This window comes from Hyla sarda, chromosome 3 (assembly GCF_029499605.1).
Source record: "Hyla sarda isolate aHylSar1 chromosome 3, aHylSar1.hap1, whole genome shotgun sequence".
Classification (NCBI taxonomy): Eukaryota; Metazoa; Chordata; class Amphibia; order Anura; family Hylidae; genus Hyla; species Hyla sarda.
Genome location: NC_079191.1, coordinates 219,790,851 through 219,935,029, shown reverse-complemented (window position 1 = coordinate 219,935,029; position 144,179 = coordinate 219,790,851).

The following is a 144,179-nucleotide window of genomic DNA, read 5'->3' as shown; positions in this document are numbered from 1 at the left end:
ATAGTGGCCATGCCTAGCGGTACTGCAGGTCCCCTGTCCTTGTGACCTGGGCCTACACTGGACCCTCCTAGTGACCCTAGGTTACAAAGGGGACTATCAGTCCTAGTACTATATCGCTAAGGAACAGTTGAGCTTGGCCCATATCCCATAAGATCCATACAGAAAGCTAGGGCTTAGCATTCACTTTAAAAACAGCTAGCGCTAATTCCCAAATATTACCCCAGTATCCACTGCCACAGAGGTACGGAGAAGAGCCAGTACCAACAGACCCAGAACATCAAAAATGATGCTCCTGGGCCTAGGCGGTAACAGGCAAGCGTTATTTAAGCTGGGGAGGGCCAGTAACAATGGTCCTCGGCTACCCTGGTAATGTCAGGCTGTCACTGTTTGGTTGGTATCTGAGAATAAAAATACAGGGAACCCAATACATTTTTTTCATAAATAAATAAATACATTTTAAAAAACAAATAAAAGGGTATTTTTATTCTCAGACAGATGCAAATCAAGCAGCGACAACCCAGACGTTACCAAGGTGGGTGAGGACCATTGTTAATGGCCCTCCCCAGCCTAAATAACAGTAGCCTGTTACCGCCTAGGTCCAGGAGCGCCATTTTTGTTGCTCCTGGCCTGTTGGTACTGGCTCTTCCTGGTATCCCTGTGATGGGGGGTACCAGGGGATTAGCGCTAGCTTTTTTTGGGGCTAACGCTTAGCCACAGATTAGTAATGGATTCCCTCTATAAGGCAGCTTCCACTACTAAGCCTGAAAATTACATTTAAAAAAAATTTGACACATTGGGAAAACTATTTTATTAAAAAAATAAAAATAAAAACTCCCCCACAGCCCTTGTTAGCCATTTTATTAAATTTTAGAAAAAAGCAGGTCATCGCCATAGTCCAATGTAATCCTCTGCATACATGGATCTGAAACTGGTTACTACATTTTTTGCACTATATGCTGGGAAGAGCACCCATAATGCAATGTCTTCCCAAACAGGAAGTCTCCAGTTATTGCAAAACTACAACTTCCAGCATGCCCAGACCGCCCTTGGCAGTCCGAGTATGCTGAGAGTTGAAGTTTAGCAACAGCTGAAGTCTACCTGTCTGGGAAGACACTGCCTTTTCATATTATATAAAAGATACAGTGTGAACGGAGCCTTAGACTATCCACCCTGGCTCCTGGCTGTAGCCCCGCCCCTAAAGATGTCATCATCAGAGGCGGGGGCTACACAGACCCAGCCGGAGCAGGATCCAGGATGGTAAGTGGACCTCGACTTCTGTATACACTATACACAGCCATCTATAGATAGCTGTAAATATTGTATACCACACAAAGGGTTAACCTACACTGTCCATCAGTGTAAGTTAACTATTTCTTTGCTGGGCTGGTGCATAGTTCATGCAGGAACATTTGCTGTCTGGCTGCGGAGGGAAGTAGGGATTATATGCATCACTACTTCCCTGCAGGGATGCTGAAACAATGGCATTTTTGCTTAAAAAAGCGCCATAGTCTCAGCAAGCTGAGATATAGCCTAACACTAAGAGTCTAGAATAACACTTTTATGGGAGTGTATCCAAGCACTTTGGAAGTGTTTTTAAGGCTAATTTGATGTCAAAATTATGGCAACATGTATGGTTATGGGTAAATAGATTGTACCCATGGTAACTAACAGTTTGTTTAAAAATGCAGGTCTCTCTCTCCCTCTCTCTCTCTCTCTCTCTCTATATATATATTAGTCCTGCTTTGTCCATGCATTATCACCTATGTCATGGACCCATTTCCTTGATTGACAGCTGTGAGCGCAGGGCTCACAGCTGGATGAAAAATCCTCCCACTGTCAGCTTGTGTCCCGCTGTCAGTGAGGACAAGCTGGGAGTTGTAGTTTTGCTAATACTAGGGGAGATCTGAGCAGAAAGCATACTGAGGGAGGGGGGCGGAGACCTGCACAATGAGGCCACGCCCCCTCCCTTTGAGAGGAATTCAGACTAGTGAGCTAAATTAAAAGTGTAATAAAAAAAAATAAAGGTGCTAGACATATGAGAATTAGATGTACATGGTCAGGATTATGTACTGAGTGATATATTTAAAAAAAGTTTTTTGTTGGATCTGACGGGTATGCTTTAAAGACAGATTGCAGAGAAGTGAGACATCTATTGGCCAAAACTTTTTAGCAGTTTTTTTTTTTTGGGGGGGGGGGGGAGTAAAGTGATTTAGAGAAATGTAAGGAATCAGATAGGCAATCAATTGGAAGAAAGTTGTTTGAAACAGTGACCATTTAACCATATTGTACTGCATGGACTGCCCTGTGGGGTACCCCAACACACACTTAGCAAAGATGTTGTTATTGATTAAAATCTCTTTTTGGCATCCTCGTCACATACTGGTATTGATACTATATTTAGATGTACTGATTGATAATACGAGTGTTACACATGAATTACTATTCTGTTATGTCTAATCAAAGGAATATGTACACAATATTAGTGTATTTGTCCACCATGAAATCATTAGGACTATTTGTCATTATTTACTTGTGACTGTAAAGTGATGTTTCTCTAGGTAACAGATTATTAATACAGTCACTGTTTAACATTGCACAGATTCTGGGAGTTTATGTGACTATAAGTAATTATGAACCAGGACTGCTCCTGCTGTGTATTTTCTTTTTCTTTTCCTTTAAATCCATGTTTGTTTCATTTTAGTTTATTTTTTTAGTTATTTTTGCATAAAATAAACTTGTGTATTTTTATATTACAAAAAAAATTCACTGGTGTTAACTAAGTACAAGGGAGTTGACAGAATTCTAATTTTGTGGTAATGAACGCAACAATATAAGGTAACAATGATGTATGGCCGTGTGTATTATAGTAAATAGTTTCCTGTGAAACATTTTGTGATATCATCTACTGAACAACATACCTGTTTATGGATTTGGAGTGACTATTTTCTCATTAAAAGTCTTCATGGTTTTTGTGCAGGTGAAGTTTCAGCATTTGAATAATAAGATTCATTTAAGGTAGTTGCTTTCTTTATTGGCATACTTTTTAATAATTACTTTTCAGAATCAAAATCCTCAAATCATGAAGAACAGAAACTTTAATCCTGAATTGTTTGATGGCTTATTTATTTTGAACACAACGCATCTCTGATCACAAAGACTGTTAAAGTAATCGTTTATTATGAAATATTAATAGAAACATAATCATAAAGTTGTTATTCCTGGAGGAAAGGCATTTTCTATTACCTTCATATCTAAAAGCTCATCATTCAATGTTTAAGTCATCTTCTTTCCTGTATAAACTGCCTTAATATTTACAAATGTCAAACTTAATTGAGGTTGGAGGCCAACTCACATAATTTAGCCGAAGTTTTTTTATAAGCTTTTTCATACAAACAAATTGAGCTACGGAAAATTATTTAAGATGTGTATATTCATATTTTGAACTATTTAAAACCATTAGCATTTTATAAAATGGTGTGAATTATTTTCTTTTAAAAAAATGTCAGTGGTAAAGAATATGTCATATAATCAGTGGGTTTCCTTAGCAAGCAAGCTACAGATTTTCAGTAACAGAAATCTCAGTGCCAAAGGGGTTAAATATTCTGTAGAATCCTTTCATGAAAATCATGTTTGTAACAATGCTTAAAGATAAACTCCAGTACAAATATTCTTGTCCCCTAGGGAAAAAAAAGTGTCTGATAGTGCACAGGGGAGGGGGGGCTTGAAAAGGGGGTCAGACCATTGGAACACCCTATGATATCCTGCCCAGCGCCCAGGCTCTTCTTATGCACAGAGCATGCATGGAGTCCCCTCCATGCATCTCTATGGGAAAGCCAGAGATATACCAGTGCTGTATCTCCTGCTCTTCTATAAAGATGCATAGAGGAGGCATGTTGGCCACCACTCTGTAATCACTAAGTGATGGATGTCATGGAGTGGTGATTGCTCCGAGCATGAGGAGACCCAGGGTGCCTATCCAGTGGATAGGTGATAAGAACTTCAGTACCTGAGTTTATTATTTATTTTTATGTATTTGATTTTTGTTATGAATTTTTGAAAATCCCTTTTAGCTCTACTTAAAATTCTAAACCCTAGAGCCTAGGGTACTTGACCAACACAATGATTAAATCCTCTAGCATGGAGAAGGAGAGCCATACTTATAGCTGCTGCCATTCTGTAGTGTGTGTTATGCCGAGCGCTCCGGGTCCCTGCTCCTCCCCGGAGCGCTCGTGGCGTTCACCTTCATGCAGCGCCCCGGTCAGCCCCGCTGACCGGGAGCGCTGCATCAGTGTTACCGGCGGGGATGCGACCGGCTCGCATCCCAATCCCCTCACCTGTCCTGTCCTCCCTCGACTCAGTCCCGGCACCCCCGGCCCCGCTCCCTAGGGCGCGCGCACGCCGGCTCTCTGCGATTTAAAGGGCCAGCGTGCCACTGATTGGCGCCTGGCCCAATTAGTACTCACACCTGTGCCCTCTTTATAAAAACCCACTTCCCCTTCCTTGCATTGCCGGATCTTGTTGCCTCAGTGCCAGTGAAAGCGTTTCCTGTGTATGTTCCAAGCCAGTGTTCCAGACCCTCTGCCGTTGCCCCTGACTACAATCCTTGCTGCCTGCCCTGACATTCTGCTACGTCCGACCTTGCTCTTGCCTAATTCCTTGTACCGCCCCTGTCTCAGCCGTCAGTTGGGGTTGAGTCGCTATTGGGTGGAACGACCTGGGGGTTACCTGCCACTGCAAGTCCATCCCGCTTTGCGTTGGGCTCTGGTGAAAACCAGTAACCCCTTAGACTTCGTTCCCCTGGTACGGCCCACGTCATCACCCCACTGACACAGAGGATCCACCACAGTATCCTCACAGTATGCCCATCCGGATCCTGACAGTGTGTTGCAAATAAAGCAGTTGTGTTTTAAACCATTAACAGTACAGTTCTGTGTTCTTTCATCGGTATCCATTCATTTGTTCCTGCTGATCCATAATTTCCATGTGCCAAAATGATAAGAAACAGCATTATAGGACATGTACCATGTATATGAAGACCTATATACTGTACAGTTTTTTAAGGATTTTATTGTATGTTGAATCCCATGAAGGTATAATTGAATCAGAGGTATAATTTACAGCTTTTGGCCCCCAAAGAAAACTCTGTAACAGGACCCCTTAATTACCTTTTAGGGTAGGGTCACACGTGCTATATTTCGCTGTGTATTGGCTGCTGCTTATTTTCTTACCCATTGAAGTCAATGGGTAGTAAAATCAGCTGCATATTTTGCTACCCATTGACTTCAATGGGTAGGAAAATATGCAGCAGAAAATACACAGCAAAATACGGCACATGTGACCCTGTCCTTACTGGTTTCCTATCAGGAGAGACTGCTAAGGCTGGGTTCACATATGTCCGACATCCGGCATAGGTGAACTCATCCTAGATCTCGACACAACTGTTATCCTAACTGATGACAACATGCATCAGCTGTCATCAATTGTATGGCATCTGGCATCCATTGTCGATGCGTTCCACTGTCCGGTGCAGCCTGGCGTGTCCAACAATGCGGCGTCAAAATTAAGATGGTGGATGATTGTGAACTGTCCCATTCAAATAAATGGAATCAGTTCCAGCATCAGTTTCCCTTCGATGCACGCTGGAGGGAAACTATTTCGGATGCCAAACATATGTGAGCCAAGCCTAACAGAGAGATCGCTACATCCCAGCGAACAATCCCTGGTTCTTCACAGCCTTGTCTGATGAATGTTAAGTGGTCTCTGTTCATAAAGAACCTCAACACACCAAATCATTCTCCTTATACTGAAGTTCTTTGGAATTTGGTTTTAACCAGTTTCTAACCAATGTGTCTGGGTATGCATTATAATTCTCATCCAGTGTGTTTTTTTTTTCTCTGTCATTTAAACACCATTTCTTTCTTCAAGCTAAGAGATTAAAGTTTGGTGGTAAAGTGAACATTCTTCCTTTTTTCCTACATGTCATGTTGAGTGGCTCTTATACAGACATCCCTTACACTAATCACTAGGAGGTGTAATTAAGTGAACATGAAATCATTTACTAACTAATAGAGTGTATTGTTCATGAGATATCAGGTAAACAATGGGATCTCATAATCTTTAACTCCTTAACGACCAAGGACGTAAATTTACGTCATGGTACTGTGGTACTTAGCGCACCAGGCCGTATATTTATATCCTATACATGACTGCAAGCATCAGAGCGATTCTCGGATCATGCGCGGCTGGTCCCAGCTGCCGATTGCAGCCAGGGACCAGCCAGTAATGGCCGACATCCGCAAATCACGCGGATGTCTGCCATTAACCCCCTCAGATGCAGTGATCAATACAGATCACGGCATCTGCGGCAGTGCAGTCAGAAACATGGATGATCGGATATCCCACAGCGCTGCCGCGGCAATCCGATCATCATAGACGGCACACAGAGTTCCCCTTACCTGCCTCACCTGCCACAGGTCTTCTGCTTTGGTCTGAGATTGAGCAGACTAGAGCAGATGACTGATAACACTGATCAGTGCTATGCCCTATGCCAACTATTAAAGTGTAAAAATAAAAGTATATAAATGTGGAAAATCCCCTCCCCCAATAAAAATGTAAAAAGTCCTTTTTTCCCATTTTACCCCATGAAGTGTAAAAATATAATGCACATATTTGGTATCACCTCATGCATAAATGTCCAAATTATTAAAATATAATGTTATTGATCCCGTACGGTGAATGGCGTGAACGTAATAAGAAAAATTCATAAATGCTTTATATACACAAATGTGGTTCTCAGTAAAAAGTACAGATCATGTCGCTAAAAATTAGCCCTCATACCGCCACTTATATGGAAAAAAGAAAAAGTAATAGGTCATCAAAATAGAAGGATTTTAAACATACTAATTTGGTTAAAACGTTTGTGATTTTTTAAGCGCAACAAAAATAGAAAAGTATGTAATCATGGGTATCATTTTAATTGTATAGAAAAGTATGTACTCATGGGTATCATTTTAATCGTATTGACGCACAAAATAAAGAACACATGTCCTTTTTACCGTAAATTGTATGGCGTGAAAACAAAACCTACCAAAATTTGCAAAATTGTGTTTTTCTTTTTAATTTCCCTATAAAAATAGTATTTTTTTGGTTGTGCCATACATTTTATGAGTGATGTCATTACGCAGGACAACTGGTCACACAAAAAACAAGACCTCATACTGGCCTGTGGATGAAAATATATAAGAGTTATGATTTTTAGAAAAGGAGGAGTAAAAACGAAAATGCAAAAATAAAATTGGCCTGGTCCTTAACCCCTTAAGGACACAGGGTTTTTCTATTTTTGCACTTTCGTTTTTTCCTCCTTAACTTTAAAAAATCATAAATCCATATGATGGCTTATTTTTTCCGCCACTAATTCTAATTTGTAATGACATTTTACCCAAAAATCTACGGCAAAACGGGAAAAAAATCATTGTGCAACAAAATTGAAGAAAAAATGCCATTTTGTGGCACAAATTTTGGGGACTTCTTTTTCTACACAGGATATTTTTCGGTATAAATGACACCTTATCTTTATTTTGTAGGTCCATACGATTAAAATGATACCCTACTTATGTAGGTTTAATTTTGTCGTACTTCTGAAAAAAATCATAACTACATGCAGGAAAATGTATATGTTTAAAATTGTCATTTTCTGACCCCTATAAACTTTTTTATTTTTCAGCGTATGGGGGCTGTATGAGGGCTCATTTTTTGCACCGTGATCTGAAGTTTTTAGCGGTACCATTTTTGTACTGATCGTGCTTATTGATCATTTTATACATTTTTTCATGACATAAAAAGGGACCAAAAATATTTTGGACTTTGGAATTTTTTTGCGCGTATGCCATTGACCGTGCGGTTTAAATTAATGATATTTTTTTTTTAATTCGGACATTTCCACATGCGGCAATACCACATATGTTTAATTCTATTTTTATTCACGCCGTTTTATTTTTTGAAATGGGAAAAGGGGGTTGATTCAAACTTTTACTAGGGAAGGGGTTAAATGATCTTTATTAACTTTTTTTTCACTTTTTTTTTGCAATGTTATAGCTCCCATAGGGGGCTATACCACGGCACGCTGATCTTTTACATTGATCAATGGTTTCTCATAGGAAACCATTGATCAATGATTCTGACGCTTGACTGCTCATGCCTGGATCTCAACAAGCAACGGACCAGTGTTCGCGTCATGAGCGGCAGGTCCCGGCTTCTATCAGCAGCCAGAGACCCGTCGGTAATGGCGGACATCCGCGATCATGTGGATGTCTGCCATTAACCCCTCAGAAGCCGTGATCAATACAGATCACAGCATCTGGGGCAGTGTGGTACTTTAAATGGATGATCGGATCGCCCGCTGCCGCAGGGATCCGATCATCCATAATGGCTGACAGAGGTCCCCCCAACTGCCTCCGACCATCTCCAGGTGTCTTCTGTTGTAGTCTGACATTGAGCAGACCAGAGCAGAAGATCACCGATAACACTGATCCGTGCTTTGCACTATGCATAGCACTGAACAGTATTAGCAATCAAATGATTGCTAAAAAATAGTCCCCTATGGGGACTATTAAAGTGTAATAAAAAGTAAACAAAAAAATTAAAAAGTAAAAAAATTGGAAAAATCCCCCCCCCCCAATAAAAATGTAAATCATCCTTTTTTCCCATTTTACCACCAAAAAAAGCGTAAAAAAAATAATAAACATATTTGGTATCGCCACATGCGTAAAAGTCTGAACTATCAAAATATATTGTTAATTATCCCGTACAGTGAACGGAGTAAATGTAAAAAAAAATTTAAAAAGTCCAAAATTGCTGCATTTTTGTCACATTTTATTCAAAAGAAAATTTATAAAAAAAAGTATAACAAGTAAAACCTAAGAAAAAGTGGTACCGATAAAGATAAAGATCATGGCTCAAAATGTGAGTTCTCATACAGCCTTGTATACGGAAAAATTAGGAAGTTGTAGGTGGTCAATATAGGACAATTTCAAACATACTAATTTTGTTAAAATAGTTTGAGATTTTTTCTTAGCAGTACAATTATAGAAAAGCATATAACATAGGTATCATTTTAATCATATTAACCCACAGAATAAAGAAAGCATGTCATTTTTACCATAACGCGTACACCGTGAAAACAAAACCTTTCAATATTTTCTTTTCAATTTTCCCACATAAATAAAAATAAGTGATGTCATTACAAAGTAAAATTGATGATGCAAAAAACAAGCCCTCATATGGGTCTGTGGATGGAAATATAAAAGAGTTATGATTTTTAGAAGGCAAGGAGGAAAAAAAAATGCAAAAATAAAATTGGCCAGGTCCTTAAGGAAATGAAGAAAAGGTAGTCCAGCAGTCCCTTAAAAACGTAGATCCTTTATTGAACTTTTTCTTAAAAATGCAGAGCACACACCATGCACCTTCACCTAGTCAGCAAACTTCTCTTTTGGACGCATTTCGAACGCATGCGTGTTCTTGATCACCACACCACCTGTGTGTTCCTCACCTCTTAAATACTGAGTTCAAGAGGGAGGAGCACTTGCTTCAAGAAGACTTGTATGAAACAACCTTCGTGCACCTTAAAACTTCTTACAAGAACAGGTTATATTTAAAAATTCACATATCATATTTCTGGAAGAGGCAAAACGATTAAAGGATAGGCTCACAAAAAGGGGCTATAGCCACAAACAATTCAATAGAGCCATGAATATTGTCCAAAACAAAAGCCGAGAAAATCTGGTGACAACTCAAAAGAAAATAACGAGTAATAAGAAACATAACAGAACACAAAAACCAGAACTTGCAATCACATATAATCCACATTTCAAAAACATCCGGGGTTTAATTTACGAACATTTGTACCTCTTAAAGGAGGATGAAATTTTGACAGGTCTTTTGGCACATGGAGTGGCTGTGGTGCCAAAAAAGGCTTGTACTCTAAAAGACAGTTTATCCCCCAGCTTAATTGTTTCAGAAACTCAAGGTGTGAACACGTGGCTAAGAAACAAAGTTTTTTTTTTAAGTGTGGAGCCAATCGGTGCAAATTATGTAATGTTGCCAAGGTGTGCAAAGATTTTGCTGATAGTACAGAAAACCGTAAATACGACATCAAGCAGTACATCAATGCAACAAATGTCGTATATGCAATTGAATGTACTGCTTGTAGCCTAAAATATGTGGGATGCACTTCACGTCCATTAAAGGTCAGGATTCGCGAGCATTTATATGATGCGGTCAAAGTGGAAAGTAATAGAAACAAATCGGGTGCATCCATACATTTTGCACAGGCTCATAATGGAAGTATAAAGAATTTTGTAGCATATGGCATTGAAAAGGTTAAGAAGCCCACAAGAGGTGGTGACATACAAAGAAAATTGTTCAACCATGAAGCCTTCTGGCAGTTCACTTTACGCACCAGAATTCCGCACGGTTTGAACATACGGAAGGAACTAATGTTACATTATTGAGAATAATTTTCATTTGACGTACTTCAAGTTGCCATTTTGTGTTTCAGTAACTAATATGTTTGCAACAATGTCTAGATTATCAATTTTTTTAACATCTAATGTGGAAGTTTCAAGAATGTAATCGCAATGATTTCCTAGAACCAGTACACATTATGCGTTTATTGCTGACTCCGCTGTCGGTGCAGGATATATGTAATCCAACAGTTTTGATTTACAAACAAACCGAGTGGAAACAGACAATAAAGATTCTTTCATGCAATAGTAATTTTTAAATATAACCTGTTCTTGTAAGAAGTTTTAAGGTGCACGAAGGGTGTTTCATACAAGTCTTCTTGAAGCAAGTGCTCCTCCCTCTTGAATTCAGTATTTAAGAGGTGAGGAACACACAGGTGGTGTGGTGATCAAGAACGCGCATGCGTTCGAAACGCGTCCAAAGGAGAAGTTTGCTGACTAGGTGAAGGTGCATGGTATGTGCTCTGCATTTTTAAGAAAAAGTTCAATAAAGGATCTACGTTTTTAAGGGACTGCTGGACTACCTTTTCTTCATTTGCTTACAAGTATCAAGCCGGGCTGGGCTCGAGTCCTTGCAGACCGTGGAGGAGGTGAGCTGAGAGAACTTTATTTCTTATTCAGGTCCTTAAGGCCAAAATGGGCCTGGTCCTTAAGGGGTTAAGGGACATTTCTAACATGGAGAATTATGGCATATCCACAGGATATGCCACAATTGACAAATGGATATAGGTCATCATGCACTTATGAGGAGAGTGTGTTTTATAAAACAAAACATGACAAAACACAAAGATAATTATTATTGCAAACAACTAGTTCATTTGTTGAACAACACAGTCAAAGTCGTTTCTCCCCATTATTTTCAGTTGCAAGAAATGTATCACTGGAATAAATATTTTTTAAACTATTAAAAACTGGATGGTGTACCTGAAGAAGAAGCCGGACCGGCTTTGAAACATGTTGTGCTTTTCTAAATAAAAATTTTGTTTTTCATTTTCAAGAACATATTGGTTATCTTTCTAAAGTAGATCTGAAGAAAAAAAATCAAAATAGAAAAATAGGCTTGTTTTGTTCTTTGGGTCCAAATTTTGAAAGGGGGGGGGGGGGCTTATACGAAGATTGACAGAACAGCCTTGGTCTACTGAAACACTGTCACATGAAATCGAAAAAACGACATGTCTACTGTTTACACTTGAGTGTGTTTGCATACACTTGAGTTTGTTTACATACTCTGCATACACAATGTGATATACCTATACATTCTACATTGCATTTATTTGAATAACATCAATTTTGAGTGGATAACTTTATAATGATAATTTAGTGTAACACGAAGATGCTGATTGTCTTAAACTTATAAGGTTAAAAATTCAAGAGCCCTGATAGGATATCAGATAATCCATGGTTGATGCTGAGTTAGAAATGTAAGCTTGTTCCAAGTGATGTAATACATAAGAGAGAATATATGGTGACCACACGCAGAATGAAGTTCTACTGCAATAAACCATTCGATCTGAGCTGGTGGTTCAGAGAAGTAGAGTTGAAGGTATTCAGTGAGATGCGTAAAATATCTGAAGGTATGACACAATGAGTACGGGTACACTTTAATTACCGCCCACAAGTATGGGCCTATTGGATCCTTGGGCAAACCAATCTGTAGTTTGTAATTCGGGTGTTCATATTCCTAGAGCTGCCAGAGAAGGTGGCCATCATAAAGATCAGAGCCACATGAAGGAAACGGCCCCAGAAACCAAGGGGACTGAATGGTGAAGGAGGCTGCCAAGGCTGCAGTGCTCTTGTTCCCCCACAGTTATGGTACAAAGTGTACAGGTGGATGGGCAATGTGGATTTTTCTGGTTAAGTCTCTTGCAGGAACCGGCAATGCAAGCTAAAAGAGATCAATAGAAGAAGAAAGAGGTGGTACAGGGCAAAGACAGCATCTGGAGAGTTGGTAAGAAACTGTGTGTGCCAGCAGTCTTGTACCCCATGGTAACATATATGACCCCATACACTAAGCAGAGGGGAGCTATGTGTGTAGTAATGTCCGTACATTGAGTGGCTTCAGGTTTCAACAATGCAGAAAGAAGGTTTGTACAGACATCATCATTTACATCTGTTATGACCTAGGTAAAACAATAAAGGTACCTGACCAACACTTTCCATAATCATTACCTGTTTCAGAGAATATGAGTTGACTTCATTTAACTGCCCAAGATGAGCCAATATCAGTATGTTCTTGTTTCATTGTGAATTCAGGTATAAGAAACAGACATGGTCGCACATCTACAATCTTGTATAATGATCTGATTGCTTCTCAGCATAATATCAAAAACTAACAGGTTGTTAGTATACATTTTTGATTAAAAAGTACAAGCCCACTCGCCACGTCAAGGCCACCTATTTAGAGTGGTCCTTAACGTCCCTAGCATAAAATGGCGTAGCACTGGGCGGCGACCACCACCGCCGCGACACCAGTGCCCACGGGGCGAACGACCCACTGGCAGAGCGGCCCCAATGCCACTCAAACCAGTCTATGGGTCGCACCTCCCCACAGACACGGCGCCACGGCAGCAACCGACGCCACACAGCAACACAACGGTGTGAACAAGGTGTAAAAGCACACTTATCAAGCTCTCCCAGTCAGACTGGGAGGCTGCTAGGAAAGAAATGGCCCTTGTGTAGCTAACTGCTACTTATATAGGGTTGGGCTGAGGGGGTGGGGAAGAGTGCAGACAAATGTTCAAACAAAAAAAAGGAGGGGATAGAAAACACAATATGAATTCAGGTAGAAGAAACAGACATGGTCGCACATCTACAATCTTGTATAATGATCTGATTGCTTCTCAGCATAATATCAAAAACTAACAGGTTGTTAGTATACATTTTTGATCAAAAAGTACAAGGCCACTCGCCACGTCAAGGCCACCTATTTAGAGTGGGTCACTAACGTCCCTAGCATAAAATGGCGTAGCACTGGGCGGCGACCACCACCGCCGCGACACCAGTGCCCACGGGGGGAACGACCCACTGGTCTTGTCTGATTGTACTGATGAACCATAGATACAGTAAAGAATACAATTAAGAACCTTTTATAACATTGTGTCTAGTTCAGATTCTGTAATTGTCACCAATTTCCTTAAAACCTATGAGGGTGTGTCAGGAAATAAGTGAGGAAAGACACGCTTAGATATGAGGATCCCGTATAGATGTATCTAAGATATATTCTCTGATAACTGTTAAATCTATGTCTTTACAAAACCATGGTTGTTCCGGAGGGAAAGATACTCACAATGGATTGTTAGGATGTGACGTTGTATGAGGAGAATCAGTGGGTGAACATGTACAAATAGCGGGGTGAAGTAAGCTTTTTAGTGGGTGATAATGTTATAAAGAAAAGGAATTCTTGGATTAAGATTATAGAAAGGATAGACCTAGCTAGCAGGATAGGTAAATGGTGACTATCGTAAAGTATGGGATACTTGGAGATATGAAGCTTAGAATCGGATTAGAAGGGAATTGAACTGGAGAAGACACATTAGTCAAGACACGTCTGCCCATACACACTCCCATTACCGAACCTACAAAGGAACCCAAACCACAATCTAGAAGTAAATGTGCAGCCCCTGCTGGGAGTCTTGATCCCTTTGTGTATATTGATTTTATAGGAGTCCCAAGGGGGGTCCCAGATGAGTTTAAACTATAGGTCAAGTAAAAAGCCGGAGTTGAGTCAATAATATCCCAGATTTCCATGAGCAAGATTAATTATATTTATTATAACCAACAGAGATTAATACATTTCTTTGTAAATGCTCTTAAAGGTCAGGCCGAAAAACTAAGAGCCACATCCGCTATGACATTCCAAAATGGTACAGCATTAGATATGATGCATGGTGTAAGAGGAAAAAGGGGGGTATTTAAAATGTTTGGAGAGACCTGTTGCACATGTATCTCAGCCAATACAGGATGGGTAAAATAACTATACTTATAATTCTGATAATCTTGCTTTGTTGTGTGTTGTGTTTTGCCTTGCCTAAAGAAGAAGTGTTAGACGACCGTCGAGAATGCCGCGCCGGTGATGACGACTTTGGACAATGAGACTACAGACAAGGCCTATACCCCTTTACGGAGCTTCAATGCCATCTGTAAAACCAATAAACCTTAGGGACAGCACCTGACTCCATATGTGTAAAGTCTGAGGCTGAGGGGGTCCATGGACAAGCCATGGGTCGTCTAAAGTACAGTGAAGTGTTTGAGAAAACACATTGGGGCAGATGAGTTAGGACGGCGCGGAGAGAGGTAAGGAGACCTCCGCCTGCGTCCCAAATGATCGGAACATCGCGATTTTATCGCAATGTCCCGATCAGCCTGACTGAGCTGCCGGGAAGCGTTTACTTTCGTTTTCAGACATGGCGGTCAACTTTGATCGCCGCGTCTGAAGGGTTAACAGCGTCAGGCACAACGATCAGTGCCGCACGCTGTTAGCTGTTAGCTATTGTTAGCAGCCTGTACCGACCCGGTGTGATGCGGGGTTATCAGCCTGACGCCCGGAGTCCTTAAGAGGTTAAGGACCAGACCAAATTTATTTTAGCATTTTTGTTTTTTTCCTCCTCGACTTCTAAAATCCATACCTCTTTGAAATTTCCATCTACAGACCCATTTAAAGGCTTGTTTTTTGCGTGACCAATTGTACTTTGTAATGAAACCTCTCATTTTACCATAATATGTACGACGAACGCAAGGGAGAAAATGTAAATGAAAACCACAACTTTGAACATTTTTTAGGGTTTCGTTTTCACACTGTACAATTTACGGTAAAAATGACATGTGTTCTCTATTCTGTGGGTCAATACGATTAAAATGATACCCATGGCTAGATACTTTTATAGTTTTGTATAAAAAAAATCTAAACCTTTTTGTACAAAATCAGTAATCTAAAATCGTCCTATTTTAACCACTTATAACTTTTTCATTTTTCCATATATATGGTGGTATTAGGGCTCATTTTTGCACCATCATCTGTACTTTTTATCAACACCACATTTGCATATATAAAACTTTTATATCATTTTTTATATTTTTTTAACAAAATGTGACAAAAAAGCAGCATTTTTGGACTTTTTTCTACGTTTACGCCGTTCACCGCACGGGATCATTAACAAAATATTTTGATAGTTCGGACATTTACACGCGCGGTGATACCAAATATGTTTTTTTTTCTTAAATGTTTACGCTTTTTAGGGGTACTTTTTACATTTTTACACTTTTTATGTCCCCATAGGGGACTATCTATAGCAATCATTTGATTGCTAATACTGTTCAGTGCTATGCATAGGACAAAGCACTGATCAGTATTATCGGCTATCTCCTGCTCTGGTCTGCTCGATCTCAGACCAGAGCAGGAGACGCTGGGAGATGGATGGAGGCAGGGGACCTCCGTCCGCCATTACAGATGATCGGATCACCGCGGCAGCACTGCGGGCGATTTGATCATCTATTTTATCATGAGCATTGCCGCAGATGCCGTGATCTGTATTGATCATGGTATCTGAGGGGTTAATGGAGGACATCCATGCAATCGCGGATGTAGGCCATTACCAGCGGGTCCCCGGCTGCTGATAGCAGCCGGAACCTGCCGTATATGACGCGAGCACCGCTCCTGGTGTGCGAAGTACCGCCAAACCAGGACGTATATTTACCTCCATGGTCATTAAGGGGTTAAAGAAAAAACACAGGTTACAATTCTTCCTTTAGAAGACTTTCGCGTTAAAACTGCGCGAGCTCCAACTGAAGAAGCATCCACCTCCAAAAGAAATGGCTTGCGTGGATCGTGTCTAGATAAAACCGGAGCTGATGCAGAGGCAGACTTTAACTGTTTGAAAGCTTCTTAAGCCTCTGGAGTCCAAACCTTAGGATTGGAAGTCTTCTTGGACGATACCTATGTACTAAAGAGGCATCAATGAAATTTCCCGCAGAACCAGAGTCCAGGAAGGCAAGAATGTAAATTGTCTCTTTGGAGGGTAGAGAAAGATGGACCGTCAAATTCATGTGTGGAGAGGAGGTATTCACACCTAGAGAGGCCTCTCCCACATATCCTATGTGCGAGCATTTCCCTGAGATTGAGGATGCAGAGGACAATCTTTAAGGAAATGATCTGCACTGGCACAGTAGAGGAAAAGATTCTCAGCTCGTCAGCTCTCAGTTCTTTCCTGAAGAGTCAGGTGCAACCGATTCACCTGCATAGCCTCCACAGTGGGAGGCAACATAGAAGGTTCTGGTGGTTGCTGGAAGACTGGAGCCAGGCCGAGGTCGTGCTGACTCCCTTTCTTGTGAAATGGATATTTATCCGAGAGGCCAACTGCATGAGTTCATTCAGGGTAGATGGTAATTCCCGGGCAGCAAGGACATCATTAATGTGACAAGAAAGTCCCTGTCACGATGCCGGCTGGCAGGTAGTGGATCCTCTGTGCCAGAGAGGGATTGGCGTGGACCGTGCTAGTGGACCGGTTCTAAGTCACTACTGGTTTTCACCAGAGCCCGCCGCAAAGCGGGATGGTCTTGCTGCGGCGGTAGTGACCAGGTCGTATCCACTAGCAACGGCTCACCTCTCAGGCTGCTGAAGATAGGCGCGGTACAAGGGAGTAGACAGAAGCAAGGTCGGACGTAGCAGAAGGTCGGGGCAGGCAGCAAGGATCGTAGTCAGGGGCAACGGCAGGAGGTCTGGAACACAGGCTAGGAACACACAGGAAACGCTTTCACTGGCACAATGGCAACAAGATCCGGCAAGGAAGTGCAGGGGAAGTGAGGTGATATAGGGAAGTGCACAGGTGAAGACACTAATTGGAATCACTGCGCCAATCAGCGGCGCAGTGGCCCTTTAAATCGCAAAGACCCGGCGCGCGCGCGCCCTAGGGAGCGGGGCCGCGCGCGCCGGGACAGGACCGAGGGAGAGCGAGTCAGGTACGGGAACCGGGGTGCGCATCGCGAGCGGGCGCTACCCGCATCGCGAATCGCATCCCGGCTGGAAGCGGAATCGCAGCGCCCCGGGTCAGTGGATCTGACCGGAGCGCTGCAGCGGGGAGAGTGTAGCGAGCGCTCCGGGGAGGAGCGGGGACCCGAAGCGCTCGGCGTAACAGTACCCCCCCCCTTGGGTCTCCCCCTCTTCTTAGAGCCCAGGATCTCTCTTCAGGACCACAACCCTCCCAGTCCACTAAAAAAAAAGTTTTCCCTCTGACCTTTTTAGAGGCTAAGATCTCTTTGACAGAGAAGATGTCCGAGGAGCCGGAAACAGGAGTGGGAGGAACAGATTTGGGAGAAAAACGGTTGAGGATGAGTGGTTTAAGAAGAGAGACGTGAAAGGCATTAGGGATACGAAGAGAAGGAGGAAGAAGAAGTTTGTAAGAGACAGGATTAATTTGACACAAAACTTTGAAAGGACCAAGATAGCGTGGTCCCAACTTGTAGCTAGGGACACGGAAGCGGACATATTTAGCGGAGAGCCATACCTTGTCTCCAGGGGAAAAAACGGGAGGAGCTCTTCTTTTCTTATCTGCGAACTTCTTCATGCGTGATGAAGCCTGTAAGAGAGAATTTTGGGTCTCTCTCCATATGATGGAAAGGTCACGAGAAATTTCATCCACAGCGGGTAGACCAGAGGGCAAGGGGGTAGGGAGGGGGGGAAGAGGGTGACGGCCGTACACCACGAAAAATGGGGATTTGGAGGAAGATTCAGAGACTCTGAAGTTATACGAGAATTCGGCCCATGGAAGGAGATCTGCCCAGTCATCCTGGCGGGAGGAAACAAAATGTCGCAAATAATCACCCAAGACCTGGTTAATTCTTTCTACTTGTCCATTGGACTGGGGATGATATGCAGAAGAAAAATTTAATTTAATCTTGAGTTGTTTACAGAGAGCCCTCCAGAATTTAGACACGAATTGGACACCTCTATCCGAGACGATCTGCGTAGGCAACCCGTGAAGACGAAAAATGTGTACAAAAAATTGTTTAGCCAACTGAGGCGCTGAAGGAAGACCAGGAAGAGGGATGAAATGTGTCATTTTGGAGAATCGATCAACGACCACCCAAATAACAGTGTTGCCACGGGAAGGGGGTAAATCAGTAATAAAATCCATACCAATCAGAGACCAAGGCTGTTCGGGGACAGGCAGGGGATGAAGAAAACCAGCGGGCTTCTGGCGAGGAGTCTTATCCCGGGCACAGATAGTGCAGGCTCGCACAAAGTCCACAACATCCGTCTCCAGAGTCGGCCACCAATAGAAGCGGGAGATGAGTTGCAGAGATTTCTTGATGCCCACATGACCTGCGAGATGGGAGGAGTGACCCCATTTGAGGATTCCGAGGCGTTGGCGTGGAGAAACAAAGGTCTTTCCTGGAGGAGTTTGCCTGATGAAGGCAGGAGAAGTGGAGATCAGGCAGTCAGGTGGAATGATGTGTTGCGGAGAGAGTTCAACTTCTGAGGCATCCGAGGAACGAGAGAGAGCATCGGCCCTAATGTTCTTATCGGCAGGACGAAAGTGAATCTCAAAATTAAACCGGGCAAAGAACAGAGACCACCGGGCCTGGCGAGGATTCAGCCGTTGGGCAGACTGGAGGTAGGAGAGGTTCTTGTGGTCGGTGTAAATAATAACTGGAAATCTTGATCCCTCCAGCAGATGCCTCCATTCCTCAAGTGCTAATTTAATGGCTAGAAGCTCTCGATCCCCGATGGAGTAGTTCCTCTCCGCCGGAGAGAAGGTCCTAGAAAAAAAACCACAAGTGACGGCATGCCCGGAAGAATTTTTCTGTAGAAGAACAGCTCCAGCTCCCACTGAGGAGGCATCAACCTCCAGTAGGAAGGGTTTGGAAGGGTCAGGTCTGGAGAGCACGGGAGCCGAAGAAAAGGCAGACTTGAGTCGTTTAAAGGCGTCTTCCGCTTGAGGAGGCCAGGACTTGGGATCGGCATTTTTTTTGGTTAAAGCCACGATAGGAGCCACAAGGGTAGAAAAATGTGGAATAAATTGCCTGTAATAATTGGCGAACCCCAAAAAGCGTTGGATAGCACGGAGTCCGGAGGGGCGTGGCCAATCTAAGACGGCAGAGAGTTTGTCTGGATCCATTTGTAGTCCCTGGCCAGAGACCAAATATCCTAGAAAAGGAAGAGATTGGCATTCAAACAGACATTTCTCAATTTTAGCATAGAGTTGATTGTCACGAAGTCTCTGAAGAACCATACGGACATGCTGGCGGTGTTCTTCTAGATTGGCCGAAAAAATTAGGATATCATCCAGATATACAACAACACAGGAGTATAACAGATCACGAAAAATTTCATTAACAAAGTCTTGGAAGACAGCAGGGGCGTTGCACAGGCCAAAGGGCATGACCAGATACTCAAAGTGTCCATCTCTGGTGTTAAATGCTGTTTTCCACTCATCCCCCTCTCTGATGCGGATGAGGTTATAGGCGCCTCTTAAGTCCAATTTAGTAAAGATGTGGGCACCTTGGAGGCGATCAAAGAGTTCAGAGATGAGGGGTAGGGGGTAGCGGTTCTTAACCGTGATTTTATTAAGACCGCGGTAGTCAATGCAAGGACGTAGGGAGCCATCTTTTTTGGACACAAAGAAAAATCCGGCTCCGGCAGGAGAGGAGGATTTACGGATAAAGCCCTTTTTTAAATTTTCCTGGACGTATTCAGACATGGCAAGAGTCTCTGGGGCAGAGAGAGGATAAATTCTGCCCCGGGGTGGAGTAGTGCCCGGGAGGAGGTCGATAGGACAATCATAAGGCCTGTGAGGAGGTAGAGTCTCCGCTTGTTTTTTGCAGAAAACATCCGCGAAGTCCATATAGGCCTTAGGGAGACCGGTTACTGGAGGAACCACAGAGTCACGGCAAGGGTTACTGGGAACCGGTTTTAGACAGTCCTTGGAACAAGAGGGCCCCCAACTCTTGATCTCCCCAGTGGACCAATCCAGGGTTGGGGAATGAAGTTGAAGCCAGGGAAGTCCAAGGAGAATTTCCGAGGTGCAATTGGGGAGGACCAAAAGTTCAATCCTCTCGTGATGAGATCCGATGCTCATTAGAAGGGGCTCCGTGCGGAAACGTATGGTACAGTCCAATCTTTCATTGTTTACACAATTGATGTAAAGGGGTCTGGCGAGACTGGTCACTGGGATGTTGAACCTGTTGACGAGAGAGGCCAAAATAAAATTTCCTGCAGATCCAGAGTCCAAGAAGGCCACAGTAGAGAAGGAGAAGGCAGAGGCAGACATCCGCACAGGCACAGTAAGACGTGGAGAAGCAGAGTAGACATCAAGGATTGTCTCACCTTTGTGCGGAGTCAGCGTACGTCTTTCCAGGCGGGGAGGACGGATAGGACAATCCCTCAGGAAGTGTTCGGTACTAGCACAGTACAGGCAGAGGTTCTCCATGCGGCGTCGTGTCCTCTCTTGAGGTGTCAGGCGAGACCGGTCGACCTGCATAGCCTCCACGGCGGGAGGCACAGGAACAGATTGCAGGGGACCAGAGGAGAGAGGAGCCGAGGAGAAGAAACGCCTCGTGCGAACAGAGTCCATATCTTGGCGGAGCTCCTGACGCCTTTCGGAAAAACGCATGTCAATGCGAGTGGCTAGGTGAATAAGTTCATGAAGATTAGCAGGCATTTCTCGTGCGGCCAGAACATCTTTAATGTTGCTGGATAGGCCTTTTTTAAAGGTCGCGCAGAGGGCCTCATTGTTCCAGGATAATTCTGAAGCAAGAGTACGGAATTGTACGGCATACTCGCCAACGGAAGAATTACCCTGGACCAGGTTCAACAGGGCAGTCTCAGCAGAAGAGGCTCGGGCAGGTTCCTCAAAGACACTTCGGATTTCCGAGAAGAAGGAGTGTACGGAGGCAGTGACGGGGTCATTGCGGTCCCAGAGCGGTGTGGCCCAAGACAGGGCTTTTCCAGACAGAAGGCTGACTACGAAAGCCACCTTAGACCTTTCAGTGGGAAACAGGTCCGACATCATCTCCAGATGCAGGGAACATTGGGAAAGAAAGCCACGGCAAAACTTAGAGTCCCCATCAAATTTATCCGGCAAGGATAGGCGTAGACCAGGAGCGGCCACTCGCTGCGGAGGAGGTGCAGGAGCTGGCGGAGGAGATGACTGCTGAAGCTGTGGTAGTAACTGCTGTAGCATAACGGTCAGTTGAGACAGCTGTTGGCCTTGTTGCGCTATCTGTTGTGACTGCTGGGCGACCACCGTGGTGAGGTCAGCGACAACTGGCAGAGGAACTTCAGCGGGATCCATGGCCGGATCTACTGTCACGATGCCGGCTGGCAGGTAGTGGATCCTCTGTGCCAGAGAGGGATTGGCGTGGACCGTGCTAGTGGACCGGTTCTAAGTCACTACTGGTTTTCACCAGAGCCCGCCGCAAAGCGGGATGGTCTTGCTGCGGCGGTAGTGACCAGGTCGTATCCACTAGCAACGGCTCACCTCTCAGGCTGCTGAAGATAGGCGCGGTACAAGGGAGTAGACAGAAGCAAGGTCGGACGTAGCAGAAGGTCGGGGCAGGCAGCAAGGATCGTAGTCAGGGGCAACGGCAGGAGGTCTGGAACACAGGCTAGGAACACACAGGAAACGCTTTCACTGGCACAATGGCAACAAGATCCGGCAAGGAAGTGCAGGGGAAGTGAGGTGATATAGGGAAGTGCACAGGTGAAGACACTAATTGGAATCACTGCGCCAATCAGCGGCGCAGTGGCCCTTTAAATCGCAAAGACCCGGCGCGCGCGCGCCCTAGGGAGCGGGGCCGCGCGCGCCGGGACAGGACCGAGGGAGAGCGAGTCAGGTACGGGAGCCGGGGTGCGCATCGCGAGCGGGCGCTACCCGCATCGCGAATCGCATCCCGGCTGGAAGCGGAATCGCAGCGCCCCGGGTCAGTGGATCTGACCGGAGCGCTGCAGCGGGGAGAGTGTAGCGAGCGCTCCGGGGAGGAGCGGGGACCCGGAGCGCTCGGCGTAACAGTCCCCTTTTAAAAGTGGCACAAAGAGTTTCATTATTCCACGATAACTCTGATGCCAGGGTAAGAAATATATGCGCCCACAGAGGAACTGCCCTGAGAAAGACTCAGCAAGGCCGTTTCAGCAGAAGACAGCTCGAAATTCAGTCAGGCAAGCCTGGAGATTAGCTGTGAGTGGATCACTGTGATCCCATAAAGGTGTTGCCCAGGCCAGGGCCCTTCCAGTTAAGAGACTGACAACAAAGGCCACCTTTGCACGTTCTGTAGGGAACTGTTCTGCCATGAGTGGAGCACTGTGTCACAAAACCACAGCAAGACTTAGGATCCCCCTCATACTTCTCAGGTAGTGACAAACGGAGCTTGGATGCTGTGACGACTGCAGGAGCGAGATGAAAGACTGGAGCTGGAGGAGACTGTGGCTGCTGCGGTGGTTGTTGGGCAGAAAGCAACTGCTGCATCATGGCGGACAATTGGTTTATCAGTTGCACCTGCTGGGCCAACTGCTGTGACTGGAGAGCCACAATAGAGGTGAGATCCGGATTATTGGGTAAAGGAACTCCAGCAGGATCCATAGCCGGATCTTGCTGTAACGATGCTGGATGTGGATCCTCTGACCTGTGTGGCAGATGACGCAGGCCGTATCGGGGAGCAGAGCCTAAGGTGCCACTGGTCTTCACCAGAGCCCGCCGCAAGGAAGGATGGGCTTGCCGGGGCAGGCGACACCCAGGTCACTACCCCCAATATGACTTGACCACACAGGTAGCCGGGCAAAGACGTGGTAAAGAAGGATGAGGCAGAGGCGTAGTCAGACTTAGCAGAAGGTCAAGCCAGGCTGCAAATATGTGTAGTCAAATAACGTAACAGAAGGGTCAATATACACGGGCAAGGCAACAGACAGTAAGGTATGCTTAATATCAGGCTAGGGGCACTGAATATCTAGCAGGGAAGAGTGGGAGGTGCAGGAACTTATAGAATAACCTCAGGTGTAACACATAATTATGGGCTTGCTGGCCCTTCAAAGTTCTGAGCTCCGGCGCGTGCGCGCCCTAGGAAACGGGGACAGGTGGGCCTGAGCTGAGAAGCAGAGGAGGAGGAAGCAGGGGAGCTTGGTAAGTGATGGGCTGGGACTCACATGTGGGCGCGTCCCACGATGCGAATCCCAGTCCCGCCGGCAGCAGGGGAGAGAGGTACAATGCGCTCGTGGCCAGTAGCGCAAGGTGTTACAACTATGAAAGTGCGAAAGTTTAATTTAATCAGTTATGATTCATTGTTATCGCTCCAAGCTATTTCATTGGATTCTTGTGATAATTCCACAAGTAATATGACGTAGACGACCATAGGAAAAAGCTTCTCTGTGTAACACACACAGGTTGTCCGTCCTATCTCTTTGCAGTGTAATGAATGAAGTCACTGGCCGCAATATGGCTGCTGTTAATATAGGGCTGTGACACCACAGGGGTGGCAAGCTGCTGATAGGCTGCATCATGCATGTGATTCAGGGTCATCCCACCTACCGTTGTTCCCGCCTTCCCAGAGTTCTTTGCTCCATGTCCTCACACGTGGATCTGCCATTTTAGATGCCCTGGAGCCTGGACCGCACTAAATGGAGCTTAATGAAGCGATTCACGAGATAGAATCGTGGGGATAATCACATTCCTTGCATTCATTCACAAGAAAGGTAGTAGGGAGGAATCAAGCAACTATAGGCCAGTAAGTCTGACATCAATAGTGGGGAAATTAATGGAAACCCTACTAAATCCCATGGATTGCAAGATGAAAAACAACATAGGTTTACCTCAGGGAGATCATGTAAAATAAATCTTATTGATTATTTTGACTGGGTGACTAAAATAATAGATGGCAGAGGGGCAGTAGAAATCGCATATCTAGATTTTAGTAAGGCTTTTGACACTGTCCCACATAGAAGACTTATCAATAAACTACAGTCATTGAGCTTGGACTCCCATATTGTTGAGTGGATTAGGCAGTGACTGAGTAACAGACAACAGAGGGTTGTAGTCAATGGAGAATATTCAGAGCAAGGTCTTGTCACCAGTGGGGTACCTCAGGGATCTGTACTGGGACCAATATTGTTTAATATCTTCATTAGTGATATTACAGAAGGTCTCGATGGTAAGGTATGTCTATTTGTTGATGACACAAAGATATGTAACAGGGCTGATGTTCCTGGAGGGATCCACAAAATGGAAAAGGATTTAAGAAAACTAGAAGAATGGTCAGAACTCTGGCAACTGAAATTTAATGTGGATAAGTGCAAAATAATGCACCTGGGGCGAAAAAACCCTCAGGCAGAATATAGAGTGTTTGTGTTACGCCGAGCGCTCCGGGTCCCCGCTCCTCCCGGGAGCGCTCGCAGCGTTCTCTCATTCGCAGCACCCCGGTCAGACCTGCTGACCGGGTGCGCTGCGATATTACTCCCAGCCGAGATGCAATTCGCAATGCGGGACGCGCCCGCTCGCGATGCGCATCTCGGCTCCCGTACCTGACCCGTTCCCCGTCTGTGTTGTCCCGGCGCGCGCACGCTGGGTCTCTGCGATTTAAAGGCCCGCTGCGCCACTGATTGGCGCAGCAGGCCTAATCAGTATCCTCACCTGTGCACTCCCTACTTATACCTCACTTCCCCTGCACTCCCTCGCCGGATCTTGTTGCCATTGTGCCAGTGAAAGCGTTTCCTTGTGTGTTCCTAGCCTGTGTTCCAGACCTCCTGCCGTAGCTCTTGACTACAATCCTTGCTGCCTGCCCTGACCTTCTGCTACGTCCGACCTTGCTCTTGTCTACTCCCTTGTACCGCGCTTATCTCAGCAGTCAGAGAGGTTGAGTCATTGCTGGTGGATACGACCTGGTTGCTACCGCCGCTGAAAGACCATCCCGCTTTGCGGCGGGCTCTGGTGAATACCAGTAGCAACTTAGAACCGGTCCACCGACACGGTCCACGCCAATCCCTCTCTGGCACAGAGGATCCACCTCCAGCTAGCCGAATTGTGACAGTAGATCCGGCCATGGATCCCGCTGAGGTCCTGCTGCCAGTTGTCGCCGACCTCACCACGGTGGTCGCCCAGCAGTCGCAACAGATAGCGCAACAAGGCCACCAGCTGTCTCAACTGACCGTGATGCTACAGCAGCTACTACCACAGCTTCAGCAATCATCTCCTCTGCCAGCTCCTGCACCTCCTCCGCAGCGAGTGGGCGAATCCAGCCTCCGATTATCTTTGCCGGATAAATTTGATGGGGACTCTAAGTTTTGCCGAGGTTTTCTTTCGCAATGTTCCCTGCATTTGGAGATGATGTCGGACCAGTTTCCAACTGAAAGGTCTAAGGTGGCTTTCGTAGTCAGCCTTCTGTCTGGGAAAGCCCTGTCATGGGCCACACCGCTCTGGGACCGCAATGATCCTGTCACTGCCTCTATACACTCCTTCTTCACTGAGATTCAAAGTGTCTTTGAGGAACCTGCCCGAGCCTCTTCTGCCGAGACTGCCCTGCTGAACCTGGTCCAGGGTAATTCTTCTGTTGGCGAGTATGCCATCCAATTCCGTACTCTTGCCTCCGAATTATCCTGGAATAACGAGGCCCTCTGCGCGACCTTTAAAAAAGGCCTATCCAGTAACATTAAAGATGTGCTGGCCGCACGAGAAATTCCTGCTAACCTGCATGAACTTATTCATCTTGCCACCCGCAATGACATGCGTTTTTCCGAAAGGCGTCAGGAGGTCCGCCAGGATATGGACTTTGTTCGCACGAGGCGGTTTCTCTCCCCGGCTCCTCTCTCCTCTGGTCCTCTGCAATCCGTTCCTGTGCCTTCCGCCATGGAGGCTATGCAAGTTGACCGGTCTCGCTTGACATCTCAAGAGAGGACACGACGCAGCATGGAGAACCTTTGCCTGTACTGTGCCGGTACCGAACATTTCTTGAAGGATTGTCCTATCCGTCCTCCTCGCCAGGAAAGACGCATGCTGACTCCGCACAAAGCTGAAACAGCTCTTGATGTGAACTCTGCTTCTCCATGTCTTACTGTGCCTGTGCGGATGTCTTCTTCTACCTTCTCCTTCTCTGCTATGGCCTTCTTGGATTCCGGATCTGCAGGAAACTTTATTTTGGCCTCTCTCATCAACAGGTTCAACATCCCGGTGACCAGTCTCGCCAGACCCCTCTACATCAACTCTGTTAATAATGAAAGATTGGACTGTACCGTGCGTTACCGCACGGAACGTCTCTCAATGTGCATCGGACCCCATCACGAAAAAATTGAATTTTTGGTCCTCTCTAACTGCACTTCAGAAATTCTTCTTGGATTACCGTGGCTTCAATGCCATTCCCCAACCCTTGATTGGACCACAGGGGAAATCAAGAACTGGGGTACTTCTTGCCACAAGGACTGTCTTAAACCGGCTCCCAGTACTCACAGTCAAGACCCTGTGGTTCCCCCGGTATCTGGTCTTCCCAAGGCCTATCTGGATTATGCTGATGTTTTTTGCAAAAAACAAGCAGAGACTTTGCCTCCTCACAGGCCTTATAACTGTCCTATTGACCTCCTCCCGGGTACTACTCCACCCCGGGGCAGAATCTATCCTCTGTCTGCTCCGGAAACTCAAGCCATGTCGCAATACATCCAGGAGAACTTAAAAAAGGGGTTTATCCGCAAGTCCTCCTCTTCTGCCGGAGCTGGATTTTTTTTTGTCTCCAAAAAAGACGGCTCCCTACGCCCTTGCATTGATTACCGCGGACTTAATAAAATCACTGTAAAAAATCGCTACCCCCTACCTCTTATCTCGGAACTCTTTGACCGCCTACGAGGCGCCCACATCTTTACCAAGCTGGACTTAAGAGGTGCTTATAATCTCATCCGCATCAGGGAGGGGGACGAATGGAAGACTGCATTTAACACCAGAGATGGACACTTTGAGTATCTGGTTATGCCCTTTGGCCTTTGCAACGCCCCTGCCGTCTTCCAAGACTTTGTAAATAAAATTTTTCGTGATCTTCTATATATCTGTGTTGGGCTTTACCTGGACGATATTCTGATTTTTTCTGCCAACTTAGAAGAACATCGCCAACATGTCCGCATGGTTCTTCAGAGACTTCGGGACAATTAACTATATGCCAAAATGGAAAAATGTCTCTTTGAATGTCAGTCTCTTCCTTTCCTAGGATACTTAGACTCTGGCCAGGGACTACAAATGGACCCAGATAAACTATCTGCCGTATTGGATTGGCCACGCCCCTCCGGACTCCGTGCTATCCAACGTTTTTTGGGGTTCGCCAATTATTACAGACAATTCATTCCACACTTTTCCACTATTGTGGCTCCTATCAAGGCTCTAACCAAGAAAAACGCCAATCCTAAATCCTGGTCTCCTCAAGCGGAAGACGCATTTAAAAATCTCAAGTCTGCCTTTTCTTCTGCTCCCGTACTCTCCAGACCTGACCCATCTAAACCCTTCTTATTGGAGGTAGACGCCTCCTCGGTGGGAGCTGGAGCAGTTCTTCTACAAAAAAATTCTTCCGGACATGCTGTTACTTGTGGGTTTTTTTCTAGGACCTTCTCTCCGGCGGAGAAAAACTACTCCTTTGGTGATCGAGAATTACTGGCCATAAAATTGTCGCTTGAGGAATGGAGGCACCTGCTGGAGGGATTCAAATATCCAGTTATTATATACACTGACCACAAGAATCTCTCTTATCTCCAGTCTGCCCAACGGCTGAACCCTCGCCAGGCTAGGTGGTCGTTGTTCTTTGCCCGTTTTAACTTTGAAATCCATTTTCGCCCTGCTGACAAGAATATTAGGGCCGATGCCCTCTCTCGTTCTTCAGATGCCTCTGAAGTGGAAGCCTCTCCGCAACACATCATTCCTCCGGACTGTTTGATCTCCACTTCTCCAGCTTCCATCAGACAAACTTCTCCAGGGAAGACCTTCGTTTCTCCACGCCAGCGCCTCGGGATTCTCAAGTGGGGACACTCCTCCCACCTCACAGGCCATGCTGGCATCAAAAAATCCATTCAACTCATCTCTCGATTTTATTGGTGGCCTACTCTGGAGACTGATGTTGTTGATTTCGTGCGGGCTTGTACTGTCTGTGCCTGGGATAAGACTCCTCGCCAGAAGCCTGCTGGTCTCCTTCATCCTCTGCCTGTTCCTGAACAACCTTGGTCACAGATTGGTATGGACTTTATTACTGACTTGCCTTTATCCCGTGGCAACACAGTTGTTTGGGTGGTCGTTGATCGATTCTCCAAGATGGCACATTTTATCCCTCTTCAAGGCCTTCCTTCGGCGCCTGAGTTGGCAAAGCAATTTTTTATAAACATTTTTCGCCTTCACGGGTTGCCCACGCATATCGTCTCGGATAGAGGTGTTCAATTTGTGTCTAAATTCTGGAGGGCCCTCTGTAAGCAGCTCAAGATCAAATTAAACTTCTCTTCTTCTTATCATCCCCAATCCAATGGGCAAGTAGAAAGAATTAATCAGGTCCTGGGTGACTATTTGCGACATTTTGTTTCCTCCCGCCAGGATGACTGGGCAGATCTTCTACCATGGGCCAAATTCTCATACAACTTCAGAGTCTCCGAATCTTCTGCTAAATCCCCATTCTTCGTGGTGTACGGCCGTCACCCTCTTCCTCCCCTCCCCACTCCCATGCCCTCTGGTTTGTCGGCTGTTGATGAAGTGACTCGAGACCTTTCCACCATATGGAAAGAAACCCAAAATTCTCTTTTACAGGCCTCATCCCGGATGAAAAAATTTGCTGATAGGAAAAGAAGAACTTCCCCCATTTTTGCTCCCGGAGACAATGTATGGCTCTCCGCTAAGTATGTCCGCTTTCGTGTCCCCAGTTATAAACTGGGACCACGCTATCTTGGTCCTTTCAAAATCAAGTGCCAGATCAACCCTGTCTCTTACAAACTCCTTCTTCCTCCTTCTCTCCGTATTCCCAATGCCTTGCATGTCTCTCTCCTTAAACCACTCATCCTTAACCGTTTCTCTCCCAAAGTTGTTTCTCCCACTCCGGTTCATCTGACGTCTTTTCGGTGAAGTAGATTCTAGCATCCAAGACGGTCAGAGGTAAAAGATTCTTCTTGATTGACTGGGAGAATTGTGGCCCAGAGGAGAGATCTTGGGAACCTGAGGACAACATCCTGGACAAAAGTCTTATCCTCAGGTTCTCAGGCTCCAAGAAGAGGGGGAGACCCAAGGGGGGGGGGGTACTGTTACGCCGAGCGCTCCGGGTCCCCGCTCCTCCCCGGAGCGCTCGCAGCGTTCTCTCATTCGCAGCGCCCCGGTCAGACCTGCTGACCGGGTGCGCTGTGATATTACTCCCAGCCGGGATGCGATTCGCGATACGAGACGCACTCGCTCGCGATGCGCATCTCGGCTCCCGTACCTGACCCGTTCCCCGTCTGTGTTGTCCCGGCGCGCGCGGCCCCGCTCCTTAGGGCGCGCGCGCGCCGGGTCTCTGCGATTTAAAGGCCCGCTGCGCCACTGATTGGCGTAGCAGGCCTAATCAGTATCCTCACCTGTGCACTCCCTACTTATACCTCACTTCCCCTGCACTCCCTCGCCGGATTTTGTTGCCATTGTGCCAGTGAAAGCGTTTCCTTGTGTGTTCCTAGCCTGTGTTCCAGACCTCTTGCCGTTGCCCCTGACTACGATCCTTGCTGCCTGCCCTGACCTTCTGCTACGTCCGACCTTGCTCTTGTCTACTCCCTTGTACCGCGCTTATCTCAGCAGTCAGAGAGGTTAAGCCGTTGCCGGTGGATACGACCTGGTTGCTACCGCCACTGCAAGACCATCCCGCTTTGCGGCGGGCTCTGGTGAATACCAGTGACAACTTAGAACCGGTCCACCGACACGGTCCACGCCAATCCCTCTCTGGCACAGAGGATCCACCTCCAGCTAGCCGAATCGTGACAATTTGACACAGTCCTGACCTCAGTATCTGAGGAAAGGGATTTAGGAGTAATTATTTCAGAAGACTTAAAGGTAGGAAGACAAGGTAATAGAGCAGCAGGAAACGCTAGCAAAATGCTTGGATGTATAGGGAGAGGTATAAGCAGTAGAAAGAGAGAAGTGCTCATGTCGCTGTACAGAACACTGGTGAGACCTCACTTGGAGTATTGGCGCAATGCTGGAGACCATATGTTCAGAAGGATATAGATACTCTAGAGAGAGTTCAGAGAAGAGCTACTAAACTAGTACATTGATTGCAGGATAAAACTTACCAGTAAAGGTTAATGGAGCTTAACATGTATAGCTTGGAAGAAAGAAGAGACAGAGGGGATATGATAGAGACCTTTAAATACATAAAGGGAATCAACACGGTAAAGGAGGAGAGCATATTTAAAGAAGAAAAACTACCACAAGAGGACACAGTTTTAAATTAGAGAGGCAAAGTTTTAAAAGTAATATCAGGAAGTATTATTTTACTGAGAGAGTAGTGGACGCATGGAATAGCCTTCCTGCAGAAGTGGTCACTGAAAATACAGTGAAGGAGTTTACACATGCATGGGATAAGCATAAGGCTATCCTTCATATAAGATAGGGCCAGGGACTATTCATAGTATTCAGATTATTGGGAAGACTAGATGAGCCAAATGGTTCTTATCTGCCGACACATTCTATGCTTCTATGTTTCTATGAATTACATTTTTCATGAAATTCGTAATTAATTCGGATTCATCAGCTTTGATTCGCTCATCTCTAACAAAAATCATTGCTGTTCACTTCACCTGTCTGTGGTTTTAATAGTATAGCTGATCATTGTACATCTGACATGAGTCAAATCCTAAAAAGTGTAATAAAATTAAGGTTATGTTTCAGTGTTGGTGAAGCAATTCTTCATAACTGATGATTTCCGTATGGGTCGGTTAGATAAGTTTTAAGTGCTGGACATACCAGGATGACTTAGCCACAGTTCATGAAATTCTACAAAGACGAGCTTCATTTCAACTTTGGTGCCTGCATATTCACATTGCAGAATGCATCTTACCATATATACTCGAGTATAAGCCGAGTTTTTCAGCACGATTTTTCGTGCTGAAAACACCCCCCCTCGGCTTATACTCGAGTGAACTCTCCGCCCTCACTGGTCTTCAACCTGCGGACCTCCAGATGTTTCAAAACTACAACTCCCAGAATGCCCGGACAGCCGGATGGCTGTCCGGGCATTCTGGGAGTTGTAGTTTTGAAACATCTGGAGGGTCCGCAGGTTGAAGACCACTGCCCGAGCCTTCGTCATCATTCAGCCCCCCTCCCCCCTTTAGTTTTGTACTCACCTGCGCTCGGCAGGATGTTTGGGTGAGCTGGTCCGGGCCATCTGTGCTGCAGGACCGTCCGGTGGGGAGGGATAGTCGTTCCGGGCTGTCCATCTTCACCGGGTGGGCCTCTTCTCCGCGCTTCGCGCCCGGCAACGGGATGATGACGTTGACTTGACAACGACGCACAGGGACGTTCAACGTCCCTGTGCGTTGTCGTCAAGACAACAACATTATTCCGGGGCTGGGTGCGAAGCGCGGAGAAGAGGCCCATCCGGTGAAGATGGACAGCCGGGAACGACTATCCCTCCCCACCGGACGGTCCTGCAGCACAGATGGCCCGGACCAGCTCACCCGAACGTCCCGCCGAGCGGAGGTGAGTACAAAACTAAAGGGGGGAGGGGGGGCTGGATGATGACGAAGGCCTGGACAGTGGTCTTCAACCTGCGGACCTCCAGATGTTTCAAAACTACAACTCCCAGCATGCCCGGACAGCCGATGGCTGTCCGGACATGCTGGGAGTTGTAGTTTTGGAACATCTGGAGGTCCGCAGGTTGAAGACCACTGTTAAATCAGACATTGACAAGTGGTGATGATGAAGGTGGTGGTGTGGGATGATGACAGGGTAATGATGAAGGGGGGATGATGACAGGGTAGTGATGAAGGGGGGGTGATGAAGGGGGGATGATGACAGGGTAATGATGAAGGGGGGATGATGAAGGGGGGATGATGAAGGGGGGGGATGATGACAGGGTAATGATGAAGAAGGGGGATGATGACAGGGTTATGTTGAAGGGGGGATGAGGACAGGGTAATGATGAAAGGGGGGATGATGACAGGTGATGATGATGAAGGGGGATGATGACAGGGGGATGATGATGAGGGTGTTAATGACGGGGGTCTGGATGATGACAGAGGGGATGATGTATTTCCCACCCTAGGCTTATAGTCGAGTCAATAACTTTTCCTGGGTTTTTGGGGGGAAATTAGGGGCCTCGGCTTATATTCGGGTCGGCATATACTCTAGTATATACGGTAAGTGTTTTATTCCATCTGATCTAAGGCAAGTTATAGACTAATAAGTGGTTATGAGCATGAAATGGATGGAATGCAAATCCCATTGCCTCTGCTTGATTATAGCGAGTTAAGGCGCAGTCTGGGATCTTAATCTGGCATTATTTTTAGCAAATGAAGGTTGCCTTCAGGTAAATTGTTCCAATATCCACAATAAAATTACAGTGACATCAGGGGTCTGATACTTCTCATAACAACAAACTACTTCATGTACGGAAGGAACATGATCCCCATCCGCATTTATTACCCACGCTATACATAAAACATTTTAATTATTCTCTGTCGTGTGTCTTGAAATTTATATCTAACTGGGATAATAACAGATAGATGAGTCTATGAATTGTAGCGGGAGATAGCTGGAGCTTCATAATTAAACATGCTAATCCTTAATGCTTGGATGTTTTCTCATACAAAAACATTGCAGCCTGAACTTCTTATTAACCCCTTAGGGACCGAGCCCATTTTGACCCTAAGGACCAGAGTATTTTTTGCACATCTGACCACTGTCACTTTAAGCATTAATAACTCTGGGATGCTTGTACTTATGAATTTGATTCCGAGATTGTTTTTTCATTACATATTCTACTTTATGTTAGTGGTAAATGTTCGTCAATGTTCGTAAATGTTCGTCAATACTTGCATCATTTCTTGCCAACATTTCATGAAAAATTAAGAAAATTTAGCATTTTTATAAATTTGAAGCTCTCTCTTGTAAGAAAAATAGACATACCAAATAAATTATATATTGATTAACATATACAATATGTCTACTTTTTGCATCATAAAGTTGACATGTGTCTACTTTTGGAAGACATCAGAGGGCTTCAAAGTATAGCCGAAATTTTCAAATTTTTCAAGTAATTTTCCAAATCTGAATTTTTCAGGGACCAGTTCAGTTTTGAAGTGAATTTGAGGGTCTTTATGTTAAAAATACCCCATAATGGACCCCATTATGAAAACTGCCCCCCTCAATGTATTCAAATTGAAATTCAGAACGTTTGCTTACCCTTTAGGTGTTTCATAGGAAAAGCAGAAAAGTGGAGGTGAAAATTCAAAATCTTAATTTTTTACACTAACATGTTCTTGTAGACCCATATTTTTTTTATTTTTACAAGGCGTAAAAGGAGAAAAAGCCCCCCAAAATATGTAACCCAATTTTTCTCGAGTAAGGAAATACCTCATATGTGGATGTAAAGTGCTCTGTGGATGTAAAGTGCTCTGGAGGGCCCAGAATAGAAGGAGTGACAATGGGATTTTGGAGAGCGAATTTTGCTGAAATGGTTTTTGGGGGGAATGTCGCATTTAGGAAGCCCCTATGGCACCAGAACAGCAAAAAACACCCCACATGGCATACTATTTGGGAAACTACACCCCTCAGGGAACGTAACAAGTGGTACAGTGAGCCTTAACACCCCAAAGGTGGTGTTTGACGAATTTCCAATAAAGTTGGATATGAAAATGAAAACTTTTATTTTTTTCACAAAAATGCTGATGTTACCCCAAATTTTTCATTTTCACAATGGGTAATAGATGAATATGTTCCCCAAAATTTGAAACAACATTTCTTTCGAGTAAGGAAATATATCAAATGTGGATGTTAAGTGATCTGCCTGTGGACTAGAAGGCTCAGAAGGGAGGGAGCGATATTGGGCTTTTGGAAAGGAAAGCAAATTTAGCTGAGATGGCTTTTGCGGGTCATGTCTCATTTAGGAAGCCCCCATGGTGCCAGAACAGTAAATAAAAAACCACATGGCACACTATTTGGGAAACTAAACCCCTCAAGGAACGTAACAAATGGTGCAGTGAGCATTAACACCCAACTGGCGTTTGACAGATCTTTGTAACATTGGGCTGTGCAAATGAAAAATTACATTTTTCATTTTCACGGACCACTGTTTCAAAAATCTGCCAGTCACCTGTGGGGTGTTAAGGCTCACTATACCCCTTGTTATGTTCTGTGAGGGGTGTAGTTTCCAAAATGGGGTCACATGTGGGTATTTATTTTATTGCGTTTATGTCAGAACCGCTGTAACCAGCAGCCACCCCTGTGCAAATCACCAGTTTAGACCTCAATTGTACATAGTGCACTCTCACTCCTGAGCCTTGTTGTGCGCCCGCAGATCACTTTACACCCACATATGGGGTATTTCTGTACTCAGGAGAAATTGTATTACAAATTTTGGGCTCTTTTTTCCTTTTCCTTGTGAAAATTTAAAGTATGGGGCAACATCAGCATGTTAGTGTAAACATTTTTCTATTTTTTTAAACTAATATGCTGGTGTAGACCCCAACTTTACCTTTTCTTAAGGAGTCAAAGGAGAAAAAGACCCCAAAATTTGTAACACAATTTCTCCCGAGTACGGAAATACCCCATATGTGGCCCTAAACTATTTCCTTGAAATGCGACAGGGCTCCAAAGCGAGAGAGCACCATGCGCATTTGAGGCCTATTTTGGGGCTTTGCATCTGCCACCAAAATACCCTACGGCAGTGTTTACCAAACAGGGTGTCTCCAGCTGTTGCAAAACTCCCAGCATGCCTTTACAGTCAGTGGCTCACATTCGGCAATACTGGGAGTTGTTGATTTTCAACAGCTGGAGGCTCCATTTTGGAACAGTGCCATACAAGACGTTTTTTTTTTTTTTGGTTTTTTTTATCGGGGGGGGGGGGGGGGGGGGACTGTGTAGGGGTATATGTATATGTAGTGTTTTACTTTTTATTTTGTGTAGTGTAGTGTAGTGTTTTTAGGGTACAATCACACAGGCAGGGGTTTACAGTGAGTTTGAGCTGGGAGTTTGAGCAGCAGAAAACTCGCTGTAAACCCGCTCATGTGAATGTACCTTGTACATTCACATTGGGGGGCAAACCTCCAGCTGTTGCAAAACTACAACTCCCACAGACCATACATGCTGGGAGTTGTAGTTATGCAACAGCTGGAGGCACATTGGTTGCACAACACTGAGAGTTTGTTATTTTAACCAGTGTGCCTCCAGCTGTTGCAAAACAAGAACTCCTAGCATGTACAGTCTCTGCATGCTGGGAGTTGTATTTTTGACACAGCTGGAGGCACACTGGTTGTGAAACACAAACTCTGTTTCACAACCAATGTCTCTCCAGCTGTTGCAAAACTGCAACACTCAGCATGTATTGACAATTGAAGGGCATGCTGAGAGCTGTAGTTTTGAAACAGCTGGAGGCACACTTCTACAACTCCCAGTATGCCTTTTTGTAGTCTGTGCATGCTGGGAGTTGTAGTTATGCAACAGCTGGATGAACACTTTTCATAGAAAAAATTTGCATCCAGCGGTTGCATAACTACAACCCCCAGCATGCACAGACTACCAAAGGGCATGCTGGGAGTGTAGTTGGAACTCCAGCTGTTGCAAAACTCCAACTCCCAGCATGCCCTTTGGCTGTGCATGCTGAGAGTTGTTGCTAAGCAACAGCAGGAGGGGAACAGGCCTCACCTCCTGCTGTATCATGCCGCCTGCACCGCTGGGATTGACCCGAAATCGCTGCAAATCGCCGGTCTGAATTGACCGGCGATTTGCGGCGATTGCCGACATGGGGGGGTCTCGGGACCCCCCCGGGCATTTGCACAGGATGCCTGCTGATAGATACAGGTATGCCCTGGGTCCTTAAGTACCAGGAAGCCAGGGCGTACCTGGTTGAATGTACATTTTTCTTGTAAGGCAGTGTGGAAATGTTTGGCATTAGGCTCAATTAAAAAATAAATAAAATAAACATAATAATCATTAGAGTAACAGGTATGTCTCTAAGGGATGATGACAAGTTTTGGCACTGTATATACACTGCCTTTGAATTACGCAAATTTGTGCTATTGTTACTGTGATTTTGGAAAATAGACATTAAATTGCAGTAGTACTTCTAGGTAAATGGCATGTGTGACTACATCCTTGGACCGGCAGGATACTTTTGTGTAATAAAGGGGGATAAAAAAGTGTTTTTGAATAAAATGGCATCAGAAAGTTATCCAGATTTGTAAATTACTTCTATTTAAAAATCTTAATCCTTCCTGTACTTATCGGCTGCTGTATACTACAGAGGAAGTTGTTTAGTTCTGTCCAGTCTGACCACAGTGCCTTCTCCTGCCACCTCTGTCCATGTCAGGATGTGTCCAGAGTAGGGATGAGCGAATGTGAAAATCGGCATGATTGGATCACGCGAATAGCTTCATTATACTCCATTTAGTGCGATCCAGGCTCCAGGGCATCTAAAAAGGTGGATCCACATGTCAGGACATGGGGCAAGTAATCCTGGGAACAAGGATAGGCGGGATCACCCTGAATCAAATGCAGCATGTAGCCTATCAGCAGCCAGTTACCCCTGTGATGTCACAGCCCTATGTAATCAGCAGCCATATTGCGGCCAGTCACTTCAGCCTTTCATTGCAGAGAGATAGATAGGGACAGAAAGAGCTGTGTGTTGGCCAGAAAAGTTTTTTTCCAGTAGCGATTAACTTCACATCAGATCACTTCACATCAGCGTTCTGTTGCACAGAGGGACAGAGAGCAGTGTGTGTTGCACAGAAAAGCATTCATACTGCAGCGATTCACCTCCCAGTCACTACAGTGTTCTATTACAGCGAGGGACAGAGAGCAGTGTGTTGCACAGAACAGCAGAGATTCAGCTAAAGCACAAATCCAGCCTAAAAGCACTGATAGGGAAGGGAGTGAGATTGAGAGAGAAAGTGCAATGTTGGGTGTAGTACACAGCGACTGTGTGCTGCAGCACTGGTGTGTACTGCTGGTGTTGTACACAAATACTTTTTAAAGCGTACTGGAGCGCATTGTCCTTCCCTCATAAGTGCATACCATATACGTACATCTAAGTGGTGTACTATTTTGTTCCTGTTAAAGTCTTAAGGGTCTAGATACTGTGAAAGGCCAGGCAAAAGTACACACTGGCTGGTGTTGTACAGAATTACTTTTTAAGCGTGCTTTAGGGCATTGTCCTTGTTACGCCGAGCGCTCCGGGTCCCCGCTCCTCCCCGGAGCGCTCGCTACACTCTCCCCGCTGCAGCGCTCCGGTCAGATCCACTGACCCGGGGCGCTGCGATTCCGCTTCCAGCCGGGATGCGATTCGCGATGCGGGTAGCGCCCGCTCGCGATGCGCACCCCGGCTCCCGTACCTGACTCGCTCTCCCTCGGTCCTGTCCCGGCGCGCGCGGCCCCGCTCCCTAGGGCGCGCGCGCGCCGGGTCTTTGCGATTTAAAGGGCCACTGCGCCGCTGATTGGCGCAGTGATTCCAATTAGTGTCTTCACCTGTGCACTTCCCTATATCACCTCACTTCCCCTGCACTTCCTTGCCGGATCTTGTTGCCATTGTGCCAGTGAAAGCGTTTCCTTGTGTGTTCCTAGCCTGTGTTCCAGACCTCCTGCCGTTGCCCCTGACTACGATCCTTGCTGCCTGCCCCGACCTTCTGCTACGTCCGACCTTGCTTCTGTCTACTCCCTTGTACCGCGCCTATCTTCAGCAGCCTGAGAGGTGAGCCGTTGCTAGTGGATACGACCTGGTCACTACCGCCGCAGCAAGACCATCCCGCTTTGCGGCGGGCTCTGGTGAAAACCAGTAGTGACTTAGAACCGGTCCACTAGCACGGTCCACGCCAATCCCTCTCTGGCACAGAGGATCCACTACCTGCCAGCCGGCATCGTGACAGTAGATCCGGCCATGGATCCCGCTGAAGTTCCTCTGCCAGTTGTCGCTGACCTCACCACGGTGGTCGCCCAGCAGTCACAACAGATAGCGCAACAAGGCCAACAGCTGTCTCAACTGACCGTTATGCTACAGCAGTTACTACCACAGCTTCAGCAGTCATCTCCTCCGCCAGCTCCTGCACCTCCTCCGCAGCGAGTGGCCGCTCCTGGTCTACGCCTATCCTTGCCGGATAAATTTGATGGGGACTCTAAGTTTTGCCGTGGCTTTCTTTCCCAATGTTCCCTGCATCTGGAGATGATGTCGGACCTGTTTCCCACTGAAAGGTCTAAGGTGGCTTTCGTAGTCAGCCTTCTGTCTGGAAAAGCCCTGTCTTGGGCCACACCGCTCTGGGACCGCAATGACCCCGTCACTGCCTCCGTACACTCCTTCTTCTCGGAAATCCGAAGTGTCTTTGAGGAACCTGCCCGAGCCTCTTCTGCTGAGACTGCCCTGTTGAACCTGGTCCAGGGTAATTCTTCCGTTGGCGAGTATGCCGTACAATTCCGTACTCTTGCTTCAGAATTATCCTGGAACAATGAGGCCCTCTGCGCGACCTTTAAAAAAGGCCTATCCAGCAACATTAAAGATGTTCTGGCCGCACGAGAAATGCCTGCTAATCTTCATGAACTTATTCACCTAGCCACTCGCATTGACATGCGTTTTTCCGAAAGGCGTCAGGAGCTCCGCCAAGATATGGACTCTGTTCGCACGAGGCGTTTCTTCTCCTCGGCTCCTCTGTCCTCTGGTCCCCTGCAATCTGTTCCTGTGCCTCCCGCCGTGGAGGCTATGCAGGTCGACCGGTCTCGCCTGACACCTCAAGAGAGGACACGACGCCGCATGGAGAACCTCTGCCTGTACTGTGCTAGTACCGAACACTTCCTGAGGGATTGTCCTATCCGTCCTCCCCGCCTGGAAAGACGTACGCTGACTCCGCACAAAGGTGAGACAATCCTTGATGTCTACTCTGCTTCTCCACGTCTTACTGTGCCTGTGCGGATGTCTGCCTCTGCCTTCTCCTTCTCTACTGTGGCCTTCTTGAACTCTGGATCTGCAGGAAATTTTATTTTGGCCTCTCTCGTCAACAGGTTCAACATCCCAGTGACCAGTCTCGCCAGACCCCTTTACATCAATTGTGTAAACAATGAAAGATTGGACTGTACCATACGTTTCCGCACGGAGCCCCTTCTAATGAGCATCGGATCTCATCACGAGAGGATTGAACTTTTGGTCCTCCCCAATTGCACCTCGGAAATTCTCCTTGGACTTCCCTGGCTTCAACTTCATTCCCCAACCCTGGATTGGTCCACTGGGGAGATCAAGAGTTGGGGGCCCTCTTGTTCCAAGGACTGTCTAAAACCGGTTCCCAGTAACCCTTGCCGTGACTCTGTGGTTCCTCCAGTAACCGGTCTCCCTAAGGCCTATATGGACTTCGCGGATGTTTTCTGCAAAAAACAAGCGGAGACTCTACCTCCTCACAGGCCTTATGATTGTCCTATCGACCTCCTCCCGGGCACTACTCCACCCCGGGGCAGAATTTATCCTCTCTCTGCCCCAGAGACTCTTGCCATGTCTGAATACGTCCAGGAAAATTTAAAAAAGGGCTTTATCCGTAAATCCTCCTCTCCTGCCGGAGCCGGATTTTTCTTTGTGTCCAAAAAAGATGGCTCCCTACGTCCTTGCATTGACTACCGCGGTCTTAATAAAATCACGGTTAAGAACCGCTACCCCCTACCCCTCATCTCTGAACTCTTTGATCGCCTCCAAGGTGCCCACATCTTTACTAAATTGGACTTAAGAGGCGCCTATAACCTCATCCGCATCAGAGAGGGGGATGAGTGGAAAACAGCATTTAACACCAGAGATGGACACTTTGAGTATCTGGTCATGCCCTTTGGCCTGTGCAACGCCCCTGCTGTCTTCCAAGACTTTGTTAATGAAATTTTTCGTGATCTGTTATACTCCTGTGTTGTTGTATATCTGGATGATATCCTAATTTTTTCGGCCAATCTAGAAGAACACCGCCAGCATGTCCGTATGGTTCTTCAGAGACTTCGTGACAATCAACTCTATGCTAAAATTGAGAAATGTCTGTTTGAATGCCAATCTCTTCCTTTTCTAGGATATTTGGTCTCTGGCCAGGGACTACAAATGGATCCAGACAAACTCTCTGCCGTCTTAGATTGGCCACGCCCCTCCGGACTCCGTGCTATCCAACGCTTTTTGGGGTTCGCCAATTATTACAGGCAATTTATTCCACATTTTTCTACCCTTGTGGCTCCTATCGTGGCTTTAACCAAAAAAAATGCCGATCCCAAGTCCTGGCCTCCTCAAGCGGAAGACGCCTTTAAACGACTCAAGTCTGCCTTTTCTTCGGCTCCCGTGCTCTCCAGACCTGACCCTTCCAAACCCTTCCTACTGGAGGTTGATGCCTCCTCAGTGGGAGCTGGAGCTGTTCTTCTACAGAAAAATTCTTCCGGGCATGCCGTCACTTGTGGTTTTTTTTCTAGGACCTTCTCTCCGGCGGAGAGGAACTACTCCATCGGGGATCGAGAGCTTCTAGCCATTAAATTAGCACTTGAGGAATGGAGGCATCTGCTGGAGGGATCAAGATTTCCAGTTATTATTTACACCGACCACAAGAACCTCTCCTACCTCCAGTCTGCCCAACGGCTGAATCCTCGCCAGGCCCGGTGGTCTCTGTTCTTTGCCCGGTTTAATTTTGAGATTCACTTTCGTCCTGCCGATAAGAACATTAGGGCCGATGCTCTCTCTCGTTCCTCGGATGCCTCAGAAGTTGAACTCTCTCCGCAACACATCATTCCACCTGACTGCCTGATCTCCACTTCTCCTGCCTTCATCAGGCAAACTCCTCCAGGAAAGACCTTTGTTTCTCCACGCCAACGCCTCGGAATCCTCAAATGAGGTCACTCCTCCCATCTCGCAGGTCATGTGGGCATCAAGAAATCTCTGCAACTCATCTCCCGCTTCTATTGGTGGCCGACTCTGGAGACGGATGTTGTGGACTTTGTGCGAGCCTGCACTATCTGTGCCCGGGATAAGACTCCTCGCCAGAAGCCCGCTGGTTTTCTTCATCCCCTGCCTGTCCCCGAACAGCCTTGGTCTCTGATTGGTATGGATTTTATTACTGATTTACCCCCTTCCCGTGGCAACACTGTTATTTGGGTGGTCGTTGATCGATTCTCCAAAATGGCACATTTCATCCCTCTTCCTGGTCTTCCTTCAGCGCCTCAGTTGGCTAAACAATTTTTTGTACACATTTTTCGTCTTCACGGGTTGCCTACGCAGATCGTCTCGGATAGAGGTGTCCAATTCGTGTCTAAATTCTGGAGGGCTCTCTGTAAACAACTCAAGATTAAATTAAATTTTTCTTCTGCATATCATCCCCAGTCCAATGGACAAGTAGAAAGAATTAACCAGGTCTTGGGTGATTATTTGCGACATTTTGTTTCCTCCCGCCAGGATGACTGGGCAGATCTCCTTCCATGGGCCGAATTCTCGTATAACTTCAGAGTCTCTGAATCTTCCTCCAAATCCCCATTTTTCGTGGTGTACGGCCGTCACCCTCTTCCCCCCCTCCCTACCCCCTTGCCCTCTGGTCTACCCGCTGTGGATGAAATTTCTCGTGACCTTTCCATCATATGGAGAGAGACCCAAAATTCTCTCTTACAGGCTTCATCACGCATGAAGAAGTTCGCAGATAAGAAAAGAAGAGCTCCTCCCGTTTTTTCCCCTGGAGACAAGGTATGGCTCTCCGCTAAATATGTCCGCTTCCGTGTCCCTAGCTACAAGTTGGGACCACGCTATCTTGGTCCTTTCAAAGTTTTGTGTCAAATTAATCCTGTCTCTTACAAACTTCTTCTTCCTCCTTCTCTTCGTATCCCTAATGCCTTTCACGTCTCTCTTCTTAAACCACTCATCCTCAACCGTTTTTCTCCCAAATCTGTTCCTCCCACTCCTGTTTCCGGCTCCTCGGACATCTTCTCTGTCAAAGAGATCTTAGCCTCTAAAAAGGTCAGAGGGAAAACTTTTTTTTTAGTGGACTGGGAGGGTTGTGGTCCTGAAGAGAGATCCTGGGAACCTGAGGACAACATCCTAGACAAAAGTCTGCTCCTCAGGTTCTCAGGCTCTAAGAAGAGGGGGAGACCCAAGGGGGGGGGTACTGTTACGCCGAGCGCTCCGGGTCCCCGCTCCTCCCCGGAGCGCTCGCTACACTCTCCCCGCTGCAGCGCTCCGGTCAGATCCACTGACCCGGGGCGCTGCGATTCCGCTTCCAGCCGGGATGCGATTCGCGATGCGGGTAGCGCCCGCTCGCGATGCGCACCCCGGCTCCCGTACCTGACTCGCTCTCCCTCGGTCCTGTCCCGGCGCGCGCGGCCCCGCTCCCTAGGGCGCGCGCGCGCCGGGTCTTTGCGATTTAAAGGGCCACTGCGCCGCTGATTGGCGCAGTGATTCCAATTAGTGTCTTCACCTGTGCACTTCCCTATATCACCTCACTTCCCCTGCACTTCCTTGCCGGATCTTGTTGCCATTGTGCCAGTGAAAGCGTTTCCTTGTGTGTTCCTAGCCTGTGTTCCAGACCTCCTGCCGTTGCCCCTGACTACGATCCTTGCTGCCTGCCCCGACCTTCTGCTACGTCCGACCTTGCTTCTGTCTACTCCCTTGTACCGCGCCTATCTTCAGCAGCCTGAGAGGTGAGCCGTTGCTAGTGGATACGACCTGGTCACTACCGCCGCAGCAAGACCATCCCGCTTTGCGGCGGGCTCTGGTGAAAACCAGTAGTGACTTAGAACCGGTCCACTAGCACGGTCCACGCCAATCCCTCTCTGGCACAGAGGATCCACTACCTGCCAGCCGGCATCGTGACAGTCCTCCCTCATAAGTGCATACCATATAGGTACATCTAAGTGGTGTACTATTTTGTTCCTGTTAAAGTCTCAAGGGCCTAAATACTATGAAAGGCCAGGCAAAAGTACACACTGGCTGGTGTTGTACACAAATACTTTTTTATGTGTACCCATCTGCCATCATCGATTGGTTAACACGGTAATCCACTTCATCACAAGCGACATCTGATACACTCAGTCAACAGTCGGTGGGCTACTCAGACACAACCATCAGTTGGCATGGCCCGGGAGCAGTCCTTGTCCTCCAGTTCCCTCTGTCCTATGCTGTTACCACCCCCATAGAAGTATCCTTTGCTGTGGGTTCAGTTCCACTTTTTAGTCAGGACGATCTACTAGAGGACAGTACGCAGCCCAGCAAAGAAGTGGAGGAGACATCCACCGCTTCTTTCACTAGGCAGGCAAGTAGTGATGAGGAGAGTGGCATGGTAGGTGATGTTGAGAGCGTTCAGGCTCCTGAAGCACACACTGTTGAGGAACCTCAGGAGGACATCAGTGACGTGCTGACACAACTCGATGATGATGAAGCCGATCGCACTTGAGAGCCAGGTGCAGAAGGGGCTTCATCATCATCAGGAAAAGAGGGTGGCAGGTTGCCCGTGAGGCAGCAGATGAGCCAGCAATTTGGTAGCATGGTTGGGAGTCAGCATGGTGGCAGCAGTGGGAAGTCTGCAGCCAAATGTGCCCGAGGTAGACCACCTGCTTTGCGGCAGCCTACCTGCCTGGGATATAGTGGAACAGGGGTCCCTGGAGTTGGCGGCAGTAGCTTCAGTCAGTGCGGACTGTTGGGAGGAAAATCAGCTACTCTGCAGTGTGGCAGTTTTTCATAAAGTATCCAGGGGATATTAACATGGCCACATGCAATTTTACAAAATATCTTTAATCTTTTAAATTGTGAGGCTTTGGTCTGGTCAGGCTGCTGCCACCTACAGGCTGTGTCATTCTGCCACATTTTGGTCTCCTCATGCTGGTGCCACCTACAGGCTGAGTCGTTTTGCCACCATGTGGTCTCCTCATGCTGCTGGGACATTACCTAAAAATGTTACCATGGCTACCATGAATCTTCAATTAAAATTTGAAAATGTATCTTTCATTCTTTGGAATTGTGAGGCTATATTGTCTCCTGATGCTGCTGGGACATTACCAAACATTTTTTAGGGTAGAACTAGCTACCATAAATCTTCAATTAAAATTTGAAAATGTATCTTTTAATCTTTAGAATTGTGAGGCCCTTTGGTCTCCTCATGCTGCTGCCATCTCCAGGCTGTGTCATTGTACCACCATATGGTCTCCTTATGCTGTTGGCACCTAAGATTAAACTTGAAAAATGTTCACGTGTCTAAAATATTCAATTTAAATTTTACAAAATATCTTTAATCTTTTCTATTATGAGGCCCTATGGTCTCGTCGGGCTGCTGCCCCCTCTAGACTCTGTCATTGTGCCGCCATGCGACTCCTTGTTAGATTGGGTTTTGCGGTCATACAGTATTAGTTCCAAGTAAACGCTGGGACATTAACTCCTTAAGGACTCAGCGTTTTTCCGTTTTTTGCATTTTCATTTTTTCCTCATCACCTTCTAAAAATCATAACGTTTTCAATTTTGTACATAAGTTTTTTGTGCCACCAATTCTACTTTGCAGTGACATTATTCATTTTACCCAAAAAATCCACAGCGAAACGGGAAAAAATTCATTGTGCGACAAAATTGAAGAAAAAATTTCATTTTGTAAATTTTGGGGGCTTCCGTTTCTACACTGGGCATTTTTCGGTAAAAATTACACCTTATCTTTATTCTGTAGGTCCATATGGTTAAAATGATATCCTACTTATATAGGTTTGATTTTGTCGTACTTCTGAAAAAAATCATAACTACATGCAGGAAAATGTATAAGTTAAAAATTCTCATCTTCTGACCCCTATAACTTCTATTTTTCCACGTACGGGCCAGTATGAGGGCTCATTTTTTGTGCCGTGTTCTTAAGTTTTTATTGGTACCATTTTTCTATTGATCGGACTTTTTAATCGCTTTTTATTCATTTTTTCATGATATAAAAAGTGACCAAAAATACGCTATTTTGGACTTTGGATTTTTTCGTGCGTACGCCATTGACCGCACAGTTTAATTTACGATATATTTTTATAGTTCAGACATTTCCGCATGCAGCGATACCCCATATGTTCATTTTTTTTTTATTTACACAGGTTTTTTTATGGGAAAAGGGGGTGATTCAAACTTTTGTTAGGGAAGGGGTTGAATGACCTTTATTAACTTCTTTTTTTTGCAGTGTTATAGCTCCCGTCTCTGCAAAACCATAGATTTAGCATAATAGGGGGTTGATTGCTCAAGCCTGTATCTCAGGCCTGGAGCCATCGAACGCAGATCGGACGCGACGGAGCAAGGTAAGTGGACCTCCGCTCGCGTCCTAGCTGATCGGGACATTGCAATTTTATCGCGATAGTCCCGATCAGCCTGGCTGAGCTGCCGGGAAGCTATTACTATCGTTTTAGATGCGGCGATCAACTTTGATCGCCGCGTCTGAAGGGTTAATAGCACGCGGCACAACAATCTGTGCCTCGCGCTATTAGCCCAGGGTCCCGACTATCCGGTATGACCCCATTTTAAATACCGGAACTGGGCGCAGGGCATACAGGTACGCCCTGCGTCCTTAAGATGTTAAACTTGGAAAGCTAATATAAATCTTAAATTTAAAAAAGTCGATGTAATCTTTTCAAGACTGAGGCCCTATGGTCATCAACGTCATATATTACCTGTGGAATTACCACAAGAATCCAATGAACCATAACTGATTAAATGAAACGTTCGCACTTTCACAGTCAGGGGGGCGATGAGAGGCACGTGGTATCTCACCTGGTGGAGGACCGCCATCTTAATGCTCACAAGAATGGGTACTCAAAAAATGTAAATAAATTCAAATTAAATAAAATAAAAATGACATTAAAAAAATCTCTTTATTCTCTTCAATTTTTACGCCATATGGTCTCCCTTCTGCCACATTCAGACGCTCTGCGGCAGTGATTCTAATAGCGATGCCTGTAATCTACATTGCATGTCATACTGAATAACAGTATTATTTCACTAACACAGCACACTCCATATGCGTGTTAGAAAAAGGCAAAGTGTTCTACACCCCTATTGAGGCTTTATAGTCTCCTCATGCTTCCACCAACTCCAGGCTGTGTCATTAAGCCACTATGTGGTCTCTTCATGCTGCCGCCAGCTCCACGTTGTGTCATTCAGCCGCTATATGTTCTCCTCATGCTGCCGCCACCTCCACGTTGTGTCATTCAGCCACTATATGTTCTTCTCATGCTGCCACCACCTCCACGCCGTGTCATTCAGCCACTATATGTTCTCCTCATACTGATGCCACCTCCAGGCTCTGTCATTGTGCCACTCTGTGACAGTGATTCTGTCACGATTCGGCTGGCTGGAGGTGGATCCTCTGTGCCAGAGAGGGATTGGCGTGGACCGTGTTGGTGGACCGGTTCTAAGTTGCTACTGGTATTCACCAGAGCCCGCCGCAAAGCGGGATGGTCTTGCAGCGGCGGTAGCAACCAGGTCGTATCCACCAGCAACGGCTCAACCTCTCTGACTGCTGAAGATAGGCGCGGTACAAGGGAGTAGACAAGAGCAAGGTCGGACGTAGCAGAAGGTCAGGGCAGGCAGCAAGGATCGTAGTCAGGGGCAACGGCAGGAGGTCTGGAACACAGGCTAGGAACACACAAGGAAACGCTTTCACTGGCACAATGGCAACAAGATCCGGCGAGGGAGTGCAGGGGAATTGAGGTATAAGTAGGGAGTGCACGGGTGAACACACTGATTAAGCCTGCTGCGCCAATCAATGGCGCAGTGGCCCTTTAAATTGCAGAGACCCGGCGCGCGCGCGCCCTAAGGAGCGGGGCCGCGCGCGCCGGGACAAGACAGACGGGGAACGAGTCAGGTACGGGAGCCGGGATGCGCATCGCGAGCGGGCGCCTCCCGCATCGCGAATCGCATCCCGGCTGAGAGAGATATTGCAGCGCACCCGGTCAGCAGGTCTGACCGGGGCGCTGCGAATGCGAGGATGCTGCGAGCACTCCGGGGAGGAGCGGGGACCCGGAGCGCTCGGCGTAACAGATTCTAATAATTTTTCAAAAATGTGCTCATCTCCAGAGCATAAACAAAGCCCATAGCAAACCTCTCCTTTTCCAGACTCTGCTTAGGTGCACGTGCAACTTTTTGTGCGCCCTGAGTAAGCATAAAAAGGCTCTAAATACCTTGATAAATGTCCCCTGATATCTTTATTGTACTTACATAGAGGTTACATGAGACGATACAGGGAGGGAGCAGACAGAAAGAGAACTACGTCCATTTTGCAGCAAGCCGCTGCTTCCAGTGGAAGCAGCTGATTACTGCAAAGCAGACTTAGTTCTCTTTCTGTCTCCTTCCTCCCTGTAACGTCTCATGTAACCTTGATGTAAGCACAACAAATATATCCTGTTTTTTATCTTTCCGAATTGTGAGTGCCGTTGGAATTATTAAATATTTGTTCATAAATTTTTTAGTTGGCTGGTGTAGATTTTAGTCAGAGGAGCACAGGAAAGGCACATATATACCAGATTTATTAAGAGGTGAACTAGAGCCCTGCATGGACTGTTTTCTTAATCCCACTCTCTCTGAATTTCAGATAATTACCGCCCACACCTGCAAGGTGTGTGTTTCACTCCCATCCGCTCCTGCAATATGTGTGTCCAATCTCGCCCTATCCCACAAAAAGTTTGTTACAACTTTTAAAAATAGTAGCCCCTATGCCATTTCATTACCCCCCTTGTGCCATTTTATTACTCTCTTGTGCCATTTTATTATTCTCTTGTGCTATTTCATCAGCCCCTTGTATTATTATTACAGCCCCCGTGTGGCATTTCAGAGGTTTGCGGGACTGCGCATGATTTTGTTGGATCTATTGAATGTTCTGTGACTGTCCGCTCTCATCCACAACAACCTCACTACCGCCTGTGCTCACATGTTTTTAATTGGATCCCACAGTACCTGAATCCCTATGCAGTGCTCTAGTGTGAATCTCTTAAGAAATCTGGCAAATCTAAAGGCAACAACATTTAACTAAAGACCAGCATGTGAAACATCTTAATAAATCCCCTTCCCTTTATTGTTTTGTAACATATTTTATCTTAAAACCATGAAAGCATTACTATGATTTAAATTTACTTTTGACTTGTCGGATATACATCTCAGTCCTGAGACCCTCACTGATCATTAGTTATAGCTAGGTGAAGCATGCGGCAGCATGCTTCACTCTTCAGCTGGGCATGCTGTCCAGGAAACCAGCTCCATAGACTACTGTATAATAGAGCTCATCTCAGTTTGACAGTTTATGCGACATGTAAAAAGTTAATACACTGCTCAAAAAAATAAAGGGAAAACTTAAACAATACAATGTAAACTCCAACTCAATCATACTTCTGTGAAATAACACTGTCCACTCAGGAAGCAACACTGATTGACAATCAATTTCCCATGCTGTTGTGCAAATGGGTCAGACAACAGGTGGAAATTATAGGCAATTAGCAAGACCCTCCCCCCCCAATAAAGGAGTGGTTCTGCAGGTGGTGACCACAGACCACTTCTCAGTTTCTATGCTTCCTGGCTTATGTTTTGGTTACTTTTGAATCCTGGCTGTGCTTTCACTCTAGTGGTAGCATGAGATGGAGTCTACAACCTACACAAGTGGCTCAGGTAGTGCAGCTCATCCAGGATGGCACATCAATGTGAGCTGTGGCAAGAAGGTTTGCTGTGTCTGTTAGCGTAGTGTCCATAGCATGGAGGCGCTACCAGGAGTCAGGCAAGTACATCAGGATATGTGGAGGAGGCTGTAGGATGGCAACAACCAGCAGCAGGACCACTACCTCCGCCTTTGTGCAAGGAGGAGCACTTCCAGAGCCCTGCAAAATTACCTCCAGCAGGCCACAAATGTGCATGAAAACGGTCAGAAACAGACTCCATGAGGGTGGTATGAGGGCCCGACATCCAAAGGTGGGGGTTATGCTTACAGCCCTACACTGTGTAGGACATTTGGCATTTGCCAGAGAACACAAAGATCTTTTAGCAGAAGTAGCAGATTATATTCAGAGTAATGCATTAAAATTGCAAATCTGATTGATTCTATGGGGCTGTACAGTGTACAATTTTTGAATCCAGCGTACCTCACTTCTTAATAATTTTTATTTTAATCTGTTCTTTATTTTCGCCTTCTATACTCTCCAGTACCCACAATTTCAGTTCATTGACATTATGTCCCTTTTCAAAAAAATGTCTAGCTACACTCGTGTCATATTTCTCTTTCTGTTTCTGACCACCTCCTTCGGGTCCCTTTTTATATGTACAAATTGCACTCTTATGTTTATTATAGTTTGCCCCACATAGCCCTTTTCACAGGGACACATAGTGCCCCATGGGCTCCATGGGATCAATGAGATTTTCAATTTTAATGCATTCCTCTGAATATAATCTGCTGCTTCTGTCGAGATCCATATACATCGTATTGATTTTAATTATTGTAACACTTTTGCATGTTTTTAGAATTGAAATCTTGCGAGAGTTTTTGAGCTATGTATTGCGGTGATTGGAATTTGCACCATGCTAGACAAAGGAGGCATTGCCTCTGAAACATTGCAGACATTCCTACCTGACCAGCAGTGAACGGAGACAGACGAAAATTAATGGTGGTGCAGTCGCACATGGAAACATGAAAAAGATGATATATGTCTCCTGGTATTTTCTGCCACATTTTGGGTGATTATTGACTGTTGAACCTTTTGTAATATTAAAGAATATACATAAAGAAATAAGATTGATTGCACTAATAGAGTGCGTGTGTGTTTTCCTTTTTATTGAGATTATACTGGGTTTATAAAGCATCTGGTCACCACACTTTCACCCAAATACTACATATCCCATTCTTTTTTGAAAGTATGTAGAAATTGGGAAATTAGCACATGTGCAATTCGGTTCGGCACGAATGTCTAATTTACCGAATTTTACCATTTTCGTGCATTCGGACCGATCCGAATGCACGGAAACATATTTTGAACATTCCCGAATCGCCACGACAATACGAATAGCAAAGTAACGAATACATTCGTTATTTCCCGAACATTCGGTAAATCTTTTTATTCTTTTGTTGGACTTTAGCGATCCTAAAAAATTATGGAGATACCTTTTTTTATTAAAATTTCGTAGGGTATCATAAAAAAATCATAATAAAAAAGATACAGTAGTGATGGAAAAAATTGTATCTAACGAAGTGTATCATTTTTATTATGAAATGTTTATTCATTTTTAAACAGGGATCAATTTATGTGAGCGGGTAAAGCACTAAAAATGTAGCCGACATTAGTAAAAATGTAGTGTGTGCGTGTTTTTCACATTTTTTGAAAACATTTTTTAGGTAGTACTACTACTCCCAGCATGGAACACACTCTTCCATGATGGGAGTAGTAGTTACCTGTACTAATTTACAGATCGCAGGGGTCCCTTGCGATCCTCTTGTATAATGTATAGATGCGGCGGCGGCTCTTCTATGGTCCCCTGCACTCACGTATATATACACATATTCATATTTCCCGCAGAGCTGTGATTGGCCAGATGGTTCCAGCCAATCACAGCTCTCTGTGAGAAATAGGAATATGTGTATATATATGGCCGTGCAGGGGACCATAGGAGAGCGGCCGCCGCATCCATAAATTATACTGGAGGATCGCAGCGGGTGTCAGGAGTGATACCCCCAGTGATCTTTCCTTTACTACAAGTACTACCACTCTCAATATGGAGTACACTCTGCCTCATGCTGGGAGCTGTAGTACCTGCATTAATAGACAGATCGCAGCGGGTGTCAGAAGTTACACTCGCTGCGATATGTCTATTAATGCAGGTACTACAGCTCCCAGCATGGAGCAGAGTGTTCTCCATGTTGGGAGTATTAGTACCTGCAGTAAGGGACAGATCCCAGGGATGTCACTCCTCCTGACACTCGCTGCGATCGTCCTGATGTGAATGTCGGGATCAGCTGTTCTCAGGGATACGGAGCCGGGAGCACAGCTGACGCTGAGCCGTAGGTATACATCGTATATCTACTGCCCAGCAAGAACTTACAGTGAGCCTGCAATGTGTATACAGTATACACATTGCAGGCTCACTTAACCCCTTGCTGAGCTGTGCGCTATGCGCAAGCCCAGCAATGAAAGAGTTAACTTACACTGCTGGACAGTGTAGGTTAACCCTTTGGGCAGTATACACTATATACAGATATCTATAGATAGCTGTATACAGTGTATACAGAAGACGAAGTCCAGCTTACTTCCCTCGAGTCCCGGGAAAGGTCCATGTAGCTCCGCCCCCTAGTGTTGACATCATTAGGGGCGGAGCTACAGAAGGGAACAAGGCTAGTTAATCTGAAGCTCTGTTCACATTGTCCGTTTTGTATAATGTGAACAGACCCTTCTGGCAGTGTCTACCCAGACAGGAAGACTCCAGCTGTTGCTAAACTACAACTCCCAGCATGCCCAGACAGCCATTTTTTTTGTGTTTTTTTCCCCGTTTCAGATCCGTGTATGCAGAGGATTACTGCAGATTCGATGGATTACGGCGGATTATTTTTTTTCCCTTTAATAAAATGGTTAATGAGGGCTGTGGGGGAGTGTTTTTTTAAATAAAATAATTTTTCCAATGTGTTGTGTTTTTTTTTTTCTTATTGAATTTTCAGGGTTAGAAGTGGAAGCTGTCTTATTGACAGAATCCATTACTAGGCCAGGGCTTAGTGCTAGCCCCAAAAACAGCTAGCGCTAACCCCCAATTATTACCCCGGTACCCACCGCCACAGGGGTGCCAGGAAGAGCCGGTACCAACAGGCCCGGAACGTCAAAAATGGCGCTCCTGGGCCTAGGCGGTAACAGGCTGGCGTTATTTAGGCTGGGGAGGGCCAGTAACAATGGTCCTCGCCCACCCTGGTAATGTCAGGCTGTTGCTGTTTGGTTGGTATCTGGCTGAGAATGAAAATACGGGGAACCCTATGCGTTTTTGTTTTTTTACATTTTTTTATTTAAATAAAAAAAAAAACGCATAGGGTTCCCTGTATTTTCATTCTCAGCACAATACCAACCAAACAGCAACAGCCTGACGTTACCAGGGTGGGCGAGAACCATTGTTACTGGCCCTCCCCAGCCTAAATAACGCCAGCCTGTTACCGCCTAGGTCCAGGAGCGCCATTTTTGACGCTCCGGGCCTGTTGGTACTGGCTCTTCCCGGCACCCCTGTGGCGGTGGGTACCGGGGTAATAATTGGGGGTTAGCGCTAGCTGTTTTTGTGGCTAGCACTAAGCCCTGGCCTAGTAATGGATTCCGTGAATAAGACAGCTTCCACTACTAACCCTGAAAATTCAATAAAGAAAAAAAAAAACACAACACATTGGAAAAATTATTTTATTTAAAAAAACACTCCCCCACAGCCCTTGTTAACCATTTTATTAAAGGAAAAAAAAAATCCGCCGTAATCCATCGAATCCGCAGTAATCCTCTGCATACACGGAAGAAGAAAAAAACCACAAAAAATTGGTTATGACATTTTTGGCGCTGTCCGCTGGGGAGAGCACCCATGATGCAATGTCTACCCAAACAGGGAGCCACCAATTGGTGCAAAACTACAACTCCCAGCATGCCCAGACAGCCTTTGGCTGTCTGGGCATGCTGGGAGTTGTAGTTTAGCAACAGCTGGAATCTCCCTGTCTGGGTAGACACTGCCAGAAGGGTCTGTTCACATTATACAAAACGTACAATGGGAACAGAGCTTCAGATTAACTAGCCTTGTTCCCTTCTGTAGCTCCGCCCCTAATGATGTCATCACTAGGGGGGCAGAGCTACACGGACCCGGCCCGGGACTCGAGGGAAGTAAGCTGGACTTCGTCTTCTGTATACACTGTATACAGCTATCTATAGATAGCTGTATATAGTGTATACTGCCCAAAGGGTTAACCTACACTGTCCAGCAGTGTAAGTTAACTCTTTCATTGCTAGGCTTGCGCATAGCGCACAGCTCAGCAAGGGGTTAAGTGAGCCAGCAATGTGTATACTGTATACACATTGCAGGCTCACTGTGAGTTCCTGCTGGGCAGTAGATATACGATGTATACGGCTCAGCGTCAGCTGTTCTCCCGCCTCTGTAGCCCTGAGAACAGCTGATCCCGACATTCACATCAGGAGGATCGCAGCGGGTGTCAGGAGGAGTGACATCCCTGGGATCTGTCCCTTACTGCAGGTACTAATACTCCCAACATGGAGAACACTCTGCTCCATGCTGGGAGCTGTAGTACCTGCATTAATAGACATATCGCAGCGAGTGTAACTTCTGACACCCGCTGCGATCTGTCTATTAATGCAGGTACTACAGCTCCCAGCATGAGGCAGAGTGTACTCCATGTTGGGAGGGGTAGTACTTGTAGTAAAGGAAAGATCACTGGGGGTATCACTCCTGACACCCGCTGCGATCCTCCAGTATAATTTATGGATGCGGCGGCCGCTCTCCTATGGTCCCCTGCACGGCCGTATATATACACATATTCCTATTTCTCACAGAGAGCTGTGATTGGCTGGAACCATCTGGCCAATCACAGCTCTGCGGGAAATATGAATATGTGTATATATACGGCCGTGCAGGGGACCATAGAAGAGCCGCCGCCGCATCTATACATTATACAAGAGGATCGCAAGGGACCCCTGCGATCTGTCAATTAGTACATGCAACTACTACTCCCATCATGGAAGAGTGTGTTCCATGCTGGGAGTAGTAGTACTACCTTAAAAATGTTTTATAAAAAAGTGAAAAACACGCACACACTACATTTTTACTATTGTCGGCTAAATTTTTAGTGCTTTACCCGCTCACATAAATTGAGCCCTGTTTAAAAATGAATAAACATTTCAAAATAAAAAAGATACATTTTGTTAGATACAATTTTTTCCATCACTACTGTATCTTTTTTATTATGATTTTTTTATGGTACCTACGAAATTTTAATAAAAAAGGTATGTCCATAACTTTTTTAGGATCGCTAAAGTCCAAAAAAAAATAAAAAATTTACCGAATGTAACCGAATGTATCTGAAAAAAATCAACCCGAATACCCGAATACCGAATGTATCCGAAAAATCTAAACCGAAAATATTGCCGAACCGAAATTTTTTTCCAAAACGAAACGAAATGAAATGAAAATTTTCTAAAAAAGTCTAACAATGATCACTTACAGTATTTTGCTGCTTTATATGACTGAGTCTCTAACTAAGCATTATATAATCCAAACATGTCTGTATAAATAATATCTATTTCATGTTTTATTATGTTGTATAATTTCCAATTTCCTCATAATCACTTCTGATAACGTATGTATGTAGAATTAATATTCATTGTTATGAATATTAAATGAAGAAATCCATTTGCAGGAGTGTTGATCTTGTTTTAACATACAGGGGGATCTCTACCAATTAAGAATTACTTCAGCTTAATTAGAACGTATCTGCCAACTTCCCTCCATGTTATTATTAATAAAAAAAAATAAGGATTTAAAGGTATTATGTTTAGACTGAAATTAAAACTGCACCTAAGAATAAAAAAAAAATGTTTTTATAGGACACTGTGATACTTGAAAAAATACATAAGCAAAATACACTATTTACCCCTTCTTGACATTTAACTTTTATATCAGGAAGGAAGCATATACTTTAGTGGTGTACTGTGTACAGTCTGTGTATTACAGCTGACACTAGCTTTAATCCCTGCTATTTAACCCCCTAGATATTGCAGTCAATAATGACCTAAGCATCTAGGTAAAAACTGGAAGGTTGTCTTCTTTGTTCCCCAATCAGCATTTCTGCAAGATCATTGTGGGGTGCTGGGTGGTTAAAGTGTTACTCCGCTCCCCAGCATCCGGAACATTGAGTTCCTGAACACTGTGTGCGGGCTTCCGTGTTCACGTCCACCCCCTCATGATGTCACGGCCTGCCCCTCTCAATGAAAGTCTATGGGAAGGGGGCGCAATGGCGTGACGTCACAAGGTGGCGGGCGTGAACACAAACTCAATGTTCCGGATGCTGGGGAGTGGAGTAACCTTCTAAGATGGCTCAGAAGACTTCCATCTTTGGACCTCTGTTACGTCCTGCCTTATTTAGCACTACAGTGTGTCGTACAAGCGTCCCAGTGATTGTTTTTATAAGTTAATACCAACAAGCATTTAACATTCAAAATACACCCCTGTTTACTTAATTATCATATGTAGAAAACAGTATTAATATATTAATGTGTAATAATAATAATTATATATATATATATATATATATATATATATATATATATATATATAAACACAAAGCGAGCCAGCACTGGATGACCACTGGGGATGTGCCCGTAATCCACCCGAACGCCAAAGACGGGTACACTTCACACTCTCTCCAAAGGAAACAGCAGCAATCGCCAGGTCCAGGTTTGCTACTACAGCAGCAATCGCCAGGTTTGCTACTACACTGGACCTGGCGATTGCTGCTGTTTCCTTTGGAGAGATTATATATATATATATTTGTCTGGTAAACAGTATTTGAGTAACAATAACCAAATCTCAAAACTTTTATTTCTGGTAACCTTGCTTCCCAAGATGCATGGATAAAAAAGTGATTAAAAAGCGGTGTCTATCCTAAAAGAGTATCCAATAAAAATGGAAACTTAAAAGGTAAGTCCTCACACATTTCCATAGCTGAAAGCTTATTTTTTAGCAACTTAGGTACAGGACAAATTTGGCCTTGGACCAAGCCCCATTCTTCAAATTTAGCATGTGTCACTCTATGGGGTAATAACTTTGCATCACTTTTCGTTTCCTGTTGCTTCGTTTCCCTGATTACACAATTGTGCATGTATGAGTTTAAAGTGAAACCCAACTTTAATTTTGTGCAAACAACTTTTAATAGAGATGAACAAACGTTTTGCCAATAGGCCAATAATGCATGTATAACAATGTCTAAGAGCCCTAACAGCCCTACATATCACAGAAATGTATATAAGTACTTTTAAGCTATTTAAAGGCAAAGTTTACTTCAAACTTATGGCAACCTGTATGGCTATGAACTAACAGATTGTTTAAAAGCACACTGAACTAGAAGATTTTTCATGCTTTTTAAAATTTAAAAAGGTCAAAAATTTTCTTTTTGGAGGTACAAGCCTTCTTGAGTTTACAGTATATGCACACAAAGGCATTAAAAGAAAAAATGGCTTTTTCCTAGAGGTCCAGAAACAATCCCTTTCTAAGAGTAGCCACAGGGTTTGTGCCTGAAAAGTGAAGAAGCAGTAGATTTTACAAGCTTTGAAAAATTTCCATTTGGGAGCATAGCAACAGGCTTGCTGTCCTAAAAAGTGCAAAAGTGACACAAAACCATCTATGCACAGTTTTTTCACTTTTAGTGTAAAACTAAAAAAAATTAATAAACTGAAACACTTAACTTGCAATTAAAACAGATTTTGCACTGGCAGAACAGATGCAGAATCCTCTCTGCTTCTTTACTACAATTAATAGTCATTTCTCAATAGTTTACTATACATTGTCCCTCACGGAGATCTTCACCTAACACTTTCTATCCCTAAAATAGTCTCTGAAGCTATGAGCATAGGCTTTTATAGTGCCCCTGATGTGGTGGGAGAATTGTTTGAAAGGCATTATGGACTGCCCTAAGGTCATATGATTCCTCCTTCTCCCTTCTAAGGTGTGGCTGAGGTAATTTTAGCAGGTTCAGCCAAGCTGAACTGCCCAAAGTGTGGCCAATGTGGGCACCAAACTTTTTGCAAAGTTTTGACCAAGCCTTGGTTCTACAGATTTGGTTCACTAATCTCTAACTTTTCAGTGAGTTGTGAAAAGGTGCAACCATTTATTTCACATATTAACAGATTCACACTTTTTTATTTATTTCACCCATCATATAATGAGACAAGAGTTAAAGACAATAGTTATTTTTATAAATCAACTGGTGCAAGGAAGTCAAACAGATTTGTAAATTACTTCTATAAAAAAAATCTTAACCCCTTAAGGACTCAGCCCATTTGGGCCTTAAGGAATCAGAGAATTTTATTTTTACGTTTTTGTTTTTTTTCCTCCATGCCTTCAAAAAATCATAACTCTTATATTTTCATCCACACACTAGTATGAGGGCTTGTTTTTTTGCGCGACCAGTTGTTCGTTGTAATGCCACCACTCACTTTACCATAAAATGTATGGCGCAACCAAATAAAATACTATTTGTGTGGGGAAATTAAAAAGAAAACCGCAATTTTGGAAGGTTTTGTTTTCACACTGTACAATTTACGGTAAAAATGACATATGTACTTTATTCTTTGGGTCAATACAATTAAAATGATACCCATGATAACATACTTTTCTATTACTGTTGCGCTATAAAAAAAATCTCAAACTTTTTAACCAAATTAGTATGTTTAAAATTCCACAATTTTGAAGACCTATACAGTTTTCATTTTTCTGTATAAGCGGCAGTATGAGGGCAAATTTTTTATGCTGTGATCTGTACTGTTTATTGATACCATATTTGCTTATACATTTTTTATCAATTTTTTGGAATAAAATGTTATATAAAAGCAGCAATTTTTCTTTTTGCCGTATTTTAATAGTTCGGATATTTACGCACGCGGTGATACCAAATATGTATATACATTTTTTTTTCACTATGTCGGGGTGAAATAGGGAAAATGGGAAAATTTACGTTTTTATTGGGGGAGGGGTTTTTCAAATTTTTTGTACTTTTTTTATTTTTTTACTTTTTTTACATTTATTTTTACACTTTAATAGTCCCCATAGGGGACTATTTATTGCAATCATTCGATTGTTAATACTGTTCAGTGCTATGCATAGGGCATAGCACTGATCAGTGTTATCGGTCATCTTCTGCTCTGGTCTGCTCGATCTCAGATCAAAGCAGAAGACCCATGGAAGGCAGCGGAGGCAGGTGAGGGGACCTCTGTCTGCCATTCTGGATGATCAGATCGCCGTGGCAGCTATGCGAGCGATCTGATCATCCATTTAAGTGTCCACAATGCTGTAGATGCCTTGATCTGTATTGACCACGGCCTCTGAGGAATTAATGGCGGACATCCGCGAGATCGCGGATGTTGGCCATTACCGGCGGGTCTCTGGCTGTTATCAGCAGCCGGGACCTGCCAGGCATGATCCGGGATTCGCTCCGATGCTCGCGGTTATGTATAAGACGTAAATGTATGTCCTGGTGCGTTAAGTACCACCTCACCAGGACATACATTTACGTCCTGCATCGTTAAGGCGTCAATCCTTCCAGTACTTATTAGCTGCTGAATACTACAGAGGAAATTCTTTTCTTTTTGGAACACCGTGACATCACTGACATCATGACCACAGTGCTCTATGCTGACATCTCTGTCCATTTTAGGAACTGTCCAGAGCAGCATATGTTTGCTATGGGGATTTTCTCCTACTCAGGAAAGTTCTTAAAATGGACAGAGATTTCAGCAGAGAGCACTGTGCTCGTGATGTCAGCAGACAGCTCTGTGTTCCAAAAAAAAAAAAAATTAATTTCCTCTGTAGCATTCAGCAGCTAATAAGTACTGGAAGGATTAAGATTTTTTAATAGAAGTAATTTACAAATCTGTTTGACTTCCTGGCACCAGTTGATTTAAAAAAATAAAGTTTTCCACCGGAGTACCCCTTTAAGCATTCACATTTAAGATAGTTTCCTTGTTGAGTAACTGTAGCTCCTACTGTCTTTTACAATTCCTGTAAAATAAAGGAATAATTGCATTGTACTGTCATTCAAAAGAACTTATCACTGGAATTTGGTAAATGCTTCCCCTCTCTTGAAATAGACTGTGATTTGGAATAGAAAGTTTTTTAGTGGAGGCCTTCCTGGAAACACAGTTATACTATTGCTGTAAAATTTTATGTAGAAACTCATCTTTGTATACTGGCGTATATTTCAAAATGATTGTTGTTATCTTACTGAGTGCCTGATCGTATGGGGTAATGAAAGTTGGAATGGTTTGTTTTTGTATCCTTGGCTTATTAGCTAGGAGATTGATACATTCAATATTGTGAACCCAAGCCTTAAAATGCTGTACAGTTCATAAAGAATATATTTTTTTCTTTTAATCTCTGGTTAAATTTCTACGGCGTGAAACTATAAAAAAAAAAAAGATATGGCCCGTATAGCATTTTCTCTTATCTCTAATTACTTCCCTAACTGGAATATTTTAGTAACTTTGTGCACTGTGAATCTGAGAGTTAAGAGGTGTAATAATTTGAGGGACACTATCATATTTATATATGTTATTTATTGAGTTTATTTAGTAAACATAAGAAATACAATGGAGAATGACATGAAGGGGCTTATATATTTTCTGTGAGGCTATGTTCACATAGCAGAATTTCCACATGGAATTCTGCACGGAGATTCCACAGGAGCAGAGCCCCATTGATTTCAGTAGGATTCTGCTTCGCTGTTCACATTGCAGAATTTCCGAAATTTCCAAAACTTTTGGCACAGAAATTCAAATTCCGGTGTTCGCAGAAAGAATAAACATGTCTATTCTTTCTGCGGACAATGCACGTAATGCATTGCCGTCTAAGAGGTGCATTCCCGAGCGGTCTTAGAGCCAACATGTTATGCCGGCGCTCCGCATTCAGAGCAACGTTCACACAGAGGGGAAGATTTATCAAAGGATTTAGACAGTTTTTTTCCTGTCTAGATTGTCGCACAGAAAGTCGCAGCTTTGATAAATCTCCCCCATTGATTTTCGGTGAGGACATTGCCGTGTGAACATAGCCTGACTGGTTTACTGGCTTTCCATAGGGTTAGATGTTACTGTAAGTGTCTGTAAATATATCTGACTCATTTAGTTCAGTCCAATACAAAATGTAATAATTTTTTTTTGTTTTTTTTTATTGCAAACATGCTCCACCCTGAATGCAATACATTTTGTCCATGAGCTGACCGGGCAAGTCACACAGCAAGGTTCCTGAATCCTATAGCATTTTGATATGGCTATTTGCAGACTTCATAAATGCTTCGTGAAAAATTATTTAAACGTGCTTTATTTTTATAAGATCAATATTTTAGCAACCTTTTTTTTTTTACCCCAGTGCCCTGGCATCCATTTACTGCCAGAATTATTTCTTGGTTTCCAAATGGAGCTGCAATCCAAGATAAGAAAAGGCATTTAAAAGCATTGTAGGTGATGGTTTTTCTTAAGCATTTGAATAATAAATAAAAAAAACAAGGAATTCCAAAAATTCCATTTCAAAACAAAAATGTAATTCTACAAAATGTAAGATATTGCTTAGGGCTCGTTCACACAGCTGTCTGCCCCCATAAATTCATACCTGTTCTCAAATCTATTTGATACTTTTGCAAACGGCTGTAAAAGGATCCCATTGATGTCAATGGGATTTTTTTTTACAGTCCTTTGTCACCCGTTTGCTTCCTATTTCTATTTTTTTTTACAGTGAAAAGATGTTGCATGCAGTATTTTTGTCCCCCACAGCGCAATATGGCTTGCCTCCTGCTTTGATGTTTCATATAGCTTGTCCCCCTGCTGCACAATGTGTGCAAAGAATTGTTAATGCAATTCTTCTGGCCAGCCAGTCAATGTAATCATGATCACACTGACTGCACAGTGATTACAATGCACAGTGATTACAGTCAGTGCGATCTTGTGGGCGGCATTGCACTGTGGTCCCCGGACGGCTGGCCAGAAGCATTGCTTAAACAATTATTTGCACATATAGCGCAGCGGGGGCAAGTCATATTGCATATTGGGGGACAAGCTGTATAAAATATCAAAGCAGGGGGCAAGCCATATTGCGCAGAGGGAGAAAAGCCATATAGAAGCGCTGCGGGGGGCCAGATATATAGCTGTATGTCTTGTCTCCTGCTGCAAAATATGGCTTGCCCCAGCTGCGCTATATGTGGAAAGGATTGTTCTTCTGCATCTGGCCAGCCTACACAGTATAATTATAATTGCACTGACTGACTTTAAAAACCCCGCCTAGACCCCTTAATGGCTCCTCGGTATCGGCATTTAAGGGCTCCAAGCGGGTATTTGAAAATGAAAGTAGAAGACAATATACATTGCAGGGGAGCAGAGCATGCTGCCCACTCCCCTGGTTAATAACTTATGATCACATGGGGTCTCAGAAGTGAGACCCTGTTTCATCTGTTCCTCAGCCCCTGTACTACTACCCCCAACATGGAACAGACTCTGTTTCATGGTGGGGATAGTAGTACACGCACTACTGTAGTCTCCCCAGCCACCCACAGACTTGCTATTCTCCCCTCAAGCTTACTTAAACGGACCATACTAACATATGAAAAACTGATGCAAAAGGATGCCACTCAATGGCATCCCTTTGCATCAGTTTGCATCCGTTAGTAGTATGGTCCATTAAAGTAAGCTTGATGGGAGACAACGGCCTTGTGAACATAGCCTTTCCCTAAAGAGATAATTTAGCTACATCAATTCCAAATTTTTACAAGAAGATTGTGACCTTTCTACAGAGTATTATTATTTACATTTAAAACAAAGGGCACCTGTTCTGTCACATTATACCTTTAAAATTGTGCCACACTGTAATTGTCTACATTTATTTTCAAAGGCTAACATGGAGAAATGTTTCCTAAGCAAGATACATTTGTTGGTAGTACTGTACTAAGAACACCATTCTGGTATAGTCAATATCAATTCTGAGCTTGTATGTGACAAACTCATTTGTACAGTCTTTGATGAAGGTTAAAAAACAAGATGTGAATAACAATGAAAATGTGAGGATGTAAACCTCAATCTCCTTCACAAAATCAAGAGGTTACAAAATGTATTATTTTTCACAAAAACGTGTGATCAAGCAGTTCCCAAAGAACACTCAGCTCTCAGCGAAAAATATGATTCCACACGTTCTTACAAAATTCTGTTAGCCCCCTTCCTAACAGAAACTGAATGCTTCTTTTTTTTTTTTACTATAAACAAGTAAAGTAAGTATATATATATATATATATATATATATATATATATATATATAACAAAAGAGTAGAGAACAGCACTGGATCCTTCCAATTTATGTATACATTGCTCAAAAAAAAAAAAAAAAAAATATATATATATATATATATATATATCTGAATGAATGAACTAATCGAATGAAATACTTTTGTCTTTACATAGTTGAATGGGCTGACAACAAAACCACACAAAAATTGTCAATGGAAATCAAATGTTATCAACCCATGGAGGTCTGGATATGGAGTCACACTCAAAATCAAAGTGGAAAACCACACTACAGGCTGATCCTGCCACCTCACTCCTATCCCTTCAGGGGATCATGGATGTCTTGGACACCCCCAATCCCCCTTATTTTCTGGGTCACCGGTGCGGCGATCGCCAACATGGGGGGAGGGGTCTCAGGACCCCCCTCGGCAATGTCCCGGAATGCTTGCTGAATGATTTCAGCAGGCATCCTGGTCCGGTCCCCTACCGGATAGTGGCGGGGACTGAAATTCCCACGGGCGTACCTGTACACCCTCAGTCCTTAATCCCTTAAAGGGGTACTCCCATGGAAAACTTTTTTTTTTAAATCCACTGGTGTCAGAAAGTTAAACAGATTTGTAAATTACTTCTATTAAAACATCTTAATCCTTCCAGTACTTTTTAGGGGCTGTATACTACAAAAGAAATGCTTTTCTTTTTGGATTTCTCTTCTGTCACGACCACAGTGCTCTTAGCTGGCCTCTGCTGTCCATTTTAAGAACTGTCCAGAGCAGGAGAAAATCCCCATAGCAAACATATGCTGCTTTGCACAGTTCCTAAAATGGACAGAGATGTCAGCAGAGAGCACTGTGGTCATGACATAAGAGAAATCCAAAAAAGAAAAGCATTTCTTCTGTACTAGCATTTAGGGAGTGTGCAAATATCATGAGGGATGTGCCTTGTCCTCATGGCACTCCCCTTCCTGTAACTGTTTCACAAGTCTTCACACGATGGTGGGGGCCAAGATGGTGGGGGCCAAGATACCGGAAGGAGCAGAGGGGGAAAACAGATGGGGAAGGGGGGCCTCCTATATGAAAATTTTTTACATAGATAAATCTATTACAAGCCCCCCTAAAAAATGATCATTCTACATTTCCCTAATTTCCATCATCCTAACTCATCTTCCCCAATGTGTTTTCTCGAACGTTTCACTGTACTTTAGACGACCCATGGCTTATCCATGGACCCCCTTAGCCTCAGACTTTACACATATGGAGTCAGATGCTGTCCTTATGGGTGTTATAGGTGGCATTGAAGCTCTGTAATGGGGTATAGGCTTCATCTGTAATCTCAAAGTCCTCATTTGTCATCACTGGTGTGGCATTCTCGACGGTCGTCTCACACTTCTTCAACTTTAGGCAAAGCAAAAAACAACACACAACAAAGCAAGATTATTAGAATTATAAGTACAGTTATTTTACTGGTCCTATATTGGCTGAGATATATGCGCAACAAGTCTCCCAAACATCTTGTATACCCCCCTTTTTCCTTTTACACCATACATCATATCTAATGCCGTACCATTTTGGCATATATAATATGTTAGCGGATGTGGCTCTTAGTTGTTCGGCCTAACCTTGAAGAGCATTTACAAAGAAATGTATTAATCTTAGTTGGTTATAATAGATATAATTAATTTTACTCATGGAAATCTGGGATATTATTGACTCAACTCTGTCTTTTTATTTGACCTCTAGCTATAAAAGTCATCAGGGACCCCCCTTGGGACTCCTTTAACATCAATATACACAAAGGGTTCAAAACTCCCAGCAGGGGCTGTACGTTTTCCTCTAAAGTGTGGTTTGGATTATTTTGCTGGTTTGGAAATGGAAGTGTGTATAGGCAGACGTGTCTTGACTAATGTGTATTCCCCAGTTTAATTCCTTTCTAATTTAACTCTAAACTTCATATCCCCAAGTATCCCATACTTTACGATAGTTAGCATTTACTTATCCCGCTAGCTAGGTCTATCCTTTCTATAATCTTACACCAAGTATTCCTTTAATTTATAACATTACTAGCTGAGTACCCGGCGTTGCCAGGTTTTTCCTTCCTAATCCTTGTTGGGGAGGAAAATAAACCAAGGAGGAATCTTTTGACTTCATATCCCGTCCTCATATATTGTTGTCATATCCCGACCTCCTATCCCGTCATCATATCCCAACCTCCTATCCCGACCTCCTATCCCGTCCTCCTATCCCATCCTCCTATCACGTCCTCCTATCCCCTCCTCCTTTCCCGTCCTCCTTTCCCATCCTCATATCTCGACCTCCTTTCCCGCCCTACTTTCCCGTCCTCCTATCTCGACCTCCTTTCCCGTCTGCCTTTCCCGTCCTCCTATCCCGTCCTCCTTCCCTGTCCTCCTTTCCCATCCTCATATTTCGACCTCCTTTCTCGTCCTCCTTTTCCGTACTCCTATCCCGTCCTCCTATCCTGTCCTCCTATCCAATCCATCTATCCCGTCCTCCTATCCCATCCTCCTATCCCGACCTCCTATCTCGACCTCCTATCCTGTCCTCCTATCCCGTCCTCCTATCACAACCTCCTATCCCGTCCTCCCATCTCGACCTCCTATCCTGTCCTCCTATCATGACCTCCTATCCTGTCCTCATATCTCAACCTCCTATCCTGTCCTCCTATCTTGACCTCCTATCCTGACCTCCTTTCCTGACCTCCTATCCCGACCTCCTATCCCATCCTCCTATCCCGTCCTCCTATCCCGTCCTCCTATCCCGAATTCCTATCCCGACCTCCTATCTCGACCTCCTATCCCGACCTCCTATCCCGACCTCCTATCCCGTCCTCCTATCCCGACCTCCTATCCCGACCTCCTATGTCTACCTCCTATGTTGACCTTCTATCCTGACCCGTAATATGTGTACCAGTTATTGAAATATCTCAAGCCATGCGGAAGTTATGTGGGAACATACATTTCCCATTCATTTGCATGGGACAAAAAACCCTGACCCTCACAAATGGGGGTAGTTAAGGGTTAAATTAACTATCCTATATTTTAAGTGGATATATAAGTAACATGTGACCAAGTATTATCAAAATATCTCCAGCCGAAGTTATGCAGTAACATATATTTCCCATTGACTTGTATGGGACTTTAAACATAAACCCCGCCCCTGGCAAATGGGGGTGAGTAAGGGTTAAATCACCTATCCTATGTTTGTTGTTGACATATAAGTAACATGTGTGCTAAGTTTCGTGTTAATATCTTTAGCCGTTTGGACGTGATGCTGGAACATACACACAAACATACATACATACACACACACGTTGAGTTTTATATATATAGATTAATCACTGAAATACTTGTTGCACCCCGCTATTTGTACATGTTCACCTACTGATTCTCCTCATACAACGTCACATCCTAACAATCCGTTGTGATTATCTTTCCCTTTGGAACAACCATGGTTATGCACAGACATAGATTTAACAGTTATCAGAGATACATCTATACGGGATCATCATATGCAATCTTCTCTTTCCTCACTTATTTCCTGCATATGTTTTGAAGAAATGGGTGACAATTACAGAATCTGAACTAGGTACAGTTTCACAAAAGGTTCTTAATTGTATAATTTACTGTATCTATGGTAAGGGATCAGTACAATTAGACAAGGAGAACTGATATTCTCCGATATCCTATCATGGCTCTTGAAATTATTATTATAATTTTTTTTAATCTTATAAGTTCAAGACAATCAGCGTCTTCATATTACACTAAATATCATTATAAAGTTATCCACTTAAAATTGATGTTAGTCAAATAAATATAATGTAGAATGTATAGGTATATCACATTGTGTATGCAGGTACTATAACATTCAAGTTTAAACAGTAGATTTGTAGTTCCTTCAGTTTAATGTGATTGTGTTTCCTTAGACCAAGGCTGTTCTGTCAATCTTCCTATAAGCCCCGCCTTTCTCCTCCCACTCCTCTATGTCACTGGTCACCACCCCTTTGAGTCTGGCTTTTTGTCTTTCTTTCAGTTTGTTCATTACTCAAAAATTCTTGAGCAATCAGTGCCTACACGGAGACATACCATACACATGTAACATGTAACAATACCAACATTTACAAATACTCAGCATACAACACACACAGACAGGACCCACATTCTCACCAAAAATAAAATGTAAAAGAATAAAAATATATACAGAGCTCTTTCAAAAATTGGGAAAAAATCATCTTCAATGTGCATTATTTATAATCAATAAACCATTAGCTGATTTTAAATGCTTAAAGTAATATTCATTAATTAAACAGTGATCACTTTTTCATTTATTTTACGTTTTATTTTATTCTCCTTGGCCAAACTTCTCTTGTTACTCCTATAATATAATCAGACAGTTAATTGCATTTCCTTATAAATTTCCTTATTTTTTTTATCCATCTTGTACTCCTGCGAAAACAAACTTATTAAGAGATTAATAAAATATCATCAAGTAGTTTCATTATGACATAATCATGTACATACACAGTTTCACCTAAATCCATTCACTGGTCATACTCTGTGTGTTCCTAATTTATCATATATGTTTCAATTGACTAGGTGTGTTAAAATTGCTGCAGGCGAGTGGAGGTGAGAACTAATTGTATGAACTAAAATGGCTGCTGGGGGAGGAACTTAACTTCTGGGAGTGGTAACATGGCTGCCCCCCATACAGAATAAGCATGTGGCAGAGACTAGCAGCCTCATGGAAAGAGAGAGAGAGAGAACGAGAGAAAAAAGCATGAAATGAAGAAAGGCAAGAACTGGGTTATAACTTTAGGGATTAGTATTAGGGTGTCACTCCATAAGGGATGCTTAGCTCCATAATAATAATAATAATAATAATATTCTACAGACCAATTTTCACACTCCCCCCCCCCCCCCGTCTTACTACAAAGACTCTCTTAATTGAAGATATGATAATTCTCACCATCCTGTCACCAGTTAATAAACAAATGTATGTCTGTACATCGGTGTTAACTTCAATGCCTTAATATTTGCATCATACTTTCAGCCAACACCTTATGCCTATCTATTCGTCTCACATTCTTTTGCCTATCTATATCCATTCAGAGAACTACAACATAACTAAGTCAAATCACAATTGTTCTCAAGAATCATGCTGTTATATATAAATCGGGATTTTCCTAGTTATATGAAGACAGGAGGCGAGTATCTTGCATTAAACCTTTCTTTTTAATGCCCATAGCAGAAAAATTACAGAGAATTTATTTCATTAACATTAGAAAAAAATTTCATTAAAACTACAACTCCCAGCAGCCCCTGGAATCCCCTCCCCTGGGATGGAGACCCTATATAAGGGGCTGGCTGGACCTCCTCTTCCTCTTTCTTTCGTGCGAACTTCGGCGCACGGCATCTTGATACCCCGGATACACTGCGACGGCAAACAAATTCCATCTCCGGAACTATATGTCAGGGCCAACTGGGCCCCCAGCAACTGTGTTTCAACTGGAACAAAACAGAACAGCTGTCACTCAGGGACTTCTCATACTCTGCTGCGTAGATGCAGGATCCGCTCTTCAATATCCTGAAACGAGAAAACACACCGTAACAGGGTGTGAAGGGAGGGAAGATACTCGCCTCCTGTCTTCATATAACTTAGATTTTCCGTCATGGTAGCTAGGAAAATCCTGATTTATATATCAGACAGGAGGCTCATATCTTGCAAGTTTAAAGCTAAACAAGTTTAATCAGGAAATATGCGAACATACACATTCAGAGGACAGACACAGAAACGTGTTCCTGTGGCCGAAAATAGAACTGCCTAAAGGTCGACTCAGATGACCAATCAGCAGCTAATAAAAGGTCCGAGAGTGAAACCCCTGACGTAACCACCTTAGTGGCCATCGCCCCTCTAGAAGAGTGGGCACCAAAAAGAGAAACGTCAATACCAGCCAAATCCATGGCTGCCCTCACCCACCTGGCTAAGGTAGCCGAGGTTACCGGAAGATGAGGCTTGACATAGGAAACTAATAATTGATTATGAGCAACAGACCGCAATTGTGCAGTCCGCTCCTCATACCGTTGCAGACATCGCACCACACAAAGGCGCGGATGGTCAGGAAAGAAGGGATAGAAGACTGTTTGAAGTCTCGTCTTTGTTCTGCGAACCACAGAGAACCGTACCCCATCAGGCGAAAATTGTCTCCTGGAAACATCCAACGCTTTTACATCTGATACCCTTTTTATGGATACTAAGCATAAAAGGGTTGTAAGTTTAATAGATAAGTGTTTCAAGGAAAGGACATCATTGTCCTCCCAAGCGGAAAAAAGTTCTAGCACACGGGAGACATCCCAAGTCGACTGGTATCTAGGACGAGGGGACGTTTAAATTTTACTCCCCATAAAAGCCTACATATCAGAGGATGTTTACCTACAGGTAACGCGTCTACTGGGCAATGATATGCCGATATGGCAGACCGATAGACATTCAGCGAACTATAAGATTTGCCAGACTCAAAAGAGTCCGCTAAATAGTTCACTACGACTGAAACAGGTGCTTGAACGGCATCAATTTGCCGTTGATCACACCAACGAACCCACAGGGCCCAGGCAGATCGATATGCCGATCTAGTCCCTGGGGCCCAGGCCAAGACGAGAAGGTCTCTAGCCGATTGTGAAAGATCGCCACCGGCGTCAGGGATCCCGAAACCAACCACGCTAGGAGTGGAAGATTGCCGTCCAACATGAGAGGGTGATAACCCTTGATCGGGTTCGAGAGAAGTTGAGGTGAGTGGGGATAATCGATCGCCATCCCCAGCAGTAGGGGAAACCACGGTTGCGTTGGCCACCAAGGGGTGATCAGCACCACCGTCGCCCTCTGACTCGCTACTCGGAGAAGGGTTCTGGTAATCAAATTGAACGGAGGAAACGCATAATGTGTCCCCCGTGACCAAATCTGACTGAACGCGTCCACTGCTGACGCTTCCGGATCCGGCCTCCAGCTGTAAAAACGGGGTAATTGCCGGTTGAGACGAGAGGCAAAAAGGTCCGTATGTAATGGACCCCAAAGGTCTCGTAATGCCAGAAAAATCGGACAGTCCAGCGACCAGTCGCTGGAATCTGTCAGGTAGCGCGAATTCCAATCCGCCACAGTATTGGATATCCCGGGGAGATATTCCGCCACTGGAAAGATATTCCGGGACAGACAAAAGTGCCAAAATTCGGACGCGATGTCCGCCAGCACTTTGGACCTCGTGCCCCCAAGACGGTTGACATACTGAACTGCTGCCACGTTGTCCATACGCAAAAGCACACACTTGTTGGAAGTGTGAGGGAGAAAACTCCTGATAGCAAAGAATGCCGCCAGGAGTTCTAAAGCATTGATATGGAGGAGAGATTCCTCTACGGACCACCTCCCTCCGGTAGTGTCTTGCCCGCAACGAGCACCCCAACCTTGGCGACTCGCATCGGATTCTATAATAACGTCCGGGCAGGAGTTGAAAATTGTTCTGCCGTTCCATTCGACGGCGTGACGAAGCCACCACAACAGTTCCTCTACAGACTCCGGACAGAGGGGAACCTCGTCCGCATATCTGAGACCCTGGTGAAGATGGAGGTTTCTGAGTCTTTGCAGGGCTCGATAGTGGAGTGGAGCCAGAAAAATTGCCTGAATAGAGGCCGACAACAGGCCGACTATGCGAGCAATCATACGCAAGGATACCTGACCCTTGCGTAACGTTGCCCTGATTTCTTTGTGGATCAGGGCTAATTTCGATTTTGGTAACAGCAGGATAGCTCTCTTGGTATCCACTAGGAAACCCAGGAATTCCATCTCTTGCGAGGGTATCAGCACCAATTTTTTGTGATTGATGAGGAAATCAAGTTCTTCTATCAACGAAATTGCCCACTGGCTGTGTAGCCAGGCCTGCGTACTGGAACGTGCCATAATGAGTAGGTCGTCCAGATAGATGATAAGGCGAACGCCTCTGCTCCGAAGAACAGCCATCACTGGTTTGAGCAGTTTGGTGAAACACCAAGGGGCTGAGGACAATCCGAACGGAAGGCAGATGAACTGCCACATTCGGTCCCTGCACAGAAACCTTAGGAAAGGTTGGGAGGTATGGTGTATGGGATCGCGTAATAGATGGATTCCCTCCATTTTGAAATGGCGGTAAACCACATGTTGGTTGAGGTCCCTCAGGTTGATCACTGGGCGATAGCCGCCATCTTTCTTCTTCACTAAGAAGATGTTGCTGACAAACTCGGGTGATAAGGGGTCTACCTCCAGCACCGCTCCTTTGGACAAAAGCTCTTGGAGCTCGTTGTCTATGAGCTCCATGTTTTGAGTAGAGAACCGAATGGGTTGAGGTACAACATTCAGATCGGGAAGAGATTGGAACTCTATCAGGTATCCGGTTACCGTATTGAGGATCCACACGTCTGCCGTAATTGTGGACCAGACGTGGGAAAAATACGTCAGTCTGCCCCCCACAAATGTGTGTGGAATCAAAAGTGGGAATGTACTCACTGGTCGTAGGCCGAGATCTAGGGAATCCACGACCTCCGCATCCCCTCCAGGGTCGTCCTCGAGGAGGGAAAAATGGCGCCGGTTGAGCCACGGGTAGGGCACATTGTTGCTGAGCAGGAGTGAACTGCTGGTTTGGTGGTCTTGTGTAGGGCCTATATTGGTTAGTGCGGCCGGCAGATCGCCCTCTGCCTCTACCGGCCTTGCCAAAAACCTTGGTCGGTTGACCGGTCTTTTTCAATAAGGTTTGCGCCTTATCCAGGCTGGAGAAAAGGCTCACAAATTTATTGATATTTTTAATAAGGTCTTCCCCAAAAAGGAGACCTTCAGCGGAAGGGTCTGGTTCATTCTCCGCTAAATGGCTCAGCTGGGGTTCCAGCTTCATGAGGATTGAGCGACGGCGCTCCACTGAACAAGTCGTGTTCGCGTTGCCCAGCATACAAACAGCACGTTGGGCCCATCCCCTGAGTTGCGATAGGTCAACCGGTTGGGCCGACGAGGCCGCCTGCTCCGACAGATTTAAAATCTTTGTGAGCGGACCCAGGACATCTAAGATGCGGTCTTGGATCGCCTTAAACGACCTCTCAATTCCTTTCTTAGAATATTTACCAGACTGCGTTAAATATTTGAGGAGCACCGGGTCTATTTCTGGGGTGACCGCAACTTTCTTGGCTATATATGGCCTGGGACATTCAGCATGCAATTTATTGCGATTCACTCGGTCCAAAGACCGTCTAGTCCAATACTTAATGTATTGCGCTACATGAGGTAATGGCGCCCAATCACCTGAGCGTGGGTGCGTAATCTCGTCAAGGTTGAACAATGGTTGGCCCTGAGAGTCTAATATGGCTTCATTTGGCACCTCAGTGCTGGCGACATGATGGTCCGCCGTGAACCCCGCATCCTCATCATGATCAAAATCGGAGTCTGTGACCTCAGCATTGTCAGACTCGCCGGAAGACTCGTCGTCAGATGTCTCAAATGAGTCCGGCTTAGCCCGCCTGGCGGACTTCTGCCCTTTTTTGTTCTCCTTGGGGCCCAAGAGTCGAGAGAGGTCAGGGAGGTGCGGGGTGCGGCAGGCCGGGTCAGGTCCTGCCTGGGGCACATTATAAACTTCCCCTGCCGGGGAGTCGGATTGCACATTCAAGTGCTTACGTTTGTGAGACACCTTACCCCTAGCGGGGGCGTCTGCAGAAGTGGATGGTAGGAGTATATCACTGCGTGTATTAGCAGCTAAAGCCGCTTGTATGGACTTGTTAATCATGTCCTGGATCTGGACTGTGGACATGAGGTGGGAGGCACCCAGTTCCACAGCCTCACTAGTCAGACCAGTGAGGCCAGACAATGGCATGGTGTTATTATCATTAGCCATAATATAATCTGATAAGACAAGTAAGCTAGTCTATGAAAAGTCAAGAGAATGACCACTGTACTAAGGGGCTGAAAGCACAGGATTCACACCCTAATTAAGGACAAACAGAATACCCGCTATGGAGACCACACTAGACCAAGCTGTTGCTCCTCTCACCGCTTGCTGCAACACTGGCGATGGTGAGAGGAGGAGGGAACAGCAAGCAGAACCCTCAGCCGTAGTATCGCGGGACTGAAGCCGAGAGTGCTGTGATAGGATGCGCCGGGTCTCAAAGGCGTGTCGCAGGGAGCGCGTCACTAGGCCGCGCCCCTCCGACGTCAGCAAGCCCACGAAGCGCGGTGCGCGCGGGAAGAAGATAGAAGAAGGCGCTTCTGTGGTAAACTAAAATGGGGCCTGCAAGAACTAACAGTGAGTATAATTACAGCCCGAGTTAGGGAAAAGGGAGGAATTCCGAACCCGTTTGAAACGGATAAACGGAAGATAGATGTAAACAGCAAGAAAATAAGAAATAGTAAGAAATAATAATAGTTACATAGTTACATAGTTAGTACGGTCGAAAAAAGACATATGTCCATCAAGTTCAACCAGGGAATTAAGGGGTAGGGGTGTGATTTTTAAGGGGTAGTGGTGTGAATAGAAATAATAATAGAAATAAAAATAGAAATAATAAGAAAAGATATGAGAAACAAGAAGTTCTCTCAAAGAGACGGGAGAACAGTTGTAAAAACTGCCAAACCTAACAATAAAAATTCACACAATATGTATAAACATGAATAAGAAATATAGAAGACAATACTTATCTGCCATGAGCAGAAAGGAAGAGGAAGAGGAGGTCCAGCCAGCCCCTTATATAGGGTCTCCGTCCCAGGGGAGGGGATTCCAGGGGCTGCTGGGAGTTGTAGTTTTAATGAAATTTTTTCTAATGTTAATGAAATAAATTCTCTGTAATTTTTCTGCTATGGGCATTAAAAAGAAAGGTTTAATGCAAGATATGAGCCTCCTGTCTGATATATAACTGTATATTACACTGCCATATACATAAACCTTCTTGGTTCCTATCAACCATCAATATATTTCAAACTTGCAACTGCCTTAATATCTATAATTTATCAATTTCATTTTGAACTCACCACATGCTTTCAATCAAAACTCCATTTTCTTTCTATACAACTCTGTGTAATTCCCTTCCCCACTTCTTCTCCATATGCAATTCTATCAATGAGATCAGATTACTTCTGCACATTCCAAAGCCCTGCAGTTCTCTTCAGCCCCCTCTGTCTCCTGCAAACAGCCCACAAACCCTAGGGTGCCCCCAGCTGTTGCTAACTAAAACCCTCTCAAAAACCTTGCTGTACTTTTAGGAGATATCTTTAAAACACTAATACATTAGATCTAGTATTAGAAGTGAAGTTATTTCCCACTCTTCGTCTGAATTAGCTAATTTAACAATAATCCATGGACACATTAAAAAAACAAAACATAACACATATTCAATAAGTTATAATGGGACAAGTTCCAGAAGTCTGCTATTGCCGGGAAAATCCCTTGTACCCCCTGTCCTAGATAAGTTCTAATTATGACGTTATACCAGGCGATCAGCACCTATCCGTCCTAGATCACTTATCTATTTATGACTCTGTCCTAACCATTCTGATGATGCCTAAACATCCCAATGATTAATTACGACAACGTACTCTGCAACTCAACTCCCCAATGAACAGTCCCAATTCCACTTATTCACTCACACACACTTCATACACACTCGGGCAGTAAGATAGATACATTATGATATCTTATACATGGGTAATTGGCTGGACGAGAATGTATCTGTCTTTCTCTGTTAGGTCACATGCAAGTCAGCTAGATCAGCATGACAAAACAAAGGGGAGACATGGGTGTTTTTGGCTAGGTACAAGTATGTCCTACTGTACACCTGGAGTTGAATCCCATCTGCGTCTGCCTTTGTTCAATCGTCTGGTCTGGGTATTGCGACCTGAACTGCACATGAGGCCTATAATCCAGCCCGACATTGGGCAACATCTGTTCTGGATTAATTCATCGTTCTTGTAACTATCTCACTCCCGGACAAATCCGTATACAGAATACATATACTAAAGCATAGAGAAATAAATCAGACAGAGCCATTGTGCTTTAGCGTTCCCTGTGTGCTGTCCACTGAGCGTTTATTTCAAATCGTTCAAGCTTATATCACCTTTGTCATTAACATAAGTTCCCACCCCCTGCTAGGGGATGTTCTAGCATTTAGGGAGTGTGCAAATATCATGAGGGATGTGCCTTGTCCTCATGGCACTCCACTTCCTATAACTGTTTCAAAAGTCTCTTTTGTTCAGTCTTCACACGATGGTGGGGGCCAAGATGGTGGGGGCCAAGATACCGGAAGGAGCAGAAGGGGAAAACAGATGGGGAAGCGGGGCATCCTATATGAACATTTTTTACATAGATAAATATATTACACTGGAAGGATTAAGATTTTTTTTAATGGAAGTAATTTACAAATCTGTTTAACTTTCTGGCACCAGTTGATTTAAAAAAAAAAAGTTTCCCATGGGAGAACCCCATTAAGGACTTAAAGGGGTACTCCGTTGGAAAACTTTTTTTTTTTTTTAATCAACTGGTGCCAGAAAGTTAAACAGATTTGTAAATTACTTTTATAAAAAAAAAATCTTAATCCTTCCAGTACTCATTATTATTGCTGAATACTACAGAGGAAATTATTTTCTTTTTGGAACACTGAGCTCTCTGCTGACATCATGACCCCAGTGCTCTCTGCTGACATCTCTGTCCATTTTAAGAACTGTCCAGAGTAGGAGAAAATCCCCTTAGCAAATATATGCTGCTCTGGACTGTTCCTAAAATGGACAGATATGTCAGCAGAGAGCACTGTGGTCATGATGTCAGCAGACCGCACTGTGTTCCAAAAATAAAATAATTTCCTCTGTAGTATTCAGCAATAATAATATGTACTGGAAGGATTAAGAATTTTTAATAGAAGTAATTTACAAATCTAAAAGAAAAAAGAAATGTATGTGCAGCTCACAATTAATAATACACACCGAGGTCGAACTAGGGCATGCAACTATACCTCAGTTGCGGAAAAAGGGAACCAAAAACACAAATTATTTTGCCCGGACCTTCTAGGTGAGTATAAATGGACCGTATATATAAATTTAGAGATATAAAATGAGTGAATATAAAATATATAAAAATAAATGAATATGGAAAATAAATAGCTAGATCGGGCTTCAATAATAATGCAATTGATTTATTAAAATAATACAATGTAAAAGGTTACTCCTCACAGGGCTCGTGTGTGCAGAACACATAAAATGCAGTCAATTAAATAATACTAGGTATACATAGAATAATAAACATAGAATTGTACCACTGGCATAAATGTATGGCTTATTATGTACAACGAGCGAATGCCTATTTATAAAACAAGCAGATACTTGTTGCACAGTAAGAAGAGTCTATTTGGCTAGTTCCCACATTGAAATGTTCAAAGGTATAGATGTGTCCTTTTTGTATTACTAGACAGTTTGTAGCAATTTTGAAAATGATATTACCGGTCCTTTTTGTAACAACTGCCCGAGTAACAACTGCCCGAGTTGTTACAAAAAGGACCGGTAATATCATTTTCAAAGTTGCTACAAACTGTCTAGTAATACAAAAAGGACACATCTATACCTTTGAACATTTCAATGTGGGAATTAGCCAAATAGGCTCTTCTTACTGTGCAACAAGTATCTGCTTGTTTTATAAATAGGCATTCGCTCGTTGTACATAATAAGCCATACATTTATGTCAGTGGTACAATTCTATGTTTATTATTCTATGTATACCTAGTATTATTTAATTGCCGGCATTTTATGTGTTCTCCACACATGGGCCCTGTGAGGAGTAACCTTTTACATTGTATTATTTTAATAAATCAATTGCATTATTATTGAAGCACGATCTAGCTATTTATTTTCTATATTCATTTATTTTTTTATATTTTATATTCACTTATTTTATATCTCTAAATTTATATATACAGTCTATTTATACTCACCTAGAAGGTCCGGGCAAAATAATTTGTATTTTTAATTTACAAATCTGTTTAACGTTCTGGCACCAGTTGATTTGAAAAAAAAAAAGTTTTCCACCCGAGTACCCCTTTAAGGAATCATAACTCTTTTATATTTTCATCCACAGACTAGTATGAGGGCTTGTTTTTTGTGCGACCAGTTGTTCTTTGTAATGACATCAATCATTTTACCATAAAAACTATGGCGCAACAAAAAAAATACTATTTGTGTGGGGAAATTGATAAGAAAACCACAATTTTGCAAGTTTCGGAAGGTTTAGTTTTCATGCTGTACACTTTACGGTAAAATAGACATGTTTTCTCTATTAAGTAGGTCAATACGATTAAAATGATTACATACTTTTTATTATCATACCGCTTTAAAAAAATCGCTAACTTTTAAACCAAATTAATACATTTAAAATCCCTCTATTTTGCTAACCTATAACTTTTTATTTTTCTCATTATTTTTGCACCATGATCTGTAATTTTTTTTGATACCACATTTGCATATATAAAACTTTTAATACATTTGTTATCAATTTTTTGGGGGAATAAAATGTTATAAAAAAGCAGCAATTTTGAACTTTTTTTTTTTTTTTTTAGGCTCACGCCATTCACCATATGGGATAATTAACATTACATTTTTAAAGTTCTGATATTTACACACTCGGCAATACCAAATATGTTTATGAATTTTTTTTTTCACTTTAATAGTCCCCATAGGGGACTATTTATAGCAATCATTTGATTGCTAATACTGTTCAGTGCTATGCATAGGGCATAGCGCTGATCAGTGTTATCGGCTATCATCTGTTCTGGTCTGCTCGATCTCAGATCAAAGCAGAAGACACCGGGAGATGGACGGAGGCAGGTGAGGGGACCTCCATCTGCCCTTATAGCGGCAGCGCTGTGGGCGATCTGATCGTCCACATTAAGTGGCACACTTCTGCAGATGCCGTGATCTGTCTTGATCACAGCATCTGAGGGGTTAATGGGTGACATCTGCACAATCGCGGATGTCGGTCATTACCGGCGGGTCCCTGGCTGCAATCAGCAGCCGGGACCTGCCACGCATGACCGAGCATCGATTTGATGCTCGCAGTTATGTATAGGACGTAAATGTACGTCCTGGTGCATTAAGCACCACCTCACAAGGACGTACATTTGCATCCTGCGTCATTAAGGGGTTGAGGACTCTAAAACGGGGGCGTACAGGTATGCCCTCCGTCCTTGAGAGGTTAAAGAATATTTCAAAGATTGATAAGTATGATGGCAAAAAGTATGGAAAAGAGGGAAAAGAGAAAGGAGAGAATTTGAGACCGCTCATATATAAAGGAATAACTGGGTGTCTAAATATCTTCACAGCATTCAAAATGGATTATGATCATATCCTCTTACAGTGATAGGAGCAACTCTGTAGCACAAAATATTGTTCTTACCTGTGTAATATTGAGTCAGAGAATAGGCATATTCACGATTATGCAAATTGTATTCTTTGCATGGAAATGTATTTTACCTTTTAAGATATTAAAGTAAAAATGCTAAGTAGGCAATTCACATTTTCTATTTATTGCTTGATTTTACTTTGCTCTATGGCATGTTTTTGCAAAAAATTGACAATTAAAGCTAATTCCTGATTAAAGTAAATACATGGTACATCTTTGTTAGTAAAAGGGTAAGCATATGTGAGTTCCCTTAGGTTAAACTCCTCCATATGGCATTGTTTGCCTTCATGAATTGCAAATATACTGCACAGTTTCATTTTTCCTCTAAGTATAGAAAACTGTCTTTCCTATTACAGCAACACTGCAAAACATAAAGGGAACACTTAAACAACACAATGTAACTCTAAGTCAATCACACTTCTGTGAAATCACACTGTCCTCTCAGGAAGCAACACTGATTGACAATCAATTTCACATGCTGTTGTGCAAATGAAACAGACAACAGGTGGAAATAATAGGCAATTAGCAAGACACACCCAATAAAGGAGTGGTTATGCAGGTGGTGACCACAGACCACTTCTCAGTTCCTATGCTTCCTGGCTGATGTTTTGGTCACTTTTTAATGCTGTCGGTGCTTTCACTCTAGTGGTAGCATGAGACGGAGTCTACAACCTACACTAGTGGCTTGTGCGGCTTGTGTGGTTTGCCCTGGGTTTCTCCTAATGCAAGACAATGCTAAACCTCATGTGGTAGGAGTTTGTCAGCAGTTCCTGCAAGAGGAAGGCATTAATGCTATGGACTGGCCCGCCCATCCTCTGGGAGGAAATCCCTCAGGAGACCATCCGCCACCTCATCAGGAGCATGCCCAGGCATTGCAGGGAGGACATATGGGCACATGGAGGCCACACACACTACTGAGCCTCATTTTGACTTGTTTTAATGACATTACATCAAAGTTGGATCAGCCTGTAGTGTGGGTTTCCACTTTGATTTTGAGTGTGACTCCAGAACTCCATGGGTTGATAAATTTAATTTCCATTGATAATTTTTGTGCAATTTTGTTGTCAGGGGTGCAATCCTTCCTATCCCTGCTATTGGTCGGTTAAAAGGGACCGACCATTAGCAGTTTGGTGGCGGGGGGGGGGGTTAAAGTTCGGTTCCCCCGTCCTGTGACTGCACCTGAGGGTCACTAACCATCAGCGGCGGCGATCGGCAGCAGCAGCGAGCGACGATGACATGCGGCTGGCTCCCTGCTGCAGATTACAGAAGCCGGAGAGTTGCTTAGCAACATCTGGAGGGCTACAGTTTGGAGACCACTATACAGTGGTCTCTAAACTGTAGCCCTCCAGATGTTGCAAAACTACAACTATCAGCATGCCCAGACAGCTGTTTGCTGTTTGGGCATGCTGGGATTTGCAGTTTTGCAACAGCTGGAGGGATACAGTTTGGAGATCACTGTGCAGTGGTCTCTAAACTGTGGCCCTCTAGATCTTGCAAAATTACAACTACCAGCATGCATGAACAGCAAACGGTTGTCGCGCCATGCTGGGAGTTATAGTTGCGTACCTCCAGCTGTTGTATAACTACTGTTGTAGTTTTGCAACAGCTGGAGGCACAATGGTTGGAAAATACTGAGTTAGGGAACAGAACTTAACTTAAGGTTTTCCAACCAGTGTGGCTCCAGCTGTTGCAAAAGTACAACTCCCTGCATGCATGGTTTGTCAGTGCATGCTGGGAGTTGTAGTTTTGCAACAGCTGGAGGTTCCCCACCCCCCCCCATGTGAATGTAGAGGGTACATTCACACAGGCAGGGGTTTACCGTGAGTTTCCTGCAAATTTTCGGGCACAGTTCAAACTCCTAACGAGAAACTCACCGTAAACCCCTGCCTGTGTGAATGTACCCTAAAAACACTAAACTACACATAATAAAGGGTAAAACACTACATATACACCCCCTTACACTGTCCCCCCAATTGAAATGAAAAACGTATCGTTCAGCAGTGTTTCCAAAACGGAGCCTCCAGCTGTTGCTAAACAACAACTCCAAGCATTTCTGGAATGCCACTGACTGTCCAGGCAAGCTGAGAGTTTAACACAGCTGGTGTAGAATACACCTATGTCCATCCCTATGCAATCCCTAATTTAGTCCTCAAATGCACATGATGCTCTCTCACTTCGGAGCCCTGTCGTATTTCAAGGCAACAGTTTAGGGCCACATATGGGGTATTTCCGTACTTGGCAGGAATTGAGTTACACATTTTGGCGGCCTTTTTCTCCTTTTACCCCTTATGAACAGGAAAATTGGGGTCTACAACAGCCTGTTAATGTAAAAAAAATGAAGCATTTTACACTAACATGCTGGTGTTGCCCCATACTTCGCAAGAGGTAAAAGGAAAAAAGACCCCCAAAATTTGTAATGCAATTTCTCCTGAGTACGGAAATACCCCATATATGGGCGTAAAATGCTCCGCAAACGCACAACAAGGCTCAGGAGTGAGAGTTCCCTATGTACATTTGAGGCCTAAATTGGTGATTTGTACCGGGGTGGCTCATTTTACAGTAGTTCTGACATAAACGCAAAAAAATAAATACCCATGTGTTACCCCATTTTGGAAACTACACACCTCACCGAACATAACCAGTGGTAAAGTGAGCCTTAACCCCTTCCCGACCTATGACATACCTGTACGTCATGAGTGGGAAGGTGTTCCCGACCCATGACATACAGGTACGTCATGAACATTTTTGCCGCTACTTGCGGCATCCTGCAGCGCCCGGTAAGTTGGTGGCTATCACTGATAGCCAGCCATCTTACTATGCGACCACGGGGGGTTTCCTCCCCCACCCCCCCCAGCGATCGCTGCTATCAGCTAGTCAAATCTGACTAGCTGATAGCAGCGTTTCGCTATCAGAATACTTAGCAGCGCGGTGTGTGAGTTCGGATAATGGGGATCGGGACACACACCGCTCTGCTAAGTGTCCCTGACCCGTCCCCCGGCATCACTTACCCGTCCATGCGGTGTCCCGAGCGGTCCCGGCGCGAGCGACGTCCTCCAGGCGGTCCCGGCGGCGCTGCGTCCCGGTGGTGAGTTTCCGACAGCAGGGCGGCATCTTAATTGGCAGCAGTGAAATCGCCGTAAAGCGATCTCACCGCTGCCTCTGAGAGTTTCAAAACTGCAACTCCCAGCATGCCCAGACAGCTTTGGCTTTCTGGGCATGCTGGGAGTTGTAGTTTTGCCACATCTGGAGGTCCACAGTTTGGAGACCACTGTATAATGGTCTCCAATCTGTGCTCTTCCAAATGTTGCAAAACTACAAATTTCAGCATGCTCAGTCTGTCCAGGCATGCTGGGAGTTGTAGTTTTCTAACATCTGGAAGAGCACAGATTGGAGACCATTATACAGTGGTCTCCAAACTGTGGACCTCCAGATGTTGCAAAACTACAACTCCCAGCATGCCCAGACTGCCCAAGCATGCTGGAAGTTGTAGTTCGGCAACATCTGATCCTTCAGATATTGCCGAACTACAACTTTCAGCATGCCTGGGCAGTCTGGGCATGCTGGGAGTTGTAGTTTTGCAACAACTGGAGGCACACTAGTTGGGAAACATTGTCCGTTTCCTACCTCAGTGCCTCCAGCTGTTGCAATTGTTGCAAAACTATAACTCCCAGCATGCACTGACAGACCATGCATGCTGGGAGTTGTAGTTTTGCAACAGCTGGAGGCACACTGGTTTGGAAACACTAAGTTTGGTTGCAAAACACTTGAAAATGTATTACTTAACTTAGTGTTTCCAAACCAGGGTGCCTCCAGCTGTTGCAAAACTACAACTCCCAGCATGCACAGACAGCCAAAGGGCATGCTCGGAGTTTGCAACAGCTGGATCTTTGCCCCCTCCCCCCAATGTGAATGTACGGGGTACATTCCCATGGGCGGAGGTTTACAGTGAGTGCTGCAAGTTTGAGATGGCGCAAATTTTGCGCTGCAGCTCAAACTCCCAGCAGCAAACTTGCTGTGAACCTCTGCCCATGTGACTGTACCCTAAAAACACTACACTAACACTAACCTAAAATAAAAAGTAAAAAACACTACACATACCCCTACACAGCCCCCCTTCCCAAAAAAAATGAAAAACGTCTGGTACGCTACTGTTTCCAAAACAGAGCCTCCAGCTGTTGCAAAATAACAACTCCCAGTATTGCCGGACAGCCATTGACTGTCCAGGCATGCTGGGAGTTTTGCAACAGCTGGAGGCACTCTGTTTAGGAATCATTGGCATAGAATACCCCTATGTCCACCCCTATGCAAATCCCTAATTTAGGCCTCAAATGCGCCTGGCGCTCTCTCACTTTGGAGCACTGTCGTATTTCAGGGCAACAGTTTTGGGACACATATGGGGTATCGCCGTACTCAGGAGAAATTGCCTTACAAATTTTGGGGGGCTTTTTCTTCTTTAACCCCTTATGAAAAGGTGAAGTTGGGGTCTACAACAGCATGTTAGTGTAAAAAAAAAATTTTTTACACTGACATGCTGGTGTTGCCCTATACTTTTCATTTTCACAAGAGGTAAAAGGGAAAAAAGACCCTCTAAATTTGTAATGCAATTTCTCCCGAGTACGGAGATACCCCATATGTGGGCGCAAAGTGCTCTGGGGGCGCACAACAAGGCCCAGAAGGGAGAGTGCGCCATGTACATTTGAGGTGATTTGCACAGGGGTGGCTGATTGTTACAGCAGTTCTGACAAACGCAAAACAATAAATATCCATATGTGACCCCATTTTGGAAACTACACCCCTCACGGAATGTAATAAGGGGTGCAGTGAGCATTTACACCCTACTGGTGTATGACAGATTTTTGGAACAGTGGTCTGTGAAAATGAAAAATAAAATCTTTCATTTGCACAGTCCACTGTTTCAAATATCTGTCAAACGCCAGTGGGGTGTAAATGCTCACTGCACCCCTTATTAAATTCCATGAGGGGTATAGTTTCCAAAATGGGGTCACATGTGTGGGGGGGTCCACTGTTCTGGCACCATAGGGGCTTCCTAAATGGGACATGCCCCCCAAAAACCCTTTCAGAAAAACTCACTCTCCAAAATCCCATTGTCGCTCCTTCCATTCTGAGCCCTCTACTGCACCCGCCGAACAATTTACATACGCATATGAGGTATTTCCTTACTCGAGAGAAATTGGGTTACAAATTTTAGGGTGATTTCTCTCCTTTTACCCCTTGTAAAAATTCAAAAATTGGGTCTACAAGAACATGCGAGTGTAAAAAATGAAGATTTAGAATTTTCTCCTTCACTTGCTGCTATTCCTGTGAAACACCTAAAGGGTTAAAACACTTACTGAATGTCATTTTGAATACTTTGGGAGGTGCAGTTTTTATAATAGGGTCATTTATGGGGTATTTCTAATATGAAGACCCTTAAAATCCACTTCCAACCTGAACTGGGCCCTGAAAAAGTTCGATTTTGAAAATCTTGAGAAAAATTGGAAAATTGCTGCGGAACTTTGAAGCCCTCTGGTGTCTTCCAAAAGTAAAAACACGTCAATTTTATGATGCAAACATAAAGTAGACATATTGTATATGTGAATCAATATGTAATTTATTTTGAATATCCATTTTCCTTTCAAGCAGAGACTTTCAAAGTTAGAAAAATGCTAAATTTTCTAAATTTTCATGAAATTTTTAGATTTTTTACCAAGAAAGGATGCAAATATCAGTGAAATTTTACCAATAACATAAAGTAGAATATGTCACGAAAAAACAATCACGGAATCATAATGATAAGTAAAAGCATTCCAGAGTTATTAATGTTTAAAGTGACAGTGGTCAGATTTTCAAAAAATGCCCAGGTCCTGAAGGTGAAAATGGGCTGGGTCATGAAGGGGTTAAAGACCCACAGATGTTTGACAAATTTTCGTTAAAGTTTGACGGGAAAATTTAAAAAAACATTTATTTTTTTTACTAAAATGCTAGTGTTAGCCTAAATTTTTCATTTTCACAAGGGAAAATAGGAAAAAAAAAGGCCATGTGTGTTTACGAAGCCCCCATAGTGACAATAGAACAATGGACCCCCCCCCTACATGTGACCCCATTTTGGAAACTACACCCCTCCTGTAATGTAATAAGGTGTACAGTGAACATTTATGCCCCACAGGTGTCTGACAGATTTTTGGAACAATGGTCCATGAAAATGAAAAATTTAGTTTTTCATTTGCACAGCCCACTGTTCCAAAGATCTGTCAAACACCAGTGAGGTGTAAATGCTCACTGCACGCATTATTAAATTCTGTGAGGGGTGTAGTTTCAAAAATGGGGTCACATGTGGGGGTCCACTGTTCTGACACCACGGGGGCTTTGTAAATACTCATGGCCCCCAACTTACATTCCAAACAAATTCACTTTCCAAAAGCCCAATGGCGCTCATTCTCTTCTGAGCATTGTAGTTCACCCACAGAGCACTTTAAATCCACATATGGGGTATGTTCTTACTCAGAAGAAATGGGGTTACAAAATTTGATGTCCACACACGGGGTTAAAAATTTTGAGGGGCATTTTCTACTATTACCCGTTATAAAAATGTCATATTTGGGCAAAATTTTTGTGAAAAATTCTTTATTTTCATTTTCACATCCGACTTTAACCCAAAATTCATCAAACAACTGTGGGGTGTTAAGGCTCACTGTACCCCTTGTTACATTCCTCGAGGGGTGTAGTTTCCAAAATAATGCGCCATGTTTTTTTTTTCTGTTCTGGCACCATAGGGGCTTCCTAAATGCGACATGCCCCCCAAAAACCATTTCAGCAAAATTTGCTTTCCAAAAGCCAAATGTGGCTGCTTCTGAGCATTGTAGTGTGCCAGCTGAGCACTTGATGTTCACATATGTGGTATTTCCATACTCAGAAGAAATGGGGTTACAAATTTTGGGGACATTTTCTCCTATTACCCTTTGTAAAAATGTGAAATTTGGGGGGGAAAACAGCATTATAGTGAAAAAATATTTTTTCATTTACACATCTGAATTTAATGAAATGTCGTTAAACACCTGTGGGGTGTTAAGGCTCACTGTACCCCTTTTTATGTTTCTTGAGGGATGTAGTTTCAAAAATAGTATGCCATGTTTTTTTTTTTTTTGCTGTTCTGGCACCATAGGAGCTTCCTAAATGTGACATTCCCCCCAAAAACCATTTCAGCAAAATTCACTCTCCAAAATCCCATTTTCGCTTCTTCCCATCTGAGCTCCCTACTGTGCCTGCAGGGCACTTTACATGCACATATGAGGTATTTCCTTACTCAAGAGAAATTGGGTTACAAATTTTGGGGGGAATTTATCTCCTTTTACCCCTTGTAAAAATTCAAAAAATGGCTCTACAAGAACATGCGAGTGTAAAAAATTTAGATTTTTACTTTTCTCCTTCACATTGCTGCCATTCCTGAGAAACACCGAAAGGGTTACCAAAGTTTCTGAATGTCATTTAGAATATTTTGAGGGGTGCAGTTTTTATATTGGGGTAATTTATGGGGTATTTCTAACAGGAAAGCTCCTCAATTCTACTTTAAACTGAACTGGTCAGTGAAAAATTCCGATTTAAATATTTTAGTAAAAAATTGGAAAATTGCTGCTGAACTTTTAAGCCCTTTAATGTCTTCCAAAAGTAAAAACATGTCAACTTCATGATGCCAACATAAAGTAGACATATTGTATATGTGAATCAATATATAATTTATTTGGAATACCCATTGTCCTTACAAGCAGAGAGTTTCAAAGTTAGAAAAATTAAAAATGTTAAAATTTTTCATGAAATATGGGGATTTTTCTCCAAGAAAGGATGCAATTAACGACGGAAATTTACCACTTTGTTAAAGTAGAATATGTCATGAAAAACAGTCTTAGAATCAGAATAAGCGGTAAAAGCATCCCAGAGTTATTAATGCATAAAGTGACGGTGGTCAGAATTGCAAAAAAGGGCTCAGTCCTTAAGGTGAAAAAGGGATCAGTCCTTAAAGGGTTAAATAACTATGTCCAGAGGCATCACTCTGAGCTTCTAGGTCACCATTTAAACACTATTAAAGGTTATCCATCTGAGATTTGCCATTTCTTATGTATTGAGCCAAGTTATATGACAGAGGTGACAATTGGAATGGTACTTGTTCAGGAGAAGGTTTGCTTTTAACTGTATCCCCATATTTTATTAGATTAAATAAACTTATTCAGTGTTTTTACACAAGCTACAAGAAGACTTGTGCTGTAGCTTTACCTTCCTGCTTTCTGAGCCTACATTCATAAAAAGGGGTTAAGATTCTCTACCATGATGTCTTTATTTGGATATTGATGCTACTTGTAGTAAAATTAGTAATGTATGTAGTTATTTTATTATGTTTGAATTATTTTTATTGGTAGCTGGTTATTCATTGAACATATAAAAGTAGCTGTTGGGGCAGGACGGAAAAAAACTTTGATATTTAAAAACATTTGAAGCAAAACTGTCAATACTAACTGTGACAGCTAAGTGGTTATCAACATAAAACTTGGCACACATGTTACTTATATGTCAACAACAAACATAGGATAGGCATTTTAACCCTTCCCCACCCCCATTTGCCAGGGTCAGGGTTTTTGTTTAAAGTCCCATACAAGTCTATGGGAAATATATGTAACTGTAACTTCCAAATGGTTGGAGACATTTCGACAATACTTGGTCACATGTTACTTATATGTCTACTTAAAATACAGGATAGTTAATTTAACCCTTAACTACCTCCATTTGTGAGGGTCTGTTTTTTTTTAACCCCTTAAGGACTCAGCCCATTTTGGCCTTAAGGACTCAGACAATTTAATTTTTACGTTTTCATTTTTTCCTCCTCGCCTTCTAAAAATCATAACTCTTTTATATTTTCATCCACAGACTAGTATGAGGGCTTGTTTTTTGCGCGACCAGTTGTCCTTTGTAATGACATCACTCATTATATCATAAAATGTATGGCGCAACCAAAAAACACTATTTTTGTGGGGAAATTAAAACGAAAAACGCAATTTTGCTAATTTTGGAAGGTTTCGTTTTCACGCCGTACAATTTATGGAAAAAATTACACGTGTTCTTTATTCTGAGGGTCAATACGATTAAAATGATACCCATGATTATATACTTTTATATTATTGTTGCGCTTAAAAAAAATCACAAACTTTTTAACCAAATTAGTACGTTTATAATCCCTTTATTTTGATGACCTCTAACTTTTTTATTTTTCCGTATAAGTGGCGGTATGGGGGCTCATTTTTTGCGCCATGATCTGTACTTTTTTTGATACCACATTTGCATATAAAAAACTTTGAATAAATTTTTTATAATTTTTTTTAATAAAATGTATTAAAAAAGTAGGAATTTTGGACTTTTTTTTTTTTTTTTTTCGTTCACGCCGTTCACCGTACGGGATCATTAACATTTTATTTTAATAGTTTGGACATTTACGCACGCGGCGATACCAAATATGTCTATAAAAAAATGTTTTTTACGCTTTTTGGGGGTAAAATAGGAAAAAACGGACGTTTTACTTTTTTATTGGGGGAGGGGATTTTTCACTTTTTTTTTACTTTTACTTTTACATTTTTTTAAATTTTTTTTTACACTTGAATAGTCCCCATAGGGGACTATTCATAGCAATACCATGATTGCTAATACTGATCTGTTCTATGTATAGGACATAGAACAGATCAGTATTATCGGTCATCTCCTGCTCTGGTCTGCTCGATCACAGACCAGAGCAGGAGACGCCGGGAGCCAGACGGAGGAAGGAGAGGGGACCTCCGTCCGGCGTTCTGAATGATCGGATCCCCGCAGCAGCGCTGCGGGCGATCCGATCGTTCATTTAAATCGCGAACTGCCGCAGATGCCGGGATCTGTATTGATCCCGGCACCTGAGGGGTTAATGGCGGACGCCCGCGAAATCGCGGGTCCCTGGCTGCCGGCGGGTCCCTGGCTGCGATCAGCAGCCGGGATCAGCCGCGCATGACACGGGCATCGCTCCGATGCCCGCGGTTATGCTTAGGACGTAAATGTACGTCCTGGTGCGTTAAGTACCACCTCACCAGGACGTACATCTACGTCCTGCGTCCTTAAGGGGTTAAAGGGGTATTCCAGAAAAAAACTTTTTTTTTTTTTTATATAAGAACTGGCTCCAGAAAGTTAAACAGATTTGTAAATGACTTCTATTAAAAAATCTTAATCCTTTCAGTACTAATGAGCTTCTGAAGTGCTCTCTGATGACACGTGTCTCGGGAATGCCCAGTTTAGAAGAGGTTTGCTATGGGGATTTGCTTCTAAACTGGGCGTTTCCAGAGACACGTGTCATCAGAGAGCACTTAAACAGAAAAGAACAACCTTAACTTCAGAAGCTCATAAGTACTGAAAGGATTAAGATTTATTAATAGAAGTAATTTACAAATCTGTTTAACTTTCTGGAGCCAGTTCATATATGAAAAAAAGTTTTTTCCTGGATAACCCCTTTAAAGTCCCAAGCAAATCAATGGGAAATGGACGTTCCCACATAACTTCCATACGGCTGGAGATATTTCAATACCTGGTACACATATTACAGGTTGGGATAGGAGGTAGAGATAGGAGGTCGAGATAGGTCGAGATAGGTCGAGATAGGAGGACGAGATAGGAGTTTGGAATAGGAGATTGGGATAGGAGGTCAAGATAGGAGGTCAATATAGGAGGTCGAGATAGGAGGTCAAGATAGGAGGTCAAGATAGGAGGTCAAGATAAGAGGACGGGAAAGAAGGATGGGATAGGAGGTCGGGATAGGAGGTCGAGTTAGGAGGTCGAGATAGGAGGTTGGGATAGGAGGTCAAGATAGCAGGACGGGATATGAGGTCGGGATAGGAGGTCAAGATAGGAGGTCGAGATATGAGGATGGAATATGAGGACGGGATAGGAGGATGGGATAGGAGGTCAAGATAGGAGGACGTGATTGGAGGTCGGGATAGGAGGTCGAGATAGGAGGACGGGATAGGAGGTCAGGATAGGAGGGTGGGATTGGAGGTCGGGATAGGAGGTCAAGATAGGAGGACGGGATAGGAGGTCGGGATAGGAGGTCGGGATAGGAGGTCAAGATAGGAGGTCGAGAAAGAAGGTCGAGATAGGAGGTCGAGATAGGAGGACTGGATAGGAGGAGGGGATAGGAGGATGGGATATGAGGACGGAATAGGGGACGGGATAGGAGGTCGGGATAGGAGGTCAAGATAGAAGGATGGGATAGAAGGACGGGATAGGAGGTTGGGATACAGGGTCAGTATAGGAGGTCAGGATTTGGGGTTGGGATATGACAACAATATATGAGGACAGGATATGAAGTCAAAAGCTTCCTCTGTTGATTCTCCTCCACAACAAGGATTAAAAAGGAAAAAATGGGCAACGCCGGGTACTCAGCTAGAATATATGTATATCATAAACAAACACTGATTAAAAAATTTTTTAAAGCCAGTCAGGAGGAACGCACATAGTGAGTGCCTAAAAAAATGAAAACAAGTTACTCAGTATATTGTTTGTACCAAAAATAAACAGTGTACTATCATTAACCCCTTCCCAACCTATGACGTACATGTACGTCATGCAGATTCAAACAGCTACTCGTGGCATCCTGCTGCGCCCGGTAAGATGGTGGCTATCACTGATAGCAAATCATCTTGCCTCGGGACCTAGGGGGTTTTCGTCCCCCCTCCCTCACAGTGATCGCTCCTATTAGCTAGTCAAATCTGACTAGCTTATGGCACCGTTTTGCATAGAAAAATCCTGAGCAGCGCAGTGTGTGTGTCCCGATCATGGGGATCGAGACACACACACTGCTCTGCTGGGAGGCCCCAGTGTCCCTTATCTGTCCCCCTTCCCCCGGTGTCCCTTACCCGTCTCGAGCTGCCGACACTGTGGCTGTCGGCTTGCTTAAATTTCACTTTCACTTCATTTTTTTTTTTTTTAAAGGAGCTGTTAAGTTGTACAACCCCCTAGTGTCCTAAACCTGGTACTGAATGCTTTGTGCACGAGACACTAGGGGGGAGCTGTTGTACAGTAGTAAAAATAACTAAAATAAAAATAACATAAATATATACATAATATATATATGTGTGTGTGTGTGTGTGTTTGTATATATGTATAACATATATATATATATATATATATATATATATATATATAAGGGGTCAGTACTTTCCTCAGGGAGAGGACACCTCTTCAGATATAACGGAGATTCAGGTTAGGCCATTTAGCACTCCGCAGGCATTCTGGGTATGGGAATATGCAAAGCAGCTCATTACACAACCTTTTCAGGTAGTGTTCCCTGGTATCAGCTTAGCTCCTGTTAAGGAATATAAAAAGCTGAACGGGATATATGCCAAGCCAGACTATTCTCCAAAAGGGAAGTTTCGACCCATCTGCAGATGGGTCGAAACTTCCCTTTTGGGGAGTAGTCTGGCTTGGCATATATCCCGTTCAGCTTTTTATATTCCTTAACAGGAGCTAAGCTGATACCAGGGAACACTACCTGAAAAGGTTGTGTAATGAGCTGCTTTGCATATTCCCCTATATATATATATATATATATATATATATATATATATATATACACACACATATATATTCAAACACACACATATATTCAAAATGTTTTTGTTTCCCTAAAAAAATGTGATTTTGAACTTTTGTACAAAATCTGAAAAAATGCACGTAATAATATAAGCTTTCTAATGTCGTAAAAAAGTAAAAGAATGTTTAACAAATGATGCCAGCTTAAATAAGACATGTTGTGGATGTGAATTGATAACTACATTTATTTGGCATCAATATTTCTCTTACAAGTAGAGAGTTTCAAACATAGAGAAATTAATATTTTAGAGTTTTTCACAAAAATCGCTTCATGTATCAACAAAAATTTATCACTAATATAAAGTACAATAAGTCTCGAAAAAACAATCTCTGAATCAAGTTACCTGGTAAAAGCAGTTCAAATTTATTACCACTTAAAGAGACACATGTCAGATTTGAAAAAAACGGACTGGGTCATAAAGGCCAAAACTAGCTGAGTCATGAAGGGGTTAAAACAACTCAGTGGGATGAGATTGACTATTAGCAATTTACCCAAATAAAATCAGTCAACTTTTTACTATTATCTTGCTTTTTAAAAGGGTACTCTGGCGCTAAGACATCTTATCCCCTATCCAAAGGATAGGGGATAAGATGCCTGATCGCGATCTTGCACGCAGCACCCCGTTCTAATCAGTCCCCGGAGCATGTTCGCTTCGGGTCTGATTACTGGCGATCACGGGGGCCGGAGCATTGTGGCATCACGCCCCCTCCCATAGGCTTGCATTGAGGGGGTGGAGCATGACATCACACGGGGGCGGGACCCCCGCATTCAGACATCTTATCCCCTATGCTTTGGATAGGGGATAAGATGTCTTAGCGCCGGAGTACCCCTTTAATCAAGGGGTTAAATAACTTTGTCCAGAGGCATCACTCTGAGCTTCTAGGTCACAATTTTGATGCTACTTGTAGTAAAATTAGTAATTTATTTATGTAGTTATTTTATTATGTTTCAATTATCTTTTATTGGTAGCTGGTTATTCAGTGAACATATAAAAGTAGCTGTTTGAGGCAGGACAAAAAAATTGTATCTATTCTTTGATATTTAAAAAACATTTGAAGCAAAACTGTCAATATCAACTGTGACAGCTAAATGGTTAGACAAGAGGAGATTTTCCGCATTGTACCCAAAAAGTTGTCGACCACATATATATTTATATCCAAACAGCTAAAGATATTAACATGAAACTTGGCACACATGTTACTTATATGTCAACAACAAACATAGGATAGGTGATTTAACCCTTACTCACCCCCATTTGCCAGGTGCAGGGTTTTTGTTTAAGGTCCCATCAAGTCTATGGGAAATATATGGTACTGCATAACTTCCAAACAGCGGGAGATATTTAGATAATACTTGGTCACATGTTACTTATATGTCCACTTATGTCCACTTAAATATAGGATAGTTAATTTAACCCTTAACTACCCCCATTTGTGAGGGTCTGGGTTTTTGTTTAAAGTCCCATGCAAATCAATGGGAAATGGATGGTCCCACATAACTTCAGTATGGCTGGAGATATTTCAATACCTGGTACACTTATTACGGGTCGGGATAGGAGGTTGAGATAGGAGAACGGGATATGAGGACGGGATAGGAGGTCGGGATAGGAGGTCAAGATAGGAGGTCGAGATAGGAGGTCCATAGAGGAGGTCCAGATAGGAGGACAGGATAGGAGGTCGGGATAGGAGCTTGGGATAGGAGGTCGGGATAGGAGGTCGAGATAGGAGGTCGATATAGGAGGTCAAGATAGGAGGATGGATAGGAGGACGAGATAGGAGGACGGGATAGAAGGTCGGGATAGGAGGTCGGGATGGGAGGTCGAGATAGGAGGACAGAATATGAGGACAGGATAGGAGGTCGGGATAGGAGGTCGGGATAGGAGGTCAGGATAGGAGGTCAGGATAGGAGGTCGAGATAGGAGGCCGAGATAGGAGGTCAGGATAGGAGGTCGGGATAGGAGGTCAAGATAGGAGGATGGGATATGAGGACAGGATATGGGGTTGGGATGTGACCACAACATATGAGGACGGGATAAGAAGTCAAAAGCTTCCTCCTTTGTTGCTTTTCCTCCCAACAAGGATTAGTATGGAAAAACCAGGCAATGCCGGGTACTCAGCTAGTATATATAAATATATATATATATTAGAAACAAACACTGATAATTATTTATTTTTTTAGTCAGTCAGGAAGATCGTTAAGGAGGAATATATCTATATCTCACATAGTGAGTGCCTAAAAGATGAAAACATGTTTCTCAGTATATTGTTTATACCACAAATTAAACAGTGTACCAAAAATAAACAGTGTACTATCATTAAAACAACTCAAAGGGATGAGATTGACTATTAGCAATTTACTCACATAAAATCAGTAACCTTTTTACTATTATCTTGATTTTTAATAAACATGTGAATACATTTTCCTTTTAGAGGTATGACCACTTTTATTGTTTTACTCTTATGTATAGGCTAGGAAATCATACACTTTAATGTACATGGTTTAAAATTTTACAACCCACATCATGTTACCTGGCATTAAGATAACAATATCCAGTAGATGCAGACTGTGTCAAAGATACTGCAGCACACCTGCATGACAAGCATAACAACTTCAATAAGGACTACAGCAAACAGCTGTACACAGTTTGCAACGGTGCGTTGCATGTGAACACTGGTGCATAGACTTTATTCACAGGTCATGTTGGCTTCTGTGGCACTCTATTTTACCAGCATAGAGTGCCATAAAAACACTGTAAATAGAATAGAGACTCTAGAATTCAGACAAGGGTCCACTGTAAGCCAAGTATGCTTTATGCACCCCTAGTTTACTTTTATCTAATTCCCTGTGACAGATGTGTCAGATTGTGTTACACAGTCCCTTAAACTTTCGACCACAATCTGGCTCACTGTCTGCTCTTGCCTGGGAAACCCTGTTGTATTAAGCAGAGACTGCACTGGACCAAGTAGAGGTAAGTATAATATTTGCGTACATTGTTTACCTAATACATCTTTGTTTGTTTGTTTTTTAATTTTTTTTACAAATTTGAGAAGTTGCTGTCGACTATTGTAGGATTAGCCAGTGGACTATGCCAATGACTGGCAGATTTATTTTTTCTTAATAAAAAGTTTAAAACTTTAAAGGCTCTGTAAAGAAGTCATCTGATAGATTGCTTTCCAATATATAAAAGGGGCTTAGGCGGTGCCCATTCTCTCCTTTTTTTTTTTCGAGTTGTTAACTTAACTATAGACCACTGTCATTTGTTGCAATATCCCTTAAATTCTTATTGCATACACATATGTATTCAAGTCATCATCTCCCCCAGTTTGGGTATGGAGTAAAGTGTTGCAAGCCTTAAATCACATGAATTTCAATTCAAACAACTTGTAATCTGGTACTTGCTTTTCATGATTACTGGAAAGTGTCTTTCAATTTATTATAGGGTGATTCAACGTGTTTCCCGCTGTCAATTCATCAGGAATCGTTAAACAGCACTTTCTTTTCTCTTTTCTGCACTGCATGGATTTCTCCTAGCGTGCACAGCTTTGATGGTGGCCATACACTGGGATAAACTACATATTGGTTTAAGTACATTCACACGCCCTCCCACCTATACCTATCCACCTATCAGCTTTTACCCTCAAGCTCACCTGAGTTCCTGTTACGCCGAGCGCTCCGGGTTCCCGCTCCTCCCCGGAGCGCTCGCTTCACCTCCTCCGCTGCAGCGCTCCGGTCACGTCCTCTGACCCGGGGCGCTGCGATCCTGCTGCTAGCCGGGATGCGATTCGCGATGCGGGTAGCGCCCGCTCGCGATGCGCACCCCGGCTCCCCTACCTGACTCGCTCCCCGTCTGTTCTGTCCCGGCGCGCGCGGCCCCGCTCCCTAGGGCGCGCGCGCGCCGGGTCTCTGCGATTTAAAGGGCCACTGCGCCGCTGATTGGCGCAGTGGTTCCAATTAGGGTTATCACCTGTGCACTCCCTTGCCGGATCTTGTTGCCTTAGTGCCAGTGAAAGCGTTCCTTGTGTGTCCCTTGCCAGTGTTTCCAGACCTTCTGCCGTTGCCCCTGACTACGATCCTTGCTGCCTGCCCCGACCTTCTGCTACGTCCGACCTTGCTTCTGCCTACTCCCTTGTACCGCGCCTATCTTCAGCAGCCAGAGAGGTGAGCCGTTGCTAGTGGATACGACCTGGTCATTACCGCCGCAGCAAGACCATCCCGCTTTGCGGCGGGCTCTGGTGAAAACCAGTAGTGGCTTAGAACCGGTCCACTAGCACGGTCCACGCCAATCCCTCTCTGGCACAGAGGGTCCACTACCTGCCAGCCGGCATCGTGACAGTAGATCCGGCCATGGATCCCGCTGAAGTTCCTCTGCCAGTTGTCGCTGACCTCACCACGGTGGTCGCCCAGCAGTCACAACAGATTGCGCAACAAGGCCAACAGCTGTCTCAACTGACCGTTATGCTACAACAGTTGCTACCACAGCTTCAGCAGTCATCTCCTCCGCCAGCTCCTGCACCTCCTCCGCAGCGAGTGGCCGCTCCTGGGATACGCTTATCCTTGCCGGATAAATTTGATGGGGACTCTAAGTTTTGCCGTGGCTTCCTTTCCCAATGTTCCCTGCATCTGGAGATGATGTCGGACCTGTTTCCCACTGAAAGGTCTAAGGTGGCTTTCGTAGTCAGTCTTCTGTCCGGAAAAGCCCTGTCATGGGCCACACCGCTCTGGGACCGCAATGACCCCGTCACTGCCTCTGTACACTCCTTCTTCTCGGAAATCCGAAGTGTCTTTGAGGAACCTGCCCGAGCCTCTTCTGCTGAGACTGCCCTGTTGAACCTGGTCCAGGGTAATTCTTCCGTTGGCGAGTATGCCGTACAATTCCGTACACTTGCTTCAGAATTGTCCTGGAATAATGAGGCCCTCTGCGCGACCTTCAAAAAAGGCCTATCCAGCAACATTAAAGATGTTCTGGCCGCACGAGAAATTCCTGCTAATCTACATGAACTTATTCACCTAGCCACTCGCATTGACATGCGTTTTTCTGAAAGGCGTCAGGAACTCCGCCAAGATATGGACTCTGTTCGCACGAGGCGTTTCTTCTCCTCGGCTCCTCTCTCCTCTGGTCCCCTGCAATCTGTTCCTGTGCCTCCCGCCGTGGAGGCTATGCAGGTCGACCGGTCTCGCCTGACACCTCAAGAGAGGACACGACGCCGTATGGAGAACCTCTGCCTGTACTGTGCTAGTACCGAACACTTCCTGAGGGATTGTCCTATCCGTCCTCCCCGCCTGGAAAGACGTACGCTGACTCCGCACAAAGGTGAGACAGTCCTTGATGTCTACTCTGCTTCTCCACGTCTTACTGTGCCTGTGCGGATGTCTGCTTCTGCCTTCTCCTTCTCTACAGTGGCCTTCTTGGACTCCGGTTCTGCAGGAAATTTTATTTTGGCCTCTCTCGTCAACAGGTTCAGCATCCCAGTGACCAGTCTCGCCAGACCCCTCTACATCAATTGTGTAAATAATGAAAGATTGGACTGTACCATACGTTTCCGCACGGAGCCCCTTCTTATGAGCATCGGATCTCATCATGAGAGGATTGAACTTTTGGTCCTTCCCAATTGCACCTCGGAGATTCTCCTTGGACTTCCCTGGCTTCAACTTCATTCCCCAACCCTGGATTGGTCCACTGGGGAGATCAAGAGTTGGGGGTCCTCTTGTTCCAAGAACTGTCTAAAACCGGTTCCCAGTAACCCTTGCCGTAACTCTGTGGTTCCTCCAGTAACCGGTCTCCCTAAGGCCTATATGGACTTCGCGGATGTTTTCTGCAAAAAACAAGCTGAGACTCTACCTCCTCACAGGCCTTATGATTGCCCTATCGACCTCCTCCCGGGTACTACTCCACCCCGGGGCAGAATTTATCCTCTCTCTGCCCCAGAGACTCTTGCCATGTCCGAATACGTCCAGGAGAATCTAAAAAAGGGCTTTATCCGTAAATCCTCCTCTCCTGCCGGAGCCGGATTTTTCTTTGTCTCCAAAAAAGATGGCTCCCTACGTCCTTGCATTGACTACCGCGGTCTTAATAAAATCACGGTTAAGAACCGCTACCCCTTACCCCTCATCTCTGAACTCTTTGATCGCCTCCAAGGTGCCCACATCTTCACTAAATTGGACTTAAGAGGCGCCTATAACCTCATCCGCATCAGAGAGGGGGACGAGTGGAAAACGGCATTTAACACCAGAGATGGACACTTTGAGTATCTGGTCATGCCCTTTGGACTGTGCAATGCCCCTGCCGTCTTCCAAGACTTTGTCAATGAAATTTTTCGTGATCTATTATACTCCTGTGTTGTGGTATATCTGGACGATATCCTAATTTTTTCTGCCAATCTAGAAGAACACCGCCAGCATGTCCGTATGGTTCTTCAGAGACTTCGTGACAACCAACTCTATGCCAAAATTGAGAAATGTCTGTTTGAATGCCAATCTCTTCCTTTTCTAGGATATTTGGTCTCTGGCCAGGGACTACAGATGGATCCAGACAAACTCTCTGCCGTCTTAAATTGGCCACGCCCCTCCGGACTCCGTGCTATCCAACGCTTTTTGGGGTTCGCCAATTATTACAGGCAATTTATTCCACATTTTTCTACCATTGTGGCTCCTATCGTGGCCTTAACCAAAAAAAATGCTGATCCCAAGTCCTGGCCTCCTCAAGCAGAAGACTCCTTTAAACAACTCAAGTCTGCCTTTTCTTCGGCTCCCGTGCTCTCCAGACCTGACCCTTCCAAACCCTTCCTATTGGAGGTTGATGCCTCCTCAGTAGGAGCTGGAGCTGTCCTTCTACAAAAAAATCCTTCCGGGCATGCTGTCACTTGTGGTTTTTTCTCTAGGACCTTCTCTCCAGCGGAGAGGAACTACTCCATCGGGGATCGAGAGCTTCTAGCCATTAAATTAGCACTTGAGGAATGGAGGCATCTGCTGGAGGGATCAAGATTTCCTGTTATTATCTACACCGACCACAAGAACCTCTCCTACCTCCAGTCGGCCCAACGGCTGAATCCTCGCCAGGCCCGGTGGTCTCTGTTCTTTGCCCGATTTAACTTTGAGATTCACTTTCGTCCTGCCGATAAGAACATTAGAGCCGACGCTCTCTCTCGTTCCTCGGATGCCTCAGAAGTTGACCTCCCTCCGCAACACATCATTCCACCTGACTGCCTGATCTCCACTTCTCCTGCCTCCATCAGGCAGACTCCTCCAGGAAAGACCTTTGTTTCTCCACGCCAACGCCTCGGAATCCTCAAATGGGGTCACTCCTCCCATCTCGCAGGTCATGCGGGCATCAAGAAATCTGTGCAACTCATCTCCCGCTTCTATTGGTGGCCGACTCTGGAGACGGATGTTGGGGACTTTGTGCGAGCCTGCACTATCTGTGCCCGGGATAAGACTCCTCGCCAGAAGCCCGCTGGTTTTCTTCATCCTCTGCCTGTCCCCGAACAGCCTTGGTCGCTGATTGGTATGGATTTTATTACTGATTTACCCCCTTCCCGTGGCAACACTGTTATTTGGGTGGTCGTTGATCGATTCTCCAAAATGGCACATTTCATTCCTCTTCCTGGTCTTCCTTCTGCGCCTCAGTTGGCTAAACAATTTTTTGTACACATTTTTCGTCTTCACGGGTTGCCTACGCAGATTGTCTCGGATAGAGGGGTCCAATTCGTGTCTAAATTCTGGAGAGCTCTCTGTAAACAACTCAAGATTAAATTAAATTTTTCCTCTGCATATCATCCCCAGTCCAATGGACAAGTAGAAAGAATTAACCAGATCCTGGGTGATTATTTGCGACATTTTGTTTCCTCCCGCCAGGATGACTGGGCAGATCTCCTTCCATGGGCCGAATTCTCGTATAACTTCAGGGTCTCTGAATCTTCCTCCAAATCCCCATTTTTCGTGGTGTACGGCCGTCACCCTCTTCCCCCCCTCCCTACCCCCTTGCCCTCTGGTCTGCCCGCTGTGGATGAAATTTCTCGTGACCTTTCCATTATATGGAGAGAGACCCAAAATTCTCTCTTACAGGCTTCTTCACGCATGAAGAGGTTCGCGGATAAGAAAAGAAGAGCTCCCCCCGTTTTTTCCCCTGGAGACAAGGTATGGCTCTCCGCTAAATATGTCCGCTTCCGTGTCCCTAGCTACAAGTTGGGACCACGCTATCTTGGTCCTTTCAAAATTTTGTGTCAAATTAATCCTGTCTCTTATAAACTTCTTCTTCCTCCTTCTCTTCGTATCCCTAATGCCTTTCACGTCTCTCTTCTCAAACCACTCATCCTCAACCGTTTTTCTCCCAAATCTGTTCCTCCCACTCCTGTTTCCGGCTCCTCGGACGTCTTCTCGGTCAAGGAGATTTTGGCTGCCAAAAAGGTCAGAGGGAAAAATTTTTTTTTAGTAGACTGGGAGGGTTGTGGTCCTGAAGAGAGATCCTGGGAACCTGAGGACAACATCCTTGACAAAAGTCTGCTCCTCAGGTTCTCAGGCTCCAAGAAGAGGGGGAGACCCAAGGGGGGGGGTACTGTTACGCCGAGCGCTCCGGGTTCCCGCTCCTCCCCGGAGCGCTCGCTTCACCTCCTCCGCTGCAGCGCTCCGGTCACGTCCTCTGACCCGGGGCGCTGCGATCCTGCTGCTAGCCGGGATGCGATTCGCGATGCGGGTAGCGCCCGCTCGCGATGCGCACCCCGGCTCCCCTACCTGACTCGCTCCCCGTCTGTTCTGTCCCGGCGCGCGCGGCCCCGCTCCCTAGGGCGCGCGCGCGCCGGGTCTCTGCGATTTAAAGGGCCACTGCGCCGCTGATTGGCGCAGTGGTTCCAATTAGGGTTATCACCTGTGCACTCCCTTGCCGGATCTTGTTGCCTTAGTGCCAGTGAAAGCGTTCCTTGTGTGTCCCTTGCCAGTGTTTCCAGACCTTCTGCCGTTGCCCCTGACTACGATCCTTGCTGCCTGCCCCGACCTTCTGCTACGTCCGACCTTGCTTCTGCCTACTCCCTTGTACCGCGCCTATCTTCAGCAGCCAGAGAGGTGAGCCGTTGCTAGTGGATACGACCTGGTCATTACCGCCGCAGCAAGACCATCCCGCTTTGCGGCGGGCTCTGGTGAAAACCAGTAGTGGCTTAGAACCGGTCCACTAGCACGGTCCACGCCAATCCCTCTCTGGCACAGAGGGTCCACTACCTGCCAGCCGGCATCGTGACAGTTCCCAGGTGCTTCATTAGCTTCCGGGGACCTTCCGCGGCCAGGTATGCAGGAGAGGCACACTATACGCATGTGCTGAGCGCTCCATGCCTCTTTTACAATATTATTGTCATGGGAACCAAAGACGTTTACGTTTCTACTCACATGCTGTCAAGGTTTTGTCCAGGACTATTCACGCTACCTGATTACGGAGATGATGCGGCAACTGTGCATGCGCTAAGCGCTCCCCGCCTCCCTTTCATTATGCAATTGTCATAGATACCGAAGATGCTTGCGTTCCAGTTCACCTATTACCGGGCTTAACTGAAAACATCTCCCTGTGGCAATCAACAGAATATACATTTATTTTAGTTATCTTTTTATAATAACAATATATATTCTTGATGTTTTTATATATATATATATATATATATATATATATATATATATCACACAGGAAAAAACGTCCGGCACTCGGGAAGATGCAGGTAAAACTTGTCAATGGCTTTATTCACACGCTTAAGGCAGGACACAATCTGACGCGTTTCGCACACTCAGGTGCTTAGTCATAGATAGACATACACTCAATAATGCGGGTTAAAATACACATGAGTTTGGTCACATGACCACATGAATCTTAATTAAAAACAGTTGGTTACAAAACATGGCATTGGGAATCATGATCACATTTGGTCGTTCGGAGAGAGTTCACACAGGGGTGCAGACAATGCGGCTTTAAGTTTCAAATTGTCACGATTCGGCTGGCAGGAGGTGGATCCTCTGTGCCAGAGAGGGATTGGCGTGGACCGTGCTAGTGGACCGGTTCTAAGCTGCTACTGGTTTTCACCAGAGCCCGCCGCAAAGCGGGATGGTCTTGCAGCGGCGGTAGCAACCAGGTCGTATCCACTAGCAACGGCTCAACCTCTCTGACTGCTGAAGATAGGCGCGGTACAAGGGAGTAGACAAGAGCAAGGTCGGACGTAGCAGAAGGTCGGGGCAGGCAGCAAGGATCGTAGTCAGGGGCAACGGCAGGAGGTCTGGAACACAGGCTAGGAACACACTGGGAAACGCTTTCACTGGCACGATGGCAACAAGATCCGGCAAGGAAGGGAAGGGGAAGTGAGGTTATATAGGGAAGTGCACAGGTGAATACACTAATTAAACCAACTGCGCCAATCAGCGGCGCAGTGGCCCTTTAAATCGTAGAGACCCGGCGCGCGCGCCCTAAGGAGCGGGGCCGCGCGCGCCGGGACAGGACCGACGGAGAGCGAGTCAGGTACGGGAGCCGGGGTGCGCATCGCGAGCGGGCGCCACCCGCATCGCGAATCGCATCCCGGCTGGAAGAGGTATCGCAGCGCACCCGGTCAGCAGGTCTGACCGGGGAGCTGCGATTGCGAGGATGTTGCGAGCGCTCCGGGGAGGAGCGGGGACCCGGAGCGCTCGGCGTAACAGTACCCCCCCCCCTTGGGTCTCCCCCTCTTCTTGGAGCCTGAGAACCTGAGGACCAGACTTTTGTCTAGGATATTGTCCTCAGGTTCCCAGGATCTCTCTTCAGGACCACAGCCCTCCCAATCTTCCAAAAAAAATCTTTTTCCTCTGACCGTCTTGGAGGCCAGTATCTCCTTTACGGAGAAGATGTCAGAGGAACCGGAAACAGGAGTGGGAGAAACAAGTTTGGGAGAGAAACGGTTGATGATGAGTGGTTTAAGGAGAGAGACATGGAAGGCATTGGGAATACGAAGAGAAGGAGGAAGAAGGAGTTTGTAAGAGACAGGATTAATCTGGCACAAGACTTTGAAAGGACCAAGATAGCGTGGTCCCAGTTTGTAACTGGGGACACGAAAGGGGACATATTTAGCGGAGAGCCATACCTTGTCTCCGGGAGCAAAAATGGGGGGGGTTCTTCTTTTCTTATCGGCAAACCTTTTCATGCGGGATGAAGCCTGTAAAAGAGAATTTTGGGTCTCTTTCCATATGGTGGAAAGATCACGAGTTACTTCATCCACAGCGGGCAAACCAGAGGGCAAGGGAGTAGGGAGGGGGGGAAGAGGGTGACGGCCGTACACCACGAAAAATGGGGACTTAGCAGAAGATTCAGAGACTCTGAAGTTGTATGAGAATTCGGCCCATGGTAGAAGATCTGCCCAGTCATCCTGGCGGGAGGAAACAAAATGCCGTAAATAGTCACCCAGGACCTGGTTAATTCTTTCTACTTGCCCATTGGATTGGGGATGATAAGAAGAAGAGAAGTTTAATTTAATCTTGAGCTGTTTACAAAGGGCCCTCCAGAATTTAGACACGAATTGGACGCCTCTATCCGAGACGATCTGCGTGGGCAAACCGTGAAGACGAAAAATGTGTACAAAAAATTGTTTTGCCAACTGAGGCGCTGAAGGAAGACCAGGAAGAGGAATAAAATGTGCCATCTTGGAAAATCGATCAACGACCACCCAAACAACAGTGTTGCCACGGGATGGGGGTAGGTCAGTAATAAAGTCCATACCAATCAGTGACCGAGGCTGTTCGGGGACAGGCAGAGGATGAAGGAGACCAGCAGGCTTCTGGCGAGGAGTCTTATCCCGGGCACAGACAGTACAGGCCCGCACAAAATCAACAACATCCGTCTCCAGAGTCGGCCACCAATAGAAACGAGAGATGAGTTGCAGGGACTTTTTGATGCCCCCATGGCCTGCGAGGTGGGAGGAGTGACCCCATCTGAGAATCCCGAGACGTTGGCGTGGAGAAACGAAGGTCTTCCCTGGAGGAGTTTGCCTGATGGAGGCTGGGGAAGTGGAGATCAGACAGTCAGGAGGAATGATGTGTTGCGGAGAGACCTCTGCTTCCGAGGCATCCGAGGAACGAGAGAGGGCATCGGCCCTAATGTTCTTGTCGGCAGGGCGAAAATGAATTTCAAAGTTAAAACGGGCAAAGAACAACGACCACCTGGCCTGGCGAGGGTTCAGCCGTTGGGCAGACTGGAGATAGGAGAGATTCTTGTGATCGGTGTAAATGATAACTGGAAATTTTGATCCCTCCAGCAGATGTCTCCATTCCTCAAGTGCCAATTTAATGGCCAGTAGTTCTCGATCCCCGATGGAGTAGTTTCTCTCCGCCGGAGAGAAGGTCCTAAAAAAAAACCCACAAGTAACAGCATGCCCGGAAGAATTTTTTTGTAGAAGGACCGCTCCAGCTCCCACTGAGGAGGCATCTACCTCCAATAGGAAGGGTTTAGATGGGTCAGGTCTGGAGAGCACGGGAGCAGAAGAAAAGGCAGACTTGAGCCGTTTAAATGCGTCTTCCGCTTGGGAAGACCAGGACTTGGGATTGGCATTTTTCTTGGTTAAAGCCACGATAGGAGCTACAATGGTGGAAAAGTGTGGAATAAATTGTCTGTAATAATTGGCGAACCCCAAAAAACGTTGGATAGCACGGAGTCCGGAGGGGCGTGGCCAATCCAAGACGGCAGAGAGTTTATCCGGGTCCATTTGTAATCCCTGGCCAGAGACCAAGTATCCTAGGAAAGGAAGAGATTGACATTCAAACAGACATTTCTCCATTTTGGCATAAAGTTGATTGTCTCGAAGTCTCTGAAGAACCATGCGGACATGCTGGCGGTGTTCTTCTAAGTTGGCAGAAAAAATCAGAATATCGTCCAGATACACAACAACACAGGAATATAAGAGATCACGAAAAATTTCATTAACAAAGTCTTGGAAGACGGCAGGGGCGTTGCACAGGCCAAAGGGCATGACCAGATACTCAAAGTGTCCATCTCTGGTGTTAAATGCAGTCTTCCATTCGTCCCCCTCCCTGATGCGGATGAGATTATAAGCACCTCTTAAGTCCAGTTTGGTAAAGATGTGGGCACCTTGAAGGCGATCAAAGAGTTCTGAGATAAGAGGTAGAGGGTAGCGGTTCTTTACCGTGATTTTATTAAGTCCGCGGTAATCAATGCAAGGACGCAGGGAGCCATCTTTTTTGGACACAAAAAAAAATCCAGCTCCGGCAGGAGAGGAGGATTTGCGGATAAACCCCTTTTTTAAATTTTCCTGGATGCATTCAGACATAGCAAGAGTCTCTGGAGCGGACAGAGGATAAATTCTGCCCCGGGGTGGAGTAGTGCCCGGGAGGAGGTCAATAGGACAGTCATAAGGCCTGTGAGGAGGTAAAGTCTCAGCTTTCTTTTTGCAAAATACGTCAGCATAGTCCATATAAGCCTTAGGGAGACCGGTTACAGGGGGAACCACAGGGTCACGGCAGGGAGTACTGGGAACCGGTTTAAGACAGTCCTTGAAACAAGAAGTACCCCAGCTCTTGATTTCTCCTGTGGACCAATCAAGGGTTGGGGAATGGCGTTGAAGCCACGGTAATCCAAGGAGAATTTCGGAAGTGCAATTGGAGAGGACCAAAAACTCAATTTTTTCGTGATGAGGTCCGATGCACATTAGGAGGGGTTCCGTGCGGTAACGCACGGTACAGTCCAATCTTTGATTGTTAACACAATTGATGTAGAGGGGTCTGGCGAGACTGGTCACCGGGATGTTGAACCTGTAGATGAGAGAGGCCAAAATAAAATTTCCTGCAGATCCGGAGTCCAAGAAGGCCATAGTAGAGAAGGAGAAGATGGAGGAAGATATCCGCACAGGCACAGTAAGGCGTGGAGAAGCAGAGTAGACATCAAGAACTGTCTCCCCTTTGTGCGGAGTCAGCGTACGTCTTTCCAGGCGGGGAGGACGGATAGGACAATCCTTCAGGAAGTGTTCGGTACCGGCACAGTACAGGCACAGATTCTCCATGCGGCGTCGTGTCCTCTCTTGAGGTGTCAAGCGAGACCGGTCAACTTGCATAGCCTCCACGGCGGGAGGCACAGGAACGGATTGCAGAGGACCAGAGGAGAGAGGAGCCGGGGAGAAAAAACGCCTCGTACGAACAAAGTCCATATCCTGGCGGAGCTCCTGACGCCTTTCGGAAAAACTCATGTCAATGCGAGTGGCTAGATGAATAAGTTCATGCAGGTTAGCAGGAATTTCTCGTGCGGCCAGAACATCTATAATGTTGCTGGATAGGCCTTTTTTAAAGGTCGCGCAGAGGGCCTCATTATTCCAAGATAATTCGGAAGCAAGAGTACGGAATTGGATGGCGTACTCGCCAACGGAAGAATTACCCTGGACCAGGTTCAGCAGGGCAGTCTCAGCAGAAGAGGCTCGGGCAGGTTCCTCAAAGACACTTCGAATCTCCGTGAAGAAGGAGTGTACAGAGGCAGTGATGGGGTCATTGCGGTCCCAGAGCGGTGTGGCCCATGACAGAGCTTTTCCGGACAGAAGGCTGACTACGAAAGCCACCTTAGACCTTTCAGTAGGAAACTGGTCCGACATCATCTCCAAGTGCAGGGAACATTGTGAAAGAAAGCCACGGCAAAACTTAGAGTCCCCATCAAATTTATCTGGCAAGGATAGTCGTAGGCCGGAAGCGGCCACTCGCTGCGGAGGAGGTGCAGGAGCTGGCGGAGGAGATGATTGCTGGAGCTGTGGTAGTAGCTGCTGTAGCATCACGGCCAGTTGAGACAGCTGGTGGCCTTGTTGCGCTATCTGTTGCGACTGCTGGGCGACCACCGTGGTGAGGTCGGCGACAACTGGCAGTGGAACTTCAGCGGGATCCATGGCCGGATCTACTGTCACGATTCGGCTGGCAGGAGGTGGATCCTCTGTGCCAGAGAGGGATTGGCGTGGACCGTGCTAGTGGACCGGTTCTAAGCTGCTACTGGTTTTCACCAGAGCCCGCCGCAAAGCGGGATGGTCTTGCAGCGGCGGTAGCAACCAGGTCGTATCCACTAGCAACGGCTCAACCTCTCTGACTGCTGAAGATAGGCGCGGTACAAGGGAGTAGACAAGAGCAAGGTCGGACGTAGCAGAAGGTCGGGGCAGGCAGCAAGGATCGTAGTCAGGGGCAACGGCAGGAGGTCTGGAACACAGGCTAGGAACACACTGGGAAACGCTTTCACTGGCACGATGGCAACAAGATCCGGCAAGGAAGGGAAGGGGAAGTGAGGTTATATACGAAAGTGCACAGGTGAATACACTAATTAAACCAACTGCGCCAATCAGCGGCGCAGTGGCCCTTTAAATCGTAGAGACCCGGCTCGCGCGCGCCCTAAGGAGCGGGGCCGCGCGCGCCGGGACAGGACCGACGGAGAGCGAGTCAGGTACGGGAGCCGGAGTGCGCATCGCGAGCGGGCAGGTATCGCAGCGCACCCGGTCAGCAGGTCTGACCGGGGCGCTGCGATTGCGAGGATGTTGCGAGCGCTCCGGGGAGGAGCGGGGACCCGGAGCGCTCGGCGTAACACAAATTTTGTTTAACATTTACATTTCAATCTCGAATGGTCTAAAAACTAGTTTATCAAATACTATGGATATTCATATTAATTTAGAAGTACATGTTTACCGAAATAAATAGTTTGAACTATACCTGCACATCAAGATCCGAAATATTTATATATAGATCAATAACCGCACAATGTGCATCTCACCGTGTGAACATCCCCCTATAATTTGCGACAATCCAAAATTTATTATATATACACAAGAAACGAAGAGTACATATTGGACTGGGAACTAAACATACGTGATTAGTAATAAATTGTATATTTCAACTATTTTCTTTTATTCAATTTATGCACACGTTAACATTAAATCCAATCTTTTATTTAACCCTTGCGGGTATCTTGTTCCCAAAAGGAACATCCAATGTGCCTCTCTATTGTATAGTTTCTTTCTAAGATCGCCTCCCCTAGGTCCTAAGGTGACTTTTTCTACCCCCAATACTCGTAGATGGGTGGTGTCCCCTGAGTGGGACTCCCTAAAGTGACGTGACAGCATAGAAATGCTTGTTAAGCTACTTTTAGCATCCGTAATATGTTTCCTATCACAAGACAGTTGGAGAATCTCATGATTAAAGAGACGAAGACCTGGTGGGATAATAAAACTCTCACTACGTATTTGGAAAAGAACATTGTTCCAAGGGGTCTCAGATTGAAAAAAAGACCCATAAAAACATATTCACAGGGATTCATTACCAAATGGGACTCCGCATTGCTGGATTGCTCAGCTAAACTCATGACATATATTGTGGAGGAGGAATCCCTGGAACTAGCCAGTATGCAGCAAGAAATGGAGGGCCTTAGGACCCAGCTGGCTATGTATAAAGAGCACAAGGATTTTGCCAGTGTGGAACAAGCAGCATTGGAGAAACTAGACAGTGTGGAAAACTCTATAATGGATATCAAAAAGAGTACATTCCAAAGAGATATTTTGGACTATAATAAAGATCAAGTGTTCTCGTGGCACCTTAATAAAGGAGACAATCCAGATACACCGCGCTCTATTTTACGCACCCCACGATCCAGATCCAAACGCAGAAATCACCCAAGGTCCCGATCTGCAAGGAAAGTGAGCTTTTCAGACCCTGAAAGTTCCCAAGAGGAAAATACAGGTGCACAATACTCATCAGTACAACAACAGAAAAAGAAACCGACATTGATTGCCGTACCATCTAAAGAACTTGGAGCTATTCCAAAAAAACGTCTGGGCCAGACCGACAGCCTAAAGGGTCAAAAGCCAGGAGAGCTGGACGCAAACATAGAAGAAAGAAGATACCCCCTGCGCTCGCTACTAGTCCCGAGATAAATACGGTAATGAACTTATCTGCATGCATCCTATCTGCTGACCAGATTACTGTACTTGGCAAAGGACTGAATTTTGTGCCGACAAGTAAGTTTGAACTCTTCAATACCATATTAGATGTTAATAAATTGGCAAGAGGACTCACTCTCAAAAGACATTTTCACAAGGGGGTTATGAGTCATGAGGAGGGGGAACCTTCAGGCATAGTCATGGAAGGATCAGTAGCGAGCGGTGGTGAGGTTAATGAAGTAAATGTTAATGTTACTAATTTCAAGGATCAAAATGTATTATTACAGCTTACTTGCTTGCAGAAAGAAAATGCAGTTGTTGATGATAGTCTGAATAAAAACTACCGCTCGGCCAACCCTGGTTTCTACCCTGTTGCCTCCCGTTCGGAGGCGCTGGATAGATTCCAGGAGCTGGTCGAGCGGGACCTAGTGAAACTTAATGAACAGGTGCCTCGTGATAATGCTTATGATAATCTAAATAAAAATGAACGTATAGCATTGAAAGAAATATCTGAGAATAAATCTATCGTGATACGTAATGCCGATAAAGGTGGAAATATTATCATTCTGGATTCAGGGTTATATAAAAAACTCAATGAGGATATGTTATCAGACACATCAACTTACTGTAAATTAAAAAATGACCCTACTAAAATGTACCAAATGGAACTTAAGAAAATATTGGAAGAGGGTGTAGCCCTGGGGGCAATCAACAAAAAACTGGAGGAATATCTATTTGTAGAGAATCCAGTTACCCGGGTGTTCCACTCACTCCCCAAGGTGCACAAAGGTGTATTTCCACCTCCCCTTCGACCAATAGTTGCTGGCATTGGGTCGCTGGGTGAGCGCCTTGGGGAGTGGGTGGATCACCATCTCCAACCCCTGACTAAAATCACCCCCACGTTTACACAAGATACTAAGCATGTGATTAATATCTTAGAAAAAATTGTTTGGGATGAGCAGTTGTCATGGGCAACCTGTGATGTTATAGGCTTATATCCATGCATTCCCTGGTCTAAGGGCCTAGAGGCTCTGTCCGTCCATATGGAAAAATTCAGCACATACTCCCCTGGTCTGCGGGAATTTATCACCATCGCCACGGAGTTTTTGCTCAAACACAACTACTTTGTTTTTGATGGTGGTTTCTACCTGCAGACCAGGGGAGCATCAATGGGTGCCAAATATTCCCCATCTTTTGCAAATATCTATATGTTTCATTGGGAGCAGCTCTTCATTTTCAGTGATAATAACCCATATTATGATAATATATCAGTCGTTATATAGACGATTTATTGATAATCTGGAGGGGTACGGAGACACTATTTTCGGAATTTTTTAGGTATATTGGGAACAACAATTTAAATTTGGGGTTCACCTCACATTTCGATAAAAATACAATTAATTTTTTGGACATTTCGTTGATTAGTGGGAGTGACGGTATAGAAATTCGCCCCTATAGAAAAGATACAGCCTCTAACTCTATTTTATTGGCCTCCTCCTGCCATCCACGACATGTCCTGGATAATATTCCCTATGGCGAATTATGTAGAATAAAACGTAACTGCTCTTGCGAGAAACAATTTAAAATTGCAGCAGAGGAACTTCATACTAGATTAGAGCAGAGGGGTTATAGCGAAAAAATACTAAAAAAAGCACAAATAAGAATAGAGGGACGGGGGCGCGAGGAACTAGTATCCTATACCAGTAGGCATCAAAATAGCAGGGACTCATATAAGGCTGGAGGCAAATTAGCCAAAAACACAATCAAAAATGAAAACATAAATCCGAATAAGGATACACCACCATTTTTCGTGACATCATACAGTACTCAATTTGGACAGATTAAGAAAATAATAAATAGATACATTCCGGTATTAGAAACAGATCCAATATTAAGAGACATATTATCAGAAGGTATTTCTATTGTGTCCAGGAGAGGCCCCACTATTGGGACCAGAGTCTCACCTAGTCTATTTACTAGTCAAAAGGAAAGTGTAAAGGACCGGGACTGGTTGAGGAATATAGGTAATCGCAAATGCGGTCATACCAGATGCATCACATGTACACACATGGTAAATTCAAATACCGTAACGTCTTGTACAACAAATAGGACATACAATATACACCAGTATATCAATTGTAACACTAAATCCATTATATACGTAGCAACATGTATTGTTTGCAATTTGCAGTATGTAAGATGCTCGGGTAATTCATTAAAAGTGAGGTTTAGGAAACATATTACGGATGCTAAAAGTAGCTTAACAAGCATTTCTATGCTGTCACGTCACTTTAGGGAGTCCCACTCAGGGGACACCACCCATCTACGAGTATTGGGGGTAGAAAAAGTCACCTTAGGACCTAGGGGAGGCGATCTTAGAAAGAAACTATACAATAGAGAGGCACATTGGATGTTCCTTTTGGGAACAAGATACCCGCAAGGGTTAAATAAAAGATTGGATTTAATGTTAACGTGTGCATAAATTGAATAAGAGAATATTGATATATACAATTTATTACTAATCACGTATGTTTAGTTCCCGGTCCAATATGTACTCTTCGTTTCTTGTGTATATATAATAAATTTTGGATTGTCGCAAATTATAGGGGGATGTTCACATGGTGAGATGCACATTGTGCGGTTATTGATCTATATATAAATATTTCGGATCTTGATGTGCAGGTATAGTTCAAACTATTTATTTCGGTAAACATGTACTTCTAAATTAATATGAATATCCGTAGTATTTGATAAACTAGTTTTTAGACCATTCGAGATTGAAATGTAAATGTTAATCAAAATTTGAAACTTAAAGCCGCATTGTCTGCACCCCTGTGTGAACTCTCTCCGAACGACCAAATGTGATCATGATTCCCAATGCCATGTTTTGTAACCAACTGTTTTTAATTAAGATTCATGTGGTCATGTGACCAAACTCATGTATATTTTAACCCGCATTGTTGAGTGTATGTCTATCTACGACTAAGCACCTGAGTGTGCGAAACGCGTCAGTTTGTGTCCTGCCTTAAGCGTGTGAATAAAGCCATTGACAAGTTTTACCTGCATCTTCCCGAGTGCCGGACGTTTTTTCCTGTGTGACTTCTACTAAGCCGGGAGCGGTACCGGTGTCCGTAGCACGAGATAGTGCAGCAAACGCGAGAGTGGTGAGCAGCCTGACTTCATCTGCATATATATATATATATATAAAAGGAAAACAAAGAAGAAGCACCGTGGTACAGGATTCTAGATCCGTCTGGGTGCTCAGCTTCAGGGGCAGACCGACCCCCAACGTAATATCCTCAAAAAAGTGGAAGCGGCACTCCAAGATCACATCAAAATAGTGGTTTATTCACTCATCTGTGTAAGCGACGTTTCGGCTTATCAATAAAGCCTTTCTCAAGCATGAATCAACAGTGCAAAAATGGTGTATATATACCCACCCCCCGATTGCACATGCAACAGGGAGGGGGCGTGTGCTCACAACACAATAACAATACTAGTAAAACAGATCAGAGACCACAATCGGTCATACATAACAATATAAACAGTGAAAGGTGGTGACCCCATATACAGTATTAAGTCCACAAACGTGCGTTCATGTGTAATACAATCAAGTAGTGTGCATAATATCTTATAATTGATGTCTTGGTCCGGCATCAAGGGCGGCGCTCACCTGTTGACATGAACCTCTTCAGCCAATGGAAGCTCCGCTGTTCTTCTCGTGGGTCTCGCTTGTAAACAAAGCTTGTGCGCATGTATCGGATCGTCACATCCGCTTTCAACCGGAAGTTGTGGGCGATCATATGTTCGCTTAGAGACGTAATGAGAAACGCCCCCAGCGCATGCGTATGGCTCCGACTTGACTAGATTTTCGCCATCTTTGACATTGGTATATATACCGGTAATCACCATCATCTCTTATGGCAAAATATTTAAATAAGGTAAGTATGTTCCATCGGATGACCATCCTAATTAATCAAACTCAGAGGCAGATCAGAATCATTACACTTAATAAGAATACATTATGCCATACTAATCATATTACTAAAGATTGTGTATGGTATGCTCATCGGCAGGTCCCATATCTGTGGGGCTATAATCATTGCATTGTCCTGACAGTTTTAGTGCTGTGGCATGAATCTATTATGGCAGGCGCCTTGCAAGCTTAAGGGGATCACCTACGCCCTACTGTCAACATCCCTATCCAGGGTTATGTGACACTATTGGGCCTCTTGTGGTGTTCCCCAATTATATCGGTTTGCACTATCAAGCCAGGACATATATCACCCCCTGGGGACAGAAAACCTGCTCCCACACACAATCAATTTTTAAATAATAGATACTGCCTGTCAAAATCATACCCTAATCTAGCGAGACCCACGAGAAGAACAGCGGAGCTTCCATTGGCTGAAGAGGTTCATGTCAACAGGTGAGCGCCGCCCTTGATGCCGGACCAAGACATCAATTATAAGATATTATGCACACTACTTGATTGTATTACACATGAATGCACGTTTGTGGACTTAATACTGTATATGGGGTCACCACCCTTCACTGTTTATATTGTTATGTATGACCGATTGTGGTCTCTGATCTGTTTTACTAGTATTGTTATTGTGTTGTGAGCACACGCCCCCTCCCTGTTGCATGTGCAATCGGGGGGTGGGTATATATACACCATTTTTGCACTGTTGATTCATGCTTGAGAAAGGCTTTATTGATAAGCCGAAACGTCGCTTACACAGATGAGTGAATAAACCACTATTTTGATGTGATCTTGGAGTGCCGCTTCCACTTTTTTGAGGATATTACGTTGGGGGTCGGTCTGCCCCTGAAGCTGAGCACCCAGACGGATCTAGAATCCTGTACCACGGTGCTTCTTCTTTGTTTTCCTTTTGTACTTCTTGACCGGGAGTGAGCACGTGAGACTTTTTTACTTCAATTATCACCATGGATATTCCTTCACCCAATCTGTTTGCCTACACGGAGGAGGACATCCACACCATATTGAGTGGCTCCTTGGGAGACGACGCATTCCTGAGTATCCCATCCAAAGTTGATGTTAAGCGCCTCTATGAGACAGAGTCAAGAAAATTGATCTCTTGTTCATTACATCTTTCTCTCCTGGGACGTTATTATCAAAAACAGATGATACCGAGGGGTCTACGACCGCATTTACGACCTAATTTGTTTCCGCATAATGTGGACTTTTGCCATAAATTCGAGGGTTTAACAAACAAATATGCTATGGACGTTATACTGTTGAACATTGATTTTTTACAGAAAGAGATTGGGAATATTAAAACCCGTCTAACGGATATTGATGACAAACTTAAGGAGTTGTTGAATTCGGAAGAATACTCAACGTATAAGGTGAAAACTAAGGACATTCTTGATAAATTTAAAGGTGATCAGGAAGATACTAAACGCCAGAAATGGCACCGGGACCAGGAGGACTATAGAACGGGTCAGATCTACAATTGGCAATACCAGGACAAGCAAGACAAGCATACTCGGGGATCGAGATCTACGCAATTTCAGAAGAAAAAATCACAAAAAGCTCAAGTTTATAAATCATCTCAGCAACAGCGTTTTTTAGGAGTGGATCGGACTGTCCAATCGGACGGAGGAGGGGAAGAATCAGACGGGGTGGCCGCCGAGGACCACATAAACAAGAAACCCACCACCACCAGGAGCAACCGAGGTGCAAGGAACACAAGGACTTAGTGGTAAACATCTCCTCTTATTCTCTATCCCCGATTGAAATTAAAGTGTTAAATAGAGGGCTTTCGTTTTGCCCTACAGTAGGGGTAGATTGGGTGCAATTGTATGCCGATTTAGCAGCACTATACAGGAATGTTAAACTTAAAATGTGGTTCTCTACACATACTGGTGGGTCACAACCCCAGACTGACAGTGAAATGACATTGAAATCTTGGGGTTTGTTTAACAAAAGTGATTTTTTTACCCATCTTTCCCCCCAAGCCATAGACACCTTTGCAGACTTGGTTAATAAGGACATTGAGAGCCTTAAAAATAAACAGAAGGGTATTGTCAATTGGGGTAGAGCTAATCTATCTAAAATTGAGAGAGAGGCACTTGAGGGATTGGTCCATAATGACGACCTTGTTATTAAGCCTGCCGATAAGGGGGGCGCGGTCGTCATTATGGATCGAAGTCTTTACTTGGAAGAGCTTTACAGACAATTAAATGATTCCTCAGTATATAGATGTGTGACCATTGACCCTAAAATGGGGATCACTAAGAGATTGAAAACACTTGTGGATCATGCTCTGGCGATGGATGTGATTGATAGTGAATTACATAAATTTCTTTTGCCTGTTCACCCGGTGACTCCCGTGATTTATATGCTTCCGAAGATCCACAAGGATCCGGTACGCCCACCAGGTCGTCCGATTGTGTCGGGCCGAGATTCTATTCTCAGCCCGGCGGCAATCTTCATTGATAAGGTATTAAGACCCTATGCCATTAGGGCGAGATCATATTTACAGGATACGTCTGATTTCTTAAATAAGATTGCGGAGTTAAATATACCTGAAAATGCTTTTTTGGTCTCGTTTGATGTAACTAGTCTATATACGAGTATCAATCACGAAAGAGGATTGGCATGTGTCAGTAGAGCTTTGGAAGACTCTACCTACTCTAATGAATGTAAAGAGTTTCTAATTGGTTTAGTGGAAATTATACTCACTTGCAATTATTTCTTGTGTGACAATCAGTACTATGTCCAACTAAAAGGTACGGCCATGGGGTCTAATATGGCCCCGAAATACGCCAATATGGTGATGGCCGAGCTGGAGGAGATGTCAGTCTATATGTCCCACCACTTCGGCCTTGTGCTGAAGTGGTGGAGATATATAGATGACATCTTCGCCATCTGGTGTGGAGATGAGGGACAACTATTTGATTTCTTGAACTTTCTCAATGAGATTGATCAGGACATTAAATTCACTATGGTCCACTCCAGAACTGGGGTCCAATTTTTGGACACCTGGGTTTATGTTGTGGACCATCAATTAAAAACTGACTTGTATGTTAAGGATACCGATAGGAATAGTTTGTTACATTTTGATAGTCTTCATCCTAAAAGGATGGTACGATCCTTACCCTATAGTCAGTTCCTGCGGGTTAGGAGAATTGTTGATGACCCGATACATGTAGAGAGGAGACTCTTGGAGATGAGCGAGAAATTCATCTCGAGGGGATATCCCAAACAATTGGTTAAGGAGCAACATGACAGGGCTTTGGAGATTGATAAGTCACAACTATTACAAACTACATATCGTGAAAATAATTTGAAGAGAATTCCATTCATCTCCACATATAACACCATTAGTGGTGACATTGCACAAATTATACATAAACATTGGTCGGTACTGTCACATACTTATTCTAACATACCGGAACTCTCTAATCCTCCCCTTCTTTCATATAGAAGGTTGACCAACCTAAGAGATAGACTGGTCAAGTCTGACATTTCCCCTAGAAAAATTGATTTGGCCTCACAGCTCAAACCAGGTTGCTACCCCTGCCTGGGCTGTGACAACTGTAACCTCATGAACAAAGGTGAATTCTTTGTTCATCCACAAACACTTCAAAAATTTAAAATTAAACAACATGTCACATGTAGGTCAGACCATGTTATATATGTCATTACATGTCCGTGTAAATTACTATATGTGGGAGAGACCAGCACGGAATGTAAAACAAGATTGAATAACCATAAATCTTCTATTAGCACACAAAAAACTGAATTCCCGATTCCTAGACACTTTATTGAAACAAAACATGCCATCAATCAGCTAAGGTTTTCCATTCTAGAACAGGTTCCGATGCCCAGACGAGGGGGCAATAGGATTAAACTTCTTAAACAAAAAGAGGTCATGTGGATACACAAACTCGGTTCACTGTACCCAGGTGGATTAAACATGGATTTTCCAGTCCGTGTATTTAATTAGATGACGCTTTGAGATACATACAGGTCAAAGTCGCCCAGCTTGGCGCACCCAGTTGGTGGATGTTAACAATCCCGTAGTAGGGTATTTTTCTTTCCATGTATATATTTTTATAATACTTTTATACATTTACTTTATTAATGGATATTATTTCTATTACTTTCAGATCTTTATTATTTTGTCCGGACACAAGAAGGCGACTCACCGTTGACACAATGAACATATATCAAGCCATGGATACACTTGAGGATACTCATTGAAAGGTCTCTTTTTCGTTTTTTTGCTGGCCCCGTGTTTCCATCTTTACTTTCCAGGTATTACATGTTGCACTGGATAACCTAGATTAGGGTATGATTTTGACAGGCAGTATCTATTATTTAAAAATTGATTGTGTGTGGGAGCAGTTTTTCTGTCCCCAGGGGGTGATATATGTCCTGGCTTGATAGTGCAAACCGATATAATTGGGGAACACCACAAGAGGCCCAATAGTGTCACATAACCCTGGATAGGGATGTTGACAGTAGGGCGTAGGTGATCCCCTTAAGCTTGCAAGGCGCCTGCCATAATAGATTCATGCCACAGCACTAAAACTGTCAGGACAATGCAATGATTATAGCCCCACAGATATGGGACCTGCCGATGAGCATACCATACACAATCTTTAGTAATATGATTAGTATAGCATAATGTATTCTTATTAAGTGTAATGATTCTGATCTGCCTCTGAGTTTGATTAATTAGGATGGTCATCCGATGCAACATACTTACCTTATTTAAATATTTTGCCATAAGAGATGATGGTGATTACCGGTATATATACCAATGTCAAAGATGGCGAAAATCTAGTCAAGTCGGAGCCATACGCATGCGCTGGGGGCGTTTCTCATTACGTCTCTAAGCGAACATATGATCGCCCACAACTTCCGGTTGAAAGCGGATGTGACGATCCGATACATGCGCACAAGCTTTGTTTACAAGCGAGACCCACGAGAAGAACAGCGGAGCTTCCATTGGCTGAAGAGGTTCATGTCAACAGGTGAGCGCCGCCCTTGATGCCGGACCAAGACATCAATTATAAGATATTATGCACACTACTTGATTGTATTACACATGAACGCACGTTTGTGGACTTAATACTGTATATGGGGTCACCACCCTTCACTGTTTATATTGTTATGTATGACCGATTGTGGTCTCTGATCTGTTTTACTAGTATTGTTATTGTGTTGTGAGCACACGCCCCCTCCCTGTTGCATGTGCAATCGGGGGGTGGGTATATATACACCATTTTTGCACTGTTGATTCATGCTTGAGAAAGGCTTTATTGATAAGCCGAAACGTCGCTTACACAGATGAGTGAATAAACCACTATTTTGATGTGATCTTGGAGTGCCGCTTCCACTTTTTTGAGGATATATATATATATATATATATATATATATATATATATATATGCTTTTATTTTCTTACAGTAACTTTATTGTATTTTATTAGAATCATTTAAACATCTAGGATCATGATGTATATATATATATATATATATATATATATATATATATATGTATATATATATATATATATATATGCTTTTCTTTTCTTAAAGTAACTTTATTTTATTTTATTAGAATCACCTAGATCAACATCTAGGATCATTTGGTGAGAGAATTACATCATATATATTCTGCATAGTATTAAAAATTAATTTTGGACTATATATAAATATATGGTACCTGTATAACAGATATCGGCTGACCCTACATATGAGTCAACCAATAGAACAAGAGTACGCTATATAGACATTTAGTCCCTTAGGTTTTACACAGTCCATTATGAAGGTCCATTCTACCTCCTAAAATCAGGCGATCCCAATTACCTGCTCGAACTGGGATGCCTACTACTAGAGATTAGCGAACTTACAGTAAATTTGATTCGTCACGAACTTCTCGGCTCGGCAGTTGATGACTTATCCTGCCTAAATTAGTTCAGCTTTCAGGTGCTCCCGTGGGCTGGAAAAGGTGGATACAGTCCTAGGAGACTCTTTCCTAGGACTGTATCCACCTTTTCCAGCCCACCGGAGCACCTGAAAGCTGAACTAATTTATGCAGGATAAGTCATCAACTTCCGAGCCGAGAAGTTCGTGACGAATCGAATTTACTGTAAGTTCGCTCATCTCTACCTACTACCTCTATAACCTGAACTTTTAGGCCCTGATTTTCACCACCATGAAACTCCTTAAAGTGTTATGTAAGTGCTCCTGAATGCGTTTTTTTAATGGGCGAAACGTCTTTTCCACATAGTTTTTCATACAGGGGCACGTTGGGACATAATCCACCCCCTTAGTATTGCAATTAGCAAGCAAAACTTCTCATTATGTATTTATGACCCGTGGTTTGACCTTTGAAAGTTTTCCCTGTTATTATATTATATCCAAAAAGAACAAGAAGGGAGACACTTGTTACTAATATAATATATATATATATATATATATATATATATATATATATATATATATATATAATTTTATTAATATACCGTATATACTCGAGTATAAGCCGAGCTTTTCAGCACGATTTTTTGTGCTGAAAACGCCCCCTTGGGTTATACGCGAGTGAACTCCGCCTGTCAATCCCTTCATCAGTGGTCTTCAACCTGTGGACCTCCAGATGTTGCAAAACTACAATACGGTATTTTTGTTAAGTGAAGCACAAAATTTCCATTAAGTGGAGAATAAATAGGCATCGCTCCAGAACAGACCCACATCAATATGAAATCAACATATAATGGGTAAGTATCCACATGTGTATATGCTATGTAAACCATAGGGACCATGGATTCCTCCCATAAGTGGTAAAGACAAGCTCATATGAAAGATACATACATATGTAACAAAAATTAACATAGAGGTCTGCTGGAGCGATGCCACCCAATGCACATTTCGGGATGTCCTTCGTCCTGGGGATGGCAATGCATATACAAAGGGACGTAAGATGTAATCAACAGACTCACTATGTCATGCGGTTATAACTCAATTATGAATGATGGTCATAAAAATATTAATTATGAAAAATTAAAAATTATCAAAAATATCAAAATTATGACCTGGTGAATTGTAGACAAAGCCAATCAACACAATTCACATCTGAGTCCGACTATTTCCACAGATATCAACAAGTTATCTTTATCGGGATGACATTAATGCTTAAGGATGTATTTTTGTAATATAAAATAAAACACAGGTATTATAAAAGTATGCAGATTTATTTGTTATTAGTGTTGAGTGGCATAGGCCATATTCGAATTTGCGATATTTCGCGAATATATGGACGAATATTCGCTAAATTTGCATATTCGTAATATTCAAGTTTTATTTTCGCATATGCGGAAATTCTTGTATGCGAAAATTAGCATATGTGAATATTAACATATACAAAAATTATCATAAGCGAAAATTTGCATATGCGAAAATTCGAACGCCAGTCTCACACAGTAGTATTAGAGCCTTCTTACACCACACAAGCTGGAAGCAGAGAGGGGTGATCACTGTGATGTGAACTGTGAAAAAAAAATATATTCGTAATTACGAATATATAGTGCTATATTCGTGAATATTCACGAATATGAGATATTCGCAAATAAAATTCGCAATGCGAATATTCGCGAGCAACACTATATAAGGATATAAACATAAAAGAGTAATAAACACAATGGTATATGCAAATGAATATCAATTAGATATGTTAGTAAACATTATATATCACTGTGTTCAGAGGAAACCTTGTGATATCGAGAAGGGCAATATCTAATCATAGACATATCAATAGGGAATGCTAAATACACTCCCGCCCCCTTCTAACCAACTACAAATCACATGATTCCAAGAATGAGCAAATCCATCTAAGGATATAAACATGGAAGAAATTTAATATACTTCTGCCCTATTCTGGACTACTTTTCTGTACATGCGCTTGGTAAAACATTAAGACAAATAGCAGAGTTTTATGATCTCACTAGACTATATTTTAGGAGGAAGAACTTGAAGCAAGTTTCCTGTGTGGGAAATATACTTATGACACTTAGTTTGGCGAGTAGGAATTCTATCAATATTTCTAAGCAATTAATTAATGCTTTGATTATGAGTTATGAGTCTTGATTGGTCTGCAGGTAGAATGAAGTCTCACAATATCCTAAAACTATAATCTCAATATGAAGATAATAAATTACTTTATTTAATTAATTTATTCACCAATCTAAATGATATAATTCCATCCACATTATCCAAATTGGTGTTAATTAAAAGGAATACCATTTTTGTGTCTCTTACCAAGTCTATATAAGAACCTTGCTTCTGCTCTTAGGAAGGCTCAACGGTCCATCTCATCATCATGGATAGCCATTGGTCTTGTATCGTGTGATCAGTCCGGCTTGCTGGGATCTCACATGGCTTTTCCACCTTGTTGGACCCCTTTCCTGTGTCTTTGTGTGTTCTCTACAGTCCCTAACATGGGGTTTACCAGACTTTTTAATTAGTTAGACTCACCCTCCTAAATTGAAATTCCCCAATGAATGTAGATTGGGTGTGTACATATGGTACTGACTATGACATCACTATAATAAACAGAATGCATTGAACATATCACCCATAATGCCTTTCCTGCCGGTGTAATATCAACTACTCATACGCTAGGGGGTGCTATTGTATAGGCAATTAGCATCATTACCATTAAGGGTTAACTGTCAATAACTGGTCTTAAACCCACATTCCACACTTGATGTATCGAGCCATAATTAAAAATTCAGGGATTATTTCTGACATATATAAGTAATTAAAACCTGGATTCTCATAGACATATTAGGGCCTACCTAGACATCCAAATTTATTGGAGAGATAAGAATACCATGGAGGTCTCTTTCACATAGACGTGTGAATCTCTGTGTCTAGTCAAATGGGTAATTAATTGTTAGTCAGAATAACATCCACAAGACTGACAAACGAGCCCTCTTATCTGTCTTATCTAAACAGCCATAAATATCTAAGGAGACAAGAAGTATTCTCTCAGACTGGCACTTTTAGTAGAGATGAAACTTTAGAATACACTGTGGCCTATTTAGAACAGACAACATGGTGGACACATCATGCTATTATTCTATTAAACATAGTGATTCATTTTTGGAGCCTACAATAAGTACGCCAACTAGGTGTGATGTAATCAACGTACTCACTTGGTCTTTGCGTCAGATTATCAATGCCTGAAGCAATTGGGTGCCCTTTTAGAGGTGGATAACCTTTAAGCACCTTAGGGATGCTATAAAAGCAGGCCACTTTAGGTTTACTTGGTTTCAAATAATTGAACTCTGTCTCATCTTTTAACTTTTCTTGCATTGCCTGTTGCAGAATTGACAGTAGCTCCTCACTGAACACCTTTGTGGGATCCCTTGTTAGCTTCATATAACATTCCCTATTGTTCAAAATATTTAATCACATTTTCCAATAATCCTCCTTGGTCATCAACACAATCTTGCCACCTTTTTCCAATGGCTTGATGACCAGGGAGGAGTTGAATTCTAAAGATACCAGTGCTTACCTCTCAAGATATGACATATTTTGACATTTCATCTTGTTGCTCTCTAAGGCCCTTAAGGCTTGCGTGACCACATTCACAAATATATCAATGTGTGTGTAGTCCCCTAAAGGTGGAGGTTTTACACTTTTTTCCATAATGTAGTAAAAGGGCCTAGCCCCTCCTTGTTTTGGCCCTCCTATGCAAATCTGTCATATCTCTGAAGAGGGACACCTCTGACTGTTCCAGACCGTGCATAATGGCTATCCTCGTGTCTGCCAGTCGGTTCCCTATGCTGTACATCCTGCAACATGCTACACTAACACTCCTGCGTACATTTTTAAAACATTTAGCAAAACAACAGTATCCAAAACTATAATATCAAACAATAAAGCATATGGGGCTGAAGTTGGGAAAACTGGATGGAAATGGGAGATCACAGGCCTGAAGCTTTATTGAAAGACAAAGATACTGTCATGACCGACTGGGGGGGGGGGGGGCAGGGAAGTAAGCCCTAAACTGTCCCCAATAACACTCTTGCAGCCTACTTGCCTAAACGGCAGATCGACAACCACGGTGCCGATCCCTACCTGTGCTAAAGTGCAGTGGGCATAAAACAAATAATAATATACATAGTCGGTCACAGGCCAGAAACATAACAGGAAAACTACCAAACAAGCAGATATACAAGACAGAATATATTCAGGCAAACAGGGCAGAATCTACAGCACTAAGACACAGAGCAGAATATAGTGTACTAACAAACAGTTCAAAAACCAGAATCCAGATAAACGGCAGATATAAATAAAAGAACTAGGCAAGGTAAAAAATGAGTAAACAGCAGAGACTAGGAAATGCAGGGGATGAACAGAAGAACTGAATGCTAAACACTAAACTGATCAGGAAACATAGAACACTATTCACACTTTACAAAGATAACTAACATAAACAGATTAGGTTCAGAGGACACAGATCAGTGAGTAAGCACAGATGACACCAGACCAATGGTAAAGTACAGGAGAAACACTAGATCAGTGATCATGTACTCTATGATTAGTGCATGTACTATAAACTCTTAAGATCAGCAAATAACTCTGGACACATACAAAGTACATACTAGACACCCAACTCCACAAAAGTAGTAGACAGCATAATAATTCCAGATAGACTTCTACCCAGCGGGCACACTCCTCCCTGTGATCAGAATACTGGCCTAGAAGGAAACAGAAATATAAAACATGGAACATTAGACTGAGAAACAGATGAGTCTGAACAGATTCCACAAAATCAAACTCCACAATGAGGATTCACACAGGTCAGAATTCTCACAGTGGGAACACAGACTAAGAAACAAGGTTAAAGCAGAACGGACATACACTGTCCTAAAGCAGACAAATGTAACACAGACTAAAATCTATAATAAACAGGACTGTTAACTATGGTTAAAAACTCAGAAATATTTCAATATAAATACAAAGTGGATGATTAAAGGGGTATTGCGGGCAAAAACATCCCCTATTGAAAGGATAGGGGATGAGATGTCTGATCGCGGGGGGGGGGGGGGGCGTCCCTGCAGCAGCCCACATTCAATGCGTAGCTGCGTCTGAAGTTTCGGAACAGTAGTGTGGACAGACAGAAAAGAAATTCAAAAACAAAAGAACTTCCTGTGGAGCATACAACAGTTGATAAGTACTAGAAGTAGAGATGAGCAAACTTTTGAAAAATTCGGTTAGGTCGAAAATTTGTTTCGGACCGGATTTATTCATGTCAAATCGCTATTAAAAATGCCTTGTCCTAACATGCATAGGGAGTGTGCTGTGTTAGTGAAATAATACTGTTATTCAGTATGAGATGCAGATTACAGGCATTGCTATTAGAATCACTGCTGCAGAGGGTTGATGTGGCAGCAGGGTGACGATATGGTGTCCAAATTGAAGAGAATAAAGATATTTTTATCTAGTTTTAATTTAATTTAATTAGAATTTATTAAACATTTTTGAGTACCCATTCTGGTGAGCATCGAGCTGTCGGTCCTCCGCCAGACAAGATAGCACCTGTTCCAGCCCCTGCCTCTCAGCGCCCCCCTGACTGTGAAAGTACAAATGTTTCATTTAATCAGTTATGGTTCATTGTTATTGCTTCAAGCTGTTCCATTTGATTCTTGTGATAAATTCACAGATAATATGAAGTAGACGACCATAGGGCCTCAGTCTTGAAAAGATTACATAGATTTTTTTAAATTTAAATTTAAGATTTATATTGGATTCAAAAGTTTAATGTCCCGGTGTTTACTTTGAACTAATAATGTATGACCACAAAACCCAATCTAACAAGGAGTCACATGGCGGCACATCGACAGAGCCTAGAGGTGGCCGCAGCAAGAGGAGACCATAATCTGGCAGAATTACTGTCACGATGCCGGCTGGCAGGAGGTGGATCCTCTGTGCTAGAGAGGGATTGGCGTGGACCGTGCTAGTGGACCGGTTCTAAGTCACTACTGGTTTTCACCAGAGCCCTCCGCAAAGCGGGATGGTCTTGCTGCGGCGGTAGTGACCAGGTCGTATCCACTAGCAACGGCTCAACCTCTCTGACTGCTGAAGATAGGCGCGGTACAAGGGAGTAGACAGAAGCAAGGTCGGACGTAGCAGAAGGTCGGGGCAGGCAGCAAGGATCGTAGTCAGGGGCAACGGCAGGAGGTCTGGAACACAGGCTAGGAACACACAAGGAAACGCTTTCACTGGCACAATGGCAACAAGATCCGGCGAGGGAGTGCAGGGGAAGTGAGGTATACATAGGGAGTGCACAGGTGAACACACTGATTAGAACCACTGCGCCAATCAGCGGCGCAGTGGCCCTTTAAATCGCAGAGACCCGGCGCGCGCGCGCCCTAGGGAGCGGGGCCGCGTGCGCCGGGACAGGACCGACGGAGAGCGAGTCAGGTACGGGAGCCGGGGTGCGCATCACGAGCGGGCGCCACCCGCATCGCGAATCGCATCCCGGCTGGAGGCGGTATCGCAGCGCACCCGGTCAGATCCACTGACCGGGGCGCTGCGGGAGCGAGAGTGAAGCGAGCGCTCCGGGGAGGAGTGGGAACCCGGAGCGCTCGGCGTAACAGTACCCCCCCCCCTTGGGTCTCCCCCTCTTCTTGGAGCCTGAGAACCTGAGGACCAGATTTTTATCTAGGATATTGTCCTCAGGTTCCCAGGATCTCTCTTCAGGACCACAGCCCTCTCAGTCAACCAAAAAGAAGGTTTTTCCTCTGACCTTTTTGGAGGCCAGTATCTCCTTTACGGGAAAGATGTCTGAAGAACCGGAGACAGGAGTGGGAGAGATAAGTTTAGGAGAGAAACGGTTGATGATGAGTGGTTTAAGAAGAGAAACGTGAAAGGCATTAGGAATATGAAGAGAAGGAGGGAGAAGAAGTTTATAAGAGACAGGATTAATCTGGCACAAAATTTTGAAAGGACAAAGATAGCGTGGTCCCAATTTGTAGCTGGGAACACGGAAGTTGACATATTTAGCGGAGAGCCATACCTTGTCTCCGGGAGAAAAAATGGGGGGAGCTCTTCTTTTCTTATCAGCAAACTTTTTCATGCGTGATGAAGCCTGTAAGAGAGAATTTTGGGTCTCTTTCCATATGGTGGAAAGATCACGAGATATTTCATCCACAGCGGGTACACCAGAGGGCAAGGGAGTAGGGAGGGGGGGAAGAGGATGACGGTCGTACACCACGAAAAATGGGGATTTGGAAGAAGATTCAGAAACTCTGAAGTTATACGAGAATTCGGCCCATGGTAGAAGATCTGCCCAGTCATCCTGGCGGGAGGAAACAAAATGCCGTAAATAATCACCCAGGACCTGGTTAATTCTTTCTACTTGCCCATTGGATTGAGGATGATAAGCAGAAGAAAAGTTTAATTTAATCTTGAGTTGTTTACAGAGAGCCCTCCAGAATTCAGACACGAATTGGACGCCTCTATCCGAGACGATCTGCGTGGGCAACCCGTGAAGACGAAAAATGTGTACAAAAAATTGTTTTGCCAACTGAGGCGCAGAAGGAAGACCAGGAAGAGGGATGAAATGTGCCATCTTGGAGAATCGATCAACGACCACCCAAACAACAGTGTTGCCACGGGATGAGGGTAAGTCTGTAATAAAGTCCATACCAATCAGAGACCAAGGCTGTTCGGGAACAGGCAGAGGATGAAGAAGACCAGCGGGCTTCTGGCGAGGAGTCTTATCCCGGGCACAGACAGTGCAGGCTCGCACAAAATCCACAATATCCGTCTCCAGAGTCGGCCACCAATAGAAACGAGAGATGAGTTGCACGGATTTCTTGATGCCCGCATGACCTGCGAGATGGGAGGAGTGACCCCATTTGAGGATTCCGAGGCGTTGGCGTGGGGAGACGAAGGTCTTCCCTGGAGGAGTTTGCCTGATGGAGGCTGGAGAAGTGGAGATCAGGCAGTCAGGAGGAATGATGTGTTGCGGAGAGAGCTCTACTTCCGAGGCATCCGAGGAACGAGAGAGAGCATCGGCCCTAATGTTCTTATCGGCAGGCCGAAAGTGAATTTCAAAATTAAATCGGGCAAAGAACAGAGACCACCTGGCCTGGCGAGGATTCAGCCGTTGGGCAGACTGGAGATAGGAGAGGTTCTTGTGATCGGTGTAAATAATAACTGGAAATCTTGATCCCTCCAGCAGATGCCTCCATTCCTTTAATGGCTAGTAGCTCTCGATCCCCGATGGAGTAGTTCCTCTCCGCCGGAGAGAAGGTCTTAGAAAAAAAACCACAAGTAACAGCATGCCCGGAAGAATTTTTTTGTAGAAGGACCGCTCCAGCTCCTACTGAGGAGGCATCAACCTCCAATAGGAAGGGTTTAGATGGGTCAGGTCTGGAGAGCACGGGAGCTGAAGAAAAGGCAGACTTGAGCTGTTTAAAGGCGTCTTCCGCTTGAGGAGGCCATGACTTAGGATTGGCATTCTTTTTGGTTAAAGCCACGATAGGAGCCACAATGGTGGAAAAATGTGGAATAAATTGTCTGTAATAATTGGCGAACCCCAAAAAATGTTGGATAGCACGGAGTCCGGAGGGGCGTGGCCAATCTAAGACGGCAGAGAGTTTGTCTGGATCCATTTGTAGTCCCTGGCCAGAGACCAAGTATCCTAGGAAAGGAAGAGATTGACATTCAAACAGACATTTCTCCATTTTGGCATAAAGTTGATTGTCACGAAGTCTCTGAAGAACCATGCGGACATGCTGGCGGTGTTCTTCTAGGTTGGCAGAAAAAATCAGGATATCGTCCAGATACACAACAACACAGGAATATAAGAGATCACGAAAAATTTCATTAACAAAGTCTTGGAAGACAGCAGGGGCGTTGCACAGGCCAAAGGGCATGACCAGATACTCAAAGTGTCCATCTCTAGTGTTAAATGCCGTTTTCCATTCATCCCCCTCTCTGATGCGGATGAGATTATAAGCACCTCTTAAGTCCAGTTTGGTAAAGATGTGGGCACCTTGGAGGCGATCAAAGAGTTCAGAGATGAGAGGTAGAGGGTAGCGGTTCTTTACCGTGATTTTATTAAGACCGCGGTAGTCAATGCAAGGACGTAGGGAGCCATCTTTTTTGGACACAAAGAAAAATCCGGCTCCGGCAGGAGAGGAGGATTTGCGGATAAAGCCCTTTTTTAAATTTTCCTGGATGTACTCAGACATAGCAAGAGTCTCTGGGGCAGAGAGAGGATAAATTCTGCCCCGGGGTGGAGTAGTGCCCGGGAGGAGGTCAATAGGACAGTCATAAGGCCTGTGAGGAGGTAGAGTCTCAGCTTGTTTTTTGCAAAAAACATCCGCAAAGTCCATATAGGCCTTAGGGAGACCGGTTACAGGGGGAACCACAGGGTCACGGCAAGGAGTACTGGTAACCGGTTTAAGGCAGTCCTTGAAACAAGAGGGACCCCAACTCTTGATCTCCCCTGTGGACCAATCCAGGGTTGGGGAATGGTGTTGAAGCCAGGGTAGTCCAAGGAGAATTTCGGAAGTGCAATTGGAGAGGACCAAAAACTCAATTTTTTCGTGGTGAGGTCCGATGCACATTAGGAGGGGTTCCGTGCGGTAACGCACGGCACAGTCCAATCTTTCATTGTTAACGCAATTGATGTAGAGAGGTCTGGCGAGACTGGTCACTGGGATGTTGAACCTGTTGATGAGAGAGGCCAAAATAAAGTTTCCTGCAGATCCGGAGTCCAAGAAGGCCTTAGTGGAGAAGGAGAAGGTAGAGGCAGATATCCGCACAGGCACAGTAAGACGTGGAGAAGCAGAGTTGACATCAAGGACTGTTTCACCTTTGTGCGGAGTCAGCGTACGTCTTTCCAGGCGGGGAGGACGGATAGGACAATCCTTCAGGAAGTGTTCGGTACCGGCACAGTACAGACATAGATTCTCCATGCGGCGTCGTGTCCTCTCTTGAGGTGTCAGACGAGACCGGTCAACTTGCATAGCCTCCACGGCGGAAGGCACAGGAACGGATTGCAGAGGACCAGAGGAGAGAGGAGCCGGGGAGAAAAAACGCCTCGTGCGAACAAAGTCCATATCCTGGCAGAGCTCCTGACGCCTTTCGGAAAAACGCATGTCAATGCGAGTGGCTAGATGAATGAGTTCATGTAGGTTAGCAGGAATTTCTCGTGCGGCCAGAACATCTTTAATGTTGCTGGATAGGCCTTTTTTAAAGGTCGCGCAGAGGGCCTCATTATTCCAGGAAAGTTCTGAAGCAAGAGTACGGAATTGCACGGCGTACTCGCCAACGGAAGAATTACCCTGGACCAGGTTCAGCAGGGCAGTCTCAGCAGAAGAGGCTCGGGCAGGTTCCTCAAAGACACTTCGAATTTCCGAGAAGAAGGAGTGTACAGAGGTAGTGACGGGGTCATTGCGGTCCCAGAGCGGTGTGGCCCATGACAGAGCTTTTCCAGACAGAAGGCTGACTACGAAAGCCACCTTAGACCTTTCAGTAGGAAACTGGTCCGACATCATCTCCAAGTGCAGGGAACATTGTGAAAAAAAGCCACGGCAAAACTTAGAGTCCCCATCAAATTTATCCGGCAAGGATAGTCGTAGGCCTGAGGCGGCCACTCGCTGCGGAGGAGGTGCAGGAGCTGGCGGAGGAGATGATTGCTGAAGCTGTGGTAGTAGCTGCTGTAGCATCACGGTCAGTTGAGACAGCTGGTGGCCTTGTTGCGCTATCTGTTGTGACTGCTGGGCGACCACCGTGGTGAGGTCGGCGACAACTGGCAGAGGAACTTCAGCGGGATCCATGGCCGGATCTACTGTCACGATGCCGGCTGGCAGGAGGTGGATCCTCTGTGCTAGAGAGGGATTGGCGTGGACCGTGCTAGTGGACCGGTTCTAAGTCACTACTGGTTTTCACCAGAGCCCGCCGCAAAGCGGGATGGTCTTGCTGCGACGGTAGTGACCAGGTCGTATCCACTAGCAACGGCTCAACCTCTCTGACTGCTGAAGATAGGCGCGGTACAAGGGAGTAGACAGAAGCAAGGTCGGACGTAGCAGAAGGTCGGGGCAGGCAGCAAGGATCGTAGTCAGGGGCAACGGCAGGAGGTCTGGAACACAGGCTAGGAACACACAAGGAAACGCTTTCACTGGCACAATGGCAACAAGATCCGGCGAGGGAGTGCAGGGGAAGTGAGGTATACATAGGGAGTGCACAGGTGAACACACTGATTAGAACCACTGCGCCAATCAGCGGCGCAGTGGCCCTTTAAATCGCAGAGACCCGGCGCGCGCGCGCCCTAGGGAGCGGGGCCGCGCGCGCCGGGACAGGACCGACGGAGAGCGAGTCAGGTACGGGAGCCGGGGTGCGCATCGCGAGCGGGCGCCACCCGCATCGCGAATCGCATCCCGGCTGGAGGCGGTATCGCAGCGCACCCGGTCAGTGGATCTGACCGGGGCGCTGCGGGAGCGAGAGTGTAGCGAGCGCTCCGGGGAGGAGCGGGAACCCGGAGCGCTCGGCGTAACAATTACACAGCCTGGAATTGGCGGCAGCCCAAGAAGACCCTATAGTGACAGAACAACCCAGTCTGGAGGCGGCAACAGCCTGACAAGACCATAGGGCTTCACAATTGAGAAGATTAAAGATATTTTTGACATTTGAAATTGAAGATTTTAGATATATTAACATTTTTAAAGTTTAATTTAAGGTGCCAACAGCATAAGGAGACCATATTGTGGCACAATGACACAGCCTGGAGCTGGCGGCAGCATGAGTAGACAATAGGGCTTCACAATCCCTAAGATTGAAAGATGAATTTTAAAATTGAAATTGAAGATTTTGAAATTGAAATTTAAAGGGGTGCTCCGCCCCTAGACATCTTATCCTTTTAATAGGGGATAAGATGTCTGATCGCAGGGGTCCCGCTGCTGGGGACCCCCGGGATCTCGGCTACAGCACCCAGCTGTCACTACTGCACAGAGCAAACTCACTCTGTGCGTAATGACGGGCAATACAGGGGCATGAGCATCATGATGTCACGGCTCTGCCCCTCGTGATGTCACGACCCGCCCCCTCAATACAAGTCTACGGGAGGGGGCATGGTGGCCATCAGGGGGCGGGCCGTGAGGTCATGAGGGGTAGAGCTGTGACATTAAGATGATCTGGCCCCTGTATCGCCCGTCATTACGCACAGAGCGAGTTTGCTCTGTACAGTAATGACAGTGATGTGCTGAAGCCGAGATCCTGGGGGTTCCCAGCAGTGGGACACCCGTGATCAGACATCTTATCCCCTATCCTTTGGATAGTGGATAAGATGTCTAGGGGCAGAGTACCCCTTTAAGATGACACTCCAAAGTTTCAATGTCCAGAGCCCCGGGATGTGGTTACAAAGGACCAAATCTAACAAGGAGTCACATCATGGCACAAAGACAAAGCCTGGAGGTGGCAGCAGTAGGAGGAGACCATATTGTGGCTGAATGGCACAGCCTGGAGTTTGTGGCAGCCTGAGGAGGCCATATAGTGTCCAAATGGCACAGCCTGGAGGTGGCTGAAGCATGAGGAGACCATATAGTGGCTGAATGGCACAGTCTGGAGTTGGCTGAAGCATGAGGAGACCATATAATGGCTGAATGGCACAGCCTGGAGGTGGTGAAGCATGAAAAGACCATATTGTGGCTGAATGGCACAGCCTTGAGGTGGTAGCAGCAGCATCAGGACTCCTGAAAGTGACCCAGTGATAGAGTGGTGCGGTGGGTGGCAATACCAGTACCTGGTGATGAGGGTGGGTGAAAAAAGGTCTGATGCAGAGGAATGTTTGTAACTGGGGAGCAGCACTTTAAATATGTTTGGCACTATCCAAATTTGTGAAGTGTTGGTGTGGCACCATGGTCAATCTACTCTGATGCATCAGGCATTGGTGGGTGGAAATCCTGGCTGATCCATGCCTGATTCATCTTCACAAAGGTCAGTCTCTCCACATTTTTCATGGACAGATGAGTACTCCTTGGGGTCACTATGGCCCCCGCCGCATTAAACACCCGCTCTGATGGCACACTATTGGCCAGGCAAGACAGCTTTTCCAGGGCAAACTCTGTTATTTGCGGCCACAAATCAAGTTTGGCTGCCCAGAAGTCCAGCAGATCGCCAAGGTGTGTTGGCATGGGCATGTCAAGGTATGCCACCACCTGCTGGTTCAGGTCCTGCTCCAGGTCTACCTGCTGCTGATGAGTTGCTTCACTGTGCGGGTGAAGAAAGGTACTCATCAGCGACTGTAAACTCAGGCTGCTGTTGATGAAGATGGTACTGCTCCTGCCACCCCACCCCTCCCCAGCAGCCATGGCAGTGGAAGGTGAGCACAGGGGGCACCCCGATTCAGAACTGCAAGAGAATGGATGATGGAGCCGATAGGCATAAGCCAATGGACTACATAGGATGCCTCTGTAGTAGGTCAGTTTTGTCTTCCCTCTCAGTGGGTGTAAAAAAGGCCCCTATTTTGTGGCGGTAGCAAGGGTCCAATAAGGAGAGCCAGAAGTCATCCTGCAGCCGAATGGTGACAATTCGGCTGTCACTACGCAAGCAAGTGATCATGCATCATGCCATTTGTGTAAGTTACTCGGAGGGACTCCCTGCCTCCATCTCCACTGCATACTGCCACAGTGTGTCTGGGTCATCTGTCTCGCCTTCCTTATAACCCTCTAGCTCCTCTGGCTGCTCCTGCTCCTCCTCTCCTGTCAGATTACTGGAGAAACCACCCATTTGTCGAAACCTAAACTGCGCTCCACTGTGCCCCTCCCCCTCTTTCTCCTCCTCCAGTTAAGCCCCCAGAGGGCTCATGTGGTCGTGAGATGTAGGCCCCACGTCTCCAGTACCCTGAACAGCCATCGTTTCCAACACTTGTTGTAAAAAATTAAGCAGTGGAATGACATTTTTCATCCCGTAATCCTGGCGACTTACTAATAATGTTGCTTCCTCAATGGGCCTAAGCAAACGGCAGGTGTCACGTATGAGCTGCTGGTTAACATTGAAGTTACACAGGGGAGTACTCCTATCTGCTTGGATCATCAAGAAATCGGTGATGGCTTTTCTCTGTTCATACAGTCGGTCCAACAAATGGAGAGTAGAATTCCAATGTGTGGCAACGTCACAAATCAGACTATGTTGGGGGATACGTTCCGATGCTGCAGCTCAAGGAGTGTGTGCTTTGCGGTGTACGAGTGGCTGAAGTGCATGCAAAGTTTCCCTTCCATAGTTAGGATGTCTTGCAAATGGGGGGGAACACTAAAGGAACCGCTTCACAACCAGATTGAAAACGTGTGCCATGCAGGGCACATGGCTCAGCCTTCACAGTTGCAGCACAGACAAAATGTTCTTCCCGTTGCCAGTCACCATGGTTCCCATTTCCAGTTTTCGTGGAGTAAGCTATGCGCCGATTTCTTTACGAATTACTTTTATCAGTTCTTCCCCTGTGCGACTCAGTTCGCCAGGGAAAACCATGTGAAGAACAGCGTGACACCGCCATGCCCTGCACAGATGGTATGCTGAAGGGGCATCGAGGATTGTCTGGGCAGCGGAGGCTGAGGACACGGTGGAGGATGAGGAGGCGGAGTCGCACACTGTCACAGGACCAACGGCCTGAGAGCGTGGAGGAGAAAGCGGCGTGACCTGTCCAAGTAGGTGTTGTGGTTGTGCAGGAACCACATTCACCCAGTGAGCCATAAAGGAAATGTATTGTCCCTGACTGTAGTTACAGCTCCAGATGTCGGCGCTGCCGGGCACTTTGGCACACACTGACAGGCTCAAGGACTGGCCCACCTTCTCTTCCACAAAATTGTGCTTGGCACTCTCCACCTCGGCTCGGCACAAGCCATCAGTTCTCTGAAAGGTGCAGAGTCCACCACTTGAAAAAGGTGGGACGGCAGCACCAGCAACTTAGACAGGAGCACATTCAGCTTCTGCACCGTTGGATGAGTGGGGGCATACTGTTGTCTATTAGATATAGCTTCGCCGATGGATTGTTGGCGAAATGACGGACTAAAAGTAGGAGAAGCAGGAGCATCTGGAGCGACAGAAGGAGGGTATGACACACAGCTCCCTTCAGCTGAGGTGGTGGAGCCTTGGCTGGCTGAAAGAGGAAGCGGCATGCCACTGGGTGATGAAGCAGGCCTGACCACTACATTGGAGCCAATGTTCTCCCAGGCCACATTATGGTGGTGAAGCATATGTTGATGCAGGGCCGTGGTGCCAACATTGGGACCCTGGCCACACTTCACCTTCTGCCAACATACCTTGCATGTGGCTATGTGAACCTCCTCCGGATGCTTGATGAAAAACTGCCACACCGCCAAGTAGCTGATTTTCCCACCAACAGTTTGCACTAATTGACTGCCATTGCCGCCGTCTCCATGAACCGCTGCTCCACTACCTCCCAGGAAGGTAGGCTGCCGCGAAGCAGGGGATCTCCCCCGGGCACGTTTGGCTCCAGAATTTCCACTTCTGTCACCATGCTGACTGCCAACCATGCTACCACCTTGCTGGCTCAGTTGCAACCTGCAACACTCTTCTGCTGATGATGAAGCGCCTTCTGCACCCGGCTGCCAAGTGCGATCGGCTTCATCATAATCGAGTTGTGTCTGCATGTCACTGATGTCCTCCTCAGGTTCCTCAACACTGTCTGCTTCAGAACCCTGAACGCTGGCAACACCGCCTCCCCGTCACTCTCCTCATCACTACTTGCCTTCCTGGTGGAGGAAGTGGCGGATGTCTTCTCCACTTCTTGGCTGGGCAGTAGCTTCTGACTGTCCTCTATTAAATAGTCCTCACTGAATAGTGGAGCTGAACCCACAGCATAAGATGCTTCTTTAGGGAAGGGAACAGCATAGGACAGAGGCAATGGGAGGTCAGGAACTGCTCCCAGGCCGTGCCAACTGAGGGTTGTGTCTAAGGAAACCACCGACTGTTGACTGGGGGTATCAGATGTCACTTTGGATGAAGTGGATAACCGTTTTAACCGATTGATGGCGTCAGATGGTTTGCTGGTTGAGACACAACCAGTAGCTGATACCGGGAGCTCAAGCCGCTTGCTGCGACTCATTCTGCCACTCGCCCCTAGTCTGCTGCGACCCCTGCCTGATGAATTTAGGCCTCTGCCACTCCTCTGTGCATGTCCTGGCACTTTTCTGCCTGACATACGTAGTGTGTATATGAGGGGAGTACAATACGCTTCACTACGCTTAAAACAGTATTTGTCTAGAACAGCAGCGGTAAGTACGTTTGCCTGGACTTTCACAGTATCTAGGCCCTTGACAGATTAACAGGTACAAAATAGTACACTACTTAGATGTTTGTATGTGGTATGCACGAGTAAGGGCAGAAAAATGAACTACAGTACGCTTAAAAAAAGTATTGGAGAAAAACACCAGCCGGAGATTACTTTTGGCTGTTCTTTCGCAGTATCTAGGCCCTTGATAGATTAACAGGTCCAAAATAGTACACTACTTAGATGTACGTATGTGGTATGCACTTATGAGGGAATAAAAATGGGCTACAGTGTGCTTAAAAAAGTATTTGAGTACAACACCAGCCGGTGAGTACTTTTGCCTGGCCTTTCACAGTATCTAGGCCCTTGACAGATTAACAGGTACAAAATATTACACTACTTAGATGTTTGTATGTGGTATGCAGTAGTGAGGGCAGACAAATGCGCTACAATACGCTTAAAAAAACGTATTGGAGTAAAACACCAGCCGGAGATTACTTTTGGCTGTCCTTTCACAGAATCTAGGCCCTTGACAGATTCATAGCTACAAAATAGTACACTTCTTAGATGTATGTATGTGGTATGTACTTATGAGGGCAGAAAAATGTGCTTCAGTACGCTTAAAAAAAGTATTTGAGTACAACACCAGCAAGTGAGCATTTTTGCCTAACCTTTCACAGTATCTAGCCCCTTGACAGATTAACAGGAACAAAATAGTAAACTACTTAGATTTAGGTATGTGGTATGAACTTATGAGGGCAAAAAAATGCGGTACAGTACACTTAAAAAAAGTATTGGAGTAAAACACCGGCTGGTGATTACTTTTGCCTGGACTTTCACAGTATCTAGACTCTTGACAGACACTACTTAGATGTAGGTATGTGGTATGCACTTATGAGGGCAGAAAAATGTGCAACAGTATGCTTAAAAAACGTATTTTTGCATGGCACCAGCAGTACACAGCAGTGCTGGAGCACACAAAAATTGTGTACGAAACCCAAAATTGCACTCTGTCAAAGACTATTAGGTATGGACTGCTGTGTATCATACCGTCTACAGACTGGTATAACCAGCAGATGATGTGTTGTGGAACAAAGACACAGAATTGCACTGAAAAAGTATTCCTGCCTCCTCTGCTAAGGTTTATGAAGTTTAGGCAGCTTGTTGAAATGTATGAGGCAACACACAGCTCTCTGCCCTTCTCTGTAATACAATGCTGTAGAAAGTGACTGGGAGGTTAATTGCTGCAGTAAAAATCCTTTAATTGGAAAAAAAACACTGCTTTTCACTGCTGATGTGACTAGGAGGTGAAATGCTGCTGGAAAAAGCTTTTCTGTGTAACACACACATACCGGCTGTCCGTCCTATCTCTCTGCAGTGTAATGAATTAAGCCACTGGCCGCAATATGGTTGCCGATTATATGGGGCTGTGACATTACAGGGGTGACTGGCATGTGATTCAGGGTCATCTTGCCTTCCCTCCTTACCTTCCTGCCTTCCCAGAGTTCCTTGCCCCATGTCCTCACATGTGCATCTGCCATTTTAGATGCCCTGGAGCCTGGACTGCACTAAATGGAGTTCAATGAAGTGATTTGTGCGATAGAATTGTGGCTATATTCGCATTCATTGCAAATCGAATTTTTCATGAAATTTGTAACAAATTCGGATTCGTCAGCTTCAATTCGCTCATCTCTAAATGAAAGGATTGAGATTTTTAAATCAAAGTAATTTTCCAATCTAAATAAGTTTCTGATTTAAAAAAAAAAAAAAACTTCAGCGGAGTACCCCTTTAAGTCAGACCCAAACTCGGATGTAAGGAAGGCATGCCCCCTGCACGCCCTGTCTAAGAAAAGCTGAGCACCCTCAGTACTGGAAGGATTAAGATTTATATATAGAAGTAATTTCCAAATTTGTTTAACTTCTGGCACCAGTAATGAACTGGTGCCAGAAGTTAAACAAATTTGTAAATTACTTCTATATATAAATCTTAATCCTTCCAGTACTGAGGGTGCTCAGGTGATTTTTTCTAATCAAGAACCTTTTTTTTTTCCCACCGGAGTGCCCCTTTAAAGTGGCAGAAATATATACCAGCTCAGAGCAGATGTATATTTCTGTGCTAGGCTCAATGGTAGCCATAGAGCTGCTGAATTTACTAAGAGATGTGCATCTTTTAGTATATCCAGCTAACTGAAAATGGGTGTAGCTTTGCATGTGTGTACGGCAAACCAAAACACCACAGATGAAACATGTCCCCAATGTGTCCACTATTATTCCTATTCAATTAGTACATGAATGTCATTTAACCCTGTTGCAAACTTAATGCCAGGGGTAACATTGTGTATGTGTATGTGCGTGTGTGTGTATGTCTGCGTGTACACCCATGCATGTGTGTGATATCACTGTTTATATTCAGTTAGCCCACTGATGCATTACTTATCAACAGGTTGTACCATTCTACTGTGCAGAGAGAAAATCCTGCATTTATGTAAGAAAAGTATGTGAGAAGAATTTTAGATATATGCAAAAACTCTAATTTGTTATTTTATAAAAGAATTAAGTATTTCCCTCAGGGAGGGACACCACTTCTGGTCTACGGAGATTCAAAAAGGTCATTAGCACTCCCTGGCTTCTGGGTAAGGGAATATGCAAAGCAGCTCATCACATCACCTTCTCAGGTAGCATGCCCTAGAATCAGCCTTAGCTCTTGTTACGGAGTCTCAAAAACTGATTGGGTTTTATGCCAAGCCAGAGTTCTCCCCAGAAGGGAAGAAGACCCATCTGCCGACAGCTGTTTTGGGGTGTTTGCCCCTCGTCAGTACAGAGCAGGGTGATCTGGCTTGGTTGGTGAGTGGCCTGTGACTGGGACCTTACCCCCGCAGAGTGCTAATGGCCTTTTAGAATCTCCGTCCACCGAAAGCGGTCTTTTACCTAGACACAGGCCTCTCACTAGCCAAGCCAGATCACCCTGCTCTGTACTGACAAGGGGCAAACACCCTGAAACAGCTGTCTGCAGATGGGTCTTCTTCCCTTCTGGGGAGAATTCTGGCTTGGCATCAGTTTGAGACTCCATAACAGGAGCTAAGGCTGATTCTAGGGCATGCTACCTGAGAAGGAGGTGTGATGAGCTGCTTTGCATATTCCCTTATTTTATAAACAAATACATAGAAAATATATACAGGACTGCCACTTTAAGAGCAAACCTGCATCTTCCTTTATGAACTAAGCTTGTTTATTCTAATCGAATACTATTCCAAAAATGTGTGAAATACAGGAAACAGAAGAAGTATCCGTGAGGATGGGTAAGAAGTTTTCTTTAGGAAGGACCTTATCTAGTTAGCTATGTGGAGCACAGGAAGAATTACAACAAATATAACACAGGAGGTGGAATCTTTTACTTTTTCAAAAATTATTAATAAATAATGAATCTTCATCCATTTGATAAGCTACATATATTTCTGCCTCATATGTTGCTTCATAGCCTCAAAGTAGCCCAGTGCCCAATAGGAAATGTGGTGTCTCCTGGGGCTGAACAGATTCATAAATAAAGAAGTAAAACCATATTTTACTTTATTTGGGGCGGAGAGTTGTCTCCATCCATTACATGCTGAAAGATTATTTTTTTCTTTATATTACATCACCTTGTAAAATGCCACTAATCATTTCTAACATTAGTAAGTCATTTGGTTATAATTCACATTCAGCTTTAGTAACTATCAATAAACCATTAGAATGCTTTTATAAAACTTTCATAATCCTGCTGGAAGTAGGTCAGCACTTAATTGTCTCGGTGTACACTTACTGGTAGCTGTGATGATGAATTCCACTGAGAACGCATTATGATTACTTTTCACCAAACATTCAGTCTGTGAAATTGCTCCTATTACCTTTGCTGTTGTGCCCAATTTCTATATAGTTCTAGAGAGTACAGCATTGTGTAGTTAAAATATTTTGAAAAGTATGTCCCAGGAATCTGAACAGGAACATGTCAGTTTTCCAGCTACAAAGACTTGTGTGATTTGTATGCTATATGCCTTAGCCACAATGATATAAATTGATTCCGTCTCCTGAGGTAAAATTTCAGCTTGCCCTAGAGAAACAAAACGTATTTGCTCTGCCTCTCATCTAAGGGATTTTAACTTTACTGCAAGCTCAGTAAACTATTAAACTGACATTTATTACTTCATGACAGTTTTTGCAATGGACAATAAAGCTCTTAAAATGCTTAAAACAAGTATAAAGTCAAAACAAGATGTTTTTTTTTCTATTGTCTGACAAAAAAAAACCCTACATTATTGCCAGAGTTAATTAGCGGTTTGAATTATATATACATTTGTTATTTTTTAGCTGCTCAAAGTTGTCAAAGTACAAAACCAAACTTTCTAAGCAATTAGAAGTCAATGAGAATTTCAATTTCCTTTATCACCACAACTCTTTTATTGCCAGTGGATCTGGAAATGAAGATAGTTAACATGTAAGTTGAATCTTAATAGAAATATTTCCCAGCTAGGAATAGAGAGATATGGTGCCTAGGCAAAAATTTTAACTACTTGATTTCATTATTTCGCAAAAAATGAACTGTAAATATGCCTATGAATTTCCCCCTTGACTTTATTCCATAGTGCATCCTGGCACAATATCTTCCCTGTGCAAAACTATTGGCAAAAAACAACCTCTCATGTGTCTATGTGAATGGAAAAAAAGAAAAAGATATGCCTCTTGGCAGGTAGGGATGAAAAAAACTAAAATATTACCAATGGTCCAAATAATATCTTATCTCTCAGTTTTTCTCTCTCTGCTGTGGATCCCCTTTCCCCCCTCCCCTCCCTCTTCATAGACATCAATAAATAGTGTCGGTAACCAAATATTTCTGTGACGTTCATAATTTTTCTTTGTTAATATCACACTGAAAACAGTGAGAGCCCAGTTGCAGAGTGCTTGTAGAGTAAAATTTTGATTTAAAATCATATTATATAGGGTGTAAGTTATATAGGGTGTAGAGTTCTAAAGGCATTTGACATATTTATCATACTATTTCAGGGGGTTGAAACATTTGGCTCACATGAGCAAAAAAAACAAGAAATGACTTCAGAACTCTACCTCCCAGAGCTGTAACTAGCTCTTTTTGCTCCTGAGGCGAGAACAGAAAATTGTGCCCCCATCTTGGGGAACCCCTTGGAAAAAGAAAAATTAGTGGGGCACCCTTACCGAATAATTTTTTATATGTTGGCCGGCTGTAGGTAGGTATCTTGGCCCCGGTTTCACCCCTTTATAGATGTGAAGGAGTACAGGGGTGAATAGGTGTAGAGAAATGACAGAGGGGTGTACATGGGTGACAGTGAGGTGAACAGGAGTGAAAGAGGAGTGTATATGGGTGACAGAGGGGTGTACATGGGTAACAGTTGGATGTACTTGGGAGACAACTGTAGCTAGCTCCTTTTGCCCCCGAGGCAAGAAGAAAAGATTGCACCCCCTCCCCCATTTGGACTCGGGGCACCCCTCAGGGGAAAAAAATTTGCGGGCCACCCCTACCAAATTATTATTTTTTAATATGTTTCTTATGCAGATTACATTACAGTTTTATGCAGCGACTCACAAATGACATATTCACTGATCAGTGTCATTCTCTTTTTTTTTTCTTCCCATCTGGCCCAGGACATCATGATAATCTGTTCCAGCCAAAACTCTTCAGGGCAGAACCTGCAACACAAACATATAAGAATCTGCAATTTTCCAGCATTGTCCTCCCCTTTTCCCCACAAATGACTCCAACTTTCTCCAAACACAATGCAACCAGCCTTCCCACAACGGGCAAGGGGGGAGGTTTATCAAAACTTGTGCAGCTTGCTTCTTTTAACAAGGACTCTGCAAAATTGAATAAGCAATTTGATTGTCTGCTATGGACAACTGGGCAATTTTTCCTTTGCACAGGTTTTGATAAATGTCCCCCAATTTTTCCAGCCTCACTCATGTGCCTCTAACTCTCCCCCCCCCCACAAGCACACACAATGCCTCCTGCCTTACCCACATTCCTCCAGCCTTCCCCACACACAACGCCTCGTGTCTAACCCACACACAATGCCTTAGCCCACACAGTGACAGAGGGGTGTACATGGGAAACAGAGGTGTAGAGGGGTGTACATGGGTGACAGAGGGGGGTTGAGGAGTGACAGAGGGGTGTACGGTATAACCGTGAGGTGTACAGGGGTGACAGAGGGATTTAGATAGGTGACAGAAGGGCACACAGACTTCCCTCCCGCCCAGCCTGCATGCCTGTGACTCACAGGTGCGCAGGCCTGGGTCAGAAAATCTAAAAATGTAAGCGCCATATTTCCTGTCCTTGCACCCCGGTTGGGAATCAATGCCTCAGTGTATTGTGTGCTGAACTCCCTGTGCAAGCAGCTGCAGTGGCAAGGGCCAATTCAGCCCCGGCCACTGCTACCCCTTGCAACAGTGCACCTGAGGCAATCTCCTCACTCGCCTCATGGGAGCTACAGCCCTGCCACCTCCTCTACTCTGTGAAATTTCCAAATGGCTGGAGATATTTTGTTGAAACTTGGTACACATGTTACTTTTATGTCAAATAAATGTACATTCTAGTTAAATTAACCCTAACCTACCCCCTTAAGGGAAGAATGGTGTTTTTGTCTTAAGTCCCATGCAGGTTTATAGGACTTCCAGTACCTTACTCCACAAGCTTTCCATCTCCTGGTGAGTGTGTCAGTCCGGCCACACCCCTATCTCGCAAAGCTACACCCACAATTTAAGCCACACCCCTTTCATTTTCTACCTTTTTATACATTGGTCCAGCTTGCAAGTCATGCCCACTTCCACAAAACCATGCCTCCTTCTAATTTCAGCCTACAATCTCTTCATCACAACTCACCCCCCCCCCCCTGAGGACGGGATATGAGGATGAGATATGATGAGGACGGAATATGAGGTCAGGATATGAGGAAAAGATATGAGGATGGGATATGAAGTTGGGATATGAGGAAGGGCAATAAAGAAGGGATATGAGGATGGGATATGAGGACAAGTACTTCCTTCTATCTTGCTTTTCCTCCTCCTCAAAGATTAGGTAGGAAAAACCAGGCAATGCCGGGTACTCAACTAGTTATTAGATAAAATAAGGAAACAGTTTTACAGACATATATTGCTATTCATTTTACACTCTAAGACCATAGCATTTAACATTTAATGTGTACCTGTTGTTAGCAAAAACTTTTACATAATGTAGATAATACCATTATATATATTTGTAATTTACATTGGTTTAAAAATGTGTATATTTTTTTGTGAAAAAATGCTGTCCCTGCAGCTATTGCCTGTGTGTCTTTGTGAGGAGACCAAATACAGGAAGTGAGGGCAAGACAAGCAGGGCTCTGTGCAGGCTCCAGGCATGTCAATCATTGTGTTGTGTGAGTTGGGGGCATATAACAGAGCCTCAGTGCACAAAGCCCTGCTTGTCCTCGTTACACGGAGCCCTGCTTGTCCTCGGTGCACAGAGCCCAGCTTGTCCTCAGTGCACAGAGCCCTGCTTGTCCTCAGTATACAGAGCTCTGCTTGTCCTCAGTACACAGAGCCCTGCTTGTCATCTGTACACAGAGCCCTGCTTGTCCTCAGTGTACAGAGCCCTGCTTGTCTTCAGTGTACAGAGCCCTTCTTGTCCTCAGTGTACATAACCCTGTTTATCCTCACTGCACAGAACCCTGCTTGTCCTCAGTGTACAGAGCCCTGCTTGTCCTCAGTTCACAGAGCCCTGCTTATCCTCACTGCAGAGAGCCCTGCTTGTCCTCAGTGTACAGAGTCCTGCTTGTCCTCAGTGTACAGACCCTGCTTGTCCTCATTGCACAGAGCCCTGCTTGTCTTCAGTGTACAGAGCCCTGCTTGTCCTTAGTGTACAGAGCCCTGCTTGTCCTCAGTCTACAGAGCCCTGCTTGTCCTCAGTGTACAGAGCCCTGCTTATCCTCACTGCACAGAGCCCTGCTTGTCCTTAGTGTACAGAGCCCTGCTTATCCTCACTGCACAGAGCCCTGCTTGTTCTCAGTGTACAGAGCCCTGCCTGTCCTCAGTACACAGAGCACTGTTTGTCCTCAGTACACAGAGCCCTGCTTTTCCTCAGTATACAGAGCCCTGCATGTCCTCAGTACACATAGCCCTGCTTGTCCTCAGTGTACAGAGCCCTGCTTGTCCTCAGTGTACAAACCCCTGCTTGTCCTCAGTGAACAGAGCCCTGCTTATCCTCACTGTACAGAGCCCTGCTTGTCCTCAGTTTACCAGTGCTGGTAATGTGTAGGAGCACCAAATTTATTAAATGTTCACAGATCTTTTGATACATTTTGTGCAGGTAAACATTTTCTAAAATATCTCTCTTCACATACTCCAAAAAGCTAAGCTAAGTCTGGGCTTGTGTAGTTTTAGAGACTTCAGTGGCTTTGTTCCTTTTTTGCGCCTTTTCACAAGAAGGCGCGGTTCATTAAAACCTTCCATATCATGTGTATTGCCAAAATCTGTGGATTGTGACTCAAAATCAGCAGAAATGTGTAAACCAAAAGGCGCAAAGAAGGTGCAAATAAACCCTGCTTGCGCCTTTTTTTGCGCCTTTTCTAGACACAAAAAAAGTCCAAATACAATGATAAAAGTCGGCCATAATGTCATTTTCTATATTATCTGAAAAGTTTTTGCTAATGACAAGTACACTTTAAAAGAAACCACATTAAAGGCTGCAGAATTATTAAGTGCTTCAAGGCCAAGATGTTGCTGTAGAACACAATTTTTATTTTCCAAAATAACAATCAATGGAAATGTTCTACCATTTTGCATTATTGCAATGGTATGCAGATTGATAAATATTAAAGGAACAGGCCGAGGGACTTAAAAGATGGTACGGCTGCAATATGTAAAGCTGTAATGCTTGTTTAGTTGTCAGTGTGTTTTGGGGGCTTCAACATATGTAGTTTATTTATTTACAATTCAATATTCAGTATCTTTATAATCATGCATATAATGGAGATTACATATTGATATGTCCATGGTGATAAATAAAGATTAAAATTTATGGGAGCATGATCAAAGGTAAATGTTACTTCTTGACTCCAGTCAAAAGTGCTTAAACTATGTTAAGAAGTTGTTAAAAATGTCCTCATATTAATGAAAGGATGAGGATCAATTATATTTAAAGATAAGAAGGCAACACAGAAAGGCCAAGTTCTAATCACTAAGAATTTTAATTATCCTGAAATTAATTGGTGTAATGGGATTGCCAGTTTGACAAAAGGTAATAGGTTAGTGGACTTACTAATAGGCAATTTAATGTTTCAGGTAGTTAAATGAGATAAGAATGACTGCTCTTTTCGATTATATTATTTAAAATGCCTAGAAATAGTTATAAACATGTGAGAGAAAACCAAGCATAATATACCAATTTAATATATTTTATATAAGTTTTAAAAGTAATAGGTTTTGGATAAAGCAACAGATATTTACCAAAACATGACCTTACTTAATATATGTGGTATATTAAAACAAATGAATTTCAGAATAATTTTGGATCTAATGTCCCAAAGTTGTATTTGAAATACAACATGATCAATGGTGGAATTTGGGTAAGAAGGCTAAGAAAATTGCTTAATAGTTTCTATTGTGAAAATTCAATAAAACTGGCCATCCAACTTATAAATACTTATTATAAATTTTAATTAGATTTTATTAGATTTACTATCTATACATATTTTTATTAAATAACTAAAAATATTGGCCCAAATTAACCTCTGTGATTCAATGCTATCTGTCTGAAATGATAATGAGGCTCATCCTCAGACAGATTAGTAAAGCCTGGCCACTGTGATCTGTGCAATTCAGAGACCAGATCTGGACCAGCAGTTTTGGGCAAATTGTTTTGTAATTAATTACTATAATGTACATATTCATTACCACTTTTATAGTTTTATGGTTTATTGTTTGATGTGTAACCTTTTGCTATATAAAATTATAAATATGATTGTTATCAGGGGCGTTGCTGGGGGGGACTAACGGGGCAATGGCCCCGGGTCTTAGGCCTATAGCACCGGGTCTCAGAATGCCACTCTTTTTTTTTCTATTCTTGCCACCACTGCTTTAACTCCTTAAGGACCCAGCCCATTTTCACCTTAAGGACCCGAGCATTTTTTGCACATCTGACCACTGTCACTTTAAGCATTACTAAATCTAGGATGCTTTTAATTTTCATTCTTATTCCGAGATTGTTTTTTGTGACATATTCTACTCTAT